Below are 144179 nucleotides of genomic sequence, written 5' to 3'. Positions count from 1 at the left end.
TCTCTATCTTCTACCCCTTTCCCTCTTTCTCTCTCTCTCTCTCTCTCTCTCCCCCTCTCTCTCTCTCTCTCCCTCTTTTCTCTCTCTTTCCTCCTCTCTCTCTCCTCCTCTCTCTTTCTATCTTCATCCCTCTTCCTCTGTCTCCTTCACTCTCTCTCTCTTCTTTCTCTCTCCCTCACTTTCCCTCTGTATCTCCCCTTCCCTCTCTTAATAATCATTAACCGCATAGGGTGGACTTTAATTTTGGAGAGTCCAATTTTGGGGATCACTCCGCTTTGGGGTGGAAATGAACTCCTAGATTGGAGTGGATTCCACCATTCATTTTGAGAAGATTCAACTCCAAGTGATCCCTATAAAAGTTATGAGTTATACACTTGTTAACAGGCCCGATTTCCGGTTGAATTCCACTAAAATAATCGCAAAGTGTTTCTAGAAATAACCCGAAGTGCAATTTTGATACCCACTTGCATTATCTATAGAAATCACGTTCGGACTAGGTAAAAATCATGGTCATGTTCGCACATTTCAATAAGGAACGCATACGGTTGTTGACATTAATTCTTTTGTATAGGATGAAGTTTTCGAAAGTCTTTGCTACCTTGTTAAAGGTAAAGACCAGTATTCGAAATGCCCCAATTTCAAAAAAATGAAATGGAAGCTCTCATTACCAATCATGTGAAAGAATATGTTTTGACTAATACATGATGTTTACAAATTTGCCGGGGAACCGCCTACTAATTGATATATTTGGAAAATTTGTTTCTCTCATGGACTGTGAGTGATATAGGGTAGTCCCATATACATCTTCTGTGTATAGTGCTTGTAACTTTATGAAGAATGGGCCAAATTTCTTATCATTTTGATGATTCCAGAACCTTGCAGATGCTAGATGCTAGATGATCAACCTTTTCAGATCGATTCCACAACGTTTCTTTCACAATGCAATCGCATGACCATAACTGGTCTTTACCTTTAACTGGACATGATGCGCAGTATAAGAGGAAAGGGAAATAAAAGAAAGACGAACAATAATGAATGAAATCGAACATTTTTACAACCTTCATGGTTAACTATACAAACCCCCGTCCATTGATTATGTCTAGCATTGAGGGGAGGGGGGGGGGTGAACTCTTTCAGATCACATGGTTCTGGTATGGGCAGGGAAAAATATATTACGTATATTGTCACTCTGTTTGGCCCGGAAATATATTAGAAAGCGAATGTATTTTTGTTCAAGCCCCACTGCACTACTTGTAGCTACTTGCGCCCTCTATATAACAAACAATGCATAATCGGTGACCATTGGTCCCCCATGATCCTCTTTTTCTTATGTTACTTGAGAGCTGAGTTGATGAGATAACCACCTGTCCAGTGACCTTGCAGGGTGGTCTAATCCCTCCTGAAACTAGTACAGATATGCTTTAAAGCATTGATCAATGAACCGGTATGAGGGGGGGGGGGTACGAACATTTATTTTGAAGCATGATTCACCCTTCCGTTTCTCCCCTTTGTCTTTATTTTTTGTCTCAGGGCAGTCCCTTTAGCCCCTTCCCCTAGCACAATACACAAGGCACTAATTTGACGGAATTACTGCTTTGTAATGGAAGTAATGGCTAATTTGCAAAACTGTCCATCTTCCGGTTTTGATTAGCAACAGAAAAACCCTTGAACGCCTGTTTAGATTAACATTACACTGGAAACATTTAAATAATCCCGAAACCTTTGATGAGAAATACAATGTGGAACGTGGAGATCATTTCCATGGCACGTAAAGAGTTTAATATCTTTAGTTTGCAGAATGTCTTCGGTGGTCGTCCCTACATCTATCAGGAAGTCATAGACCAGGGTGGTGAACCGATAAAGGCAGCACATTACACACACCTCGGCGATGTCACCGAGTTCCGTTACTGCACGGAAATCGCGAGAGTGGGTCGAGGAGAAGTTGACCTCGGATATCTGTACAATTTCGGAGAGAGCTGGGGCATGCTTCCATCATCCCAAGCTGTGGTCTTCGTTGATAACCATGACAACCAGAGAGGTCATGGCGGTGCCGGTAGTGTCGTGACCTACACGGAATCAGCCGCTTACAAGAAGGCAACCGCATTTGCTCTTGCCTGGGACTACGGTACTACGAGGATCATGAGCTCCTACAAGTTCAGTAACACCGACCAAGGGCCTCCCGGTAGTAACGGTGTCACGTCGTCTCCGGAATTCAACTCCGACTCCTCCTGCAAGGGTGACTGGGTCTGCGAACATCGATGGAGACAGATCCGAAATATGGTTTGTTTCCGCAACGCCGCCGGCACCGCTCCCGTCGACAACTGGACCACGAGACTCAGCAATCTCATCTCTTTCTCCCGTGGCAGTAAGGCTTTCTTCGCGATCAGCAACGAAAGGTCGGACAATTGCCCCTGGCTTCAGACTGGCCTTTCCGGTGGTACCTACTGCGATCTGATCAGCGGTGACCCAACCGACAGTGGTTGTACTGGAAAGGAGATCGAGGTCCAAAGCGATGGCGCTGCTCAGGTCTGCCTCGAAGCTGGTGAAGACTCCATGGTAGCTCTCACCTACAAGGCCAAATCTGGGAGCGGTGCTGGTTGTAAGTGGTAGACCGGCCAAGGGGTGTTTCACAAAGATCCTAAGTTGAACTAAACTCTAAGTTGGATTTGAAAATTATGGAGAGCCATTTGTAGACTTGAAATAAAATATATTCAAATGCGAAAATTCAAGTATTTTAGACTTTAAAGGGCCCATGACATTGAAATACAAGTGTATTCCTGTTGGTGTGCAGTTCTGCATACATCTCATATTTTGATATGTTGACTTCTGAATTTGTTTCATAGATTTTTTTGATTTTTTTTAAATATTTGTTTTTCAAACTTGCTAAGCTCCACCCCAAAAACCTCAAAAATTAATTCCCCTTCTGACATCATCTGTCAGTCATCAATGAGCTAACTTGAGAAAGTGGTATGTATCTTTGCCGAAGTCGACCACCTGTTGCAATACGTAATACATTAGCAACATACAAGTTGCTATGTCAGACATGCTGTAGCATCACGAGGAAGACAAAAGGCATTGATGATGTATTGTACATATACGGAAGCATGCAATTCTATTATGAACGTGTACTAAGCTGGTGGAAATAACATACCATTGTCTATTCTAGAATATTAGTTTAGTCTGAGATGTCTGACATAGCAACTTATATATTGATATTGTTTGTGGGATTGTAACAGGTGGTCAACTTTGGCAAAGTTACATGCCACTTTCTCAAGTTAGTTAATTGATGACTGACAGATGATGTCACAAGGGGAATGAGATCTGGAGGTTTTTGGGGTGGAGCTTAGCAAGTTTGAAAAACAAATATTTAAAAAAACATTTAAAAATCTATGAAACAAATTCAGAAGTTAACATATCAAAATATGAGATGTATGCAGGACTGCACACCAACAGGAATACACTTGTATTTCGATGTCATGGGCCCTTTAAATAACTTCCACATCAAGAACATGACATCTCCTTGATAATAGAAAATATGAATGATTTGAATCAACATTCTATGCCTTTTAAAATAACTTTTACAAAATATTTTCATAGATGCTAATGGCTTTCCATAAATGTCTTAGAGATAAGTTCAACTTAGGATCTTTGTGAAACACCGCCCTGTTGGCAGCATGCATCCGGGAACTGGAAAGATGTCCCCCAAATTAAGTCTTACAATTTAAATTGCACCGAAATCCTCTGTAAAGTAAATTAACTAATCAGTTCAAATTATATTAATTTATATCACATTGCCATTTAAATCACCCATATTGTAGAAGCTAGTAAATAATGACCAATCTTTGTTTTATTGAGTAGGTTACCAGTTTTCCGACGCACATGTTTTCGTCTGAAGAAGCCGGCGGATTTTTTACCTATTGTGGTTTCCAGAAACCCTCATTTGATAGAACGAGTACTATAGGAGATATTCCCGATCAAAATACTACCTTGTATGACATTCAATAGGGTGTTTCCACAATAATTAAGGGCCATCTAGGATCGACATTACAAAGATTCGTTGCAATGCTTTTGCATGACATGGAGCATTTGCTATGTCTCCACTGATTCGTATAAAAACATGCAGGATAAGATGACGCCTTTGTTAATATAATAATTTATTGAACGCGTAACAACATACAAGAAATAAACAAAAAATCTTGTTCATAGGTGCCCAGAATATCCATTTCTTTAACGGAATATTTTGGAGCACTTTGCATAATTAAAAAAAAGCACACACCCTAAACAAAAACACAACCCTACTATTTATGCCCTACATAATGTTGCCTACGTTGACTGAACACGACATTACAAATTAAAGATAAACTTGAGTTCTGGTAAAAAAGAAAATGAATTCTCACAGAATCTAACAAAACTTAACCTGAATGTTCAAGATTACAAATAAATGTCATGTGCCAAACAATTTTGGAAGAAAATGTATACTGGCTGAGTAATGAGCATAGTAAGATAAGGAAATCAGGGTAGTACGAGCCCCGACACCATGTGTGTTGTCCCATATACAGCTTTCTGTGTAAGTGATTGTTACTTTACCAAGACTGCCAAATTTATGATGATTGTGATGACTCCAGAACCTTGTATTACACACCATTACTTACATGCTATATGATCAACTTTTCTGATCCATTCCACACCTTTTCTTTCACAATGCAATCGCATTATCAGTACTCAAGTTTATCTTTAAGAATAAGGGTTCGATAACATTTGTTTTGATTGTGCAGATTTGCATCTTGAGGAAATTTAATAAATACCAATATTTTTGACGCATGATTATTATTCGAAAATTCTTGAAAAACAAAGTAAATTGAAAAGCAGATTTCGTGTTTGTATGTGTCTTCATTATTTTTGTACATTGTCAGGGGTACTCTGCGCAGACAGTTTTCAGCCCCACGACCTGTCCCTGGGGCTCGGGTCGGAGGGCTCGGGGCACGTCCTAAGATTATTTTAGAGGGGAAGTGGAAGGGGACTAATGAAATGTGTATGTGTGTGAGAGAGAGAGAGAGAGAGAGAGAGAGAAAGAGAGAGAAAGAGAGATAGAGAGACGGGGAGAGAAAGAGCGAGTGAGAGAGAGAGGGGGAGAGACAGAAGGGATAAAAAGAAGAGAGCGAGAATAAGAGAGAGAGAGAGAGGGGATAAGAGAGAGAGAGAGAGAGAGCGAGAGGGAGAATGGGGAGAGGGCGACATGGGAGAGAGAGACAGACAGACAGACAGAGAGAGGGAGAAGACGAGAGAAAGGGTGGGAGAGAGAGGGACATCGAGGAGAGAAAGACAAAGAGCGCACGAGAGAGAATGGGAGAGAGTGACATGGGAGAGAGAGAGATAGCGAGAGAGAAAAAAGGCGTGATATGGAGTGATATGGAGAGAGAGATAAAGAGAGAGAGAGAGAGAAAGTGAAAGAGAGAGAGAGAGAGAGAGAGAGAAACACAAACACATAACTGGTATATACATCATACCAGAGGCGTAAGCAGGATTTTTTCAAGGGGGGGGGGGGGGGGGGTTAACATTTATAAATCGGGCCGAAAATTTCGCAACGACTCAGCCAACCGCTGAATAAGCGGGGGTGGGGGTAGGGGGGGGGGGGGGGCAAGAGGACACTTTTTTTTCGGGGGGGGGGGTCTCGAAATTTGAAAAATTGACATTTTGCTCCTTTGGGGGGAGGTAAGGTCACCTTTTTTAGGTCAGCCATAGGATTTTTTTTTTTTTTTAATTAAAAAAAAGAAAAAGAAAAAGAAAAAAGAAAAATCCAAAGGGGGGGGGGGGGTTTAGGGCGGTTATGGGGGGGGGGGGGTTTACACACAGAAAATTACCAAAGGGGGGGGGGTAACCCCCAACCCCCCCCCCCCCCTGTGTACGCGCCTGCATCATACAATTTATACTAACTAATTTAGAACTTCCCTTAAAACGAAAGGGCTTGAAACTATTTTTTGTGGGACTAAATAACGACCGTTAGTAATCGAACCGACTTTAGTGATTGCAATCCACAACGCACCGCACAACTCGAAATAGTAATAAGAATCTGTTAAAACCTTTTAAGTGCAATACTGAATTTTATTCTAACACTATCGTGAATTAATACTAAGGCCATTTTAACTTCTTATATTGTATCATTATTTACCTTTAATATGGGCTTACCTTTACTATATAATTGTTGTCGTATTTGATTTTATACTCTATTTTTTCTCTCACTTTGTTTAATATGTAAACATTTTGCATATCTATTTGTATTTTTACAAAGCAAGGCAACATGAAAGATCAGGTTTTTGTTTTTTATCGTAACTTATTTCATGTTGTTAGTTTTACTTGTTTATCAATGTGCTTTGATGTTAAATGCTTTATGTATTCAATTTGTTGTCTTTTTCTTCTTACTGTTATATGTATGATTTTGTTTTGAGAATTTGTATATATGTGTATTTTTATTGAGACAGGGCCTTATGGAAGACCAGTTTTTAATCTGAATGAGATACCCTGTATAAATATGTGAACAAAATAAATAAAAAAATGTTGGCCATTACAAGAAGTGGGTTATTGATGTAACCAAATGCTCATGTACCCTTTACAGCTCGATCATTTTATGTATGTTATACCAAAGAAAAAAAAGAAGTCAGTTAGTCACTCAATAGTGTCTGACAGTGAAGTCTAGAAAGTAAACGGGTTTCCTTGCATAATTTGAATACTAGGACAGATAGGACATACATGACATATTCATAATTCCTGCAAAGTTCTACAGAAATTAATGTTTGCTGCAAACGGGACATAGTAAAGGGTAAGTTCTCCATGAAAGTAAGTTGGTTTTAAAAAAGCAGAACTTTTTGTTCGAGGGTAATTGTCCTGGGGGGGGGGGGTGGGGTGATTCCACAAGGGGGTGATTTTCAGGTGGATGGGTAACTGTCCTCGAAGGTAATTGTCCACAGGGGGAGGGGGATTGTCCTCGGGGGTTGGTTGTCCTGGGGGGGGGGGGGGTAATATTCCGGGGGTGATTGTCCAGGGGGTAATTGTCCTAGAACTACCGCGATGCACCCTCACAAGGGAAAATATGTTCAACTTTGAATGAGAGGCGCCATTAAAACTAAACCAACAACAACAACCTCACTCTGCTTTACAGCTATTCTCTAAATAAGACGCCACTCCCTCACGCACACCCCGCACCCACTTACATAATTATTCACGCTCTCGCTCCGACGCACTCAAACCAGTAATACTTGCTGTTCCGGAGTCGAACACTTCACCTACCATCCATTGATTAGCTGAACGCATTTGAGCGAGGGGTCACAATTAAACAATCCTCGTGATCGAGATGTGCGGAATATGGGCGCTTTTCGGTGGTTCCTGGTCGCCCAAAACCAGCGAGCAAGTCGCACGGCTTATATCATCTGCCTCTAAGGTTAGCCATCGCGGCCCGGACGGATTCCGCTTCGAGCACGTGCCCGACGTCCCTAACTGTCCCTGTTTCATGGGCTTCCATCGCCTGAACATCGTCGGGGGATCCTACTGGATGCAACCTATGAGGTTGAAGAAATATCCTCATTTGTGGCTAATGTATAACGGCGAGATCTATAACTACAAAAAGGTAATTTTCATGTTTTACCTTGATTTACCTTGATGTTGGGCTTCAAGTATAATTAATTATATGCCCCTCTGCAGCAGGATTAATGTCTGTATGTTCTGGGGATTGCGCCTATGTCGGAGCTTCGGACAATGAAATAGCAAGGAAACAGTGTGTATATATCATATTTAGCCCTCCATGCTTTTTCCAGGTTGGATTTGAATGAGTTTACAGATGGGCTATCAATTACATAAGCTGGAAGCGCATTCCATGTTTTATTGACGACTCGCTGTGAAAACGATCACATTCGGATAGAAGTGAAGGCTCTAACTTTCGATAGTTTTGTGTCAGCTTTAAAGAGCGCCATTGTCACTCACAACATAAACCTATCCCAGCTGGATGTTCTATATAGCGTGGAAGTGCCTGGATGTACGAGCTCAAAAGATAACAAGCTTTTTAATTGCACTGCCTTCCTCGTATCTGAGGAAGGCAGTGCAATTAAAAAGCTTGTGAGGAAGGCAGTGCAATTAAAAAGCTTGTTATCTTTTGAGCTCGTACATCCAGGCACTTCCACGCTATATAGAACATCCAGCTGGGATAGGTTTGTTTTCACGAAGTGACGGTAGTGAGGAAAATCGTAACGCAAAGTGAATGCAATTTTTTTTCACTACCGTCACTTCGTGAAAACAGCGACGAATCGTATTCTTTTAACGCAACCTAATTAAAATTGTGATGATTGTTAAATGTTATGTTAAAGTGAAATCGTTTTGTTTGTGTTAATATATTTATGTACATGTACATGTATATGCAACTTAATGTCTGAAGACAAATTTTATGTATTTTTTGCATGACAATAAATTATCTTGAATGTTGAATCTTGAAACGCGAGATTAAAAATACATCTCGCTCTGAGTGGGATACGTTAGCTACTTGTGGTTGTATTTGCTCTATGTGGGAAGCAGGCTTGGACTTGGAGAATGGAATATTTTCGAGTTCGAGAAATTTGTCTTATTATTACCTATAAAGACGTTACAGACAAGGCTACAGGGTTTTATTCTTGTAAAAGGGAGTCTGATTCACGCCCAGTTCCTATGAGATCAACCCCAATATAATATATCTTCTCAGACAAACAAACGAACAATAATATTATTACTCAAAACCCCCTAGAACCACAACTGGATTGGGGAGGAGGGGGGAGTTGCTTTGTTTATAACACAAAAAGACATTCTAAAAACTCTTACTTGTTCGGACCGAGTCAGGTGTACAAATCCTCTTGAATCGCGATTTAACAAAATAGGTTGCTTCTCACAAAACCTTACAACGAATCATACAGGCTTGAAGAGAGAGAGAGAGAGAGAGAGAGAGAGAGGGGGGGGGGGAAGAGAGAGAGAGAGAGAGAGAGAGAGAGAGAATCAATCTCTAGACGATAAAACTGTTGTATTCTTCTGTACCCCCGATCTATTACTTCTTTTTTTTGGCCTTGTCTACTCTTTGTATTGTGACCCTGTTCTCCTATCTGTCCCGTTCTTGTCTCTGTCGGCACCAGGCACGTAGCCACGGTGGGTGGGGGGGGGGGGGCACTTGACCCCCACAAATTTCGAAGATCGGTTGAAATTTTTAAGACCCCTTTTTTTTACCTCGATCGATTACATGTATGTGCCCCCCCCCCCCCCAAACATCAAACTCTGGCTACGTGCCTGGTCGGCACCCCTCCCCCTATCCAATGAGACCGACAAAACAAAGGTTTAAATAAGGGAAGATAGAAAAAGTCGGTCTCCTGGGTTGCATATGGAAACGTTTGCTTGTATTTTGTCTCATAAAAGAATTTGATCACAAACTGACTCCCACACGGTGTTGAGTGCTCAGGGGTCACGGGCCCCTGGCTTCACCGGGCAGGTAGTTCCATTATGCGAATGGGTAAATTAGCTACTACAAAATGAGGGGACACATTACATTGTACAATAGGGACACACATTGTTTTTATTGTGCAGAACATACTCTTTTATTAACTTACTTATTGCATGAAACTATAAAACCAAAATGCATTTTGTATTCTAACAATTGGAGTACAAAGAATAATAACAGGTGAATGAAATGCATATACACCACAAACACCTGGGGAGGAAGCATTCATAAATTTGAATACATATAGTTGATAAACGACTCCGATGAAACTATGCAACCAAAATGAAATTTGCGTTCTGGCAATTGGAGTCCAAAGAATGATAGCAGGTGAATAACATGCTCCAACAGCAACACAAACACCTGGGAAGCTAGGAAGCATCCATAAATTTGAATACTTTAGTTGATAAAAGACTCCGCATGTGGACGTTCGTTGGAGCAGAAAGCAGTGGATTCTTAACAACACGAACCCATTCAACAGAATTTCGAAACGTAAATTAAATTTGGCGCGGTTGGAAAATGCATCTTTCTACCCTGCGACTTTAATGGTACGATCCAGTAATTTAAACAGTAAAATGGCTCTATTTTAAAATTACTTATTAAATACAATCCAAAACTTCAGTGATATCAGAAAAATATGTTAAATCTTACTAATAGTTAAACAAAGATGTATAAACATTGTGAAAGTGTCGCATTTTACAATATAAGACGCCGATTTAGCGAAGATGACGTCATTAGTGCGCTTGCATCAGGGAATTCAAGGTCAAAAGGTCAATTCAGACACTGATAAGTTATTGGTCGAGCCTTTTTGTTTCCTTTATTCCGACAAAATTGTACAATCAATCAAAACAAGTTTAATACCAAAAGAAAGCTAACGATTAGTATTTTCATTAACCGCTTGCCCCAAAGTCGCTTGACCACAGTGAAACGAGTGAGAGCTTGCGAGAGCGGCCAAAGTGCGATTGAAACTCGTTATTTGCTCTTCTCCAACGCAAAAAGACATGACATTGTGCCGGGTAAATGTATTTTTTCCGACGAAAGTACAGAAAATTTGCATATGGTCTTTTTATATTATACTTTATGAAATGTTACCCGAGTGACTTCAGGGCGCCCCAATGCTGGAAAGAAACGCACATTTTAGAAAACTTCACTTTTTCATGGAAAAATGCTTATTTGTTCTATGCACGCAAGTCAGATTGAGCGGATGATACAACGTTTCCATATGCGGACCAGTGTGCGTGGTTTGGTTTGGTTTTATTTTCCGTATAAAGCCCACGAGCGCTCTAAAATATATTCAAAACTATTTAAATGTTGGTTCTAGTCTTCCTTGATGTCCAGATTTCCTTGCGGGTTCTGTATTCGGGCTGTGCCTACCGCGGGCACAACAACAAGACTAATTTGGATTTGATGTCTTACATCTTGTCTTGTATTTCTCTTTGTTTATTCCTTTTGTGTGATTATATTTCTCGTCATTCATGCTTGAACAGCGCATAGAGAAACTTTTACTTTGTATTACCGGTATATCATGCATCAAAAATGTATTGGTTGAGAGCTCGTCATGTGACCAGAAATATTTCAACTATTTTAAGGTTTGCTCTGAAAAGTACTATATGAGAGTACTATTTGTGAGTTGAAAAAAAATGTGATTTAAAAAAAAAAAAATTATTTGATTTTTTTTCTTTCTTTTCAAATGAAAACAAAATATTTTGAATCTATTTAGATCAAAAATTAACATTTTTTTGTTCTAAATTTGTTTTCTTCCCAAAAATGTCTTTTTAAAATTTTGTTTTCAAATAATTTTTGGATGCAGGATATAAAACAAATATACAATGCCTTCTATTCGAGGCACTGGTTAAAACTATGGGCCTCGGTGACTCCAAAAGTACCATTTGCTTCGGTATCAGCAAATAGTACTACCTCTTGCGCATAGTTTTAACCAGAACCTCTCAAGACAGTGTATATTTGTATATCATTATTATCTTATTCGCAGATCCAATCGGCTTATGGTTTCTCGTGCGAGACCGAAGTGGATGGAGAGGCTATCATTCATCTTTTCTTGAAAGGCGGGGCTCATTTCGCTGCTTCCATGCTCGACGGGGTTTTTGCGTTCTGTATATTGGACACCAGCAAAAAACAGGTATGATACTCTTATTATTTCATGGCCACTCAAGTGAGACTAGAACAGCGGTCTTTATCATGTAAAAGGGAATATGTGTAAAAACGTACAGGTTCTTTATTATATGTCAATGAGAATAACTATTCAAGGCAACAAAAAGTTTCGGTCTTTATAGATGCACAAGTGGTCCAATTTGCAAATATTTGGCACTGTGCATTTTCATTGTAGTTCCTTGTAGATCACGTCGACTAGACCCACTCGAGGACAGACAACGGACTTAACACACCACCCCCTCCCCCAAAGAGAAAAACATTTCACATGTCCTAAATCTGTAATATTTGTAGTTGTGCCTAGCTTGTTTGTGTTGGGGGTTATCGGCCCTTTGATCCCAGTCGCAAACCTAACAAACCAAGGACTACAAAAAGGCCTAGGACTTCGACTATTGTCACTCATCATATATATATATCTGCTTTTTGACCTCGACGCAAGCTTACTAACCTATCGAGGCAGGGAAAGCCCAGGACTGTGTCTAGAGATGATTCTTATTTCATTAAGTTATCAAAAGGATAATTATTTAGGATAACAAGGCTTTAAAATTTACATTCTCCCTAAATATAATTATTGCAAATATGTTTTTGAACAACCCCTATTTAGAACAAATCTATTCCGTCATTAATAACTAAGAGAAAGGAAAGTTTTTGAAATTTTCTATACAGAGGAAAATGGAGAGGAGATCCCAAATTACGTCACAGCGTTGCCAATTTGTGTTTTACTGATGACAACTTCAACAATTCATTACTTTCCTTCTTTTATTTGGATATTGCTCAAAATTTCACTAAATTGTTTCCCTCGTTTTTCTGCTTTTATCAAAAACGAACTTAATATAAAGGGAATGTAAGGGGGGACTTCCCCTTTAATGAACATACCCATCCACTGCTTACATGGGTTATACTGATATGAATATTGTACTTTGGTTGCTTAATATGTCCCATAGATTCATCTTGGCCGGGACACTTATGGAATTAAGCCACTCTTCACTTCAACCCCCGATGACTCTCTCCTACTATGTTCAGAAGCCAAAGGTATTTAAATGGAATTCCAAACGAAATCAGTCTTTGCAACCGTTTTGAAACATTATTTAACCAGTATGAATCTACATGTTATAACCAGTGTATGGATACTCTTAAAGGGGATGTAGCATGACAAATACTGGTTAACGCCATCTACGACTTCTGTTGGACAACTGCACGTAAACGCATGGACTTGATTAACGGTCACCGCGCGCTAGCGTTCGCGAAACAGTCCGAAGTTCTCCTCACGCTTCGGTTTTGCGTAACTATGTTGCATGTATATTTGAATACTGCGGTCGCGTCGTCTTCGTCGATACCCGATTGGCCCCAAGTCGGGCCACTGGAAAGACACGTAGTCTCGTCATGCTACACCCCCTTTAATTTAAGTTGAGTGGATTCATGATTTGGTAAAAATGGAGAGGCACCTTGGCCGCGACTAACTGCTCTTTACGACCACGCCCTATGATTCTATCCTGCTCTGTTCAGAAGCCAAACGTATTGAAAGGAAAATCCCATCACATGAAATCGGTCTTTACAAACATTTGAATACTTATTTAACCAATATAAATCTACATGTTAAAACTAGAACAGGCATTGATGCTGCTTGTAAGTGTCGGCTTGCATGGTAATGTAGATATACAGTAGGCTTGCAGGTGCACCATGTGTGTGAGAGAGAGAGAGAGAGAGAGAGAGAGAGAGGGAGAGGATTGAGGAGTCCTGAATCCTCTCTCCGACGACGGATAGTCAACCTGTTCGAAACGTCGAGCCACTCTCGCCACTCATCCTCTCGAAGCGCTATAGTTCTCCTTAGAACTATAAGCTAAGAAAGATAACCAACAGTCTTTTTCAAGACTACACAAACAGTCCTTTTCAGGACTACACACCCTAAAGAAAGATTACCGAGAGTCCTTTTCAGGACTCCTCAATCCTCTCCCCCTCTCTCTCACACATGGTGCACCCGCAAGCCTACTGTATAGATATGAGATTTATTTAGCATATTCCTATTTTTCTTTTTTGTAATCAGCTCATGATATCCATCAGTTGCCATAATGTCTATGTCAATAACGAGCGTCTTTTCTAGGGCTTTTATTTTTAAACGACATATCTTTCCTCGAATGAATCTCTTCGTTGTGTATCTAGGTCTGGTTAGTCTCTGCACCGGAAGTGATATTAAATGGTTCCCACCGGGTCATGTACAAACATTCAACATACTTTCCAATGGCAAAGTTTCCACGGCTTCCGACCCAATCCGATTCCATTCAATTGATACCAAACCGAAATCGAATGAAATCGACGTGAACATGAAAATTGAATGTAAGTTAATTTCTTCCCCTTTTTATTTTTAAATATCCTCAGCATGGAAGAATATAGAAAAACTAAAGTGGAGGGAGTAGCCGAACCGAATCTTCACTGCCAAGAAAAGAAAAAATATTTCCATTCACAAAAATAAAGTAAAAGACTTTACAGCTCGATCATTAATATGTATGTTATTACCAAAGAAAAAAAGAAGTCAGTCACTCACTCAATAGTGTCTGACAGTGAAGTCTAGAAAGTAAACGGGTTTCCTTGCATAATTTGAATACTAGGACACTGATAACGTTTTAATTTCACAGATAGGACATATGTGACTTGCTAAGTTCTACAGAATTTGATGTTGGCTGCGAATGGGACATAGTATCTTTAAGTAAAAAGGTGTCTGGTCCTGTTTCCACAATATTGACTTTATATCCTTCACAAACTTTCTAGGCTGTTTAGATTTACAAGTGCTTATTTTGTTCGCAAGGATATTAAAAAAATTCTAATCATTTAGATTATTATTTTGTAATCGCTTGGCTAATTTTTCAAATATAACGTCATATTCATTAACGTCTTTGTTGCCATGGTAACAGTCGGTCTCTCTGATGACGTCTTGTCTCACATCCGACGTCTTTTCGTGGATGCTGTCCGGAAGAGGTTGATGAGTACCCGACGCATAGGATGTTTATTATCAGGTATTCCGATTCCCTCTTCCTAGCGATGCTCGGTAGTTTGTTATGGTCTTTGTTCAGGCGATTTCGATAGCCCTGGCCGTCACCCTTATGTGACCACCGCTATGACCCATTAGGTAACCCGAACATAAATAAAATGGTCGTGTGAAATTGCCCTCAAAGCCCCACTGCACTATTTATAGCTACTTGCGCCCTCTATATAGCAAACAATATGCCTAATAGGTTATTATTGGTCCCCATGATCCCTTTTTCTTATGTTAAATGAGAGCTGATTTGATGAGATAACCACCTGTCAGTGACCATGCAGGGAGGTCTAATCCCTCCTGGCCAGACTAGTGCACATGGGCTTTAATTGATCTTTTCGATTCAGAGTCCTCATACAATGGGCTCTAGTAAAGCCGGAGGAACTGTGTGCGAATTTAGGGAAGAACAGATGATGAAACATTTTTTGGTCTCGTCCTCCCAGAATCATGTACCACCGAAGACCGTTCTTGACTCTCGCTCCCCCCCCCCCTCAAAAAAAAAAATCCGGGGTTGGTGGGGCCGCATGCGTGTTCCCAAAATCTCCGGTAAAGGGGTACTTTTTCGCGCGACAAAGTTTGGCCCGCCATTGACTTTCACACCGGAGATAGGGGGTGCTTTAAAAAAGAGGGAACATGCATACGCGGGGGGGGGGGGGGGGGGGGGGGGGCTTGACTGGACCTCAACTGGACTGTGTTTGTCTAATGACTCTAGAAGTCGAAGTGCACTTCATTTGAAAGACAATGATAATGAAATAGTTCCCGTAGAGAAAGCTAAGATGTCACTCATCTTAACATGGCTTGAAGTATCACGGATCTTATTTTGCAATCATCAAATTGACAATTGATTTATTAATATAAAGTCTTGATGTCATTAATTCATTCAGGGGGCCTTGATTCCAGTCTTGTAGCGGCCGTAGTATCCGAGGCTCTACGTGAACAACCACGTGGATACCCACTACAAACTTTTTCTGTTGGGATGGAAGGAAGTCCAGACATAGCAGCTGCGAGAAAGGTAAATAAATGCTTGAGAGTCTCTGTTGAGCACAACGAAAAGTGAACAGGAAATCCAGCAGTCATACTTTTGACCATTTAAGCCTTTTTTCAACCCGTACTTCAGTCACGGCACCCTTTTGAGAAATAAAAAGTTTCGTATCGCCCTAATCCAAAATTCGCATAATATTACGTGTACATCACTCTGAAACTCGTCAAGTGCCATTTACACACCTACGATTATATTTGTTTCTATTTTTGGCGAGCGACCGAAGCGAGTGGGCCAAAAATTACATCTTTTATATGTTTTTTAAAAATTGTTTTTAATCAACACACTAGAGAAGATACCTTTTATATTTAGAATATGCTATTTTCTCATAAAATTACATATTCTGACAAACAGTTTCTTATATTTCGTGTTCCATGAAATGGAACTTACTCCAAAATAATTTGTTGATATAAATAAATTTATCCCGCGGCACCGCGATTGAAAAACGCTGATCCGATTTAATGGTGGGTGTAGGACGACAAAAACTAAAAGATTAAAACTTTACAAATTGTTGGCGAAAAACTTATTCTCTCGACAGAGACAAAGAATTTTAGTCCATCTTCTCATCTTCGACGACCGGACTTTTCCGGTCTGTTCTTTTTTTTTTAGGTTGCCGCTCATATCGGCAGTGAGCACCATGAGATCCCATTCACTATCCCAGAAGGCATTGCGGCTGTTCGTGACGTCATATACACACTGGAGACCTTTGACATCATGAGCATCAGGCCCAGTATCGGTATGTTGTTGTTGTTGTTGGGTAATTGTTTATTGGCGTTCATTCAATGTTGAATATATACGCCATAATTATTTTAATTTTATAAGGAAAATCAGTTATAAATAAGAAAACTGAGGATAAAGATTTGTAATGATATAATTAAAAAGTAACGCAATTTTTTAGGAGTCTCTGGATGGTTTGCAACTTCGTGTTTCTGCTTTTTTTTTTTTTTTTTAAAGTTTAATCTGGTCAGCCCGGTTTCGATGGCATGGAAAACTAGCTTTGCCCGATGTGAAACAGACTTCTCGGCTACTCGGCGTGCGTGCGCAGTGATCTTTTAATTTTATAACGCACGGTGCCTAGACCACTCAGAAACACAGAAACACTATAAATTGAGACACATCGTACAGGGGCGCTCCTGAAACCGAATTTCCAATCCATTCAAGTAAATTGATATACAAATCTTATCACATTATCACTATTTGTAAGCAAACATTTAAGTGGGCTCTTTGTTAGTATCAATGCATAAAAATAGAACAATTGAAAAATTAACGTCTTTATTTAATATTATATATGGCCTATATAGGCCTATATATTACATACCTACATACATTATATTTCTTTATTTATTCCTCCTTTTATTCTCTTTATGAGAATCTCCTAAAGAAGCGATAGGGGAAAGAAGTACTTTTGGCTTATTTTACTTTACTTGTAGGTAAACTTATTAGGTCTCTTGTTTTATTTGAAGCGACCTGTTCTATGGATATATAGTAGGATGGCATATTGAGCCTTCTGTGAAAACTTGAAAAGTATTCTTTTTGTTTCTTCTATTGTTTTGGTGTCTAAATCTGAGAAAAGCATTGCTCGTTCAATGATATACTTATTACAATAAAATATAAAATGTTCTTCTGTTTCACTGATGTTACAATAATCACAATATTCTGTTTCACTTAAACCCACTTTAGCCTTTTGTTGGTTCAGTTGAAGAACACCCATTCTCAATCTATGTAATATTACTTCACTGTATCTGTTTACCTTGATTGATATACATGAATGATTCTCAAATCGTTTTAAAGGTGATTCTATCGTTTTCCATCTTTCTTCCCCAATTTCTCGTACTCTTTTACTCAGTATTGATTTCAGTTCTTGTACATTAAGATCATTGTTAATTTCTATGTTTTTCTTTAATGCTCTCTTAGCAAAACTATCTACTACTTCATTCCCTACTAGTCCACAGTGAGATGGGATCCATTCTAGCGTTATGTTTATACCTCTATAATGAAGATGTGTTATTTTTATCAGTATTTCTATTACGAAATTTTCTTTTATCTGCGATTCTATTGCATTTATTGTACTCAGAGAGTCTGAAAGAATAACTATACCAACATAAATATTCAAGTTTTCAATCCAATCTAATGCCATAATAATGGCTACTTGTTCTGCCCTGTATGACGATGTGTCATTGTGTAATCGTTTCTGTTCATGAATTTTCATCGCTGGTACGTAGAAGCCTGCTGCTGCGTTGCCTCTTTTAGGATCTTTAGATCCGTCTGTGTATATATGTAGGTGTGTTTTATATCTAGTGTTTATTACTTCTAAAGATTTGGCTTTTTGATAGTGTGGGTTGTCATTCTTGCTGATTAAAGTATGTAATTCAGTGGAGATGGTGGGTGGAATGTAATGCCATGGTGGAAATGGTATTGGTCTGTTTTCTTCAACTTCATCCGATTCTTGAACTATTTTCTCGTTTAGAATTCTAAAACCAAAGGGCTTTTTTCCTTTCTTTTTTTTAAGATTTTCATACTGCCAACAGTTGATTGTACATTTTCGGACTGGGTGTTCGGGAGTAGATTTCACTTTAAAATAATATCTATTCGTCAGCATTTTTCTCCTTATATCTAGTGGTTCTTCTCCTGTTTCTTTAAGCAGGGATTGTAATGAAGTTCCAATAGGGCCACCAGTTATAATTTTTAAAGCCTGATATTGTACTGAGTTCAACGTATTCTTTACTAAGTTTGAAGCTGAATCGTATGCTTCACATCCATAGTCAAATAGTGAACGTATTAATGCTTTATATACAATAAGCATAGAGTGGGAGTCATTTCCCATGATATACCAGTTATTTTCTTCAAAATATTCAATTTTATTTTACATCTTTTTACTATATCCTGAATATGTGGTCTCCAACTTAATTTTTTATCAAACATTAAGCCTAGGAATTTGTGCTCCTGTACAAAAGGCAAGGGTACTCCTTCAAGATTCAGTTCACATTTTTTATTACTATTTGTAAATAGAAGCGAAACTGTTTTTTCATGAGATATTGAAATTCCCCAGTATTTAAACCATTCATTTAACCGATGTAGGTATGTTTGAACTTTGTCTTGAACAAACGTTTCATTTTTACCTGATTTCCATATAGCACAGTCATCTGCAAATAATGATAAATTCACTTCCTTTTCCAATGGTATATCATGCATCATAATGTTGAATAAAATTGGGCTAAGGGCACTTCCTTGTGGTAATCCATTGGCTAGGGTAGATATTTTAGATAATGTCTGTCCATTCCTCACTTGGAAGGTTCTTTTCTGTAGTAAGTTCTGAATAAATGTATACATGTTTCCTTTCACTCCTAATTTGAGTAATTTATATAATAAACCATTGTACCACAACTTATCGTATGCCTTTGTTACATCTATAAAGCAGACTAGAGTATGTTCATGGTTCCCTAAGCTTTGCTGAATACTATTTTCAAGTAGTATAATATTATCTGTAGAGCTTCTTCCTTTTCTGAATCCGCTCTGTATGCTCGGAAAAATACTTTTATTTTCTAAATACCAATCTAGTCTTCTATAAACCATCTTTTCCAATATCTTTATAAAGATGGGAGTTAATGTTATTGGTCTATACGATGATGGTTTTTGTGGATCTTTACCTGCTTTTAGTATCGGTATCAAGATTCCGTGTTTACACTGTTGGGGGATGTTTCCACTTTCCCAAATCTTATTCATAATTTTTAACATTTTATTTTTAATCTGTACTGGTAACTTCTTGTAGATTTCATATCCAATTTTATCTTTTCCTGGTGCTGTATCTTTTTGATTTTTCAGGACTTGATTGAATTCTTGCATAGTAAATTTTTGATTCAAAGACTGATTTCTACGTTGTTCTTGATCGTCATTTACATTTTCTTGCATAATATATTCTTTAACTATATTTTCGGCTTCATTGTTTATTATTGTACTCTCACTAATATTTTCAAAATGATTAGCCATCACATTTACAACCTCTTGAGGATTTATTATTTCTTTCTCTTCGTATATTATCGATTTAATGTTTTTATTTTTCTTATTAGTCTTACTATTTTCTATTTTACGTATCATATTCCAAATGTCTGTCATTGATGTGAAACGAGTCATTTCCTTACAATAGGTGATCCAATAGTCTCGTTTTGCTTGTCTTTTGATCTTTTGTGCTTCTGCTTTCTTTATCAGGTAGTCTTCTACATACTCTCCAGTTTTTCTTTTCTCTGCTAGATATCTTAGGTGATTTCTTTCTTTTATACTTTGTGAACATTCCTTGTTCCACCAGGGAACAGGATTTTGTCTTCTTTTTGATTTCACTTTTCCTAGACGTATCATTATGTTATTCAAAGTTTCTACAAATATAATGTAAGCTTCTTCTACATTATGTTCGTCTATATTTATCATCTCTTCTTCACATGCTTGTTGGAATGTTTCCCAATTAATATTAGCAAGTGACCAATTTATTTCTTCCGGATCAATCTTTGGAAGATCATTTTGATTTCCTATTTCTATCAATATAGGAAAATGATCACTTCCTAAAGTGGTAGATTCTACGCTCCAAGAAATCTTATGGGAAATATTAGGAGATGAAAAGCATAAATCTAATGCTGAACGCTTTGTCGTTCTATGGTCAATTCTTGTACCTTCCCCAAGGTTACAAATCGTAAAATCATGTTTCAACATGTATTTTTCGATTATTTTTCCATTTCCGTCGGTCTTGTCACTACCCCATAAAGTATTATGTGCGTTAAAGTCTCCTAATATAATTTTTCTTTTAGCTTCTTTTGCATTTTTTGTTATATTATCCAATATCTGTGGTGTTATCTTTTTACATGGGTTATAAAAGTTCACCACTGTGTATATACATTGATTGAAATATATATTCACCGTTTGACATTCTATGTCTTCATGTTCTGTAACTTTGTTATGTCCTAACGAATTATGGAAGTATATAGCACATCCACCTCGTATGCCTGTTTTTCTATTTCTATAAACTCCTTCATAATTATTTATATCAAAATTTTCGTTTTCTAATAGCCAAGTTTCTTGCACGCAAATTAAATGAATTATTTCTTGTCTATTATTAATGTGAAGTCTCAGTTCGTCTCCGTGACCATTTATGCCCTGCGCATTCCATTGCAGTATATTTAGGGTCACGGAGGCGAACAGACTAAAATACCAGGTCAATAACATTTTGTTCATTTAACATTTCTTTAGTGAGATTGAAAAATTTGAGAGCTGCTCCTACAATCAGGCTTATTGGATTATCTTTCTTTTGATTAAAATTTGCAAGAATATATACAATAAATGAAATTATTTCTTCATTACTGGCATTGACAACGAAGTTTTTCTCATTTTTACAAACTTCTCCTCCTTCATGAACATACTGCGTGGTTCCAGAATAATCTTGGTGTGCAGTATTTTCTTTCGTATTTCTGTTTTGTTGTCTGCCTTCGCTTTGTTTTAGTTGTTTGGGATAAGTTTTAATTTCCTTCTCAGATTCTTTTATCTGGGGTGTTTGTTTGTTTATCTGTACCGGAAAGTCTACCGCTTGTCTTTCTTGTGAAAGAGGAGCGTGTTGGATTTGGTTTGTATCCATTGCTTGATCTTGATCATTCTTCCAAACTTTGGCAGCTTGAGCATAGCTTACTTTTTTTTCTATTTTGATTCTTTGCACTTCTTTTGCTTTTTGGGCTTCTTGACATCCCAAATATGCCGCAGAGTGTTCGCCTCCACAATTAACACATTTTGGCGTTTCTTTGTGGGGACATTCGTCGAAGGAGTGCGTCTCCCCACAGCGAACACATCTGGGCTTGGATTCACATTGTGCTATTCCGTGGCCGAAACGTTGGCATTTGAAACATCTGAGTGTGGGTGGAAAGAATTGTTTAACCTTAAATAATTGGTAACAAAACGTTATTTCAGAGGGGAGGTTGGTGCGGTCAAATGATAGAATGATATTCCTAGTGGGAATTGGTTCTTTTATTTTGTCTTCTCTTCCTTGAGAACCATTTTCTTTTTTGTCATTTCTTCTACTCATCATTCTTTTAACCCCCACAACTTTCTGTTTAGTCAGTTCATTTTGGATTTCTCGTTCTGTCATTTCGATGGGGATACCATATATCACTCCTTTCACCCAATTTCTCAACTCTTCCGCCTTCACGGGGATATTTCCGATGTTTTCAATTTCTTTCACACTTCTCATTTGCTTGGAGTTTTTACACTTTACCATGATTCCATTCCTTACATGCTTCACGAATTCCACTGGATTATTGCCCACCACTGCATGTATAGCTTTAGCTATCACTAGGAGATTCAGATTGTTTAGATTTTTCGTTTTGTCTATTGGGACTAAAAAGCATTTTAAGTCAGGTGGTTTGGGGGTTGAGAAAGTATCATTTTCTTTATCCGAATTCGAAGTATCGTGCATTTTAAGTGTTTCCACTTCTCTACTTTCTTTTCTTCGTCTTTTTGCTGATTGTTTTTTCCCTGGACTGACAGTCATAAAATTATCTTCTGTTTCGTTGCCTAATTGCTCCGGAGCGGAGGCCGCCATGGTTGCAGTGACGTGGCGCCACTACAAAAAGGCGGGAGTTTCAAAAAGATTCGATAGTTTTTAACAGTGTTAGTATAAACAATTTGCCCACAAAATGTCTGCTTACCTTTGTGATTCCTTCTTGCGATGTAGGTGTTCACTAGATATTCCAAATAATATGTGATATAAAGGAGATTTTCTATTGTAAATCCTGATATTTCCTAAGTGTAACAAATTTGCGTCCACGCCCTATCCACGCCCTATCGCGAGCGCCCTCTAGTATCGGTATGTAATGCTATAGTCACATTACCCAAAAGTAGCCTGCTCGGCGGCCGAGCGGCGAGTTTTTAACCAATTCTGCCCGGCGGCTGGCCGGCCACCGAGCGGCGGCCGCCCAGGCACCGCTCGTTTTTAGGGCATCGCTCGGTCGCCGCTGAAGTTTTAGCGCGGAGTTAAAATTTGGGCGGCGCCTGCTCACTTTTCACTCGCCGCCCACAATACGCTCGGTGCCTGGGCGGTCGCCGCCCGCCCGGGCACCGACCTAATCGCTGGGCGATGCATAATTCCAGCAGCGACCGAGCAGGCTACTGATCGGTCGGTCGCTGCTCTGATTTGTGACCATAGCTTTACATGTGACTTCTGACTTGCCAAACTTATTATGACGAGACTGACTCTGACGAAAAAGAAAAAAAAAGAAAGAAATCACCTGAACTAGAATAAAAGAACGACAAACGAAAGGTAACAAAACACGACGAAAAACAAATCATCAAAATCGTTGATATACACTGATTTATTAAAAAATTAATCAAATACATAGCTAAACGATAACAGTCAAGTACAGTGGTGATATTTCTTCATTTTAAGGAAAAATCGTTGACTTATGTTTTTGTATCACTTGTTTGTTATCCCCTCGTCGTCGAAGTCGGAGGGGATATAGTAACGCTGCCGTCTGTCCTTCCGTGCGTCCGTTCGTAACAAATTTGGTTTCCAATCGATAACTTCAGTAATGTTTGACGGATTTTAATCAAATTTGATATGAAGGTACATGGTATTAAAAAAAGCCTAAGTTCAATTTCCGAGTATGTAGGTCAAAGGTCATAGCTCATTAAATATGCGAATCTGGTTTCCGATCCATAACTTTAGTATTGTTTGACGGATTTTAATGAAATTTGATATGACATGTACAGCCTAAGTTCGATTTCTGAGTATGTAGGTCAAAGGTGAAAGGTCATAGCTCATTAAGTAATATTTAGGCCTATGCAATATTATGCAAGTTTGAAATATGCAAAAACACCTAGTTATATACGTGAAAATGTTGTTAACTTCCTTGCCTAGTAATATAATAGTATAGTCCAATGGAGGTACTTGTTCGGGCGTATATAGGCCATGTGTACCCTGCGAGGGGATGCTACGCTTTGTATTGACTTGTTTTGATTGTTTTGTTTTTCGCGAAAAGAATATTTTATTAAAGAATAATCCTCCCTCATTCTGTTGATAGCCATGCACTTCTTACTCAAGTACATTCGTGAGCAGACCGATACCGTAGTGGTCTTCTCAGGCGAAGGGTCGGACGAGCTGGCGCAAGGCTACCTTTACTTTCACAAGCAGCCGAACACCGAGGCAGGGGATGCTGAGAGCAGACGGCTTCTCCGAGATCTTTACATGTATGACGTCCTACGAGCAGATCGTATATCTTCGGCACATGGGTAAGAGTCTTCACATTAGGCACTTTTAGATTTGCACGATGACATAGTGGACTGCTACGTGTGACGTCCTTATAAGGCAATGTGATGTCCTTTTAACCCTATTTAGCCCGGGGGGGGGGAGGCTTTAGAAGCCCCCCCCCCCCCTCGACATTTTTCGCGATAATTTTGTAAAGCGAGAAAATCTTGCACTGAAATTTTGTGACTTTTTTCTTTCAAGTCTTGCGCATCTTTTGAAAGAAATTTTTCGAAAATCGGACCTACCATTACAAAGTCACGTGTCCTTTTGTCTTTGCATGTCAGCCCGAAAATCGCTCATTAATTTTTTGTGATTTGTGTACAAAACATATGGAAATCTCATTTTTCAAATAAAGAGATAAAACATTGGTTATTTGGTCTTGTTCATAGTTGAGGTGTTTATTTTGGGGTCAAAATAGTTGAATTATAGTTGGAAATGAAATAAAACAACAAAAACAATAAAATACATAAGTTAAAAAAACGAAGAAATACATAAGAAATTATCAAAACAATAGATATCATAAGGAATAACACTGGTTATTCAATTTTTTGTGTTGTATTGTTATTCCAAATGGTTTAACAAATATATGTAGTGAAAAAGAATGCTTAAATATGAATAATGTCTGATTTATGGGCAAAAATATGGCCGAGATCATAGGGGGGGGGGGGAGCTTTAGCCCCATAGGGTTAAGGCACTGTCAGCACCTTATAAGGACGGCACACGTAGCAGTCCACTATGTCGCCGTGCAAATCTAAAAGTCCCTATTAAGACAGACAAGAACAACCAACATAAACAAACAAACAACAGAACAAAGAAAAAGAAAACCAAGACAATATCCCCTTCTACGATTTTAGAAAAATCTAAAAGCGATTCGGTCAACTTGCAGTAAGTGGGCAACAACGACATTACAGGACTCTTGTGTCAGTTTCAGTTTATTGTTTCATATTTTACACTTTCACATTGTACAATGATCTCACAAATTAAATGGGGCAAACAAACATGAATTCTATTGAAACAGAATAAAACGGAAGGTCAGTACCTCGTATCGATTTGCCTGCACTCAGTATTAATCGAAGTTAAGGAGAGTATATGGAGGAGCCTACGATTAAAGCTACGATTGTGATTTGTAGGCCCCAAAGGGTAGTAAGCTCCACAATCGTCTTGAATGTAAGTCACAATGATAACATTCGCATATGAAAAGACGGAGTAACGGACATTCTTTCTTGGATAGCTTCCTCCAAGACAAGTTACCCAACAGCATTAGTGAAGACCCAGAAAAATACCACCTATTATCTAAATATTCCAACCAGACCAATCGTCAATCCACGTTCTATCCATTTTGTAATGATAAGTGATCGAATAACTGTATGCATGGTAATTACTTATCTAGGATTTTTAAAGCTTGGATAACCAAAGTGCATCCAGACAACACCCTTGAAGGACAGGGCGACTAACGGACTACTACCACCAACTACTAACCAGGACATTTCTTATGCACTCCGCTAAGATCCTCCATCCGAACAACAACTACAGGACAGTGGCCTTTCTGGAACAGTGACTACCCGGGCAATCGCCTCCAATCTGAAAATCAACCTGACGCAAATTTGATAGCCATTGAAAAGTCTTAACTTTAGAATTATTACATAATCCATGATTTCCACAGGTAGATTAGTAGGATATTGAAAGGCAATTTTTCGGAGGTCTTTTTGATTGTGTTTCATTTTTATCGACAGGATTCCGTAAAATTCAGGTATTTCTTTTTCGCATTCTAGCCTTGAGATCCGAGTGCCATTCTTGGACCACCTTTTCACATCCTACTACCTCTCGCTTCCGGCAGCGTTACGCCGACCAATCAACGGTATTGAAAAGTTCTTGATCCGAAAGTCCTTCGATGATGGTGTTGTACTTCCGGATGAGATATTGTGGCGTACCAAGGAAGGATTTACTGATGGCGTGTCTTCCGTTGAGAAGTCTTGGTATGTTATCCTCGCGGAGCACTTCGAAGAACAGGTATGATATCATATTCATTCAGTCATAATCCCTAGCCCTTTTATGGTTTACCAAAATAAAAAAAAAGATAAAAAAAGAGCCTCCCCAGCGATCCGGATTGACATGGCCCGCGGTCCGGTCTTTGTGCAGCGCCCTCTTGTTTTGCCCTTGAAAATTATCTATCTTTTCCTTTCTTGAGTGTTTCGATACAGCTTTGTGTAGGGCGAAGTTTGGATATCACTATTAATTAGACTCAATATTACTTAACGAGTTCATTAAATAGGAAGCCATACTACTTAGAACGAATCACCGTAGGTCACTCGTTTAGGTCGAATATTCGAAACAAAATTGGAACAACATTTCTGTTTTTACTTTCTCGGGTGGACCACAAGAGCATCTATTCCATTTTTGTTCTGCTGCCTAAGGTTAAAGGGTCACGTTCACAGTTCATTCTCAGAATTTTAAATAAAACTGAGCCGAGCATTTATCCTATTCTTTGTCGTGTAAAGTATTGTCTTGTCCCTTTCTGTCTCTGTTGGCATCCCCCTTTTTCTTTTCCCTATTTTGTAGTGCCTTTTGAAGTTTCAGATTAGTTAATTTAATTACTCATTATTCCTAAGTTTCATTTGAGGTGTATTTACACTTGTACAAGCATTGCTTTTTAGTGGACCCCTCTGTTTCCAACATGTATTTCTTAAATTTGTTTTAAATGCTTATAATTGATTTGTAATGTTTTGTTGGAAACATGTGTAAATTTGAAATTTGAAATTTGAAATCATGAAATTTACAGATCACAGACAGCATGCTGAATGAGGCTCCAACGAAGTTCCCTTTCGTTACTCCGACTACCAAGGAGTCCTACTACTATCGAATGGTCTTTGAAGAGTTCTTTCCTGGAAGGGCCGAATGGACACCATACATGTGGATGCCTCGTTGGGTGGATGCAAAAGACCCAGTGGGTCGGGCTCTAAAGCACTATGCACATGGTACACATGATGCTTCCAAAGGGCATGAGTTTTGCCTTGCGGACATCCTTAAAGGCACTAATGGTAAGAGCGTTTAGGAGTTCATCCAGCGAGGCAGCTTTAAAGGGATCCGGTAACTTTGTCTCATATAATTATAAACCTTTAGGTCAGTCAGGAACCTCATGGCTTTTACTAGCCGATCGCCTGTTTGATTATCAAGATATTTATGATTGGAAATCGAAAGCAAATTTTGCGTTTTCCTAACGGTTTTCCTAACACTAAAGTCTGTTAGAGAAAACGAGTATGGAAAAACCGGTCACTCAAAGATGTTTCCTTTTTTGAGGCACTTCTTGATTAATTTTGAAGCGTTAATTTTTTAGGGCTTCAATATTACACCATATCACATACACTGATAACACGTAGGGCCGTGGATATCAGATTTAACATTGTTAAACGATACCTTTAACGAGATATCCACTTAGAATCATACCATTCACGCATAAGCGGGCAAGGTACAGAGGGAATGAAGTCAACAACTTATTATAAGTCATTTCGATATTGTAAGGAAACCTGTCCCAGAATGCATTCCCTATCCCCATTTCAAGTCAAGTAGAAAAGAGGGGCAGGGGAGGGGGAGGGAGTAGGGAGAGGGAGAAGGAGAGGGGAAGGAGAGGGGGAAGGAGAGGGAGAAGGGTGAGAGGAGGAGAGTCCAATGAGTTAGATAAGAGGAAAGGAAGGGAGAGGGTTTTGAGGTAGATTGTGTTTTTATAAAAGGGAGAGGGAGAGGGAGAGAGAGAAGGAGAGGGAGAAGGGGAAAGGAGGGGGGGGGGGGGGGAGTCCAACGAGTAACATAGGTGGAAAGGAAGGGAGATGGTTTTGGGCTATATTGTGTTGTAATAAAAGAAAAACTCATAATTTCAGATTCATTCAATATGTTAAAAAATATGATTTTTTTTTTTGGGGGGGGGGGTAAGTATTCAGTCTCATTCTGCAAAAGAAAGAAATGTTTGTTCTAGTTTTGGGGATGAAAAAAATGTGTAGTGCGGTAATATTTTCCTATTATACGATTGTGATATATTTTAGTCCTATACATTGTGAAATTATGAACAACGAATTATGTTGTATTTATGTTCGTTTATCAAATGATAAAAAAGCCTTGTTATAATTATGTTGCAGTTTCGTATAAACTTATGATATGTACGAAAAAGAAATGAAGTTTTGAGAAATAAAATCAATGAATACAAAAAATAGTGAGCATAACAATAAATGAGTCTCTGAAAGAAATTTGCAAAAGTTGGCATCTGGCCATTTAAATGTTAATGACCATTCCCATCTTGTAGAGTCAAATTAAAACAATTTCAAAAAAAGACCAATCACAGAAACAAGAAAAGAGAATCATCCTGAGCTTATCAATTATCCTCATGGTTTCTATTTTTTTAATTTTCATTGTTAAATACCCTGTCCGATGAAAATACGACTTTATGTCAATGGAAAGCTGAATGAACAACTTAAGTTATTTTCCCTTTCAGTATTGCACAAAAGCGAATTAAAACCTTATTTTATTCACTTCTTCAAATCAAAGGTCAACAGGGGACAAATTCGCCGCAGTTACAGTGCTTAATTAATGCAAAATCAAATTTGCGTACTCCACGCCCCCCCCCCCGGGGGGGGGGGGGGGGTACTCACATATTAAGACATGCGGGGGTGTGCAGCTCTAATTGGTCACTTTTTGGCAAAAAATACCTTTAAAAATGGGTCTGTTTTTTTACAAAATTGCAACGGTTAAATGAATGTGCCTTTCCAAACGTGAAAGTTCAAAACGTGATCTTAAGTTATATGTTGGTACTTGGTAGAGGTAATAATTTTCCTTTCATTTGATATATGTTTCATTATATTCTATTGATGATTTACATATACATTTTTAACAATATAGAGTGTCCACCTGTTTTTTGGCAGACTGTTTTATTATTCGATAAGGTTAAGGTTTTTGGTAAGGTTTATTGATAACAATTCAAAGTAACAGCTAAAAGCTAACATATAACTGTAACATACAAAAAGTACAATGTAAAATAGGCAAATATTAATTAATACATTCAGTAATTCAATCGATATGGTAAAAGGAATAAAAAGAGAAAGAAGAAGAGAAAGAAGACATAAATAAGGAGGAGAAAACAAAGGGAAATGGGGTAAATGAAGAAAAAAAAAGAAGAAAATATGGTTAATAATAAAACGAGATATGAATTCGTCACTTGAAGACGAATGAGTTGGTCTGCCTGTTTTTTTTCTAAAGGATCTTTGGTGTTAACGGAGAGAGAGAGAGAGAGAGAGAGAGAAAGAAAAGTGACCAACCGGGAATCGAACGTGGGTCGTCGGGGTGGAAGGCAAGTGCCATAACCACTATACCAAATATTATACACAGAGACATTGCACGTAAACGGAAAATGGGATTCTCAAATCACATTGTGTTGTTAAAATATCAGCATGATCCAAACTTCTGATTAAAAAATAAAATATCACTTTTATTTAGTGTAGAGGATTTTCACAGCTACAACATATTCGAAGCTGGGAAAAAATCGAGCGAAAGTAATCGAGATGTTGCTCAAGACTGGAATGTAGAACCAAGATTTCAGAAAAACTCACCTCTTTTTTTAAAGGGGAAGTCCACCCTGAAATTAAGTTAGTTTTAATAGGAGTAGAAAAATGAGAGAAACAAGTCAGTGAAAGTTTGAGCAAATTCCGATTAAAAATAAGGAAGTTAGGATTTTTGAAGTTGTGATCAATCAAACACAAATTGGCAACTCTATGACGTATCATGCGAGCTCAACTTCCATTTGCTCAGTACTAAAACAATCTAAAATTTTCATTTTCCCTCAAGAAAAATTTCAACCATACATGCACCCTAAATATAATAATTGCAAATATGTTTCTATACTCCCCCTGCAAGGAACAAATATATATTCCGTCATCAATAACGAAGAAAACATGATTTTATGGAATATTATGCACAAAGCAAATGAAGGAGAGCTCGTATGATAAGTCACAGAGTTGCCAATTTGTATTTGATTGATCACAACTTCAATAATTCATAACTTTCTTATTTTCATTCAGAATTTGCTCAAACTTTCACTCACCTGATTTTCTTATTATTCTGCCTCTATCGAAACAAACTTATTTTGGGGGTGGACTTTCCCTTTAATTTCTGGTGAGTGCCCCTTAAAAGGGCCGTTACTAAGTGGGAGGGGTGCCCCATTTTCACCTCTGGTAATTGTCCTTTTCCTTTCCATCCAAAAAGTGCTTCTAATTTAAAGCTAGAGCAACTTTTCTTCGATTTCACCCAAATTTGGCTCGCTACACTAGCTCGTATTTAAAGTTGATATTATTATGTTTCTTATCAAAAATATTTTCAGTCTTTCACGATTAGATTATGCTTAAGACCCCCATCAGGGTTGTTTTTGCCTCCTTATTTTTTTTTTGCGCTTCGACCTCACAAATTTTTGCTCGCTCGCAAATAAATATTTATACCAGCATGCACACCCAACTGCAAGGTACATGTATGTGTATGATGTTTAAACAGTATTTTGGACCATGTAAACAGAGAAACAATCATTGAAACTATCCCTGATAATGTAATCATAGTGTAGGGGTATATAACCATGTCTACAAAATTGTATATTTTCGCTTTGAGTTTTCCCTTTGTAGGTGCCCCTTTTTCCCGGAAAGTGTCCCCTTGTTGTTGATGCTCCCCCTCACTATGAATGACGCTCCCCATCCCCTGGCCTGCTAAAATCCCTGAGCTTCCGGGGGCTCCGCCACCTCGACCCCACGCCAATTTACGCTCTACCTGATCGGAAGCCTCTCCAACTTTGCCGTTCCGCGGGGCCTGATCCTGATGAAAGTGTTGAAAGCTGTTGAATGAAACTGAAGCCCGACGCCAGTGATTGCTGTCAACCCCTGTCAATTCATCCCAAATATTTGAAAAGAACACCTTTTTTTTTGGTCCCAAAAATTTCGCAACGACTCAAGGGGGGGGGGGGGGGGGTTCCAACAAAAATCACACACACACATACAAAAAATGAGGGGGTAACCCCTCCCCCCCCCCCCTACACGCGCCTGGTAAAATTGCAATTAATTATTTTTGTAATGTTTAGATGTCTTCAGATTATTATTTATTTAACTTCAAAACATATCATCAAATAATTAAATAAAATGAGGGGTAGCGAAAAAAAATGGAAGAGGGGCACCCGAAAAAAAAATTCTACATCGTGCCATCATCGATCTCTCATGCAGCCGGACTCGCTGTCCCGGGCTATTTTTGATTTTTAAATCCTTTTAATTTTTTTCAATTTTCAAACAAATAAATAACATAATACAAAATAAATAAAAACCCATATATTATGTGAAACGAGCTATTATGCTAGCTTGTTTCGATATTAAACGTAATGCAAAGTTTTGGGAAATTTTGAAAAATTGGGTGGATAGTGAATCTTTACAAGTTTGATATATTTGGATGCCACTGTGGATGTATTATAAGCATTAAAAGAATTAACTCCTGAAACACTTCTGTTTTCGAGAAAAATTTAATATAACAATTTACCGGTGCTCCCGGTAAATTTTGATAAATTTCAAATAGCGCCTACGGCCGAACAATGGTAGCTGCGACCATGAAAATCTCAGAATATGTAGTCTAGTTGTGATATATAATTTCCAAACGGTAATAGCAAATCGGTCGATTTTAGTCAAGAAACATTGTTTCATAGCTAAATTGATATCATGACCTTGAGAGGGAGCTATACAACATAAAGAGTTTATTATTTATAATTTCATAACTGTAGACTCCATTTCAACCGGGACAACGATCAATGAATATTGTAGGAACGCATATGCTTCCAATATGTTAATTTGAACCAAATACCTTTAATATTATCTGAAAGTAAAAAAAAAAAAAAAAAAAAAAAATTTGAAGAGCGCCATCACAAGCTGGAACAGTGACAACATAGGAAACTTCCCTATGTTTATCGAATTAATTGTCATTATTTCGGCTTCATCATGCGGCGAGCAGCAGGTCTCGGGAAAATCAACAAACAGAAACTTGCTCAGGTAAGATATTTTATTTCAGTTTTGTAAAGTAAAAGTTAAACATCAGGATAAACGGTGTTAAAAGTTATGGACTCTGCATTCAGTTGTTTAGCTGTGGACCGACATACTCCTATTGATGTGGGGGTAGGCTAGTCAGTTTCCACGTAAAGTATGAATATGAATGGGTGACCAAAGTTCGCAGAGATTTTGTGTACCGGTATTAGAGAATGTGATATTCGATCTATGATTTCTCATATTCTCCACAAATTTATTTATTTCAATTTTTACCAGATGGACGGCAAAGTATATTAAAACTTGGCTTCAAGAGACATCGCAATCTAAAATAAAAATTTGATGTCGGATCGGTGTGCACGCTGCAACTAAAAAAAGTCGTAAAAACATTTAGACCTTACTTCGCGCAATGAGGCTAGTTACAGCTGATTTATCAAAAAATGCTATAGAAATTTCATAATTTGCAAGGCAAGATATCATACAATCAGCTGGCAACACTTTTTATTTATAATTTTGAGGATATCTGCTCTTAAAATGAAAATTTCCAGACCTTTATCGGTAAGTTAAGTATTTTTCGGAACAGACTGCAAAATTTGCTGATCTTTTGTCAATATTTTCATAATTTTACACCCAATCCCAATGAAAATTTCATCTCTTTCCATTTGCGATATCTAATTTTCGAAATGTCATCAATTTTTTGAGATAGCGAACTTAAAAAATAGAAGGTTTGACTCTGGCACAAATGTTGGGTTTCCAAGTTGAAAACAACATTTTAAGTAATGATGTACATCTCTTGTCATGTATATGAACTACCTTTGACCAATCCTGCTAATACACAAAATCTATTAAATCCAAATCTATCAGGAACAGCTACATGTCATTCAAGCTTACAGTTAACAACTAAATTATTCATACCCCTTGTAAATTTGGTGTTTTTTTGTGTTTTTCGTAACTCAAGAAAAAAAGGTGCACTGATTGAAGTAGGACCTTTGATGAATACTTTTAGATGTAAGCTTTAATATGTCCCATTCTCAAGAAACATTAATCGGGACAAATCAATTGTTCACCTACATGTACTTACAAAATTACAAAACTTGGTAAGAGTATGAATGATTTAGTTGTTAACAAATAAAATGTAATTCAAATAAGCTTGTACTGCGCCAGTGTCAATCTATATTTTGTTTGTGTGACCTATGCACCTAGGCCAAGTACAAGGACAAAGGATCTGAGATTGCAGAGGATCAGTTGAATCAGATGAGTCGTCAGCTGGAGGTCTTCAGGACCAACCTTGAAGAGTTTGCCGCCAACCATAAGTCAGAGATCAAGAAGAACCCAGAGTTCAGGATGCAGTTCCAGGACATGTGCGCCACCATTGGAGTCGATCCATTAGCATGTGAGTGGTTAAAGGCAGAGATGCCAACCAGTACGATTAAAACTCATTTAGTACTATAATAAGAGTGAAATACGATAATACAATATCACCTCTTAAAATAAGATTTTTCATTTTTCAAAAAACCAAAGAAGAAAAAAAAAAAAAGATAAAAAACCCCTAAAAACCACGGAATCGCATAGAAACATGTACAAGTAAGCCCTGCAACCCCAACAAAAACTTTGCTTTACAATTTTCTCATTACATTTTGATGATAGAGCAAACATTTTACTTGACCGTTCTTACCAGTGTAACATTTTCCTGAAATTTTACTGGCCCAGGGCCAACGCGCCAGTGTAGACTAGTGTCGAGTTTTCTCTTCAAACTCTGATTTTTTAGGATACTCTGTCTGTTTTTTGTGTGTCAAGAGGTTGGCATCTCTGTAGGGGAGCTCCACCTGGGGTTATTTCACAAAGACTAAGATTGACTTTAAGTTGGACTTAACTATGGCACACCATTCATGCCACTGGTTGCTCTCACTTTTGTTCTCTCAATTATGATCTGTAATGTTTTTCCCTTCAGTAATGAACTATCAAAAAATGTAGATATGTGACCATGATTTGCAAGTCCCTTGATAGACCAATGCAAGTAAATGGTGAGAGAAAACGGTGGCATGAACAGCCTGCCATAGTTAAGTCCAACTTAAAGTCAATCTTAGTCTTGGTGAAACACTCTCCTGGATATTATCTTGGTGTTAATAAAAGCAGAGAAAATGAGAGAAAGAAATAAGTGAATGTTTGAGCAATACCCAATTAAAAATAACAGCTGGGAAAGGGTTTTGGTCAGAGCTGTTAGAAGCGTAAGATTTCTACTGCGAGATAGTGACAATGAAATATTGCTAGACTTTGCAACGGATGTAGAACCCTTTCTTTTTTTTACTTATTTTTCTTGGGCCTGTCCTTGTTGGTGATCTTGGTCTATATTTTCATTTTTTTAAATTTTTATTCTTAACAAACGGCTGGGAAACGGTTTTGGTAAGAGTTGTAGTCCTGACTCGAGTTGTGAGTTTTCTGCCAAGAGATATTGACAATGAAATGTTGCTATACCTTGCAACGGATAGTTTTATCAAAGTTGACCAATTTTTGTTTGTACAGTCAAACCTGTCTACAACAACCGCAAAAAACGCAAGGGAAACACAAAAAGTGTTTTTTGTAGACAGGTTTCTTTAGTACATGTTTCAATGAGAAATCATTTTCAAGGGAAACAAAAAATGTTCGTGTTGTAGACAGGTGGTCACTAAAGCAGGTTTTGACTGTACTTGTTTTTCTTTTGCTTGTTGTTATTAGCGATCTCTGTCATAATTTGTTTTTTTTCCTACTCTTATCAGCCGGGAAAGGGTTCTGGTCAGAGATGTTAGGAGTTGGAGATTTCTACTATGAAATTGGCGTTCAGATCATTGAGGTTTGCCTGGCGACGCAGCATCGCAACGGAGGACTAATGAACCTTGAAGAGCTGCTCTACAAAGTCAGGAAAACGAGAGGACAGACAAAGCAGGCCCAGGATGTCAGTCTGTAAGTACATCTTGAAGTTGAAGTTTCTTTCAGAGGGGTTTTTCACAAAGATCCTAAGTTGGACTTAAAAATTATGGGAAGCCATTAACATCTATGAAAATATTTTGTAAAATTTATTTTTAAATGGCATAAAATGTTGATTCAAGTCATTCATATTTTCTATTATCAAGGAGATTTCATGTTCTTGATGTGGAATTTAAACTTTATGTAAATGAATGGTAAGTGATAATAGCTATGCTCTAGAACGTTCCCATACATACCTGCATGTTATGGTATGTGAAGTGCATTACGCTTAATTCACTCCTGCGGTTTACAGTGGATTTCCGCGGCATACATTGTATGTGGACAAGGTTTTAGAGGTAAAGTCCTTTGCTCATGCATGCATGCATTTATTCCCATTCATCGTTTATTTTTGCCTTTTTCTTTTTCTCATCTTTAGCGATGACATCAAAAGAGCTATCAAGAAGCTGAAAATCTTGGGTAATGGATTCGGTCTTCATTGCCTGGACGATGGGCGGTTCATCGTTCAGTCTGTACCGGCAGAGCTTAGTATGGACCACACAAGTGTTCTCAATGTAGCACAGGTGAGTGTCCAAAATTGGATCGTTGTTAGATCGTATATTGTGCAATGGGCTTTAGACTAGTTGTGTTCTTATTATCCCTGAAAGGGCTTAATTTGGACCACATAATGTAGCACAGGGGGTTTTAATAGCCCAACGCATACTTCACAGATCTCATACAACCTCATTTAAAATAAATGGGAATAATAGTAGATAGATATGAAAATGTAAACAAACATCTTCTCCCTGATTTGGATTCCAAATAATGATAAGAAAACTAATAACTGGAATTGTAGTATTTTTTTAAATCAAATTAAAAACAGAATAGGCTTCAAATCATAGTGTGTTGGCTCAGTCATTAGAGCGTTCGCCTCACAACCGGGAGGTCGTGGGTTCGAACCCCGGCGGCGTCATACCAAAAGACGTCAAAAGACGGGAGTTGCTGCTACCTTGTTTGGTGCTCAAAATTAAAGGATAGAGCAACGTCGATCTGGCGCTGCTCAGTGGCTGCCGGGCTCATGATCAATTGGGCAAAAAGAATTTCCATTTTTGGTTTAACTTAATAAAATTTGGAGTGGACTTTAAAATATTATTATTATTATTACTAGTACTGGTGACTGGTCAGACAACGATTTAGCTTATCCTTCTCAAAGGAAGCATGATATCCCATTAAATTTAGATTTTATTAATAATACATGTATGACTATTCAGATCCTTGGTCATGAAGTTTTGACAGGTTTAACTGTTCATTTCAAATGCTATCATTTCAAATTCTTCCAAAATTGGATCTTAGTCAGAACGTGTAGTGTGCTATGGATGGGCTTTAAACTAGTTGTGTTCTTATTATCCCTGCAAAGGCTTTGTTTGAATCACGATAGCTTGTATGAGTTAACTCAGTAGTGTTCATACTCGTATTCTAAAAAACTTTCTAGGAAAAGACTACATTAATGACATTGGAATACAATTTTAAGATTGTTTTCATTGAGCAATATATATTTTGTTTAACAGTTGTATTGTGCAATCAGTAAATTTGTTTTCTGGTCAATATTTTCAACATATTTTGTGTATCTGCCATTATAATTGAAAGTGTTATTTTTCTCTTTGTTTTAGGGTACCGGATGTGTGTCCGTCTCTGATCTGAAGACCAAACTGAAATGGGAAGAAGACAGAGCAAAACTAGTTATGGTATGATGATGATATCAAGTTTAAAGGGATAGACCAGTTTTGGAAACGCCCCCCTCTCAAAAAATGAATTGGAAGCTCTTATTACCAATCATATGAAAGAATACGTTTTGACTAATACATGATGATACAAATTTTTTCGAGAAATCACCTACTAATTGATATATTTGGTAAATTATCATATCGGCCTGGATAGATATCGCTAATGCACTTCAATATCGAACATTTGGGCATATATTTCTGCTTTTTTTGCAAATTTAGGTTGAATCATTTCCATCTAAACCTCTGAAGGCAATATTTAAACAATATTGAATGGATATATGCACCCAAAACCCTTGAACCGCAATTTTACAACTAACGGTCTAAATCTTTAACACTTCAATTGCTTTATTTGCCTCTCTTTACGACGCTCATTTGCCACACGTGCAACTTTACACAAAACAATAGGGTTACTTTGTGCAACACAGTGGCTTAGCAAAATTACACATGTCCAGTTTTGATTAGCTCCATGACAACCCTAGTAAACACCTGTATATCTTTATTTTGCACTGGAAACAGTTAAATGATCTTGAAGTTGTTGGTTATCTATCCCATGATACATACAATGTTCTCTTTCTTCCTGTAAAGAAACCAGATGTTAAAGCTTATCTGAACTAGTTTGACCAGGAGGGATTAGACCTCCCTGCATGGGCATTGACACCTGGTTATCTCATCAAAGCTCTCAATTAACATAAGAAAAAGGGGACCGTGGGGGACCAATGGTCACCGATTAGGCATTGTTTGCTATATAGAGGGCGCAAGTAGCTATAAGCAGTGCAGAGAGACTTTAACGGGCTTTGACAGGAAAGAGAGCTTGAATAACCTTATTTTAAGCTTTTCATTTCAGATATTGGTTGTATTTACATGTTTATTCTCCTCATTTTTTATATCTTCTTTCACCTACATTTTCTTTTTTCCCTCTCAATTTGTTGTCTCCTTCATCCTATTTTTGACACTGTTCTCTGTTTTCTCTTCTTTTGGTTAACCGGGCTCTGTTGTCCTATTCTTCCTTTCTCTCTCTCTGTCTTTCACTTTATTCTCCATCCCTTCTCATCCGTTGTTCCTTCTTTCTTCTCTCTCTCATAGGATCAGCTGGTCAAGGAAGGTTTAGTATGGGTGGACGACCAGGACAGGTCAGGCAGGCTCTACTGGTTTCCAGGACTCTTCCCAGAAACTTGATGAAAGTGATTATTTTATTCTATTTCATACACTGTGTTGATAAATGTATAGTGATTATAATCTGGAATTATATATCGCTTTGTGCGAAATACCTTGCCTTACCAATCCCTCCTGACGACGGATAGTCAACCTGTTCGAAACGTCAAGCCACTCATCCTCTCCAAGCGCTATAGTTCTCCTTAGAACTATAAGCTAAAAAAGATAACTTACAGTCTTTTTCAAGACTATACCAACAGTCCTTTTCAGGACTACAAACCCCCAAGAAAGATAACTGAGAATCCTTTTCAGGACTCCTCAATCCTCCCTCTGTATATTTACATCATATTTTAAAGATACTATATCCCATTTGCTGGCCCCCAAAACACACAAAAAGGTTAAATTCCAGCAGCATTTGAAAAAAAAATACTTTTTAGAACTTCTCTCAAAAACGAAAGGGCTTGAAAATGGCTTTTAGTGGGAAAATAAGGACCATTAGTTGTCGAATCAACTGAAGTGATTGCAATCACCTAAGTAGTAGTCTGATTTTCAGACCCTTTTACCTAATGGTCGTACGTTTTGTGCTTCTCGAATATTCAATCAGTGTAATTTTGGCCATTACAAGTAGCAAGTTATTGCATGTTGACAAATGCTCATGGCCTCACCTACCTGTTACAGCTCATTTTATGTTTGTTATTACTGAAGAAAAAAAGATGTCAGTCAGTCACTCAATAGTGTCTGACAGTGAAGTCTAGCAAGTAAACAGGTATAATTGCATAATTTGAATACTAGGACACTGCTAATGTTTAAATTCCACAGATAGGACATACATGACATATTCATAATTCCTGCAAAATTCTACAGAATTTGATGTGGGCTGCAAAAAAGGCAAAACATCTTTAAGAGTCATGGTTTAACATTTGCCCTGAGTTGATCTTGACACCACTGTCATCCTACTTCTTCTCATAACCCAATACTGTTGTCATCAGGGGGGCGTCATGAAACAATAAGTCGGTGGTTTTCACCGACTAATATCATTTTCACCGACAATTTAGTCAGCACTGACTACATTTGACCAATCAGAGGCCTGGAAAATAGTCGGTGACAATAGAATTGTCGGTGAACGTGATATTATTCGGTAAAAACCACCGACTAATTGTTTCATGAAACGCCCCCCTTTGGCCCCCGTCTTATAAAGAGTTGACATCAATAGCAATTCAGTTGCAACTATGTAAATAAGAGATATGAGACTGCAAACTTGCAATTGATCGGAGGACTTGCCATTGATCTAAATTGATCAACCGCAACTCTTTACGATACAGGGCCATGGTTCCATGAATGGGAGGGCTAGACAGGTAGGAGGCTCCATTAGAAAACAGGATATGTGACTTGAATAGGACTAATTGAGGAACCCATGTTTGATCTGTTACTTTAATATAGTTTAGCAGTCCCTGAAATTCAATTCAATTCATTATTTTATGGTCTGTAAAATTATAGAGAAAGAGAAAGAAACATATATGACTAAACAAAATTGCACCTGGGCAAATCTTAGCCCAATGTCGAGTTTTTTCCGCAATTGTGACAATTCAAATTTTGGCTGTCTTTACAAAGTTTGACTTAATCAGAGAAATTTTCTTTTTTCAGGCCGAATTCCTTCTACCACCTTTACATTATCCATTTTCTTCTTATTTAATACATAGAATGGTGTTCCTTTGAACACCTACCGCTTCATATCTGAACAAGACTTAACATGGATCCCTGGACTAGAGCCCCCCACCCCCCCCCCCCCTTCACTCAGTGTTATTTATGGTACGCGTATGCATGATCTCTCCCTTTGAAAGCATCCCCCTAAATCCGGTGTGTAAAGTCAATACGGGCCTCTTTTTTGTGTAGTACGAGGCAGACTTTGAACCGTGCTCTACTCTTAATCCTTGTCTGAATGTCATGAATGTAGGCCCTCCGTTCCCGGAGTGGGGGGAGGGGGGGGGGGGGGGGCGGGGACTAGAGCAAATTATTTATTTACTTGTTTATTTATTTCTAATCTTTTGACAGGGTAGCCCATTCGCCAACAAGTAGTGGTCTTCCATGGGGCCCTGAATGAACATATTTACATCGTTTATAACATTTTTACAGAACAGTTACAAAAATAATACTCGTTTGCAAAATAAACATAAATCATTAACCTAGTAAACAGTAATGTCAATAGGAAAATATTTATTAAGTCGCAATTATGTGAATAAGTCATGTTAATATTACAGAACATGCACGTAGTGTATGTTCGGCTGAGCCATTCACAAATTGCAACTTTGTTTAAACAATCTCTTAAATGAATGTGTGTAAAAGACACAAGTAATAATATCTAATTTGCTTCTAAAGATGGCTACACACATTGAGCAGAATTCAATACTCCAGTGTATGCTTGTACTTACAAAATCTCAAGCAAATGCTTGTGATGTGAACATGAAAAGTGCCCCTATTTAATCAGATGAGGAAGAGAGGATCACAAAGACTTTAAATAGATCACCCTAAGGCAATGCCTGTGCGTGACCCATTCCACCGTGCAAACTTGACAATGCCATATTCTGTAATCTGAATATCATTGTTATATGCGGTATAAAAGGTTATTGAAATTGACCCAAAATTTGTTATGTTGGGTTGTTTGTAGTGTTAATACAGAAAGATATTGGAATGTATGTATACCAAGTAGCGGATCCAGGGGGACCTCCCCCCCCCCCCCCTTTCAATGTGTGTAAATGTGTTTTCAAAATGTGTAAAAACATGTTAATTTTACCTTTTTTGGAGATGGGCCCCTTCCCCTGCTGCTGAAGGGGGGGGGGGGGGGGTGCGAGTTTTCACATTTTCGAGGGCCCCCCAAAAAGAATTAGTGCTCATGAATTGGGCCCCCTCCCCTGCCACCGACTGGATCCGCCCCTGTGTATACCGGTACCCGTAGTAATAATGTGTTGACTTATACAACATGTGTTTTGAATGAATGTGAACATCAGCAAGAGTGTTTAAGAGGCATTTACTGTTATACAGTCAAATCTGCTTTAGTGACCACCTGTCTGCAAAGACAAACATTTTTTTTGTTTCCCTTGACCATGGTTTCTCATTGAAACATGTACTAAAGGAACCCGTCCTTGCTGTCTACAAAGACCACTTTTTGTGTTTTCTCTTGGGCGGTCGCTATAGACAGGTTTGACTGTATATCCAGTCTTTGGTCAGCCTTATTTCTTGTTCGTAATTGAAATACTGTACATTTGTTTGAAATATGAATGTGTATTACCTAATAAAAATGTAAAAAGAGATAAAAATAAAATGTAAAAAGAGATAAAAATAAAATGTAAAAAGAGATAAAATAACATTCTTTTGTGTACATTTGGTATTTTCCATCTCTTGGTGGACTGATTGGTCTGTCGGTAGTTCATGCCATCACATTTGATGCATGCTTTTCTATTCACGGAGTGAAGGCGAGAGAGAGAGAGGAGGCAGAGAAGAGAAAGGGAAAGAGGGGAGGGGATGAAATAGAGTGAGTGAGAGAGAGAGAGAAAGAGAGACAGAGAAGGGGGCGGCAGAATGAGGGCAATTAAAAGAAGGGGAGAAAGAACCAGGCGCGGATCCAGGATTTCTTGGGGGGGGGGGGGGCCAAATTTGAAATTATGCAAGCTAAATATTGGTACGTAATGATGACACCGGCAGCGGCAAAAAACTTTTTTTTTTTGGGGGGGGGGGGGGTAGAATAACAAAAATCCCCATCATCCCCATTACATCCAGGCCCGGCTGAACGTTTGTTGGCGGAGGACAAGGGATGGGGCCCCCATAAGCTCAGGGGTATAGGCATTTAATTACTGTCAGATGAGCATGGGTGTCGATCACGGGGGGGGGGGGGGGATGGGTGATATATCCTCCCCCAATATTTCAGGTGGGGGAATGGCCAGTACAATCATCCCCCCCCCCCAATAATTCACCATCAAAATGAAGAGAAAAATTAATGATGAGAGCCCGATGAGAGTAGTTGACCACAAGATGACCACCAATATAAATATTTTGCTATCTCATTTTCATAATACATACATATGTAAATAGGAAACGAAGTAAATGAGACAACCTTATATGAGACAAGAATAAATTGAATTCTCGCTCATACGGCGCCATCAGGAATTGATGGTTGAATTGATTGATGAATTTATTCAATTCATTCAATCAACAGCATCATAGAAATGCAGTGCGCCAAATGCAAAGCCGCAGCGTTAAAAAGCAACGAGCTAAATGTTAAGCGCGAAGCGCAAAAGTGCAAAAAAAAAAAGAAGTAAAAAGTGGGAGAGAGAGATAATGAGAGACTGAGAGGATAATAGCCCAGGTAGCAAGCCCATTTAGTACCTACATATCCCATTTCCCCCATATGGGCTTGCTACCTGGGAAAAGGGGAAAAGGGAAAGAAACGGGCAGAAGAAAAAAAGGAAGGGGGAAGAGAAAAGGAAGAAAGACAAGAAAAAGACGGTTTTGTTCAAATGGCAGCATGTAGGAGGCGAAACTTCCAGTTTGTTCCCTGATTCGTACTCAGTATCTATTTTGTTTTATTGATTCCATCCATTTCTTTGTTTATTTATATCTCTACATGTAAAACATTTCAAGAGCTATTTTCCGAAAGGAGCAAAATCTTTTGATAGCAAATGGAAATAATGATATACATTTTCCTCTATTTACCTTGAACACATGCATCTTTTAATAACAATTTTCCATAGACACCTGAACAAAATCGGGTAAACAAAGAGTTTTTTCTTAAGTTACACACATGGATCTAGTGCCTCTTGAAAATAAGCTCTGTGTATGTACATAAACAACCAATACAACGGAATACTCCAGTTCGATATTTTGGAGAAAGATTATTATGTCACAACTTATTTTTGTTTTATTGAAAAGCTGATATAGGCCTATTATGTATTGTATTCAAACGAAACAGGCATAAGATAGTTAAGGTGTTTTTGAAGGTTAGAATGTTATTTAAGTTTGAAGTTTTGTCTATAACACCCTTCCAATAATAATGCACCTTCTAAGACTGGTTATAGTTTTGAAAGAAAAAAATAGTGCTCCGGTCAGGCCTTACGGGAATATTATGCTTATACTTTAGAGCGTATCTGGTATGATAAGTATATCTGGGTGAAGAAGGAGATAATGGAAGTTTGTTGTTTGGTAGTTGGAATGTTAGTGTTATATTATGTTTTTAAGAAACAGACAGTCTGTATGAAATCAGGAGTAGAAATTTTCTGTCATTTTGAGAACCAAATTTTGCATCAGTGATATTCTGTTTCATTGAATTGAGTTTCCCGCAGAGAGGATTTAGTTGGTTTTGAAAATTAAAGAAGGAAGAGAGTCAAATGTAGAACCAAAAGCAATATGTTTTTCATTTACTAATGAGAACTATGTTCTTTTGAGATCTCCTTACACAGAATATTGGAATGGGTTTTTCACGATGAATGTTGTTTGGAGACATCAATATTCATAAAATTTCTATCACCAGGATATAAAGAATTTTCTGTCTACATGAACCTTTCCTGCTTGCTTATTAATGCATTTGCCCACTGGTAATATAATACTTTCACAAGTTGATATCCCTCACCATTGGATTTTTTTTTTGGTAATGTCTAAATTTCGTTAAAAAATAGATGATATCAGTCTGATAGGCCTACACTGCAGGCAGGAGTCAGGACTAATATTTAGCATGTTATTAATTTTATTACCACTCTTATATTCTCTGAAATGTTATCTTTATTGAGGGTGACTTGAAAAATGTAATAACTTGGAAGGGAGGGGGTGCAGCCTGCCACACGCTTCTACATCTTGGTTGCTTTGATCCATTGCCGAAAACATGTTGGCACCTATCACCCCCCCCCCCCCCCCCCCCCAACCACGGATACAAATCGACAACCCTGCAGATGAGGATATTTTGATAAGTTAATTTGTGACACTGGCAGGACACAAATTGGTGTGAGGTCCAGGGGGCGGAGCCCCCAGAAGCTCGGCGGTCTTATACATTAAATTACGGTCAGATGAGCATATTTTGATACCTTATATGTGACACTGGCAGGTCACTAATTGACGTGGGGTACAGGAGGTGGAGCCCCCGGAGGCTCAGGGGTTTTAGGCAATAGATAACGGTCAGATGACCATCCAGGGGCCCGCCTTGGGGCAATGGTTGGGTTCAGGGGCAAAGCCCTGATGCTCAGGGCTTTAGGCATTTAATTAAGTCAGATGAGCATAATTATACCTTATTTGTGACACTGGCAGGGTCATAATTGGCGTGGGGTCTAGGGCGGAGCCCCCAGAAGCTCAGGGGTTTTAGGCATTTCATAACGGTCAGACAAGCATGCAGGGGTCCGCCTTAGGGCCCCTGTTAGGGTCGAGGGGGCGGAGCCCTGGAAACTTAGGGGTTTTAGGCATTTAATTACGGTCAGATGAACATATTTTGATACCTTATTTGTGACACTGGCAGGACACTAATTGGCGTGAGGTCCAGGGGGCCGAGAACCCAGAAGCTCAGGGTTTTAAGCATTAAATTACCGTCAGATTAGCATCTAGTCGTCCGCCTTAGGGCTCTAGGGCCTTAGGGCGGGCTTCCGGGCCCCCCGCCCCTGGATCCGCCACTGATCCAAGATGTCTACCAAAACTCGATTCGTTGATGAAATATTATCTGGAGAAAAGAAAAAAAAATTGAATACATCTTTTAAATCAATTAAAATATTAGGAAGGAATAAGTAGAGAACATAGTCAAAATCACAGTGCATCCTTGAATTTCGTGTTTTCACGAAGTGACGGTTATGTTTACAGCTCATTCCCCCCCCCCCCAAATATGAGAAATTATTGAATGATTAAACATAGAGCTAAACATTGAGATATGTTGTATCAATTACACTAAAAAAGGTTGAGATTATGGTTTGAAAGTTTGAAAGCGATTTATTAAAAACTAACTTTCTTTTAATTGCGCGCTCAATCCCTCACTTCGTGAAAATAGGGACAGACCCAAATGTGAATGAAAGAGGTTTTAAAAATCAAATAGACCTAGCGATATTCACCGGCCGGTCTTATTTGCGTTGATAACTTAAAAAGCATATACAGTAGGCTTGCGGTGCACCATGTGTGTGTGTGTGTGAGAGAGAGAGAGAGGGAGAGAGAGAGAGAGAGAGAGAGAGAGAGAGAGAGAGAGAGAGAGAGAGAGGATTGAGGAGTCCTGAAAAGGACTCTGACGCGGTGATCTTTCTTGGGGGTGTGTAGTCCTGAGAAGAACTGTTTGTTATCTTTCTTAGCTTATAGTTCTAAGGACGACTCCTGACGACGGATCGTCAACCTGTTCGAAACGTCGAGCCACTCATCCTCTCCAAGCGCTATAGTTCTCCTTAGAACTATACGCTCAGAAAGATAACAAACAGTCCTTTTCAGGACTACACACCCTCAATCCTCTCTCTCTCTCTCTCTCTCTCTCTCTCTCTCTCTCTCTCTCTCTCTCTCTCTCTTTCACATGGTGCATCCGCAAGCCTACTGTATATCTACATCACCATGCAAGCCGACACTTACAAGCAGCAACTTTAAAAAAGCATAGCTTATAAACAAAAAGACAACCTGATAGAGTAATAGAGTAGAGGAGCATCATAACATCCATATAAATTTATAATGTTTTTTCTTGAGTTATTTCAATCAATAATCATTACTACGCAGACTTTTGGGGGCGCGATTTTCGAACATATTTGTAATATAAAGTAATGTTTAGTGATTTAGTTATAATTTCATGTTTCAAAATAAACAAATGTTCTTGTTTTTTTATGAACTTTTACCAAATTTGTAACATCATTGGTTCAGCAGTACAAAATCGGCCTTTAGGTTAGGGTATAAATAGGTTACATAGCTTGAATGTTGTTGTTTAGTTATCTGATTTTTAATTAAGCCAGGGCCTAAATATATTTCATAAAAATTGATTTATAAGTTCATGTATCTGTAATACTTTGTAAGGGAGACGGAGGAATATATAACGTGATCATTTGAAGTATCAACAATAGTATTGAAATACGGACTCGTGTGTTTTTCACCAAATACATGATAAATATGCCTAGATAAACTTTTTCTATATAAACGTAATGCTTCCTGGGAGAAATTTCAATTATTTAAACATATATGTGGCTTATACCCAATAAATAAGATCGACTGATCGATCTGTATTGAAGAAGAAAAAAAACTTTGTCTAGTTCTGATATTCTTTTACTATTGTACAAGTCTGCAGAAAAAAAAAATGTTTCTGTAAAATTCAGGTTTTCTCAATCTATTCAACATCAGCTTAACGGTTAAACGCTCTCTAAGGTTCGAGTATAGCATATCATAGCTAAATACATAAATGTAGTTAAATATTTACACTTAAGAGTTATCACCTGTTTCCTGAATTACATTATGATCAGGGGCGTACGCAGGAGTTTTTTTCGAGGGTGGGGGGGGGGGGGTTAAAATTTGAATATCGCGCCGAAAATTTCGCAACGACTCAGCCAGCCGCTTAATAAGTGTGTGTGTGTGTGTGTGTGTGTGTGGGGGGGGGGGGGGGTTAGAGCACATTTTTATTTGTCCAGAGAAACTTGGCCGACCGATATTTCGTTTAGTTGGGGGGGGGGGGTGAGGTCACCTTTTTTTTGGTCACCCTTTAGCACAATTGTTTTTGTTAATTTTTTGTTATTTTTTTATATAGGCCTGACAAAACAAAAAAAATTGAGGGGGGGGGTTCCTCCAAAACACACACATAACAAAATTTGAGGGGGGGGGGGGGGGGTTGACCCCCCCCCCCCCCCCCCCCCCCCCCCTGCGTACGCGCCTGATTATGATGCATAGTCTGAAATCTTGTTAAGGATGGTGGACCTCAATATCAGGTAAAGTGTCATAAACAGAAGCCAAAATATTGTTTCCATTTTGTCACTTCAAGTCTGTCTGAGTTTTTTCGTATGTTCTTGTAGCGAGGAATGTTTGTATCGAAGCGGAACGGAGTAATGCCCAATTGTAATAGACAAGCTTACATTTGAAATAGTTTTCCATTGTAATTTTACTCTAAACAATCTATTCGACAACCTCTTTTTGAAAGCACCCCCTATCTGAGGATACATAGTAAGACGATGTAAAAAAGGATAGTCCATTTTCTCACAGTTTCCTTCGTTTATCTTGTCTATCCGGTGACTGGTCATACTTAGGCTGAGGTGACGTAGATCATCGGTCATCGGGTGAACTTAACATTTGAAGTTCTTTGCTCGGATGATTAGAAGAATATATACCACACAACCACACAATACCGTATAACGAGTAAACGTATCGGTCTCTTCTTGTCAGCCTTCCTCTTTATATCCTGGTTAGCTGGATACTGGTTCAGTCAGACAGACGTGACGATCTAAATCGTTGTAAAGCGGATGTTACCTCCTGCTAACGTCTCCTCGCCATCGCTGTGATTTAAAGAAGAAAAGGCAAGAAATTGTAAATTTGTGCTTGAGGTTTTTTGTAAGGGTATGTTTTCGTTGTTTTTGAGACAATATAATCAATAAACGTGAAATGTCGTCAGGTTTTTTTTCTTTTACGGGAGGGAACAGAAAACACGTTTACAAGCTGATATCACAAGACATTAACCAGTAAGCCTATCGAGTGGAACAAGGTGTCTGCAGTGAAATGGGAAAATTTCCGAACCCCCCTTTCGCGGGCTTTTCGCGGGCTTTTCCTGCCTTGGAGACCCCCCCCCCCCTAAATCAGGAAAAATGCTCAATGTGCCCCCCCCCCTAAATTCGGAATAACTTCTCAGGAGTCCAAAGAGATGAGAGAAAAAAAGGAAAAACACCCCCTTTTTAAAGAAATCTCCGGGTGAAAAGTCAAATACAACCCTTTTTTTTTTACAATTCTCGGGCCGGACTTTGTCGCACGAAAAGTACCCCTTTATCGGACATTTTGGCAACACGCATGCGGTCAATCCGACCCCTGAGTGGGGGGGGGGTGGGATCATGGTATACGACTTAAGGGGATCGGATATAGATTTGTATGATGATTATAAAGATGATGATTATTATTATTATTTTCATCAGCGACGTCAACATAACACTCAATAGCAGTCATTAGTGTAGTAGTACATGTAGTAGTAGGCCTAGTAGTAGTGGTATCAGGCGCGGATCAAGGATTTCTTAGGGGGGGGGGGGCAAATTTGAAATTATGCGAGCCAAATATTGGTACGGAACGGTGACGTACGCAGGAGTTTTTTTTCGAGGGTGGGGGGGGGGGGTTAAAATTGAATATCGCGCCGAAAATTTCGCAACGACTCAGCCAGCCGCTTAATAAGTGTGTGTGTGTGTGTGTGTGGGGGGGGGGGGGGGTTAGAGCACATTGTTATTTGTCCAGAGAAACTTGGCCGACCGATATTTCGTTTAGTTGGGGGGGGGGGGTGAGGTCACCTTTTTTTGGTCACCCTTTAGCACAATTGTTTTTGTTAATTTTTTGTTATTTTTTTTATATAGGCCTGACAAAACAAAAAAAATTGAGGGGGGGGGGGGTTCCTCCAAAACACACACATAACAAAATTTGAGGGGGGGGGGGTTGACCCCCCCCCCCCCCCCCCCCTGCGTACGCGCCTGATTATGATGCATAGTCTGAAATCTTGTTAAGGATGGTGGACCTCAATATCAGGTAAAGTGTCATAAACAGAAGCCAAAATATTGTTTCCATTTTGTCACTTCAAGTCTGTCTGAGTTTTTTCGTATGTTCTTGTAGCGAGGAATGTTTGTATCGAAGCGGAACGGAGTAATGCCCAATTGTAATAGACAAGCTTACATTTGAAATAGTTTTCCATTGTAATTTTACTCTAAACAATCTATTCGACAACCTCTTTTTGAAAGCACCCCCTATCTGAGGATACATAGTAAGACGATGTAAAAAAGGATAGTCCATTTTCTCGCAGTTTCCTTCGTTTATCTTGTCTATCCGGTGACTGGTCATACTTAGGCTGAGGTGACGTAGATCATCGGTCATCGGGTGAACTTAACATTTGAAGTTCTTTGCTCGGATGATTAGAAGAATATATACCACACAATACCGTATAACGAGTAAACGTATCGGTCTCTTCTTGTCAGCCTTCCTCTTTATATCCTGGTTAGCTGGATACTGGTTCAGTCAGACAGACGTGACGATCTAAATCGTTGTAAAGCGGATGTTACCTCCTGCTAACGTCTCCTCGCCATCGCTGTGATTTAAAGAAGAAAAGGCAAGAAATTGTAAATTTGTGCTTGAGGTTTTTTGTAAGGGTATGTTTTCGTTGTTTTTGAGACAATATAATCAATAAACGTGAAATGTCGTCAGGTTTTTTTTCTTTTACGGGAGGGAACAGAAAACACGTTTACAAGCTGATATCACAAGACATTAACCAGTAAGCCTATCGAGTGGAACAAGGTGTCTGCAGTGAAATGGGAAAATTTCCGAACCCCCCTTTCGCGGGCTTTTCGCGGGCTTTTCCTGCCTTGGAGACCCCCCCCCCCTAAATCAGGAAAAATGCTCAATGTGCCCCCCCCTAAATTCGGAATAACTTCTCAGGAGTCCAAAGAGATGAGAGAAAAAAAGGAAAAAACGCCCCCTTTTTAAAGAAATCTCCGGGTGAAAAGTCAAATACAACCCTTTTTTTTTTACAATTCTCGGGCTGGACTTTGTCGCACGAAAAGTACCCCTTTATCGGACATTTTGGCAACACGCATGCGGTCAATCCGACCCCTGAGTTGGGGGGGGGGGCGGGATCATGGTATACGACTTAAGGGGATCGGATATAGATTTGTATGATGATTATAAAGATGATGATTATTATTATTATTTTCATCAGCGACGTCAACATAACACTCAATAGCAGTCATTAGTGTAGTAGTACATGTAGTAGTAGGCCTAGTAGTAGTGGTATCAGGCGCGGATCAAGGATTTCTTAGGGGGGGGGGGCAAATTTGAAATTATGCGAGCCAAATATTGGTACGGAACGGTGACACCGGCAGTGGCAAAAACGTTTGGAGGGAGGAGGGGGGGGGGGGGGTGGACAAAAAAAAATCCCCATCACCCTACTCTTACATGCTGAACGTTTCTCGGTGGGGGTCAAGGGGTGGAGCCCCCAGAAGATCAGGGGGTAGAGGCATTTAATTACTGTCAGATGAGCATACTCTGATACCTTATTAATTTTTGACACTGGTAGGGCACAAATTGGTGTGAAGTCCAGGGGGCGGAGCCCCAAGAAGCTTAGGGGTCTTATACATTAAGTTACCGTCAGATGAGCATTAGTTGATACCTTATTTGTGACACTAGCAGGTCATGAATTGAGGTGGGGTCCAAAAGGCGAAGCCCCCGGAAGCTCAGGGGTTTTGGGCAATAAATTACGGTTAGATGAGCATATTTTGGAACCTTATTTGTGACACTGGCAGGACACAAATTGGTGTTGGCTCCAAGTGGCGTAAACCCCAGAATCTCAGGGTTCTTATACATTAAATTATCGTCAGATATTCATATTTGTATACCTTATTTGTGACACCGGCAGGTCACGTATTTGTGTGGGGTCTAGGAGGCGGAGCCCCCAGAAGCTCAGGGGTTTTAGGCATTTTAGAACGGTCAGGCAAGCATGCAGGGGCCCGCCTTAGGATAAACATTATGGTTTGACCTACCTAGCAACACTTAATATATGCAGTTTGCATTCTGACTATTGAAATACTATTATTCTTATCAGGTGAATGAAATAATTTCTATTGAGGCACTTCACAAAGACCTATGTATTAAATTTGGTTACATTACGAAAATGGCCTATTGATTTATATCGAGTTGGTTTATTTTGGGAAAATATGATCAGACGGTTTTATTTTCAATCAACTTTCAAGTATCTCCAGATCAGATCATTAAATTGTGATACACGTATTTTCATATAACGGTCTTTGTTAACACGAAAAAAAACCTCATTTCAACTCCCTGCATGATCTACAAAAATCGGTGTAAACGCAATTCTTAAACGTTGCAATAAGCATGATGTTTATACACATAGCAAACAACGTGATTAGCTCACGCGTCTTAGCTCACGCGACTAATAACTCCTGAACAAGAAAAAAAGGTTCTGCAATTCAAGTTTGAGCGTTGATATCTCTCTCGTTGGTATACTTGAAAAGCCTGTTTATTCTCCCTTACAATGATGCCTGCATTTGTAGTGACTGTGTAATAATCAGTAACGGATTCAGGGGGGGGGGGGCAGCGGTCACGTGCCTCCCCCTCCCCCGGTAAAAAAAGGGGGGGCTGAGGGGGAAACGAAAAATGGAGAAAAGGAGAAAAGGGAGGGAAAAGAAAAAGGAGGGGGGGGGGGAAGAAAGAAAAAGGAAGAGAGAAAGAAGAAGAAAAGAGTGAAGAGAGAAAAGGAGAGAGGAGAGAAAAGGCGGAAAAGGAAAATACTGATATGGGGAAACGAAAGAAAGGGGATGATATTATAAGAAGGTGCTTTTTAACGGGAAAGGGGCGGGGGGGGGGGACGCCTTGTCGGGAAACCCACGACCTTTGCATTTCGATGATGGCAATTACGAGATATGCTTTCCTAGGTTTCCTCCTCAATACAGCAAGCTGTTATCTTCTTAGTCTCAATTGTTTACTGTTACTGCATTACACGTATCATATTATGTATATTTCTCGTTTGGTACTATTTTACTTCTTGAAATGGAATGACTTTGGAAAACTAAAGCTTTGTATTTTTTTTAAATGCTGTTATTGGGGAAATAAATAAAAAGAAATGAAATCAAATTAAATGCAAACACTCAATCCATTCGACTACGACACCTCGATCTACGATCAGTAAGAATCAGTCGGAACTGTTTAAAATGTGGGAAAATAACCACGAAACTTTATCTTTAAAAGTCACCTTTTTTGCCATTCATTGGCATTGTGGTAACCAAGATCATGAATTATTTATTAGTTATATAATCAGGAACTTAATTCGTGGGTTTAGGAAAGAACACATCTCATTCGGAAAGTAAAATGTAGTCATGTTGTCATCGGTTGGCAAATGAGCTGCCATTTTGTTGTATATTTGGCTATGAGTATGATAACTTCAGAATAACCATCAATCCGTTTTCTTAATTTTTGTTTATTACAGCGATGATTTTAGGGCTCTATTCTGAGGTTTTCGATGCTTTCACTTCAGACGAAGTTTAAAGAATGTTAGCGTTACACTTTTGCATCCACTATCAAAAATGTTCTAAACCCTACGCATTTCCATATGATCTTATGCAATAAATAACTTGAAAAATGAATGGAATTGAATTGATTGAAGTAAATTCAAACCCTTTTAAAAGATTTATTTTTCTGTCCATGAATTCCAGTTTCCCCCATCTACAGTTCCATGCACTCTCTGGGAAGCATAATAATACGTTTATACTTCATATTTCATGTGTAGTAGCATGAACTACATTAGGTTCGTAGGGACTTTTAGATTTGCGTGGACTGATACTGTGACGTCCATTCAAGGCAGTGCATTAAAAGGACGTCGACCGTAGCAATCCACATTGTCTTCGTGCAAATCTAAAAGTCCCTATTGTCAAACAATGTCAAACGCATCCGCTCTCACTCTCGCGACGTCACGCGACGTCACGAATAAACAAACCACAGCCAATAACTGCATTTATGTCTTGAGCCCTTTGCGCTACGACGATTGGCGCACATCAATGATGGCCGGTGAGGATGGTTTAATTGTAATAGAACAAATGAACAATGTAGTATTAAAGTTCGTTGACTTAAATGCTAAGTTAATTAATCAAAGAATAATCAGGCAAATTAAGTCGGGTATAAACGCCTCTCCAGTATAGGCCAGTGATGACATGAAACAATTTACATGAATGAATTATTGCTTATAACAAGCATGATCACAAATAGTATAATAGTGCTTATCACTTGACAAGTAATTTAACACAGGAACATGGGATAAAATATCACAAAGTGCTAGGGAGAACGAAGGAATTATATAGATATTAATGATAGTGCATCTCAGCGTCTGCTTCCCGTGTTTCCCTCACAACCTTCTTTAACATAATTCCACTTTCAATATAATATTATGCCTAAAGACAAATCACTACACAGAAAAGTTATAGATACAACACTTAAAGTTATTAAATGAATAACAAAAGTTAATATCCCTGGTCAGACTACCGTTGCTTATGCTCTGTTGGCTCAAAACGTAGTGACCACTTCCTGTTCTGGCTAGTGTCACGGTGTTACATGTATTGGGACTCATGCCCCTTTCGGTCAGCTAATGTCCTTGTAGGTCAAAAGGGTCAGGCATTGAGGAATGCTAATTCTGACTGATACATGTACAATGTACATACATTAATGCCTACACTATAACACGCACAGTATATGAATACTGTTTTGGAAATATTGTACATGTGTATGTGGTTAATTAATTTGTAATTTTAATGTTTCTAAGTTCATTTCTGACGCTACACATGTCTTCATTGTATTTTATCTCTCGAATGTCGAATAAATAACATAATGAGAAAGAAAAAAAGAACCATAGAATACTGATAATGTTGGTAAGTCTCTTTGCATAACATCGAAGTCATTTTTCCCCTCAGTTTTTGGCATATTTCTCATAAGTAAAATGATATCGAAATCTTTAATGCCTTATAACTATAATAATACTATAGGCGGGGTCACGGATACACAATGTAAGCACAGATCGAGCGATACGATGATCTAGCCCGGAACCTCTCGTTTGAGAGCCAATATATACCAGTGCACTCTCGGATATGATTATGTAAATCATTGAAATTGATATCTGCATGATATTATTGTTTGTACTGCCTTGGAAAATGATTTGTGTCGGTTTGGAAGAATTTCTATAACACCTCCCCGCGCACATAATTTGCAGCGACGCCAGACTATTTGCGGTAAATGTTGGTACCGCACCAACGCATTCGGAGGAAAGCGACTCGCCGCCAACCATTCGCTTTCGTACGTCAAGGATTTAGCATAGCACTCCCGTCGTCTTAAACGGCGAGCCCAGCCTTTCATGCGCGCGCTCGTGATCGAAATCCACTGGCAGGACGGGTTATTTTCAGAAAGGAGATAAAGCGATCGATGGCTCAGCTGCTCCTTCACGACATGGACGTCCAATAATCCAACGTCCAATTCATCTAAGAAGAAAAAGGATAACGTTGGATGATTCTAAACATTGGTCGCCATTGAGTTTTATTGTGATCGTCTGATGCAAACGGGATCATATAGCAGGTAATGTGTGAAATCGATTATTTTTTCGTTGAATGGTTAAGCGCATTGTGTCTGGTTTACAGATAGCACCACTGAAAAAAACCCACTTGTCTGGGAATGCTTTTCACGAAGATTATAGGTGTATACATGTAACTGTTTAAGTCTATCCGATTCGAAAGAAGCACTAGTGTGTAGAAGGAATTGAGTCATCTCCCGGGAATGCACCACAGCTATAGCGAGAAGAGACATACTCGATCTTAACTTCAAAATGGCACTCAGCCTAATGATGGTTTGATCCAGCTATAAAACCGAACTACATGGCTTTAACAGTGTTTAAATGAAATGAAATGAAAAGTCTACACTATAAACGGTTCAATTTTACTTGAGTATATTATGATGCAAAAAATGAGTCATCGCTTTTATGCACCTACATAGTGCATGCCATATAATATACTTAGGCCTTAAATACCGATCACGAATATGCATTCTTTATCACTACGATAATAATTTCATGGAAGTTTGAAAATATCCTCAGATTGCGGTATAAATGTGATTCGAAGATTTACAATAAGGTATATAATAGTCGAGTAGCCATGCTGACCTACTGTTACTGATACTGCTGTACATCATCACTGTAGATACCCGCAACAAAACATATCAAAATAACAATATTATAAATAGATCGAGTACCGATCGAAGCTATGACATAACAATCTAGTTTTAGAATTTCTCATTTTGTCTTCATTTTCCAAAAGAGCATCAAAAATAATGTCCGAATGTCGAAAACCAATTGAATATGACAAGTATTGGCTGAGATATGACCATCTGAATATTATGGGGACTCGGTGTTTTATAGTGCTCTGTTCCTAGTGTTATGAACCAGATCACTATAGCACTGAGTTTCCATACCATACGACGTCACACTTCATCGTGAAAGCTATACCGCTGTTCGATGTGTGTGAGATAGTATTGTGCTTGCCCAATGACCTATGTCGCAAAAGCAACCGACCGGCGTCTATATTGTATGGACAGTACGTAGGCCGCCATAGTTTATGTCTGCATGTTGATGCTAAATTAATATATATATATATATATATCTACCATCCTGGCATATATGCTGCAATTAATCCTGTGGCGTGAGAATGGTCTACACTATATGCTTTATATACAGCCGCCTCATATTGCATCATACAACGGCATTTTTTTCTTCAATTTGCATAGAATCATAGATTAACGAAAAATGTCGATGATTGTGATAATGTGAGTCTCGCTGATTCCGGTTAATGAATTCATGACGGATGTAAAAGATTGATTTCAAGGGAGTGGAAACTAAGATGAGTTATTGCCTTGATCCATTTCATTGTTACCGTTAGAAGTATGGTAGTAAGACAATGTTAGAGAAGGTTTACAGGCTAACGCAGTAGATGCAACATAAAGGGTAAAAAGTATCTACAAATATTGGTTGATTATTTTCATTCATTTCCATAACAAAGCATGTAACATTTTTTGTAAAACATTCACATTTCTTTAAAAATATGGAAATAAATAATCCTGAACTATAGTTTCAAGTTTAAATAGGAGATGAACAAAGCTTTTGAAATTGCCCTAGGTTTTTTTCTTTTCTCGAAAGTCTTGGCGATCGTGTGTGTTGAAACACCATCAATTTCAATTTCTCGGACTTGGGCCTGATTATTCATAACATTATTATAATTCCTTCCCATGATATACTCTTTATGAAACAAAATGGGTTAGACGGTACCCCAAATGATTTCGTCCTAGTATAACACGTAGGTATGATGCGAAGTGAAGGCCTATACAACAAAAGCATAATGGGCGCTACAGAAAGAGCGCACTACCCTTCATTGTGAGGTTACTCAATTCAAAACTGGAATAATGTAAAGACAGATCTCTTGTTCTTAAATGCTAAGCATATACGTAAATCAAATTGTTATCTTATAGATGTGCTTAAATGAAATATAATATTGTTTACTGAAGGTACATGTTTTGTTTATACGGATTATGATAATTTCAATATTGCATTACCAATCATATTCTCTATTACCTAATAACAGGAAGTGAAACTATAATTTGACTCTCCTTTCGTCTTAGGGGAAATATATGTCCATTTTGTTCTCCATATACATGTACCTTACACCCATATGACAATAGGCCTACTTTGAAGCATGCAAAACAGATTATTTTTCTTAGCACTGATCATAATTTATTCAACTGTTATATTCTTCCTATGAATTTGCTTAAGTCATACCATAAAACATTAATTTTTCCACATCCATTACCCACTTCCGTTATCCTACCATCAATATTCTTTGATCTGAGGTTTACCTATAATTGTTTGTTATGAAAGTACTATTTTTAATGACTTTTTAATACTATTGCATTTTGTGCAGTATCCTTGTGTTATTACTTATGTAAATTGCACTCAATTCAGCCGAAAGGCTGCCATGTATAATGTTCTTTTATACCACAATAAATAAGTAAATAAATAAATAATAATGCCTTTTTGGGAGAACGCCATTATGCAATTATAAAATAGATGTAACTTTGAAATGAAAAATGAAAAATAAAGATGGGTGAAAAAAGGTGAGAAATATATATACTTGTAATTTGTATCTCAAATTGATTATTAAAGTGATATTTTCTCATTCCATTCCATTCACTTTTATTGAAATGTTGCAATCACGGGCCCCGTCTTAATATAAACAGTTTCCACTGAAACAAATCGATGGCAACTTAAAAAACATTGTAACTAAGTTCCCTTGTACATGTATATTATCAAAGAAGTAAAATAAGATAAACGAAAGTGTGAAACATATCGTACCAATGATAAGAAAGTAATGAATGTTTAAAATATGAGATCACTATAAGTTTTATGCGAATCTCAAATCGGCAGTTTCGTCAGAGGATTGTGACGTAGTCGCCGATAACTCTCCCGTTTGTCGTGTACAAAAGTATAATTGTTTTCTGTTTTTTTCCTCCTAAGTGACTTCTCCATCAGGGCTCTACTCAAAGTGTATCATGGATAGCATATGACCATAGGTCCTCGAAAGAGAATAGTCCCTCCTGAGCCATACATTTTTGAAAAATGAGATTTTAGTCATTTTTTGTGTTGGAACAAATGGGATAGTTGTCCGCCATTACATCACAGAGACGTTCCCGATTCAGCCAATTTGAAGAGCCCGTACCTATAGAATGATGTTTTTGATTTTCTCATTTTATTTCCTATTTCATTCAAACTTTCACCAGTCTACTTCCATCTCTGATTGTTTCTGCTTTCCTCTAGACTAGATTGTTATCAAGGTTACCCATTTATAAGTTTGCAATTGATTGGCAGAGTTGGATATTGAGCTAAAGGAGAACAAGTATCGAATCAAAGTCTATGTACGTTTTCACGATCCCATTGTTTGTGTATGTCTAAATGTCCTTCAGAAAGAGTCGTCACCCTCCCCTTTCCCCTCTCCCCATTGTTTGATTCGTTCGCTTTGTGGACTTCCTTATTTCACATGCATGCATACGAATGAAAAATATCGACCGGCTTGTACAGATCAGATATTGAATCGTTCTCTCCTATTCGTACTATCTAATATACCTTAGTGCCATAGGGAAAATAGGGAACACAGGGAAATACTGTATAGGTATTGCAGATGTGAGTTGGGGAGTTTACAGAGACCACCTGCCCAGCACATCCTTCAATTAATCAGAGGCCTTGCAGATGTAAATTAGCGTATCCTTTTCCGGGGGAGACCGGTTCCCCTCCCATTAAGAAAGTGCCCCCTAAATAATTGTTGGAGGGATGGGTGGAATCGCTGCAACAGCGTACACAACATTATACGGGGGGGGGGGGGGGGGGGGGGGGTTGTGTTTCACAATGATCCTAAGTCGAACTTAACTCTAAGTTTGACTTTAAAAATTACGGAGAGCCATTTGTAGAAAAGCAAAAAAATGAAGTATTGTCGACTTTTGATAAATTCCACATCAAGAACCTGAAATCTCTTTTATAATAGAAAATATGAATGATTTGAATCAACATTTTATGCCTTTTAAAATGACTTTTACAAAATATTTTCATAGATGCTAATGGTTTTCCATAATTAAGTCCAACTTAGAGATAAGTTCAACATAGTATCTTTGTGAAACACCCCCCTGATGGTCCACCATGTCAGTTCGAAATCATTATTTCATGTATTCCATTAACCATTATCCCTTGCAGGGGTTTAGTTGCATGAATACTCGTCTTCACTCTCATTTGATCCCTGTTTGTGCCGCTGTCAGCTTTAGTTCCCTCACATATCTTTTGAAGTTATTACATGGCGCTAGTTCAGAATCATATCTAGATTTCGACCAGTATCTCCGGCATGGAGATACCCTACTAAAACATTCCCCCAAAACAACTATATCTTCATCAATTGTTCAAATAATGGTCATGATTTAGAAGTCGTTGTGTTTCTTACCTGTATCGTGTCAACTTTCATGCCAATACACTTTCTCCGTTATTATCTTGATATAAACTTTAACAAAAACAAGAAAATTGTTGGCCCTATTTCTACAACGTGCACATTCATATACAACGATACACTTTCGTGACAACTGGTCTGAAGTGGGTTACATAACTCGTTTTAGAACTGTATTCAAACATTCCATGAACAAAAAAGATGTCATCCATGACTGGGTAGACCCTTCCCTCTCTTTCTTATTCTCCCCTCCCCATATTTTCTGTGACTTTCTTTTGTGTGCTTGTGGATGAAGATATTGTACATATGTGGTTGATATCTGCTGTAGTTAAAGGTATTTGTTAATTTGTTCTCATTATATATAATATATAATAATAATAATATTGGATTCTTATATAGCGCACGTATCGACCTTGCAAAGGTCCTCAAGGCGCTCCAACATTACCCGGCTATGCTTGGCTCTGTCTCTCTTACCTCTGTCTCTCGTATCCTCTCTTTCTCCTTTTCTCACTTTCCTTCCCTCTTCCCCCCTATCTCTCTCTCTCTTTCTCCTTTTATCCTCTTTTCTCTACATATTTCCCTTCTCTCTTCCTCACTTTCATATTTTATTTAGGTACAAGTCATACTCCTCATTTCTTCCTAGTTCTTAACTTCTTATTAAGGAAAATTAAGGATAAACATGTCATAAAATACGTGTACTTATAAATACGTAAATGATACTGTTCTTAAAATTGTTTTTAAAATGCAATGTACATCCATGCGCAATTCAGTATATGTAACTGCATGCGATGCATGATTCAATACATACCATACCATACCACACCATACCTTCTACGATGCCAAATAAATAGAATTGATTTGATTTTTGATTGATTTGATTTGATTTGATTTTATTTATTCATCATCAATAACATCAGTGATTAAACATTTGAATACATCGTGAATGGTACATGTTCATAAATGAATATTATAGATCATATTAAAGAAAAACCTAACAAAGTATTGATATGCTAGACATATGTCTTTTCTCATAGAATATAGAAGGTGATGAAAAGGAGCCAAATAATAGCACATGTGCTAGTCGAGTCTGGCCCCTGTTCTTAGCACACACTTGGCAAAAATAAATATATCATTATCAAAAAATAAAACTTGACAGTAGAAGTATACATGTTGAGTAATACCGTAGCACAATTGAAGAAAAAAAAATAGATATGCATTTGACTCGACTTGTACAAACGAGTGTGTCCCAGCTGGCATGACAGCATGAGTAAATACGACATCGCTGTAAACACGATAACCCCTTCAAGGCCTTCATTCAGACTTCCAATTATCAGCGTATTATTATAGGAAAACCGTATAGCTATACCACAATGATATACATTTTTGTAGTGGTCTGAATGTCGCATATAACAAAACGTCGTAAAGCGAAACGTTTGTGTGAGCACCGTTTCGAACGAAAATCATAGCCTGATCTCACCAAGACTACACTGTCGTTTCACAATGTTTCTTTATATACGATGTTATTTATGCAGTCTGTGTATGCCTTTTCACAACAAAATAATTCGTTATACTAAATTTCTTCCAGTCTGAAACAGGCGTTGCTGTTTTGCTGTTAGCTTACGATGTCGTGTACTATTGCGGTTGAGAAATTCCAACAGAAAGTAAGGATTTATCTGTCTGGCTTGTTCAGATTCTACCTGTCATATTTGACCTTCAGGTCAATCACAATTGCCATCAGAAATCTATTGAGACCTAGAAGGACATTATACTTACAATCATCTTCAACACAGATGTAACTCCATTCTGGCTTTCAACATTACTGCCGAGATAATCATTGCAAATAAATAAACTTTGTGATATACATGGCAGTCAGTTCAATCACCATCGACATCCGAAATCTGTTGAGGACTAGAAGGACTTTAACTCATAATCTTAAACACAGATGTAACTTCTTTCTCATCTGGGTCTCAACAAACGAGATATCATTGGAAATATACTATGTGATATACATGACAGTCAGTTCTATCAAAATACTATTGACATCAGCTCTGTTGAGAACAAGAAGGACATTATCTCATAATCTTTAACACAGATGTATAATACCCTTCTGGCTCTCAGCAGAAGAGATACAATTGAAGACAAAATAAACACATCAAATTTACATGGGTTATGAATGAACCAGTTGTTACCTGAATTACTCTAAACAGGGACATAGGCCTACGTCTGTTGAGGTCTTAAAGTGTAACATGGTCTTAAAGTGTAACACGACTCCCTAGCTCCTGAAAAAATAGTCCCTGCGTTGAACATGCGTACGTGGAGCTCGCAGACGCACTTTGTACTTTGAAACCTAGCTAGCTAGCAGATCACACAGCTGCCTTACTATCCTGGCCAGTGTATTAGAAACTCTTTTTAGGCCTACGTTTGTCAAGAGACGAGGACCCTTTTCTCTTTCTATATAATTCCTTTTTTTTATAATGACTTGTTTTCGTTTTTCACACTCAGGCAAATTTACAGGACCTATTATCTTAAGATCTGTGTTTTTCCTACTTTTTCCTTGCTTGTCAGCACCTCGCATTCCCTGGGCCCTGCTTATTATTCCTACTTTTATCTATAATTTTTTTTTGACGCAAACCAATTCTCTTCCATCCCCTTCGTCTTCTTATCAATTTTATACCTTATATAGCAAAGATTTCGTTATATCACTGCTCTGCACAGCACTTGAAACACCGTCCTTTGCCATTTGCATTTTGTTTCATTCTTTCTACCTAATATTCTTCTCTTAATCTGTTTGCTGTACGTTTGCATTATCAGGTACTCCCAAATGTATGCATTTTGCTTGAACATCTACTTAATTGTCAGCGCTCACAAGGCATTAACATTTGTCTATCTTGGAGCACTGGCCAGTTCTGTTTAAAATATATTCATATTTCTTTATGTATGTTTTAATGTATACTGATGTTTTTTTGTATTCAGAACTGAAAATGAATAAAATAAATAAAATAAAAAGAATAGAAGACATATGGTATTAATGTAACTTCTGTCGTCTTCCTTTCATTCATATTATTTCTTTTCCTTTCAATTCATTTTTTCTTTAATAAAACATTTCATGTTTCTTTTTTTTCGTAGTTCGTTTTTCCCATATTCTTTATTTCTTCCATTAATTTTTTTTATTTTTATAATTATGTGTCTTCGTTTTTATTTAATTCTTTTTAGTTTCTTTCTATTCTTCCTTTTCTTTTCTATCTCATTTTCCCTCCTATATTGGCAACGTTTTGTGAATGGGATAAACAAAAAATACCTACTCATGGAACTATGTGCTCTGATCGGTCTTTATTCCCCTCTTTTTTAAGATGTTGAATTATTGCTGCCAACTAGCTAGTTAGCCCAATTTAAGCCTCGGTCACAAATGCCATTACGAACTGCTACGAACGCCGTACGAACGATTTTCAGACAATGGAAATTCGAGAAGACAATGGAAAACTGGGAGATTCGTACGAAATTATCGTTCGTACGAACCATTTGTGACCGTAGCATAAGCGAGAGCGAGCATATTACACATACAATCATGTACAGCTAGCTAGCTACAGCTGTGCGTACGCGCCGCGCGCACGCAACGACTATTTTTTCAGGAGCTGGGGAGTCGTGTTACACTTTAAGACCATGTTACACTTTAAGACCTCAACATACGTCTCTCCATGCATCGGGTTCGACTTTTTTCAATTAGTAGAATACGAACCCATGCCTTCATCAGGAAACTAGACCATAAAAGACGGTCGTTATTCATTTCCTCAATAATTACGCAACTACTTTAAAGTATACATTAAGTTAGACCGAACTATATAATTCTTAGCATTGAAATAATTATCTTCTTTCCTGAACATATGCCTTAGATTTCGCTTCGGGTTGTATTTAGTACATCGCGCACCTATGAGTAAGCGGGGATCATGCTTGACGGTCGTTATTCAATTCCTCAATAAGCATTTGAAATAATGAGAAAAAGAACGCACACAAAAGAAGCCATTTGGGGGGGGGGGGGGATCTGCAAGGTAATTACGCGCTAAGTTCCCTTACCATGACGTCATGCTAGAATGGAATAACAGAAATCAAGGAAGATCTTTCACGGTTCATTTGGCAATTCTGAAAAGGGTAGAATTCAATTATATTGTGTACTGCAATTTATTCTCTCTCATTGTGCTGGAGAGTCAAACCAATTTGTTGGGGTCATAGCGTTAGTGATTGCTTTTATTTGAGTGGAAAGTCACACTGAAAACATTAAAATAGCGAAATCCAGTCAAAAAAAGAAAGAAATTAGTTATTCAACCAGCACATTAAATTAACTTGATCCCGCCATATTTGGGAATCGATTAAACTACAAGGGAAGCGATGAACTGATATGATTTAACATTAAACAGACTTTGACTCCACTGCATTAAAGATAGTTATAATTTTTTCGGTTAATTTTGTTATTTGTGTAGTTATTATTATTTATTTTTTAAAGTTTATTTCTCGCTATGCGTGCATTCACATTTTGGAATCAAGTGTATGGAAGCAATTGGGGAAAGGTTGATTGTGTAGCACATACAAAAGGACGTTTATACTAGTTGGATTTTGAATGATCAAACTGAATGCAATGCACACGGGAAAGACCACATACACAACACACACGCACAGGTCGATGTAGCATGCATGCATGCTTGGTCAGCCATTTCTAAGGTCATTTTCGGGAGGAGGTCATTTGAAAGGTAATTCTCGACAGGGGATAATATTTCCTAGTATGACCATGCATGGACCTAAGGCTAAACAACAAACATGAACTGTTTTCTCGTCCCCGCCCACCTCCTTTTTGGCCACCGCCTCCTTTTTAAATACTATTTACTATTCAGAAGAAAAATAGCCACCACAAAAAAAAGAAAAAGAAACCTGTAAAATATAGGCCTACATTTTGATTGAATAGCTTCTAAAGATAATCATCTTCTTTTTTTTTTTTTGTGTGTGCAAAATAGTAAATAGTAATGCCCTGCCTCCTCCGGACGAGGAACACTGGGCATTTATTTTTGTTATTTGACCTTTTTAACACATGACATTCTTCCATAACCAGCGAACCTGACTGACAAAGACTGAGAAAAGCTCATCTAAACCACAATTCAATCTCTTCTTTTGTATATTTAGATAACCCTGAAATGGCCAAACCATGACGGGTTATATTATATATTACTGAGTCAATATCTTTAAAAATTACACAATACAGTGGCATAGCCAGACATTGATAACGGAGGGGGAGGGGGGGGGGGGGGGCCTTCCTCCTCCTCCTCGGACAGAAGGAAGGAAGGGGTAAAATGTATCTGGACATTCTCGCTTGCCGTATATAGACCTTTTGCAAGTTGATGTTGTTGTTGTTGGCCTTTAAATTGAGGAGGAGGGGTCGTACGCTACCCCTTCCTCTTCTGGTCACGCAACCGCTTTTTTGTATTCAATTCAATGGAACCTATTATCTGAACGTGGATATTGTATTGCGGGAGTGGGAGGGGGGGGGGGGGGGTCACTATTAGGGTGCACGGAGGGATTATAAGATTCCCATACAATACAATTTTTTCCCAGTCGACCAGAGCCTTTACGCCAAATCTCAAAAATCTACACCCCCCCCCCCCCACTTTAAAATTATGTTGATATGTTTTTCTTTTTTTTTTAAATGCGGTAAATCCGGTGGTAACCCCATCCAAAATATTCTAGCGACACCCCCATCATGGCGTAGGCGTGATTTTGATACAAACCATATCATCTCCAACCCAGATGCCAATGTATTATTTGCAAAAGTCTAGGACGATTGTAATTGTCACGCTTGTTGAATATTCTTCACGCTTCGACAAATATAATTTCGCAATACAAACTTCATTTCTTGGATTAACGTGCCTTTCTTGTATTGTGTAAGTGTAGAGTAGACCAGGGGGCCACTCTAGGTATTGTCACCGAAAAGCTGTAAGCGTCATATGCAGCTGTATACATTTTATTGTAGAAATCACAACTGGTTTTCGTTCAGGTAAAATAGCGAGGCATAGAGTCCGTATATAGGTAAGAATTTTGTTATACCTACATGGTTTCAATTGTACAGCACTAAAAGAGTTAAGTTACAAGAAGTTCGATTTGTTTTGTTATATAGATTGTGTCAATGTGTTAACCCCTAATATTCACAATGCTTCATAACTGTGTTTGTAATGCATTTACATAAGTTGGGTGCCATTGTGTAGAGGCGGATTTTGTATGTGCTTTTTTCGTGGGTTATCCTGTTCAAGCTGACTTAATGTTGTTCTTGTATGTTGGAAGCTTGGCGAATATTAATACAAAATCGATCAATCAATCAATCACAATGACTATCCATGCAATGTGTCCTGCGTGATGTGTTATTCCCCCGATGTTCTCCATCAAAAAATAAAAAAAGGGATATCATAATTATACGGGTTTACAGGGTTTATCCGGGTACTTCGAGTATTGGACAAAATGCATTTGATACTTTCAAGGCCTTTGAAACCATTGTATGAAATTTTAACTAAGTAATGACTGACACCATTTGAAAAGTGAGATCACATTCTTTACTCTCATAATAATCGTGATATGGTATAAATGATATCGTGAGTATTCAATACCAGAAATAAACAGTTATGATTATTAAGAGATTTTCACTTTCGGATGAAATGATTGGATGGCTAACTTTTATACGGGAAACATTACCCGGAATAGCCCATTGAGTATCGAGGTACCAACGCCATATTCGCTCGTCGTCCAGGTTACTGGTTCCAAACGACAGAGTCCTGCGCATGAGGTTTACCGCGAAATCATTCAAGCAACGTGCTGGAGCAGGGTAAATTCAGTGTTTTGGGATGGTGTGATCACCACACCATTGTATAGGATAAAATTGTTTGGAACCAGCAACCATGACAACTCGGCCAGTATGACGTCACATTTCGGTACTATATCGTCATCAAAATCATCATCATCATCATCATCATCATCATCATCATCACCATTTATTACTACTGCCATTTATTGTGTAACGTGTCAACACAGAACTCAATATTTATTTTCTTGTTATTCACCCACTTATCATTAAAATCCGCCCAATATAGCACACCATTTAACACATTAATTAGTATATTATAAAACACTTGCAATATGTGAAACCATCTACAGAACAACGAACTTGAATCTAAACTTTAAACTGTAAATAGCATTTGGTTTTACAAATAATTATGTCAAACAAAATGACTGCTGTCAACAATTATAGATATTAATGATTATGCAAACACTTGCTAGACAATAGAAAACATTTTTATCAGATTATTTATATTACACGATCTTTATCTAGTGATGAAAGAGATCACCAATGTGCCGTGTTTGTAAATCGCATATCGTCATCTAGTGCCGTCCCTTCGGAAGGGGTTGGCGGCTATATGCATATATGCACCTGCGGTTATATACCCTTGTTCTAACCTCTTCGTATCACATCAACCTCTCGCATATTACATTATGATATAACGCATTAATGCTCTTCCAATTGGGACTTTGGATATTATTACACTGGCTTTGCTATGACGACCGTATAACGCCGCACAGTGCATTCAAGAAACGAAGCCGACCAGGTACCCACTTAAGCCCCACTGTCCTACGTGTAGCTACTTGCTCCCTCTATATAGAAAACTTCCCCAATCGGTGCCTGTTGGTCCCCCATGATCCTCTATTTCTTATGTTATTTGAGAGCTGAGTTGATGAGATAGCCACCTGTCAGTGACCTTCCTGGGTGGTCTAATCCCTGCTAGCCAAACTAGTACAGACGGCCTTTAATACACCTGGGTCGAGCGTGGCAATTGCTGTTGATGGGCCATTCAAATTATCTTCCTGTCACATGGCATATAACATCAAGGGAATATTATTCCTAGAGGTTCGAGATTATTCAAATGTTTCCCGTGAAACGAAAAATAATAGGCCTATATACATGTGTTTGAATGGTGGGCATGTAGCTATTCATGGCTGGAAATGATTGATTTGCAAGCTTTTGTGTTACACAGAGTAATTGTTCTTCCGTTAACAGATGTCTTTTGTTTTGTGCCAATCTGACAAACGAGCGACTGTTTCAAATCAGCGCTCGTAGCAGAGGAGAGGTTAATATCCTGTCAAAGGAGTTTGACATGGATTCGAACCCGTGCCTGATGGTTCACAATCAGGAGACGTGTCCACTAGACCACACCACCTCTACTTCGTGTGCTGCATTCACTTGCATATCTCGGAGTTTAAAGCCACACTGTACTACTTGCAGCTATACTTGCGCCCTCTACATAGCAATCAATGCCTGATCGGTGCCTGTTGGTGCCCCATGACCCACTTTTTCTTATGTTAATTGAGAGCTGATTTGATGAGATAACCACCTGTCAGTGGCCTTGCTGGGAGGTATAATCCCCCTGGTCAAACTAGTACAGACGGGCTTTAAGTTCGAATTTTCATTTTAAATAAAAAGCAAGCAAACAATGGAATTACAAACAATGTAAGTAGACAATGGCGGTATATAAACACAAACTGGAAGACATTAGAAGAACGTGGTTTTATGCCTTTAATTATACTTTAGTGTCTTTATAAATATGACTATAGATATGGTATATTAGTTTGCTAGCACAGCCCTTGTCAGTCGTAATGCGTTTTAAAATTGTCTGATCTGCAAAACCAGTCTATGTGGACTATTATTACGGTCTTCTGCACTCCGGAGGACAGAACTGGAAAATACATATTTACTATTTTCCAGTGCTGTGCTCCGAAGGCCCTGTATTATAGCAAGAAGTTACCAGCAACTTCTTGATTATAGCTGTCCCATCATGCGTCAAGGCTTTATGAAATTGTGACGAAAGTCAAATAGAGTCTGCGGTTGGAGGAGATATAGCGGTTGATTAGCCCCAAGGCCATTGCCTTTTGAACGTTCTCATCTGCAAATAGCAGCCCTAATTATCATATTTATGTATTCATGATCGTAAAAAAGGGACATTGACATTAGTGTACGTCAATCCCAACAAGCCAAAATGATATGAGTAAAGTAGATTGATAAACAATCCATCCAATACATTAGGTTCACTCAAAAGTCCGTTTAACTTTAAGTTCGAACTTATCTTGTAGGTATACTAGGGATAGAGCCCCACCCCAATAATTTTGGTTGTGGGGGGGGGGGGGGGTAGTCTGCAAGCACAAACCCTGGTTAATTCGTAAAAGTGAGCCTGCACTATAAGACTACCATAGGCCATTTACAGCTGCTCCTGACACACCCAACCAGTAGGTAGCTGGGCTAGGCTTCTCTCAAGGCACAATGATTTTTTTTTGTTGGATAAAGTGTCAAATTAGGGTCTGTGCTTGCAGACTAGGGGGGGGGGGGGGCTAAAGTATCCATGAGCCCCCTCAATAATTAATAAAGAGGAGAGAAGAGAATAAATCTTCATATCCATAACGTGTATGGACAGTGAGAGTGGGGGGGGGGGGGGGAGGAGGACTTAATCACCTCCCAAGTGGTTCAAAACGGTTTTTCTTAGAATGTTATTGCATAACTGGAATTGAAGTGGGTGAGCCAGTCTATTCAACGGCATCTCCACGACTGTTTATCTATAAAGATCGAGTACTGCATCGGACACATTTACATCATCGCAACAATAGAAGGTTTTAAAGTCGATTCTTATTTCTTCTCGACAATGGTCCGGGAAAATCGCACCATACAATGAATGTCAATGGCGTTGCAGGGATTCGCCGCACGGTGAAAATCTCAAAACTTGCAAATGGGCCAAAATGTTGTACAAATCGTAATTGAAACTTTCCTAAAAGTATAGGGGCAAAATAAATGTCATTTAGCAAAATAATAGTCACTTCGCTGTTCGAATTTGGATTTTGTAATTGACCAGAGAGAAAATCACGGAATCTTTTGATCTGTGATTTGGAACATACTTTCAGAAACCCATCTAACTGTAGTACAGATGGATTTTTAGATAAATTTTTGAGGGCTTGCCAATCCCTGATCGGGTCTTTAAAGATATTTTATCCCTTTTGCACCCAACATCAAATTCTGTAAAACTTTGCAGGAATTATGAATATGTCATGTATGTCCTATCTGTGAAATTTAAACGTTAGCAGTGTCATAATATTCAAATTATGCAAGGAAACCCGTTTACTTGCTAGACTTTACTGTCAGACACTATTGAGTGACTGACTGGCTTTCGTTCTTCTTTGGTAATAACATACATAAAATGAGCTGAAAAGGGTACATGAGCATTTGTCTACATGAATAACACACTTCTTGTAATGGCCAAAATTAAACCATTGTACCGAATGGTTGTACGTTTTATGCTGCGCAAAGATTCTCTTTGCGCAGCATAAAACGTACAACCATTCGGTACAATGGTCTGAAAATCAGGCTATTACTTACTGGCTCTATAGCTCTTAAGTCGATTCGACAACTAATAGTCGTCACTTCCCCCACATAAAGACATTTTCAAGCCCCCCCCCCCCTTTTATTTTAAGGGAAGTTTTAAAATAGTATTATTTTTCAAATGCCGTTGGAATTTAACCTTTTTATTTTTTGGCCTGCAAATGGGACATAGTACCTTAAACCCATTGCCTACTGGAACCGTGTGGTCCCTGTATTATACCAACGGGAAAGAGAGAATTAAGCAGTCAATAGGTTAAGATGTTCTTACACATTTCGAGTGGCAAGACCAAGACACTGATAGAAACAATTGATTTCCCGTTATATAAGACAGACTCACGAGAAGGCATCGATTTTATAATCTGCTATTGTTGTGACGGGCATATAACCGTGTCCGATGTAGTCCAGAATCTGCACGGTCCTTTATAATTTCCCTACACTGTCTTGATTCAAGCCGTCGAAGATGGCGTTATCAACAAACTCATAATTATACTCACCAGCCCAGCCTGAGGAGAAATTAATTTAATGATCACGCCATCATCGGCTGGTAGCAAGTAAGTAGGGAGAGGTTAGCGTTGGTGTGGTGGAGATCAAAATTAAATAGGCCAGATTCTGGACTATGTCCGATGCGGTACACAATCTTAGACAATAAAAACAAACTGTAGAAATGTTGTGGTATAAAGTGGTTAATTCACTTGACTCTCAAATCAATGGTTGAGGGTTCGAATCCCAGCCCGGCACTTACATCCATTGGTAAGAAAGTAATGCATAATTATATTCGCCTCTCCCCAACCAGGTGTAAATGTTTACATGGCCGTGGTAATAGGGACTTTTAGATTTGCACAACGACAACGTGGATTGCTTCGATCGACGTCCTTTTAATGCACTGCCTTGAATGGACGTCACACGTATCAGTCCACGCAAATCTAAAAGTCCCTACTGATAATTGCAGGGGCCACGAAGAGAGCGTTATTAGTAATGATGTCGCTATAAAAAAGGATACCCTATGGGTAAATAAGACCCAATTATTGATATTTTCATTCTTAAATTTGGGATCATATAGGGATCACATTTCACCGTCAATAATTTACGTAACTGGGTCAAAACCCACTCTTGCTAACATCTTAATGGGATCCGGTAACTTTGTCTCAGATTCTGAAACAAAATTCTGGATTTAGCTCCTGATGCAATGATAATTATAAACCTTTAGGTCAGTCAGGAACCCCATGACTTTTACAAGCCGATCGACTGTCTGATTATCAAGATATTTATGATTGGAATTAAAAATTTTGAAAACCGTTCGCTTGACGGTTTTCATAACACTACAGTCTATTGGGAAAAACGAGTATGGTAAAACTGGTCACTCAAAGATTTTTACTTTTTTGAGGCACTTCTTGATCATTTTGAAGCGCAATTTTGTTAGGGCTTCAATATTACACCATATCACAGGGCTTCAATATTACACCATATCACAGACACTGTTAACAGGTAGGGCCGTGTATCTCAGGTTTAACATTGTTAAACGATCCCTTTAAGGTGAATCATTATTTGTTTGATCGATCTTTAAAAAGACGGATACAAAAAACAACGGCAATAGACAAATAAATAATAAAAATATGAAAGAATAAAAGGGGTGTGAGCAGCAAGTTAATGGGTCAGGGTGCACAAAACTGAACTGAAACGTACACTGTTGTGTTGCCACAAGTACTCCCAGTACATTTCAACTGTTCATATCGCCTTTACCCTCGTTTAGGGTGACTGAGTTTCAAGAGTATTTTGTGATAATGCATTCAATCGGTATATGCTATTCAACAACCTAACCTTTGGTATATTTCATTTTCAGTCCAGTTAATTATTTGGACACAGGAAAATTTGACGAGAATGGGGAATATTAATGTGGTTTAACTGTCCCGGACGGTACAATTAACCAGTATGTATATCGTTAATGACAAACCAAAGCGGACATAATAGGCTTCAATTGAAGATGAGTATCTTTGACGGAATCTGTAATGATTGCAACGATCGATATAGGTTGAATTCTGTTTCCTCATTCGTTGTGGGTCACTCTGTGCAAGTATATGATGGGCCTTTTATGATAACAATACACAGTCATTGTTTTGTTAACAAATATCTGTATGAAGCGCTTAGATGCGTTTGTGGATAAATTTACCTTTACTTTTGTTTAATTTTCTTCTATCTTCATTTCCAGCTCTGACAATCTGACTGAGAGCCTCATCTGCGTCGAGATGTCTGAAGCCCGTCGCATCTAATTCCGGTTTAAATCATCCTGTGCTTTCGGGCTATACTCCATCAAAATGAACAAGTTGAACACACTGTGTCATCGGGGAAACAAGAACATCGAAAATGGAACTGACTCAGGCCAGTTCGGACCGGTTTCAGGCAGCCCCGACCAGCTTGAACTGGCACAGGTATCCGACATACCATTACCGCTGTACAAACGGTTATGGGTTGATCCGTTGAACTTCCGATGGATCACGACATTTATCTGGGCCGTGGGCGTCGGCGTTACCTTCGGCATCATGGGCGACTTCTCGATGTTTTACATGTTTCTCGAGCGAGAGTTTGACTCGTCTGTGACCGAATTAAGTGAGTTATCAACTTCTTTGATTTTCTGCCAATTTTTAGAATGGGTCTGTCCATGTCTGGAAACATGCAGTGAAAGTTAATACGATATGACCTACAAGCATTGGTTTTTCTTTAGGCTCCATCATATTTCTTCCTTTATTCAACTTAATCTTATGTATTATTCCTTTTGTTTGTATAAATGCATCCAAAATGATTACAAAAATGTGACATGCCAAATGTAATAATGTATTCAATACAACATGTGAAATATGAAAATAAACTGAAACTGAAACTGAAATGTGACGTTCCCCAGGTTTAGTTCTGGGCCAGATATTCATGCCGTAAAACTCTTCTACCACAATTATCAAATGCAAATAGAAAACGACGGAGAGCAAGCTCAAACTACTGTATAAAGGCGCGAACAGAGAAAGATGTTACTTCCCACATATAAACCCACGTCCATAATACGGTATTACACATTTAAATGAGATGAATTTTCATGATTAATATTACTGGTGATGTACAAAAAGTACGGCCCTAAAGTAAATATTCCAAATATTCTGTAATTGGTGCAGCTCTGCAATGGATGCATGTATCTTTTTCTTTACCCAAAGTCACTTTCCGGCAATCAATACAAGGGAATAAATCATTTCTCATAGAAATCATCTATTGGTTACGTAACACGTGCATGTAATGTTCACACATTTAAACATAATTATGAGGGAAAAGACGGTTCTGAAATTATCTCAGGTTCATTTCTTGAAATTCTTTGCGATCGCGTTCCTCTCTGTTCAAAGGTTGGCTCGGTGCTCTACCGTGGTGCCTCTGCTGTTTCTTCTCGCCCCTCTCCACCCTGATCGTCCACCGTTTCGGTTACCGCGCCACCATGGTCGGGGCGTGTTTCGTCTGCGCGATCGGGCTCTTCTCGACGAGTTTCATCCAGGAGCTCTGGCCAGCTTTCCTCTCCTACAGCCTGTTCTTCGGCGGCAGTTCGGTGGTCCTTTACACGGTTGGCTGCGTCTACGTGACGGGTTATTTTGACAAGAAGCACTGTACGGGCCCAGTCTCAACGAATGGGCTGGCGTTTGAAATTGGTAAGTGAACAGGGGGCGAAGGGGCGAGGGGGGGGGGGGGGCGGGTGGTTGGACCGTAGACCAAGGATTTTGTTTAATCCAAAAAACAAAAAAAGAACTAGATGGAGGAGCAGATAATTGTCCTTGGGGGTAATTTTAAGGGGCATAATTTTCCGGGGGTAAATTATTGTCCTTGGGGGTAGTTTTCCGGGGGGGGGGGGTAATTTTCCGGGGTGATTGTCCAAGGGATAATTGTCCTAGAACCGAATTTTGTTTAACCTTATGGTCTCTCCTCCCGGTAGAGCTGATTGATATGGAGGTGCAGGTGGACCACATACTGCAACAGGGTTCCCCTACTCTTATTCGAATGGTGCAGTGGGTTCATGTGCCAATGTGGAGAATCTCCACTACACAGAGTCTCAATTTAATACCCTAACCGAGGGAAGGAATATTTTCCTCTGTAATAAATCGCAAAGCTTTAGAGGCGCACAAAGACGTAATATCATAATGTGGTGTTGGAATGTTTTAATTATATTACACTGTATTACCAAAGCGCTCCAACAAAATAATATATGTTATTCGATTTATCATAATTGCAGCTATCCTCGTCTTCAGTCCCGTTATCCAAGTCACATCGGACGAATGGGGTTGGAGATGGTCAGTCCGTCTCCTATCTTGCTGCACCCTCGGCGCCGCCTTCCTATTCATTGTCTTCATCCGCGAGCCTCCCAGCGACATGTTCAACGACGACGACGACGATGTCGTCGACGATAAGAAGAAACATTATCAGCAGCTTCGTGAGAAGGAGAAGAAAGAAAGCGGTGTGGAAAATGGGGGAGTCGTGGAGGAGCGACAAGACGGAGAGGAGGAGGAGGAGCAGGGGAAGGAGGAAGTGGAGCAGGAAGAGGAAAAACATTGGAAAGCATCTTTAAAGAGATATATCACGTTGTTCAAGATGCCAGCCTTCTCGATTTTACTGATTGGGATCGTAATTTCTTTCACTGCGTTGTCTTTCAACCATATAAACTTTGTAAGTATTCCTTAGGATATTTATAGGGATAATGATGGTATTCTCTCAACGAAAAATCACAAGCAAGATGCTGGCCGTATAGGCTGCGCCATACGCAATGTAAGTCGCAGGATGAAATCAGTGGGAAATTTTCACCTGATTGAAAACAAACTATTTACTAAAGATATTCAATTTTCATTTTTTGTTCAAAGGTAAATCATACTACATCATCTAGTATAATATTATGATCGCTAAGACTTGCAAAAAGTCAACCTTTGGCAAATTCAATAGCCTTGTATATCATACAACAACAAAAAATAAAAATTCGACCACTCTAAATTCTTTCAAATCGAAATTCAATTTGCGTCTTCTTGCCACATATGAATTACTACCCTGATGCATACAATTAACTTATTAACTAATTGTGCAATGTCTTGTTTACGTCTTGTATTTTGTTATATTGTGAATGTTAATGTTTTGTATTTTCCACATTTGCCATTTTGTTATGGGTTCACCCACTTTCCTCCAGCCATCGGCTTTATTGGGTGCTAAAATGATCCAGTTCACTTCTCCGATTGTACGTGTTTGTTTTTTAATGAAATAATAAATTGAATTGAAGTTGAATTGAATTTTTTCGGAATGCGCGTACATGGCAATGATCGAATATTATTATTCCATAACCTAAACATGTTTTCTCTGGGTTATACAATACAATAATGTAATCGCAAGAGAATTAATTTCTCGAAAGCCTTTGCGACCGTGCTTTGTTTTCTAACGAGAAAATAATAATCTGAAGGTAAAATCAGTCCATACCGAACTAAGACTGGGGTGTAAATTCTTCTTTCTTCTTTCTCTTTCAGGGTAGCTACCTCACGTCCGTGGGCATATCGGATCAGAAAACAGCTTTGCTCCACTCGTTACTAGCCGGTAGTGCGTTGGTCGGACGGGTCTCGGTTCTCTTTGTCCATCTTCTCCCTTTCTCCATCCTCCTCACCTACCCCATCATCGCTGTCATCAGCTGTGGGGTGTCCGTAGTTGTCCTCCTGGTTACCCCTCATTGGATATTCTATATTTATTCAATATGTAAGTTGATAATGATGGTGATGATTATAAGATGATGACGTAGATCCTAATAAAATGATTGGTTGAGAGCGTATACGTGACCAGGTAATTATTTTGCCTAACACGTCATTTTTATAATGACCGGTCATTATCAAATGCTAATGACCGTTCATTATTAAAATCATGTTATAAAACATATAAAACATAATCTTATAAAACAAATAATACACATCATTTTGTTCGGGTATTAGTAAAATTACCCACACTCGGTACCTTCAAAACAGTTCAAACTCCCTCGGCTATCGCCTCGGGCTGTTCCAAAGGTACCTTGTGTGGGTAATTCTTACTAATGCCCTCACTGCTGTGTATTATTTGGATATTATGATGATGATAGTGAATGTGATGCTGGTGGTGGTGGTGATGATTATGATGATGACGGTGGTGGTGGCGATGGCGATAACGGCGGTGGTGATGATGATGATGATGATGATGATGATGGTAATGTTGATGATGCTGGTGGTGGTGATGATGAAGATGATGATGCTGAGTAATATTTGGTCAATAGTCAGCTGTTGTTTTTTATGAGGAAATTGGTAAAGCTGTTGTTAGTGGTAGTGGTGGTGATGATGATGATGATGATGATGCCGAGGGGTATTCAATATTATAAGTCAATGCCTCACCGAAGTTTCTCCGATGAGGGAATTAATAGTGGTGGTGAAGATGATGATTGTGATGAAAACAGTGGTGGTGGTGGGTTGACTACAGTTGCATTATAAATATATTTCATTTAGATTATCATGATAAATATCACCACAATTTTCTCATTTTCAGTGATTGGATTGATGCGTGGGCTTTATTTCTCGTTGGCGACCGGCATAGCAGTGGAGCTCAGCGGTAAAGAGAAGGCCGCTGAGGCTTATGCCTTGGCCTTTGTTGCCTGGGGTGTGGGCAGTGCCCTGGCGGCCGTCGTACCTGGTAAGCAAGTCCCCGCGTTCTCGTGTGTTTTCTTTGATTTGATTCTTATTCTGTTGCTTCTATTAAAATTATTCGAAGGACACATAAAGAGAAGAAAAAAAGTTAACCCCCTAGACTTCGTATCAGTAGCGTCCCTCTCCCAGCACGTATCCCCCCCCCCCAAAAAAAAAAATTGATTAAAAATGTTAGGCAAGCCACTTGTAGAAAATGAATACAAGAACCCTCAAGACCTCAAAGCCACACCCAAATAATTATTCTGCTAGAACCACGCCTAAATCATATTCACCCATAAATAACTGTATTTCTTTCTATAATATTTTCGATCATTTTCTGCGACCGCAAATCGATAAATTGCTTCATGCCCGTTGTACACGAAGCGTCATTTCGATTGCGTTTTTAGCTCCGCTAATAAAGCCTACGAAAGGAATTGGCGCTTGCGCCAAAACTCACAGAAAGGCTTCCTCTTTTTTATTTTGTACTATATGTCGGGTTCTCGCATATGATACGTCAAAGACCGCGCAAGTCGCTGACGTAGTCCTACGTCAGCAAGGCTAGGTCAGCGAAATGACGCCTCGGATGCGACGGGCGCAATGTAATTATCAGCATCTTGATTTACAAGGACAGGCATGTGGTTACTAGGTAAAAGGGTGGTAGAGGGTCTGTACTATGTTAGGCTTTATCGCCCCTCCTCAATTTATTGTTGTGGCCGAAATTCAATTTTGAGTTATACGTGGTTTTTTATTGATTTTTTTCAAAAACTTAATAAATAATTTCATCCTCCGCACAAAATGATAATACAAAAATGTCACAAAAATGACAGAAGGTGGTAAGGTAAATGAAATTGTCTGATACTTATATCGGGAGCGCCAGGAAGGTCAAATCTGACTGACATATTGTGTGCTATACAAGAACCCATTATTATTATTATTATTATTATTATTATTATTTCCGTCATTCAAAAGTTAACATTTTTTAATATCTCTTTCTTCTTTTGCAGGTATCACCCATGAGCTTACGGGCTCCTACACGCTTTCCATGACCCTGTGCGCCGCATTCTGGGGTGTGTCCGCCATTTTGTTCTTCTTTGTCTACCTCTTAAACAGAAGAGCCCGAGCCAAGCGTAAGCGGTTGTCCTCCAACTCAAAAGTTAACGAGCTCAAAAAGGAACCGTTGCCTTTGAAAGATATCCGCAAGGACCAGATCGTTTCCGCCTCCTACTCTCCTCTTCCCACCGAGGACGTGACGACGGTTTGAAACAGAGATCACTTTCAATTAAATCTTAAAGGGAGTGTATCATGATGTTATTACCAAAGAAGAAAAAAAGCCAGTCAGTCACTCAATAGTGTCTGACAGTGAAGTCTAGCAAGTAAACGGGTTTCCTTGCATAATTTGAACATTAGGACACTGCTAACGTTTAAATTTCACAGATAGGACATACATGACATATTCATAATTCCTGCAAAGTTCTACAGAATTTGAGGTTGGCTGCAAAAGGGACATGGTACCTTTAAGTTGGTGTGAATAAGAGGAAAGGTCTACGTTTCTGGGAAAGTGTTGGTCCTTTACGCCCGAATGGTACCTCGGTTAGTTTAGTCAAAACAACCGATGAAAGTACTTGCCGCACGGAGCTGGTCGGACATAGATAAGGGCTTGACGGAATAAGACTCTTTTAAAATAAATATTGCCTGGAAATCGATTTCTTGAAAGTCTGTACGATTATATTACAAGATTACAAGTCTTTCCATTTGCGTGCCCATTGCTTGCATTACTTCGTCTTAGTGACGATACAATTTAAATATAGACTCAGATTCCATATTTTACTAGTGACTCTTTTAAATTGTCTTTAATACTGAAATGCAATTGATTTTCAATTGATTATAGTCACAACTGTAGGGCCATAAAAATGTACATGGGCTGAACAATGCGAGTGTTACTTTTCCATCACTATTTATATTTTTCTATTTTGGATTGAAGTTGTAAAACATGCGTGTACATATTTTGTTCGGAGCTCGTATAGTCAACGCCTCAAACCTCTCGAAATGATTCATAATTACGTATTTTGAACCAAAAAAAAAAATTGTATCTCTATATTCCACGAGAATTTGTCTTATATTATATTAGTTATATACGATGAGATTCGTATATTTCAAAATCTAGTTTATTCAAAAAGTGTGTGCAGTTATAACATTTTGAGATACGGGTAGCTAATTGGGAGTATGTAGGCATGTGTGTGTTGTGCGTGTGTGGGCATTCGTTCGGGCGTTCAATATTTCAATAAGTGACCACGATAACTAAAATGAGGCTGACCCAATATTTGGCTATGGCATTGCGGTAACAGGGTAGCACTGTTTTAAAAGAAAAATATATATTGAAGAGATTTATTAGGGATTACTAAGGAAAATATTCAAAATAACTTGCCATGTTGTCTTGCTAAATGCATCTAATGCGTATACCTACACGTCACAACGGTCTGGTATATAGCTAATTGACTTTTGATAAGTATTTCACTATGTAATAGTTGCAGAATGTCTTGTGTATCACATTTTTCATAATTATATTTTTTAGTTACATGAGTACTATTTTGTTTCAAAGGAAATTATAAAAGGTCATTTAGAATATATGACACTGATCTACAAGCTAAAGCAACGTGGTGAATATCAATAAAAATTCATATATTTATTCTTTTGATTACTTTGTTAACTATTAATGATAACTATTTAGAATAGTTTATCATTTCATGAATAAATTATAATTATATTTGTATTTTGGTTGATGATTACGCAATTTTACATTATGTTCGTTGTAAGCGAAGTAAATTCTTTCAGGAATTAAACTCGTCTAATATCTGTGAGTTTCGTTGTATTAAATTTGTCGTGAAGGGAGATTCAAGTTTGCAAAGAAAAAAAACGAGAGATAGGGAGGTGGGCGGGGATGAAAGAGGTATAGAGAGGGAAAGAAAGAAAGAGATAGAGAAAGAGAGCGAGAGAGAGAGAGAGAGAGAGAGAGAGAGAGACGGGGAGGGGGTAGATATGGGAGAATCAGTGAAAAGGGAATAGATTAAGCGTGGTAATAATGGGGAATGTGAAGGAGACACTAGATAGAGAGAGAGACAGGGACAGAGAGAGACAAACAGACATAGAGGCCCGAATTCACAAAGGAGGTTTGTCGACAAACCTTCGTTTTCGTGCGTCAAACTAGGTTTGTAAAAAACACGGAAAAACGCGTCATATAATGACGTACGAAAACCAAGGTTTGTCGACAAACCTCATTTTGTGAATTCGGGCCAGAGAGACAGAGACAGACGGGGAGGTCGCTGATTTCACACGATAAATCCATCATCCAATCTAAACATGAAATTCCACCTGGAGCGCAGGTTCCTCCAAATTCATTGCTTGTTGTTGTTGTTGTTGTTGTGATTAATGGCGTTTCCAACGTCATTGGATGATTTTCGCCAGGCAATGTGAGAGGGCGTAGTTACTGGTCCTCTCTTAGTACTTTTGCTGTTGGATCGACGATAGCCTAGCTAGTGGCGTTGTGTTTGTGCAATTAACAATGTCAGTAAATTGTTAGTAGTTATTTTCTGTATTGTTATGCAGCCTGTTATTTTAAAGAATTCATTAGGAAGGAAAGGGTGAAGTGGTTGAATATGAGTTGCGATCAGTTTATAACGTTAGTTTAAAGCCTCTCTCCGTACAATGAAGCAATATAATGAGGCAATACCGATGATAGTACCACTGTCACTAAAAGATAATATAACGAAACGTAATTAATACTCTATGTTTATAGTTGAGCATCACAGTTCGTTGTACCTTCCACTGCCTTTTAAAAAAGCTACCACCTTTCCTATATATTCCTCGTTTCCTAGCAAATGACCTAGATTTGGATTTTTGGTCTTTAGTGCTCTTATTCTCCTTCTATGTCTTCATATTTTGGGCATGATAATAAAAAGTGCTCAATTGTTTCTATCGTCTGGCATTCTTCACATAGTCCAGTGTCATGTTTTCTAATTAAATATTTATACTAGTAATTCAGGTTACATTTACCAAGTCTGAATTGGTGGGTTAATCTTTCAGTTTTTTTTGGAGAACTTTTGAAGGGTATGCGGGTTGCATGTGTTCCTTTCCATTCAGCTATACACGTACCATCACAGATCTTCCTCCCTTTCCTATCTCTTTTAATTCCCAAACCACCTCTCTCATTCTCTCCCACCCTCACCATGCACTTCATTATCTCCACTGCACTCCTTCTTTAACCCCACCCCCTCTCTCTCCTCTATTCTGCTACCCTGCTCTCTCTCTCTCTCTCTCTCTCTCTTCTGCTACCGTGCTTTTCTTTTTCCCTCTCTCTCCTCTCTTCTGCTACCCTGCTCTCTCTCCCCTCTCTTTTCTGCTACCCTGCTTTCCCTTTTCACTCTCTCTCCTCTCTTCTGCTACCCTGCTCTCTCTCCCCTCTCTTTTCTGCTACCCTGCTTTCCCTTTTCACTCTCTCTCCTCTCTTCTGCTACCCTGCTCTCTCTACCTCTCTCTCCCCTCTCTTTTCTGCTACCCTGCTTTCCCTTTTCACTCTCTCTCCTCTCTTCTGCTACCCCTTTCTTTATATATACATGCTTATATAATATATATCTTTCTCTCTCCTCTCTTCTGCTACCCTACTCTTCCTTTCTTTATATCTCTCCTCACTTCAGCTACGCTGCTCTGCTCCTCTCTCTCTCTCTCTCTCTCATATCCAATACTTTCTCTTCTCTATTTGATCTTCTTATCTTCACTTTTCATAACCAAACATTTTTTTTCAGTGGCTCCAAAATATTGAAGGCATTTTTGTTTGAAATGAACAACTGGACTAGCGAATTCCTTCATGCAATGACACTAAAATATTGAATTGAAACACGACTTACGATTTCCAGATTTTCATCAAATTTTATTACAAATGCATCAACTAAATAGAGGCTCATGTATACATATTTACAATAAACAACACTGAATAATAATGGATCTGTCTAAATCGGATGTCTATTAAAACAAATCATTGAAATTGATTTATTCAAAGATGCTGTTGATTAAAAATATTGTTGCACTTTCATTATCATTATTTTTAGACACCCTATATTGAACTTGTGACACACTTTAACATAACATATTCAAAGACCAACAAGTTCAAAGTCTGCATATAAAGCAAAACCTGTATATAATGACCACCCAAGGGAGACAAAATATATACAGTCGTTAGAGACAGGTGGACTTTTGCTACAGGTTATTGTAAAGCAGATTTCAGTCAGAAAAACGTTTTGAGGGGGGAAAAAATAATATCTTTATGGACTGGTAATCTTTCAACACAAGTGGTTGCTACAGCACGTCTGAATGTGCTTTGAATATTTTGTTATTATTTTTTATTTATTTATCTGTTTTGTATTGTTTTGTTTAACAAAATTTAGAAAAATAAATCATAATAAAATATGAATAAGCATTGGCTACAAATTCTCACAATTTTAATCTTCATTCCAGTCTTCATATCAAAAGATATTCCCAGTCTTTAATCAAAACTTAAGTTGGGTTCTGGTCATACGATTGCATTATCAGTGGACTGTCTGAAAGTGATTGAAAAAAGTTGCTTACGTAGCTCACAACCGTTGGTGTCAACTGTGAGGTTTTGGAATCACCAAAAAAGCAAAAAGAAATTGACCGAATATTACTGTAACTAAACTCCCACGTACATTGAAATGTGTATATGGGACTACACATAAGTGTGGCATGAAAGTTTGGTCCTGACATTTCAGCTACATGTATCTCCTGTCTTATTTTTGAAACATTGGCGTTTAAAAAGCAATCTTTTTTCAGCGGGCATTTATTATATGATACTCTTCGATTGCCAACATAAAATGAAAGAAAAAAATTATTTTCGCCTCTACCATAACTCAACCTTCTCTTTACATACACTACTCTCCACTTTGAAGTTTCTATCATTTTGACATTTTAAGATTGATCGACATGGATATATTACTCATTTGTCAATTCTAAGTTTATAAACATCCTAAAATACATGTATATGTTTAAAAAATTGAAGGTATCAAGTAACCCTTTAAAAGATGAATGAATCCCAACAAGCAATATACATGTATGTACAAAATATGTGATTTTTTTGCAAAGGTAGGCAATTTACATAGAATTAGAAGAAAAAGAAAACAAATTGTTCGATCCTCACAAGTGCATACAAAAAATGAGAAAGTAAAGGAAGTCTATTTCATGACCCCTGACCTTAAGCCAAACAGTGCATCAACCTATAGTTCAAGGTAACTCATTTCCCGATCATGTTGCTGTCATGTCAGCATGATCAACTGAAATTATGATGATTTCTGTGAGACATTTGCGGAAGTGAAATTTCAGTTTTGCAATTTGCCTTTTGATAGATCTGTCATAAAAGGAATTCAGATGCTCTAGTGACCTTGATGTCTTGCCCTATTTTTGTTTACTTAGGGAGCTAAAATCCTGTAACCATTTGAGATGAGAGAGCAATGTAAAGACAATTGAAAACATGTGCAGATCAAGTGAGTACCTTTGACGACAATTTTTCATTTGCAAAGGTGTCCCAAAGGCTAATAACTTAGTAAACTGCTGGGTTCTTTTAAGCGCATACCTGCCAACTTTAGGAATTAGATTAGGAACCTCTGAACCGTCTGAAGCAAACGACAGGAACACAGTGTATTTTCCATGCGTTTATACAGATTCTTTTTCAAAAAATAAGAGGAATATAGCATTCATAACAGTAGTTTGAAGGCAGAAAAATAGGAATCATTTCTCCAAAACAGGAATGGTTGGCTGCTATGTTAAAGCATACCATGTTTATTTTTCGGCACCTTATGACACACCGATAACCAAGTACGGTTATGACCTCTGTTGCACGTAGCAAAGAGAAGCAGTGGTTTACCGCAGCATATGTGAATGGGCTTTCATTCCTCTCTCTAGTGCCTTCTCCCATCCTCACGGTCACCATGGCGATGACGCTCTCTGTCCTTTTCCTCTCTGTACTCTTTCTTCTTCTCCTTATCCTTCTCACCCCCATCTCTATCTCTATCCCGTCTGCTTTCTTTGTGGGTCTTCACACCATCTCGATAGTTCCTTGAACTTGTTCCTCCGTGTCTGTCATCACTTCGTCTGCTGGGAGAGCGAGATCTTTCATCCTTTCTCCTTCTATCCATCCTGTCATCCTCATCTTCTCTCCGCTCCTTCATCTGCCTATCTTTTCCATTCCTATCGTGTCTACCATGGCTTGGAGAATCAGGACTTTGACTTCTCCTTTCAATTTTAATTTTAATTTTTCTTTCTCTGTGGCTGTCATTGTCTTCTCTCCTGTAGCCTTTTGTGTGCCTTCTTTCCTCGCTATCGCTTCGAGGTTCTCTCTTTATCTTTCTAACCTCATTCCTTCGATCGTCTTTCCTTGCCCTCTTCCTACTCTCACCATCACTATCTGGTTCCTTCTTGCTCGTCCTTCTCTCCTCATGATGCTTTGAACTTGATTTCTTTTTTCGGTCTTGTTCTGAATCGCTCTCTTGGTCAGAAGAGTCGGAATAGCGTCCTTTTCTTGACTTTCCATTGTGTCCTCCTTCTTTCTCACTTCTTCTGTCTCTCTGGTCGAGTTCATCTGAGCTGTTATCACTGTCATCTGATGAATGTGATGGTTTCCTCCTCTTCATATTCTTTTTGTCCTTTCTTTTCTTAGAGCTTTTGGAGTCTAGACGTTTCTGCTTCTTCTCCATCTTGTCCAACTTCCTGCAATTGTGAAAAAAGGAAAAATTACCATCTAAGTCGTATTTAAACCCAAACTACAGATATGAAAAATGTTTTGTAAGGATCTGAATACTGTTTTATTAAACGGAGGACCAAGACCATCACAATAGCTATCACTCAGTGTTAATCAAGAAATGTGGGTTTGCAGATATGGAACACACATGATAAGACTTTCAGTATTTTGTGATTAATGAAGAGACAATGTATTTTTTTCTTCCCAGTAATGTTTCGAAAAAGAAGGATCCTATTCATCAATATCAAATCGAAGTTATTCCTTTCTTAAGGCTAGATTACTCAGAAAGAAACTGCAGAGGTTTACTGTGGCAGTTTTTTATCATTTTTGTTTGATACATTTAAAGGTGAATGGCAGTTGGGGATGAAAAAGGTAGCCAGACGCATACGACAAAGGTCCTTGCCACATTAATTTTTTCAGATACAGAAATGTGAAGGACGATACGCTTATGTCATCCTTTTTTTAAAGACCTGTGGCGCTTTTGTCCACCCTACTTGAAAAGTGCTAAATATAGCCCGTAAAGATTTGCGAAAATGTGAATTCTAAAACAAGGCGAAGATGCAAAATGTGAAAAAAGGGCCATGATGATGTACTTACTTCAGTAATTTTATCTTTTCTTTCATAGAGAGGGATTTGAGGAATGCCTCTTCTGGTTCGACATCCTCATCCTCATCATCATCACTGCTACCAACGAATCTCTGTGATAACAAGAAAATTTGAGTTAATAAATAAGAATTATGAATAAATTGTTTTCACCAATCACTATATTCTAGAAAGGAGAAAATCAGTTTCAAAATGTTACATAAGTAATTTCTACATATTTCATATTTGATTTCAATTTCTTTACATGAGATTCAGGGGAGAACAGAATGATACGATGACAATGAAAAGAAAGAAAAAGAGAGTACGTTCTGTTTGAGAGCCAAGCCATCTCTACGGAACCTCCTACCCCTTACCTCCCATCCTCTCCCCCCAAAATGGTCTCCCTAACAGACATCTCCCCTGATTCTTAGCTACATAGAGGGGAGGAGAAAGAATAGAGGGGAAGAGGAGTAGGGGTAGAAGGAGGATACTGTGGACGAGTAGCGGAGTGGGATTTCTAAAAGTGGAATCGATCTTGGGGAGAACGGACATCTCACCTGATTCTTAGCTTGGCCATTGACCTTCCTTCCCAGTACGTTCTGTTTGAGAGCCAAGCCGTCTCTTCTCATGTCCTCCATCAGATCATCCTTATCCGTGCTCGGTCCAGCGATCTCTTCATCCTTCGTCTGGTCATACAAGGGACACTGAGTATGCAAGCGAGAAGAACATTAGTCACTATAATATGTACTGCGCCTAGAAACAAAGTATTAGGCGCATTATAAATGTGAGCTATTAATATATTACAAGGGTTCATTTAAAATCTCTTTTCACGAAGATCACTTCGTCAATGTATTTTGTTTGAAGATCCTATTTAACATTTGCAAAATATATGTCCTCCAACAAATCGTCCTTGTCTTTGCTCGGTCCAGCGATCTCTTCATCTTTCGTCTGGTCATACATTGGACACTGAGGTATGCAAGGGAGAAAAACATACAGTCAAACCTGCTTTAGTGACCACCTGTCTACAAAGACCACCTGTCTACAACAAGCACATTTTCTGTTTCCCTTAAAAAAAAATTTCTCATTGAAACATGTATTAAAGGAACCTGTCTACAAAGACCACTTTTTGTGTTTCCCTTTGGCGGTCGCTGTAGACAGGTTTGACTGTATTACAAGGGTTCATTTTTATGGGGACTGCACTACTTATAGCTACTTGCGCCCTTTATACAGCAAACAATGCCTAAGCGGTACCTGTTGGTCCCCATGATCCTCTTTTTCTTATGTTAATTGAGAGCGGAGTTGATGAGATAACCACCTGCCAGTGACCACGCAGGGAGGTCTAATCCATCCTGGCCGAACTAGTGCAGGTAGGCTTTAAAATATCTTTTACTGAAGATCATTTTATCAAAATCTTTTGTTTGAAGATTCTATTTAACATTTGCTAAAGATGATTGAAGCTGTCATTTGTTCATGACTCTATCCTTTTCGCTTGAAGGAAAATGTCAGAAACTCTTAAGCCAACAGGTGACTGTTTAGTTATCAAAAGAGATACGGTACACACGTTTATGTACCTTTTAATTTTTCTTTATTTCAAATGCACAAAAATCAAATTAAAATTCACTTTCTTGATGCTGTTTATGCTATTTTGTGTCGATTTATTGCCATATCCCACACAACGTTTCAATTTTATTCAAGGTATTTAAATTGAGTTCTGAGTGCATTCCTTAAGATACATGTACACATAGGACTTTTAAAGCGGCACTTTCAATTGTAGCCACTTTTATTAGTACGGTAGATAAACAAAAACTGTCAGAGCAATCTGAGAGAAATGACATCACTACCTACCTCTCTATCAGTGTTGACATGGCCCCACTTGTGGCATCTGATGCACTTGACGTTGCGCACGGCGATACCAAAGGGTTGATCCGTAACATCCATGTCCTTGGCATAGCCCTCTCGGGGAGCCCCACGCTGCCATTCAAACTTGTACTCCTGGTCCCCGTCCTCCTTCTCCTCCGTCTTCATGCCCTTGGGCGGCTCGTACATGAAGTTCAGGCCATGCTTCACACGTATGTCTCCCATAAGCTGCCTGTAGGATGATATTCATGTAGAGAGAGATGAAACATGGAAATCTGCATGTGGGACTACAACGACACTTTCCTGACAGACTCACACACTCATATTTCTACATTGGTGACCCCTCGTTTACTTGGAAGCTTGGTTGTACGATTTTATTATTCCCTGACTTTTTGGACTTAGCAATGTTTTATAAAATGTCTTCATTCTGGATTATGTATCAAATGTTTTTTATGCTCTTGCATTTATACACGTTTATTCGATGCATACCATGTCATTCATTACTGTCTATTTAATGGCAACTAAACAGCCGTTCGCATACCATGCTTGTTGCATTACATTTTTTTAACATGCAATGCTTGTACATTTCTTAGGCTGCTGTAAATTACTGCATACACTATATTATACAATACATGCACTTTTAGATTTTTATCAGCCATTGATTCTTGTGACATTTTGTAATTTGCTCATTTATATCTTTTTTGCCCTACTTTCATCGTACATTCATGTCTCCAGTATTTTTCCATCACAGTACTTATTTATATGCATTTATTCGGGCCACGTGTGTATTTCTTTCCAATCGCGCATCGTGGTTCCGCACTGTTCACCCCGCGTATTTTCAACGCCACGAGGTTTTTCTCCACTCCCGCTTACACCTCGGTCGAGTCAACAACTCCTGCTTCCATCTTCAGTTGAGTCACACGCTCCATGATTTTCTCTCCAGGCTTATTATTCTACCGTGCCTATCACCTCTTGCATGGCACGTCAACTTTCTCTGCCGTCTCCAGCGGGCTGGCAGTTTCCCAGTGGAACAGTTAAAATCAAGATCCGACATATATGGTGCTTGGTTATCCGCTGGGAGCTGCCAGTTTCTTCACCGGTAGCCTTTCACTCACATGAGCTCGACTCACCGCAGCTCATCTAAACATTCACCATCAAAGTTCGGCTCATCAATCGAGCGACTCACTGCTCAGCACCAATGCCGGCTTTGATGTCTGCATTTTCTACCTTGGCCTCCGACATCAAGCGACTCACTGCTTTTGTCATCGAGCGCCACACATCTCTTCTCTTCTCTTCTATTCTCGCCCGAGAGCTCCATCTACATTCATCATCATCACGAGCATCTGCGACGACATCGTGTTCTTCACGGTTCTTCAACCATGTCAACGAAGTCGCGTTTCCGCCATCAAGCCTCCGCACATCATCGCGTGAGCCCCTTCCTTCGTTTTCATCTCTCTTCTTCTTCATTGGACTTTCGACCTCATTTGCTAGTTGCTACCTTGTTTGGCGTTCAACAATAAGGGATAGAGCAACGTCGATCTGGTGCTGCTCAGTGGCTGCCGGGCTCACGATCAATAGGGCAAAAAGAATTTCCGTTTCGGTTTAATAAAATTTGGAGTGGACTATTAGGCTATTATTATTATTATTATTATTATTATTATTATTATTATTATTATTATTATTTTCACTCTGTCGTAAGCTCTATTCATTTCATTGCATTTATTCATCATTATATGACCATTTAAACTCTGTGCAATATCTACAATTCTCATTCATGTGATTTGTATTCCGAATCATTTATTCACCAGACTTCACTTGCAAGTGTTAGTCCATCATATTTATTCTTCAATAAACATAACGAAAAGGGAATACTTTCTTTTATGTATTTTATTGTCAGTGCAACCTTGTTTCCTCGTAGCTAAATAAAAATAAGTGTTATGTTGTGTGACGAGTGAACACGCTTTCAAATATCCATTCACATTACCTCACACACTCATATCTCTACAAAGCAATAGGCTATTTTCGTAATGTAATCAAATTTAAGTCTTTGTTAAAGCCCATCTGTACTAGTGTACAGGAGGGATAAGACTACCCTGCAAGGTCACTGGACAGGGGGTTATCTCATCAAATCAGCTCTCAATTAACAAAAGATGATCATGGGGGACCAATGGTCACCGATTAGGCATTATTTGTTATATAGAGGGCGCAAGTAGCTATAAGTAGTGCAGTGGGACTTTCAGTTTCCTCGTTATATTCAGTGGATTTGACACCTTACGTTGTATTTCAATATTAAGAATGCTAATTGCATCATACATTATGTGCTGTAAGGTGGGGCAAAACATAATGTTTGTATACCCACATAAAGTGGTTTATACATTTGAATGATTTAACTCAGTTTGATTTAGTTTCTAAAACATCTAAATTTGGATTTGATTTATTTAATCACAGTCAAAAAGCCTGCTTTCAGCTAGAAGCTGCTTTTCAGCAAGGCTGTGAACAACGTAAAAGTAAATACGTGTAGATTAGGATAAGAAGTATGTTCCTAAATAATGTTTGCACATTATGTATGTAAATTAAGATAAAGTACTTTATAAATAACATTATTATCATGTTACAGGGCACCTGGTATGATTATTTCTTGAATGCACTGTGGGCCTATTACGGCTCCCGGAGCTAAAGCTAGGGTAATAATTTCCAAAGCTCTTTGGAAGCACATAGAGATGTTATATAATGTGATATGCGCTATACAAGAACCAAATATTATTATTTATCATAACAACTCTGGTACCTGTTCGTGTATGTATCTTGTTCTCTCTCATACTCCGCTCTCAGGTTGTCTTGCTTCGTCTTCTCTGCGTCTGTTCTCTGCTCTGCCATCCATACCTGTCAAAGATAAGGGAACATTTGAACAAGTTAGCAATGACATTCCTTATTATATTTTCAATGTCAAAGGGCATGAACCCTCAAATTTAAACATTTGTCTCATAGTTTTAAATTTGGTGTCAAATTGAACATAAACATCCAAAGTTTCCATATCTAAAAAATTCAGCCATTTTCACACTGCTGAATATTGAAATTTGCACTATCAATAACATAACCTTGAAATTATTAATTGACACCAACTATGGCAAATTTTCAAAGAGAATAGATCATATTATCAAGACCTGTTTGCCAAAATACATATGCTACACAAAGTTTAAAGAATATATAGCCTTATGGGAACTAATACATGATAGTACAGGGCAGCGTTTCATGAAACCGTCATAAGTACAAGTTCACCGACATCACATAGAAACGCGTATTAAACTTAATACATGCATTTCAATGGGATGTCGGTGAACTTGTACTTATGACGGTTTCGTGAGATGCTGCCCAGGTGCATAAATTGCCGTTCTGCAAAATTTGTTATGCTTCAGTAACTGTAGAAATTTAGTCTCTGAAATGTTGGGAGTTCAATTTGATCTCTATCTCTATTTCTGATAGAAATTACTGCTATGCTGTGAGTATGCACTGTACATTCTACACTACATCCTGTGGTAACAATTTAAATTCAATGGTGTCGGACATATCCAAAAAAATGATCCACATACTTTCAAGAACGGGAACAAAATAGGCTTTGAATATACAGTGTGTAACCCTATTTTGGGATCAATGAGAAAACATTCACAAAAGTACAATTATTTCTGAACACATCGACATTGTACATGTGCACATTGACATGTTTGAAAACATTTCTTCTCCTTACTACTTTGGTCTGCTTCCTTCAACCTGTCAACCTTAAAAAAATTTGCAGAATTTATGAGATTTCTTGCTCTTTATAAAAACAAACTGTTAGTGTTACCGTCCTTACGATGATGATCGCTTCTGTATAATGTTATACAAAGTCGATATGAAGTGATGATACCATGGGACGGTAGTGGACACAGGAGTTTGCAGTTGCACTCGACTTGCACGGTGGCAAGACGGACAGGGGCGGAACTTTGCGTTTGCCTCAACAAACTTGTTCTTTTTTTAATGACTTTTAGTCTAGTTTTAGTTTGAGTTTCAGGTTTTCATCATTTGTTGATAGTTTTGTATATTGATGCCATTTATATTTGAAGAATTTTGTAATTTTTTTTTTATTAATAAAGAAAAATTAAAGAACAAAATCTCGCCGTTTGACGCGATTCCAACGTTGCAAAATCATTCATACATCAGCACACAAATATGGCAATGGACGAGAAAGCATACCGCACATATCATTATGAGTGGGACCGATATGAACAACTTACAAGGGCAAAGCAACAAACAAACGACAGCACCAACAAACATGGCAAATTGCACTTCTCTGTACGTCCTAAATCATCTTACCCGTTTTATATTAGCATACGATGCAGGATGAAAGAATTTCTTGCACATAAAATTCGCAAAAGACTTCCCCATGATGGCGAATTTTATTGACAAATTGACGTTTCGTCACCGATCCGCTTTCACCAACAATCACCACGAAATTGACGTAGATGGCGCGAGGCTTAAATTGCTGGATTTTGTTTTTGTATTGTTGTCATATTTCAGCATATGCCAGTCGAAGAAAATATTCAAATTTCATATCATTATTTTCAGGGATGGTGCGGTTTGTATATTTTGTTTGAATGAAATGGGTATATGGGGCCATTAGAGGCACATTATTCACGGATAAATTATTATGTGGTCTCAAAAGCTCCATTTAGAAAATTTGTTTTAATTCGAAATCCACCCCAAATGAAGCTGATTTTTAATAATATCAACAACAACAAAAACCCAGAAAGATAGTAAAAGTTGAAGAAAAAAAACCACATAGAACAAATGATAAATATTTGGAAGGGTCATCACATAGTTGCCAATACGTCATTGATCGATATCAACTTAAAGATAAGCTTGAATTCTCATAGAAAATAAATTCTCACAGAATCCAACAAAACTTACATTTAATGTTTCAGATATACAAATAATAAAAAATAAATGAAATGTGCCAAACGAATTCGATAGGAAATGTATAGGGGCCCCCAAGTATAAATGAGCACAGAAAGATAAGGAAATCAACGTTAGTAGGCCCAACACCATGTGCTTAACATACAGGTCACTTATGTGCGAATGAGAGTTGTGGTTTTTAATGAAGATGATTTTCAGCAAGTTTTTGTGAGGTTGTTTTTATTATACTGGTTCAAACAATCAATCTACTGCAGGATAAACAATCCAGAATTGATTATAGCCACGTTCTCTCGAGATACGATTCCCATACCAGAGCCCAAGATTAATAAAGCTTCATATAGTTGTTTTTATCCTTCACAAAACTGTTCAAAGTTTTCTCTGACCCTAGCTTTTTCTCTCATTGTTCTACTTTCATACAAGTCATCTTGATGTTTTGGTTAACTTCCGCTCTCACGCTATGAAATAAATTGAGCTGTAGCCGACCGTTCATTTTTCATCAGTGTTCATGGAAAAGGATTCTTGTGTAGCACATCTATAAGCTGAACATATAGTGATAAGAAATAAGACATTGAAAACTGATGTATTTTAAAGTGCATAGTGTACATATGTCAGCTAGTACGTAGCTCATTTAATATCATTGCTTAAATTTAAACTACTTTGTAACTAATGAACTCACCAAGATGTTCAGAAAAATTGACAGCATGAATGAATGATAATCATACAATAATATACGTCTTATACGTACATGTGTACTTTTATTGAATCTTTGAAATTGATATGATAAGCGTCGGATTGCAACAGCTATCGCACAAAGAGTTAAAGGTCGTTCAGAAATTAGGGAATAACCCTTCACCAAAAACTTGCCATTCTTTTATGTGTAAATGAATAGCAACTGTGTGAAAAAAGGTCCTAAGTTCATTCACTTAGCCACAGTTTTGCAGCGTCATATCTGCCCAAGGCTTTACTGATATCAATCTGTACCTTATAAATGAAAATGATTCATAAACTCTAGATTGAAATTTCATTCCAAATGATTCAAGTTCATTTTACTCTTTAATTAGTACCGGTACATGGAACTTTCTTGCATTGATAGTACATGTAGAAGAACCCTTAACAGATGTTAAGGCGCAATGGCTCAGTGGTCTCATAACTGGAGGTCCCGGGTTCAAAACCAATTTGATGCACAATTAAGTGACTGCCCTTTGTAAGACATTTATCCTCATTACCGAATCCCTCGGACAGGACTTAAGCCGTCAGTCCCCTGGTTGCTTACTTACAAGCATACACATGCTTTCTTAGCAGTCACGTAAAACAAACCAACCAACATATTTGAACTACATAATGTGTATTCACATTACACACACATAGATTCATCCATTCCAAAATTCATGAAGTACAAATAACTTCTAAAGGAATTTGTAAAAAGAAAAATAATGCTCCTTTTATATTTTTCACCAACTGTAATATGAGAAATAGAAAACAAATGTAAAGATTCCTTTGAAAAAGGGAAATAAAAAAAGTTTTCCCAATCCTAATTTGTAGCATACAACATGAAGAGCATGTGGGTCTGTTCATAGCTGTTTACAGCCATATTTAGAGACAAGGAAAGCAAACAGTCACAGGAACTGGTGTGCAATTCTACAATACTTTTGAATAGGAATTTAATTGTGACTATCCTCAAATCTGCTTCTCTTCTCAACAACATAAGCATGTGTCTGTAGACACATGTGTCTGTAGACATATTTTTTAAACACAACTGGCAAGAGTGACCTTTGGCTCTTCAGAGTGTTTCTACATTCATGCCTTCCGTTATATTTTCAAGGCATGCAGTGAATAGAAAAGAGAAATGCTCTACCCTCAGTGAGTTGTACATCAAACAATGTTTGGGAATCTAAGTGAGTGCATATTTTGTACACAAGCTACTTTCATTACTCTGTAATAATTTTGAGCCATATACTTGTTTGTTAAGAACTTTGTTTAATTACAAAAGGTTGCAAATTACACTGGGAGGATTGTGGTCTATATTGATTAGGGATGGCAAAAGGGAAAGAAAAAAAAGGGGAAAAAAAGAGGTAATTTATAAATCAGGAAACAATGCATTCGTTTTTACTAGGCCATTATTATCTGCCATTGAAATGATTTAAAGTATGGTCATTATTATAAATAAGTGTATTATGTTGATTTTTTTTTTTTTTTTAAATCCAATTTGATTTATATGACCTTATCATCAATTATAAAACAAAACCAACAACAAATTACCAACCTTAATTTTGGTATGTTGAGATTTGTCTTTCAAATCAAATGTGATATCCAAGTAATACCATGACGCTGGGTAAACAGTAAAGTGAACCAATTCATGTGATCATAATATCAGATAAAAGACTTGGCACAGCATCATAAGAAGATTTGATAAACTGTGGCTTAGAGAACTTGTCAAAACAAGTAATCAACAAATGGCAGGTAAATACGGCCTAGAAACTCAAATACAGAGTTACAGAGAAGCAGGCACAGGTCAAAAAAATCTCAGACAAGGATTTACAAAATATATCTGGCAATGCCTCCTTTCTGTGAAGAACACATGTACCATTTTGACAACAAACTGGAAATCTATCAAAATGATGTAATTTTGATAAGCACTTATTTGTATCACCGGTTGTACAGACAGCAGAGAGTATCCCAATTTCTGACAGGCAATCAAACAAAATCTTTGCCATTCATGATAATGGAATTTGTCTGATCTACTATCTACATGGTTTCTGCCTCATTAATGTGACTGGTGCACAAATTACACATGATTCTCCTTCCATGACTTGTTCATATCTTGATATAGATCTACATAGGGTGATACTGATACAGCTGCATAAATCATTGACCATGGATGATATTAGTCTTGAGTTTGGCCCTCTTCCGTAGGCTAGCTTGAACGTCATCCTTTCGCTCTCAGAAGTCATCAAAAAGTTCATCTTCAAGTCCATCAAGTAGATCACCAATACTTTCTGTGGAAGGTTAAAGATAAGAAAAAGATGAAGCAAGTTTGAGCAGTCCATACGTGAACGCATCTTCTCGAACCTTCATATGGGGATTCCTTTGAAGGTAGACTTCTGCTGAAAGGGGAATTCATCCTAAATGTGGGGGGGGGGGAATGGGAACAGCATAAATATCTAGACAGCAGATTTAGAATCATAAACCTGGGCCCTGTTTCATAAAACTTGTTATCAATAACACGTTGCAATAACTGTTATAAGCTACTGAAAATGAAGCATTTGATTGGCTCATTTGGCTGAGAGGAATTTTGTTACAGAAATGTGACGCTTATTATTGACAAAAAAATTTATGAAACAGGGTCCGGATGTACTGATAAAAGGTATCTGGTTGGCTGGGAGTGCGGATTGTATTTAAAAAACGAAATTTGCCTCCAAGGTACAACTACAGATCAATTTCGAAGTACAGTATTTCTTAACATCTAAAAAAAAAAAAATCTTCAAATTATGCAAACATATGCAGACTCAATTGCCAGATTTGGCAGAGTGGTGCTTGAAACAGTCCTACCAAAACATTTTGCAACTTTCCCACCCACCTTCTCTGAAGTTGTTGGGGGCAGGCTTTTGGCCCTTGTTTGGTCCATCCGTCAGGTTTCCTCCACCGGTATTGGACCCCAGGCCAGAGATGTCCCTCAGGCACGGTCTCTTCATCTCCTCAGGGAGCTTCGGCATGCTTGGAGTGGGTTTGGATGGAATGGGATGGCATCTTTTGGTTGCTATGGGGACCATTCCTGTAGGTGATGATGATGTCAAGGAGGAGGTGGAGGTAAGAGGGATGGTAACAGTTGTAGATGAGGTTGGGGAAGGCCGATGAGCTGGAGAGATTTGAGTAGTTACTGCTTTGGAGGAGGATGGTGAAGCAGATGAACCTGATGTAGATTTGGAATAATCAACCCCATCAAAATGTTTATCTCTATTTTCCGTCGGTTCCTCTTTCCTAGTGTCTAGTCTGGATCTCATATCGTTTTTCTCCGACTTGCGAATCCATCAGCAGCACATCCTCGTCATCCTCATCATCAAGCATCTCCTCCCAAATCCCAGCATCCTCACCATCCTCCATGTAAGTGTCAGTATCCATGGTGACAACATCCACTGCATCACTTGATCCCAATCTCTCGTCATTCGCATCTCTCCTACCCGGAGCTAAGCTCCCTTCTGTGGACGGAAGACGGCTGTGTTCTGGGATCCCTTTCTCGGATGAACGTTTTCGGGATGGTGTCTTTCCAGAGCGTTTCCTAGTTCTCTTCGGCGTCTGTTGACTGCCTGGCCTGCTGCTGCTCTCCCCTGGGAAGACCTGGATGAGGTTGCTTGGAGTGATGTTGAGGTAATGGTTGCGCTGCGATGGGCTCAGGACTCCAACCTTGAAGTGAGAATACAAATAAACGACTGTGTGAATATATTTGCATTGTATAATATGGAAAAACATTCAATGAGTGTGTGTGTGTGTGTGTATTGGGTTTTTACAGACGTGACTCAGTTTCGAACCTGCTTCCTCGGCTGAATCAGTTTGTAACTTCCACTGTCAGCTGGATTGCAGGCACACACCACAACGCCTAGATGTGTCTTAAGCATGAAGGTACCTGGAAGTTGACTGGCTGATAGCAAATTTATCATTGAATTTTAGTATTTATTATCAAAAAAAAAAGTTATATAATTGTGCCCAGGACAGGACCAGATTCTTTTCCCTTATAGCTAGATTTTTGTCAAAACTCCATACACCCCTCCCCCTCAACAGGCCCAATCACCAACCTCTCATCTCCCATGAAGTTCATTTATACAGATCTGGTGATAATCATTCTGCATTGAGTTTCATACTGTCATTAAAATACAACCCTACACCTAACACTCTACTTAACTCTAACCCCAACCTATTTAACCCAAAACCTAGTTTATAAAACCCTAACCCTATATTTTGAGAAACAAATGAAAATAAAGCCAAGAGAAAGAATTGTCGGATCAAATGTTGGATCACAGTTCTGACGACAGCCGCTCCATGGTCAACTAATTTCCTAAGTTCAACTCAGAACCAAACATAAAATCTAACCCTAGCCCCAACTCTACTCCTAACCCTGACCTAAAGCTGAATAATGCAGCCCTACATGTAACCCTAACCCGTAAACAATTAAAGAATGGAGCAAATGTTACAAGTCAATGTAAGAGAATAATGCAGTTCACCGCAGATCTACAACACTGTAGTCATATAATCTGGATGTCCACCAAAACTTTTTGAGTCTTACAGAGAGTTACGATCGATCCAAATCAATCGTAAGTCCTCCAATTGATCGCAAGTTTGCAGTCTCCTATCTCTTATGTACATAGTTACGATTGATATCATCTCTTTGTAAGACGGGGCCCTGGACTAACCTGTCTAAGGACCAGAACAGAGCCAGGTCTAAGGTCGCCCTGGTACTCCTCAATCAGCCTTCGGTGAATAGTCCCCTGCATCTCACCGCTGGGATCACACAGGCTCACGCTGGCATCACTGCTGTTGAGAGAGATAGTCTTGATCATCACACACAGATGGTTCACTTTGTTCTTGGTGAGCTGCTTTAGACTTGCCTAGAGGAGACAAAAAAAAAGGTTAAGGAAAGTTCTTCAAAGCCCGACTGCACTACTTGTAGGTACTTGCGCCCTCTATATAGCAAACAATGACTAAGCAGTACCCGTTGGTCCCCCATGGTCCCCCATGGTCCCGTTTTTCTCATGTAAATTGAGAGCTGTCAGTGACCACGCAGAGAGGTCTAATCCGTCCTGGCTAAACTAGTGCAGATAGGTTTAACTTATTTTCAACCCACTAAATGCCATGAATCTAATTTTTCTTCCAGGTGGTCATCATACATTGCACCATGCCAATACAGTGGCAAATAGTAAATTCAGGTACCGGTATAACATCCATTTATCAAATTAAATTTTGTGAATGTTATCAAAGATTATTAATTATGTATGTTTTAAAGGGAAACTTGAGTTTTGTTGCAGAGGGCACTACACAAAATAAATTTGTGTGAGATAATGAAAAACTGAGTGTTGAATTTGAAAGAACATACAATTTAAATGACGATATCATCTTCGTTTGGTCAAAATTGGTTACACATTCCTACCTTCCTAATGACAAGGGCTAAATTGTTCTGTTGAAGGATTGAGTTGGGATCGCCATCTCTGATGCCAAGTTCAGTCTTCATCAGAAACCAGGCTCCATGTTCAAAGTCTCCAACATTTGTGACTTCCTCACTAGACTCCTGGGGGGAAAAAAGGCAAAACTTTGGTGATTCTGTGACACTGATCCACTTATTTCATCAAACAAGGGAAACGCTCTCGGCGGTCTCGCCTGCATAACGCAATTCAATATGATAAACCAGAACGTCAATGACGTAGCGCTCATCCGCATCTCACAACAACAAATATCGTAAATTTTATGTGGTACACTTTTGAACTGGTCAAAAAATAGAAATTTGATGCCCTGGAAGGGACATAATTTCATTTCATTTGCATAAAGTACCATAAATAATCAATGGAGCAAAATCTCACAATTCTGTGTAGAAGTTTATTGTTCCAAATTTAGCTCTACCAGATAAGGCAAAATCGGTCATATGAAACAATCAGAATCAAAATCGGTTGAAAAATAACGAAGAAGAAGCATTTTGAAAATCTTAATGTTGATGCCACAACAAAGTCTAAGTTTGTTGACCTTAAATGGCCTTTGACCTTAACTTAGTGACCTGAAATTCTACTCACATGATTGGGGAGACTTGATAACCCTATAGTCCAAGTTTCATTGACTAAGAACTTATACTTTCAAAATTATATCAAAAATTAAAAAACTTAACCTTAGGTTAAGTTTTCGATGATGCTACAACATAGTTCAAGCCTGTTGACCTGAAATGACCTTTGACCTTGACTTTGTGATCTGAAATTCTACTCACATGATTGGGGATACTTGACTACCCTATAGTAAAAGTTTCATTGACTAAGAACTTATACTTTAAAAATTATACCAAAAATTCAAAAACTTAACCGTAGGTTAAGTTTTTGATGTTGACGCCGTCGCCGTCACCGGAAAAGTGGCGCCTATGTCTCGCTTTTTGCTACGCAGGCGAGACAAAAATGAGAATCTCTTCATATGACCAATAATGAAAAAAGAAATTTAAATCCTGGCATCAATAATATTATCCAAAGGGCATATCAAGATATTTTTAATATATTTTGGGATAAAAATATCCCTCCCCCCCCCCCCCAATATATTTCTTGGATTAAAATATGATCAGAAACAACAAATTTAAGTCAAGTCCGCGAAGTTGAGGAAGCATTGCAAGGAATCGTCCAGGCAGATGAGAGCATTGCATGTAGGTGCTTTCTGGTCAGGTTTTGGGCACACAAGTCCAGAAATGTCTGACTCACACATATTCAGAAGTGTTTCTAAAAGTGATGGCACCAACACAAATTTGTTAACATTGTTTTATATTTTGTATAATTCATGTATAAAGCCAGAGTGGAGAATATGGTTTGTAGGGGGTGTTGTAAGAATACATTGATAAGAAACACTCATCATTTTACTCTCATGTTATTTTGTCATTCATTACTGCATCTTGGATCGATTCCAATATACGGTTCTGTGCTTGGGTGAAGAGTACCAGCTTAAATTTTGACCGCCCCCCCCCCCCCCCCCCCCCGCAACACACACATATTTTATTTTTGTAATCAGAGAATAAAGAAACAATATAGAAATAATACATTATCTTTATCATATCATTAGGCCTAAAAAAAAATTGATGACTTGGCGTAACGGGTCACTGAAAATAAGGGTAGGTAGGGCGATTTTTTGTTGTTGTTGTTGTTGTTGTTGTTGTTGTTGTTGTTGCTTATATTTGCATACATGAAATTAGCCATTCATACACATACATACATACAGTGGCGTAGATAGGTCCTCAGACCTTGGGGATAATCTGATGAGAGGGTAGACCACAATATCGTCGCTGTTTTCACGAAGTGACGGTAGTGAAAAAAAATTGCATTCACTTTGCGTTACGATTTTCCTCACTACCGTCACTTCGTGAAAATAGGGACGATATGTTCAAATAACTCCACGCACACACACACACATATATGGACACACACACTGTGTGAGCAAAGTGAGCAAGAAATTGTTGAAATCTTGATCACCTTGGGACCTGGGGGATGCATACATACACCTGGCCCCCCCCCCCCCCTGCATACATACATGTACATGTACATGTACATACACCCTCATGCACATAAAATGCAAACATACGAACGCATTAATAGGTTTCCAACAGACCCCAGCCTGAGATATCTCAGACACTGTCTTCAATCTTGTAATAGTGACACTGTTTCAGACAACAGCAAATCAGAAAACGGACCACAGTTTTCCTTAGATGCCTTGATGTTCTTAACCACAAAATTATTAGCAGCCAGATCTTGAACGATTTCTCCGATCGTTGCTTCAATGTCCACCTTCCGAAGAACGCTGAATAAAACGTGAGCACCAAATTTACCCGTGAACTGAACGCCATAGGACGCCATGTTGGGGATACAATCGCCTAGCGGTACTATGGCGTACCTGCCCGCTGCACTCGGCGCGCGAGCTGGCCCAAACACGGCGCGGCAAAGCCCAGAATGAAAGCAACAAACATCCGGGTTTTCCCCACTGCGATATCGATATTTACGCAATCGCAATCGGATAAAAAAAATAAAAAAGCGTAGGGTCGGCGATAAAAATAGAGTCGGGCGGGTTACGCCAAGTCATCAATTTTTTTTTTTAGGCCTTAGTATAAACGATTCTGATGTTGCACTGACTAAAATATGTTGTGTGGTGATCAGACACTTGCTCATTCCAACAATTTCTACAGGCTTTATTTCATCAAAGGCCTAGGGTAAGGGTTAGGGATGTGTTGGGCTTTGCTTTTGGTTCATTTTTAGGGTAAAGGTTTAATGTACATCCTATTGTATATAGCGTTGGGTACAGGGTGGAGTTAAAGGATTTGGTAACTGTATGTATGGGTGAAAACATGAAACTGCTGGCCGTCATCTGCTTGCGCCCTTCGAATGGGCACAAGGTGATTTGTGCATCATAGCAACTCACCTCTGTTTCCTGGGATAGTTGTTCTTCTTTTTCTTCTTCAACTTTTTTCTTGAGAGCAACTGCTGCATCTTTCAGCTTCAGACCAGGGGTCTGTAAAAAGGATAGATGGAGAAGGAAAAAAGAAAAGTAAAAGTATTCTATGCATGAAGTAAAGGTGGACATTATGAGAAGAAAAATCAGCGATGACATAAAATGCTAGTTGGGCTCGAGTTCTGTGCATGGGCATGAGCATATAGGTGTATCAAGGGATCTACTCGCAACTTATGACAACTTTTCGTTTAATTAGAAAGTTATTAACCTTGAAATTTCTCTTCACAAGACAAATGGAAGAAGATTTTGAAGATCATATGATAATAGTAAATATAATAATAATAGGCATTTCTATAGTGGCGTCTATCTAGAAATTCTATTCCGAGGCGCATTTATTATTACCCCGGCTTTAGCCTAGCTGCCATTACAGCGCTCCAGCATTTCAAGGAATTAATTCCTGCCAGGTACCCATTTACATCACCCGGGTTGAGTGTGGCAAAAGTAGATCAATGTCTTGCCAAAGGACATTAGTGCCAAGGATGAATATAAACTACATACCAGTTTAGGTAGCAATCCCGCGGGTCCAGGAAACTTCCTGGTTCCACCATGGACCGCACCTGCTCCAGGACTGGGTCCTGATCCTTTGCAGAGGTGGGCCACACGAGGAGTCAAGACGGGCCTTGAAGGCTGCCCAGGGACGGGCTGTCTCTGATTGGAGAGAGGTCTACTCGAGGAAGGGTGTGGTCTCTGGGCATGGCCACTTACGGGGGTTTGTTGTCCCTGGGCGTGTCCTGCTATCGGGGTTTGTTGTCGGTGGGCGTGCCCGGCTGCAGGAGTGTGCTCTCGTTGGGCATGACCCATTCCAGGAGTGTTCATGCCTCTCCTATGCACAGTTCGGACTGAACTCCCGGGAGTTGTATGGGGATTACCACTAGGTGTGCCGTATCCACGGGGTGGTGGGGTTTGACCGTACGACGACACACTTGTCCTTGATTGTGGCGAACGCATGGCAGCACCCATACCTCTGCTTTGGTTATCATAACCTGGACTGACGTTACATCCCGGCCCTGTATGAGGAGACTGAGCTGCATTCTGATTTCTCGCCGGCACATTAGAACCTGTTTGTCTTCCACGGAAGGTTCTACCAGGCATAAGTGTGTTCGCGGTTGAACTATTGCTAGACTGTTCATGGGACATCGAGGTAACCCTGGAAGACAAAGGAGTATGTGGTGCTTTGTGAGTTGTTCTTGGTGTGTCCTGTTGGGGACCTTGAGACGGGGATGTCATTATCGGCTTCCTGGCACTCCCAGGACTTTGTCCAGATGAACCAGGTGTACTAAGGTTACCACAAGTTCCATGACCGCCCTGGATCATCTCTGGCCTTGGCACCAGGGGTCTGCTGTTCTGCACCATTGATCCTGCAGGTCTTAATGTCCCCCCACTTCGATGGCCACCACTGACAGTTTTGGAAGTAGGTTCTTTAAAGTCTCCAAGGGAAGTATCAAGAACACCAGAAGAGTCATTTTCAAGATTCTTCTCATCACCAGCTTGGTTCAAAATCCCTTTCACTGGTTTGAATCGATTTGAATTCAGCTGTCTCAAATTTGCCAATGGAGATGGAATCTTAGTCACACTTTGAGGCAGCTTGTTACTCTTTACGCTTGACTCTGGAGTCACAAGACCCTTTCTATTTTTAAATCCAGATTGATCTGTATTTGATTGGACCAATCCCTTACTCTGATTCAGACCTACCCCAATCCTTTCTTCAATATTATCAGTCGACTCTCTTTGCTTATGGCTACCAATGTCAGGAGGTAGTGGAATTTCAGGTGATGTTTTACTTTTGAATGAAAACTTTCTTCCCCCACCACTAACTGGAGTTTTTACTTGAGGTAAGACTGGTGTTGCATTCCTTGTAGGCATGGAAGGAGCTGCCTTGCTAGTATTGTTGAAGCTGTTTTGCTGGGGTACATGATGGGATACTGCTTGCTTGGACTTGAAGACAGCATGTTCCACTTTCTCTACCTGTTCCAGCTCCTCTAGAAAGCTCTGTGCAGAATAAATGAAATACAACAAGTTACATCAGGGGTCTTGCAAGTTGAAACAGGAAATGATATTTGACAAATTATAAAACAATTGCAACAAATTACATAGCAGCTGAAATCTTGGATAAACTTAAAAAGTAATTCTAGAACAGTAGTTTGAACAAAGTACAATTCCTAAACAGATAACTGATGGTGACATTGGAAAGTAGACAAAAAGCATACTGTACTTACATCACTGCTAAACATGTCATCTTCATCCAGCTGGAAGAACTGGCCAGAGCCCTGCATTAAGAGAGAGAAAGAGAGGGGGGAAAGAGAGGGGGAGAAAAGGGGAGAGAGGGGGTCGAAGGGAGAAGGAGGGAGAGAGAGGGAGAGAAAGGAGGGAAAAGAGGAAGAGAGAGAGAGAGAGAGAGAGAGATAAAGAAGGAAAAACACTTTTTAGAATATGTATTGACATAACAGGCAAAAAAAAAATGTTATTAAACACATTTTCTCCTGAAATTCACCATTAAAGATAAGCCTTGAGATGGTTGTCTTCTAATTCTGTTTACTAAACACTGTTTAAAGAAAAGAAGACCTAGATCCATACCTGCCAACCTGAGACAAGAGAAATTAGGAGTAAATTTTTCTGGATGGACTACGAGGTCGTGAACCACCGAAGGATATTGGGGTAGTAGCCCGTAGATTGGGGGGGGGGGGGGGGGGTACACAGGACTTTAGGGTCTATTTTTTTTTTCCATGTCGCTGTGTATATCTTCTATGAGCGCGAGCGCGGATGTCGGCGTGATCTGGTTATCAGTGCTGTGTTATGCTTTAGTCTTATATACATACATACATATTGGTATTTATTGAGCGCCTTTACATGAACATGCTCAAGGCGCTTTACATTTCAAAATACAAACATAATAGTTATATACTCTCCAAGTGCATTACACTCTAAAAAAAAAAAAAAAAATTAAATTAAAAAAAATCTGAGTTTTGAGGCATGCACTCGGAGTTTGGAGTTGGTATGAAAAATGCGGAGGAACTCCGCCTAAATCGGGGTGGTTGGCAGGTATGCTAGATCTATGGTGTATTATCGTACTGCTGCTGGAGGATCAAGTGCCAGTGGGGGGTTGTGTTTCCTGACACTTACCAAAATTGAAGATTTTAAAATAGCACTCAAAATAGCACTCAAAATCATATGACGGTGTTTTTTTACAATAGAATTTTTCAACAGAATTGGCATACCCAGTAAGTGAAATATAGCATGTAAACTTCTTCAAATGACTGTTTTTAATCAACTGTCCGGACACGTAACATGTCAGGATGCACAATGTCTGGGTATCAAAAAGTAGCTCCGTGTACTGGCAAAACAATGCCAGATCTCACAAACCTGACATCTAAAAATAACAATAACGCCTCCCTCTTGAAACTGTACTATTTGAAGAGGTGCTGACTACCAGGCCAAGGGGGTGTTTCACAAAGACTAAGATCAACTTTAAGTTGGACTTAGCTATGGCAGGCTATTTATGCCACTGGTTGCTCTCACCATTGCCATTGGTCTGTCAATTATGATCTGTAGATAATATTTTTTCCTTCAATAATGAGTTATCAATAAAAGTAAATTCTTATAATTTGTGACCACAATTTGTAAGTCCCTTGAGAAACCAATGCCAGGAAATGGTGAGAGAAAACAGTGGCATGAAGAACCTGCCATAGTTAAGTCCAACTTAAAGGCGACCCTAGTCTTTGCGAAACACCCCCTGCAGTGAAAAAAATACACTGGGGCTCTGGGCGAATTTGCCCCCGAAATTTTGGGAACACGCCTCTGAATACGAAGTGGGGGGCCGGGGGGGGGGGGGGCGGGGACAGGCCCAGCACTCATTAGAATGAATTCAAATAGTCTGATTTATCCTCAGCCTGTGTAGAGTAGAGCCTAGTCAATGTCAGCGAATGTAATTTGATAAATGTTGTCATTATCTTTTATGATTATCTCATTCTCATTCATTGCCCCGCCCCTCCCCCCAAAGCAAAATAGTAATAAAAAGTTAAAACAGCAGATAATGACCTGGGGGTCCTGGCCAGCTTGCTTTACTTAATCCTAGCTCCATGACCATGGCAGCACTGCAAAGCACAGTCTGCAATGCAGTGCAACGGACACGCACATCATCATAACATCGCTCATATTCATATATCCTTCACTCGCACTGCCACAGCTCAGCTCAGGCAACTTCCGCAATCACTTCAGTCTTCGCGTCACAACGCTCGACAGGCCAATGCAACATGCAGCGCTAGCGGCAAAGCAGCGGAAGCATTCCCTTAGTGCACGGTAAACTGTCCGTCACATAGCCAAAACATGCAACGTCGCTCGAGCTCGCAATCACAACCATTTATTTTTAAAAAGACCTCTATATGAGCTTAAATCATATATATATATATATATATATGTTATATGTTACCTCCATCGTCCTGCCCTGTCTTTCAGCAATCAGTCATTTCAATCAGCAAAACTTGTCTGGAAAGATAAAGTTTGAATTTTACTTTGAAACTCGTGTTTACTCCCAAGGTTCGCCTAATTTTCATTCGTATTTAATTTCGCGGTAGCGATGAAGTGACATTACTACTTTGAATTCATGTACGGTACGAGTGTACGAAACAAAATATTATTGTGATAACTATTCGGATAAAGAAGTAGGGGAGAGCGGGGGGGGGGGGGGGGTGGCGGTTTGCCCCATTTTTTTTTGTATCTAACTCTTCTAGGACCATCATTTAATACAGTAGGAAATGTCTAGCTCAATGTCTCATTCTCATTGGGGTCAGGTACATAGTTTCCACCAAAAAAAAAAAAATGAATCGTATTAACTGCCCCACCCTGGCTGCAAGCTGCATAGGGCTGGTTCTGGGGGTAAGAGGACACTTTTCTTTTCTTTTTCGGTAACGAAATTTGAAAATTTTGCTCCTTTGGGGGGGGGGGGGGGGGTAAGGTCACCCTTTTTAGGTCAGCCAAATGTTGGCATAATTCAACCCCCCCCCCCCCCACCCCCTGCGTACGCGCCTGACTGTACTGGTTTTAAACTGTACAGAAAACAAATGGTCTCAAATGGTCCACTCTGGTTTTATGGGTTTTAAACTGGAATCAACTGGGAATCAACTGGTTGTTTTCAGCATGCAGTCAATGGGTTTTAACTGGGATATACTGGTGCATGTGAAGTTTACCAGTTGTATATCAACTGGTTTCAACTGGTACCAGTTGAATCCAGTTGAAACCAGTAAAATGAACTGGCACATATCCCAGTTCCGTCAACTGGAATCTGTTGATACCAGTTGAAAATCCAACTGGTTTCAACTGTTTTTTTTTTACCTGGATAAGCTTAACCAAGGTGTACTGGGCACCAACAAAATGTTAAGCGCAGAAGTAGAACCGGTGATAACATTAGGCGTATTCACTTGTCCAGAACGTATAGTTTCAACTTCGCTTGCGGCAAACAAAGACTCAATAATTGTCTCTTAATTCAAACCAATATCTATCCAAAAGTAATTAAGGTCAACAAAATAATTTCCAACATAGTGCAGAACATTAATAAACTGTACCAGGCGTACTGGGCCCAGAACAATCGATGTTAATAACATTATAAATAGATTCACCTGACCAACGACTACAACTAATCATATCCACAGCTATATTTCTTGATCTACTCTTCGCAGAGTAGGGCATAGCAGATGAAATAAGATAATCCCATCAGATTTGCTTGTCTCTCAAAAATTGTTTTTATACAAAAAAAAAGTAACTTAATTACCATGACTTTATACAAACAATTTGAATGAAATGCTCTTAAAACTTGCTACTATATGTACTGAAGTTGAATAACCTAACGAGTTACTATAACGAAGCCATAGGCCTATCAGTGAAAAGGGTCATATCGTGTGACCACGCCTATACAAAATGATAAATTACATATCATAACTTTCTTGTCAGTTATTTCAATGTTTCCTCACAAAACAAATTAGTAAAACCACATTGCGTGCTTGGTAATATGGGGAAGGAAACTGCCTTTTTTGTGATTCCTAGAAGAGAGAAAGACAACAACACAGGGGTGATAGTGAGCACTAAAAAAAAATAGGTTTTTTGTTTTCCCCTCAACCACGCCCCCCCCCCCCCCCCCTTGAGTAAAAAAAAAAAGAGGATTCGCGGGGAAAAAAATGGCATCTAACAACATTTCCCCCCTTTCGAATAAGAAAATTGGGGGAAAAATAGGGCAAAATAGGGAAGAATAGAGAAAATAAGAGGGAAATCGGGAAAATCAGGATAAAATAGGGAAGAAGAAAAAAATTGGTAAAAAAAAAAAAAAAAAAAAAAAAATCTGGATTTTTTTTTTTTTTTTTTTTTTTTAAATCGGGAAGAAAAAATCGGGAAAAATAAAAAAAAAATCGGGAAACCGATTTAAATCGGGTTTTTATCAGGCCTGAATGTCAACACCAGAATTCATGTCATACGATTAATAGTTCCAATTGCAATTTGTTAACATTAGATGCAAATTGCTTCCTTAGTGGGACATAAGTTTCTGGTTCAGTTTATTGTTTCCATATTTCACACAATACAAATATTAAAATATAAAACAATATACTTTGTAATTTATAATCACACAAAAGGAAATTAGATACATGTTACAAATTTAGTTATTGATCGAGTTATTTAACAGCTTTTACAAGAAGACTTAATGAGCACTAAAACATTTATTTTTTATTTTTTGCTTGGCGTATACCTTTCAATCATACATTCAACCAAAAATATAATTATTGCAAATATATGTTTTTTTGCTCAACGTTACCATATTTGTTGTAACCTGTTTTTTGGCCAGTGGAGGCCCCCTCCCTTGGATCCGCCCCTGCGCATCACAACCCCCCCCCCCCCACCCCCGAGTATACGACCCTTGCTTGGCGTCTATCTTTCAATAATATACATTCACCCAAAAATATAATTACTGCAAATATGTTTGTATACAGCCCCGTCTGAAACGATAACATTTCATGAAATTGTCTGTACAGAGATACAGTATTTGAAAGAAGCTTGCAAGTTACGTCACAGTGTTGCCAATTAAAGTGGTGTCTCAGTGGAGACAACTTCAAACAGACATAACTAATTTTATTTTCATTAGGATATTTCTCAAACTTTCACTAATTTGTTCCTCTCATTTCTTAAAACCTACTTAATATTATGTTGGTACTCTCCATTTAAGTATGTAATTACAACGTCCAATACCAAAACAATTACTTTCAAGTCATAAAGTAATCAATGAAATGGAGGGCGATTTAATATCGCAATAAAGGAAAATATTATGTACGGCAATGCACATAGATGAAGTGATCAAGTTTCAGTTTCAAAGGCCATTAGCAAATAGTATCTAGCGTCAAGGATCCCTCACATAAGCGACCAGAACATCACAGAATAGGAAGATCTGGCTTGAGGTCATGAAGCAGAAGCCACCACACATCTCCCAGATGGTGTGGAATGCTTCGGTCAAGGTAGGCCAAGGTCAAGTATCTAGCTCCGAATCCTATAAATTGAATTTTCCTCTGATATTGTAAGGAATACAAATATCAGATGAAAATTTTAAACGTGGCAGGCGGCCAACGTCATGGCCTTCCTGTTTGTATTATTAACCATATATTCCGCCTAAAAATTATATACAAATAAGGAAAAGACAGCACTCAAAAGATTCAGAGTAGAGAATTTTGCCTACATTTTCATGAAAGCAATACACGTTTCCACTTCAGTGTAAAGGAAATCCTCCATCCTGTATGCTTCATCTTATACATACTTCAGTTTAAGATCATGCGGTATGAGGTATGGGTACATTATGCACATTTGCCCTAGGGGGGGGGGGGGGTGACGGATCCAGGGGAGCCCGGGGGCCTGGTCCCCCTACCCTGGCCAAAAAATATGGTAACGTTAATGTTACCTTTACAAAAAAAAGAAAAAAAAAGACGGGCACCCTCCCCTGCCCCCCCCCCCCAAACAAAATAAAAAATAGTGCTCACTACCCCCCTCCCCCTGCTTATTCGGCCGATCGGCTGAGTCGCCGCCAAATATTTTCTCGGGCCCACTCCCTCGGCACCGGCTGGATCCGCCTCTGGGGGGGGGGGGGGATGACACCTATTTCCCAAATATCGGGGCACCTCCAGGCGGAATATGATGACGATGAGGATATTCGGGCGACTCGCTGCCCGAAATGTAAGTGGTGGTTGATCGATTGAATATCATAACTCAACCCCCACTTAATTCGTACGCCTATGGTTCTCTGAAAATCGTTTTCATACCTTGCTTTCGTCTTTACTTCTTGCAGTTCCCTTAATATTCCCCGAGCATCATGATGACGTGATATTTGTAAATTATGTATGAAGTTGCCGCTCGCATGTAAACATGCTTTGCGGTGCATAATAATTATTCGATTCTAGATTGTTGGAAAACAATTATTGACTCAGTAAATTAAATCTAATTAATTTGGCTCCGTCTGCTTGCTAAAGTAAACTTCGAAAATTCTAAGTGAGTTATTATTTTTGACGCAATAAAATACAAATTTGACACTAGATTTATTTGTTCGGGGTGCCGGAGATGGGGGGACAGCCATCATGTAGTCGACCCTCAGGCCTTCATGTCATCGATCGATTAGCTCTTTAAATTTGTAATAATTTGTTCATGTTTAAAAAAAAATCCCCCTTCCCTAGCGCACACTTTTGATATCCTGAAACTGCCATCACTCAAAAAACACTTCAGATTTTTTAATTTAAATACCATGAAGATCAAATAATATTTGACAATGATTTGGCAAACACGAAAGGCCAACTAACCCAATAAAATAAGGAACTTCCTTCATATAATTTCACGGTCACACAAATAAGAAAGGAAACCTCACCCCCGTATTTGCAGTGAGGATTAAAACTAGAAAACCAGGGAAAAACAGATGGCAGCACAAGAGGCGGTGTCAAGGGGGGGGGGGGTGGTTGTGGATGGCTCTAGTCTGTAAGCTGAAGAGAGGATGAGAGAGAGAGAGAGAGAGAGACAGACAGACAAAGAGACAGAGAGACAGAGCGAGAGAGAGAGAGAGAGAGAAAGACAGAGAGAGAGGGAGGGAGGGAGAGAGAGAGAGAGAGAGAGAGAGAGAGAGAGAGAGAGAGAGAGAGAGAGGAAGAGAATATTTTCATTGCCCTCAGATTTCAATCCCCCCTTCAAAAATCCTGTCGCCGCCACTGGGTATAAAAAAAAAACGCACTTCCTTATTTCATTGTGCGTCATACTTTCACAAATGTCTATTAAAATTATTTAGCTAATACAATTTTTAATACTCAGACCTCTCACCATCGAAAACTACTAGGAACTTGTTCTAATCATTTTAAAATCATCGTGTGACTGAACAGACTATAGACAAGATGGAGCTTCTATCAAATGATACTGCTAATGACACTTTTGTACCAGCTGGTTCCATGGAGGATTTTAGCAGGCCTACCGTTTTATTGGTCTTGGAACTTACCAGGTTTGTATGTATGCTTGTGTGCGTGACTGTGATTCGGAATTGACTCTGACATTTGAATGAGATTACGGTAATTTGTCTTATATCTTGTGCAAGTTTGGATGTTACAAAGCTAAATGGAGACAGGCCTTTACTTAGAATTATGGCATAACCGTGAATTTTTCGTTTAAAATTTATTTCAGAGACTGGGTGTTATTATTCAAACTTTTGCCTGCAGAAGTTGCAGGATAATGACTGTGGTATATTATATTGTCGATATAAAGTGGGTAAGTCATTGCACTAAGGATACCAATGTACGGGGTTCGAATCTCTGCACAGCACTACAGCACCTTTACACTGATCTGCATTTTCCATTCTACACCCAGGGGAGGAAAATCGTTACTCGGTAGAAAGAAATTTGTGCACACAGTGGCGGGGCTACGCCGAGGTGGGGGAAATAAAGGGTACTTCTGCACCCAAATCAAAAAGAGAAAGAGAAACAACAAGAGAGAAAAAAACAGGGAGAGAGAGAGAGAGAAAGAGAGAGAGAGAGAGAGAGAGAGAGAGAGAGACAGACAGAGAGAGAGAGAAAGAAAGAAAGAGACAGAGAGAGAGAGAGAGAGACAGGTAGGCCGAAACACCATTTAAAAAAAGACGATACGACACCCTCGGTTGCATCCCCCCTCTTAAATAGACCGAAACCCTTCCCCCAATGACACTCTATACTGTAGCCCTCCCCCAACCACCATGGCTTAATACCCGCTATGCCAGTGTATATATACAAACCCATAGATCAGCGGAAAGCAAACTAGTTTCAATGTATAGTTATCAACAAATCTGCCAAGCTTTTTTTTTTGTTTCGGTTCGCTAACTCCTCATTCACTGACTCTTGTTTTAATATCAAAAAGAAAAGAAAAAAAAAGAGGAAAAAAAAACACCAAACGGTTTACTTTTTTTTTTCCCTTGGGGGGGGGGGGAACACTATGATAGGCCCTTATCTCGTAAAGTGTTTTGACACTTTCATTTCATTTCATTTACCCCCCCCCCCTTCCCCTCCCCCGAAACAATTAAACACAACTTCCCTTTTCTTACATAATATTTCTTGCTATTTCCGAAGAATATTGTCTCGAATTTCTCACAAAAGAAGACTTTGCATTCCTCTTTCGGTAGCATTAGGAATTTGGCCTTGTTTTAGCATATTTTAAGTGAAGACGCAAAATGAAGTATATTCATACTCAGCGTTATTATTTCATAAGACATAACATACCTATACTGTCATAGAGTTTCTATAATATTATAGTTTTAACGGTAAGTTGTTTTCAACAGTAGGGTATTTCGACCCCTTTTTTCAACGACACGACCTGTTATGACTGGAAGAACAACGTGTGTCTCAATTTCTTTTTCTAAATACAATAAAACCTGTCTACAGCGACCACCCAAGGGAAACAAAAAATGTGCTTGTTATAGACAGGTGGTCTTTGTAGACAGGTTCCTTTGGCATATGTTTCACTGAGAAACCATTTTCAAGGGAAACAAACAAATGTGCTTGTTAAAGACAAGTGGTCTTTGTAGACAGGTTCCTTTAGCACATGTTTCACTGAGAAACCATTTTCAAGGGAAACAAAAAATGTGCTTGTTATAGACAGGTGGTCACTAAAGCAGGTTTGATTGTAGTTGCTCTCTTAGGAGCATTCGTCTTTCTTTCGTTTTGTATGTCCCCCCCCCCCTTTGGAGGGTCCGCGTGTTAGGGGGACTTCAGCACCCCACCCCCTCCCCCCCCCCCCGCAGACACACTGGTGATATATTGTTTCCATGTGATCATAAATCGTGAGCTTGATCTGCCCCTGAACCACTTAATTTCTGAAGAATCATAAATCGAGCATAATCATAAAAAAAACACATTCGTTCCCTCGCTCATTACATTTGCAATCGTGCACAATAAACATTCACTTTGGACAGAGGTAATATATTGGACGAATATAATGTGTTCAATAAAATTGAAGTGAGGGAATCGTTTACCTAGCCTTGGTGGAATGTCAAGAATTATAGTTACCAACTGAATTATTTATACTCGTTGTACATTTGATGGTTATTGTTATTGTTGCTTTTTTTAGACTCAATAATGGAAGCTGGACTGGTTGAATTAGGGACTTTACTTTCTGATGTAAGCCTTAACACGTTACATTCTCAAGAAACATAAAACGGGACAAATTAAAGGGTATTAATAATTTAGTTGTCAACTGTATATTTATACTATTCTTAAAGTGACAAAGTTCAAAGTTAACATGTGAAATACAGAATGAATTACAGATGTCTCATTTTGATCCATTAAACTAATAACACGTTTATCACTCATCATATTTATTTAGTCGTTTACATTATACAGAATTTAAAATCTTCGTATTTGATGTCATTGAGCCCAACACCAAACAAGTCATCAGGTGTTTAAATGACCTTGAAGGTGTCATCCTGCATTTTGCAGATGATATTCCCAATTTTTTTCTTCATCATCATAATCATCATCATGACCTTATCATCATCATCATCAGCAGAAGCAGCATAACCAGTATTATCATCATCATCATCATAATCATCATCATCATCATCATCGTCGTCGTAATCATCATCATCATCATCGTCTTCCTTTTCATTATATATATGTCTTTTCTCTTCTAGCCTTTTCATCATCATGAACAGCGCCTTTGCGGCCAACGTCACGGCAATCTTCATCATCCTGCGCGTGCGCATTCTGAGGCGAACCCCCCACAACCTGCTCATCTTGACGTTGTCTCTGGGTGACTTGGGCGTGGTCTTCACAAGTATGCCATTCTCCGTAGTGTCTTCTCTAGACGGCGGAGAATTCCTGCGGACTCATCATGGTGTCTGCACGGTATGTCATAATCATAATAAGGTCTGACAAATTTGGCGTAGGAGGATGAGGAGGGGGAGGGGGGAGGGCTGCCACCCCGGGAGAATTTCAAAAATACTTTGGGCACTAGCTTTTTGGTTTCGAACCCGGGACCCCCCGGTTACGAGAACACTGCTCTACCACTGAGCCATCCCATCGCACCTCCGCTATAAAGTTTAAATAGATCCGGGATTACAATAATCTGCATAAACCTATGGTTCATTCTTCCGCCTACTTTCATCACTATAAAATACAGTCTTCAAACGTTAGGGCGCTCCCTGATAATTGAATTTAACAATGACAAACCTCCAAACTATCTAAGTTTCGACGACCTATGATCAATCGGACTGGTTTCGAATTACGATAAAACATCATTAACCACTATACTAATTTAATGGAACTAGAACTATAATATATCAAACCTAATGGTGATTTTGTTTAAATGTGGTAACAGTGACAGCGGAATAACACGTTGTTCTTTGATCAAAGCACGATACTTTACGTTTTTTCTTTCTGATTTTTTTTATGGGGTACATTTCCTTGAAAATGTTTCATGATTCGTTTTCTCTTAATTATCATTTATTTATTCATTTATTGTGATTTTTTTAGTGTTTTATTTATATTTTTATTTACCATTACCTTTTCTTTTTTTCTTTTTTTATTACAAATGTTATTAATTAATTAATATATTTATTATTATTATTATTTAAAAAAAATAAAAATAATAATAATAATAATTATTATTATTATTATTCAATAAGATTTAGAGGTGAATTAGATTTGTCGTCAATACATTAGCATAGCTCGAATAATAATGCATACACTTTGAACACCTAGCAAAAATAGCACGTAGACCAATGTAATCTAAATAAAATTTGCATTTAATTGGCTGCCCACAAGTAAAACGTAGCTGCAAGCAAGTGGAAATACATACATGCAGCTAACACGGCCTTTTTGTGGGATGTCGACGACTTACACTTTATTGATAAAAGTCTTCCACTTCTCTTTTCTCTGATTGATGTTTGACAGTTTAATGGTTTCTGCGTGCTCCTCTTTTCACTCGTCAACTTCCTTACCATAGTCGCCATCGCAATGGACCGTGTCTTCATCGTCACGTCAGCGAAAGTACTCCAGACTCACGGTCGCCTCAGGGTCGGCATCATGATCGTATTTCTATGGTCGTTGTCCGTCGCTGTCGCGCTTTTGCCTGTCACGGAAATCGTCTCGACGATGATCTATGTCCACTACACCCGCCACTGCACGTACAAGGACGATGAGGAGGAGGACGAGCGGTTCCGCATTGCTATGCGGGTCATAATCATCGGTTTCGTACTGCCAGCGCTGACGGTTTGTTACTCGATCATCGCATATTTCCTCTGGAAGCAGAAGCAGAAGTTGAGGGCGCTTCAGCAGGCTGGGCGCACGCAGCGCGGGGAAATGAAGAAGACGAAGAGAACAGACGGAGTGAAGATGGCCTCTTCTACGACAACCACCACAGATGCATCGGGCCAATCGGTGAGTGATCCCTCGATGGCGGATTCGGCAAGTGTTGTGACAATCCGGACAAACACAACCTACATCAATCAAGACAAGGTCGTCCCAGAGGCATCGTGGAGCAGTACCTCACCCTCTGATCAGAAGGGAGAATCTGGTACTGATGTAGCTTCTGACGGGAACCGATGTAGGAGTGGGATCCAAGAGGAAAGGGTACAAGCTCCATCTACAACCGATAGCGCTCCAATGGCTGATGAAAGTGGCAGAAACAAAGCGGTCGATACCGCCTCCACTGTCAAAAGAGAGAAGAAAAACTTCGAGGTGCAGAAACGAGTGGCTCTCATAGGTAAGATGACGATATATCCCCATTAGCCCCTAACACCGTGGGTACTATTGCGACTGGTGTCTTCTTAAATTACAAATGCATCAAAGTATAAAATCCAAGTGGCAAACTCCAGGGGGGGGGGGGGGGTGAGATCATTTGTTGAATTGGGGTCATTTCACCAATAAATTATTTTTTAGAGCAGCTACAAAGGCTAAAACCCAGCGTCGGGTTTAAATTTGAGTATAAAGTGAAGGCCTATAATTATGTTTAAAGGGACTTGGTAACATTGTTTAGATGAGAGAAAAAGGTGCTAAGGTAGTGACCCCAATGCAAGCTGTACAATTACAGATAATCTATAAATTTGAGTGTAAATCATCACCAAGCAATGAATTGGCTCTATATACCATTCCACTATTTTCAGTGTTGAAAGACTTTTAAGCCAGTGTAATGTCTTATTTCATGGAAAAAACGGTTGGAAAAATTCAAAAATGGTTGAGAGAATTTACTGTTAGAGGGTTTTGCACAGTGACGCCTTCAAAGAAAACCATTAATGACTTAATTCGTGGTTTGAGAAATTTTTCAGGATTTAGTGCATGTTAGAAGGTAAGTACAGTAGAAGGAATATAATAAGTAACATTCCATACACAAATTACGCAGTTTTTTCATTAACCTTCAACAATATTACCGAGTCACTTTAATGGTTCATCGATGTCCATGGGCGTCGATTTTTACTGAATACCTATGGTTCGAGGATGGGGGGGGGGGGGGGGGGGGGCGGTGAATGAATAGAACCCCCCCCCCCCAATGGATAATAAGTATCAATTAAACATCTAAGTCCATGATCAATTGACAGAAGTTCAAGTAGGTTTCAATTTATGGTCCATATTGCTTTTAGCACACGTTACTATTATAGTCTGTTCATTTTTTGTTTTAAAACATCTGTTCATGGATGTTTCTGAACTAGAAGAGCGCCATCTGACGCTTCAACCCTCGTTATTACAAAAGCGAGATAAAAAAGGCAGAATGAACAGAGACGAAGGAGCAAAGCGGCAGATATAGAAGTTACTTCAGAGACGAGAGAGAGAGAGAAAGAGAGAGTAATAGAGAGAGAGAGAGAGAGAGAGAGTGATAGAGACAGAGAGAGTAATAGTAAGAGAGTGAGAGAGAGACAGAGAAAGAGAGAGAGAGAGAGAGAGAGAGAGAGAGAGAGAGAGGAGTCTGGAAGAGACGGAAAGATATTGTGTGTGTCTGTTTGTGTGTGTGTGTGTGTGTGTGAGAGAGAGAGAGAGATAGATAGAGAGAGAGAGAGAGAGAGAGAGAGATGAGGTGAGACCCGTAGAGACGACGAGAGATACGGTATATAGACGGGTGAGGAAGAGAAAAAGAGGAGTGGGGGGGGGGGGGGGGGGGAGAAATACAATACAGGGAATAGAATTGAGAGGGAAAGAGGAAAGAATGCAAAAGAGAGATGGACGGAGAAAGATAGCCGACGCGATCTGGGGTGGAGAAAGGGAAATAAACTAAAAGAGACAACAAATGGGACGAGCTTTACATGTTCAAGACCAACCCAATCCAGTCTTGAAAATAAATGAATCTTGAATATATATTATTGTCTTACGAACTGCTCTGCCGTTACAGGATTCCTTCTGGTGCTGTCACAGGTCATTTGCTGGGGACCGTTCTTCCTCGTTCGCGCCATGTCTGCTAATGTTCCCGAAAGTGTGGGTGTGTTCACTATGTGGTCAGCCTACTGCGTCAATGTCATCAACCCACTCATCTACGCATTCATGAACCGACGGGCAAGGAAAGAACTCGTCACCTTCAAAGACACCATCCGGAAGAAAATGCAATGCACGGGAATCCCCGATGAAATTTAGTTTATCAGCCATGACGCATACAGGAAAGTGGCACTTCCTTTCAAATGTTCCTGTAGAATTAGACAGCGCTGTATGGGATTGTTATTGCTTTATGATAGACATTACACATTTTCGGCTGTTTTATCTTTTCGAAGATTAATAACATTGATATTTTAGCTATTGCTATCACGGTTATATCTTTTAACTAATTTCATTGACACTGTCAATACAGACATTGTATAAATAATATTGGTTTATATCAATGATGTTGGTAAATTCGAATTTGTGAGCACGACAAAGGTTATATTAACTTGAAGGGACAGAAAAGGTTGGAAAACGGAATCATAGATGAGGAATATAATAAGTTATATGAATATATGTATCTAAGGAATAGGCCTATAAGGAATATCTAGCCAAAATATTTTCCACTGGAAAATCGACGAGACTAACATCTAGGTATCGTTTAACAAAACCGACATAATAACAAGTTAGCCGACAACCCACTGAAGTGCGTGTCTTAAGTTGACGTGTGTTATAATGGGACATCGGTAAAACTGTGAACCCAGACCGACAATTCCGTTATTAGACCGAATGGACGAGAAGGGTTCATTTTGGGATCGGTGTGTAGTCGGTTTGGTAACTGAGATGTGACTGAGTAATGTTCGAAGGTGCTCTAGATCTATTAATTCTTTGGGGAAAACCGTTTCATTGTACATGTTAATTCAATCAATAAAAACTGGATAAATCTACAATCGCAGTAGCCAATCAGTCAATCAATTATCAAAGAATGAATCAATTCAATTAATCAGCCAATTAATCACTCAGTCAATCAATTATCAAACAATGAACAATCACATTAACTATCAATAAATAAATAAATCGATCAATCAATCCATCAATCAATCAATTCGCCAATCAATGAATATTGCAGTCAATGAGTTATTAAACAATCCATCCATCAATCCATTCATCATTCTTTCAATCAACCAACCAACCTTTCAATCAATTATTCAATCAACCTTTCAATCAATTATTCAATCAACCTTTCAATCAATCAATCAACCTTTCAATCAATCAATCAATCTTTCAATCAATCAATCAATCTTTCAATCATCTTCATTCAAGCAATCAATCCACCTTTCAATCAATTAATCAATCAAACTTTTAATCAAGCAATCAACCTTTCAATCAACCAATCAACCTTTCAATCAATCAATCAACTTTTCAATCAACCAATCAACCTTTCAATCAATTATTCAATCAACCTTTCAATCAATCAATCAACCTTTCAATCAATCAATCAATCTTTCAATCAATCAATCAATCTTTCAATCATCTTCATTCAAGCAATCAATCCACCTTTCAATCAATTAATCAATCAAACTTTTAATCAAGCAATCAACCTTTCAATCAACCAATCAACCTTTCAATCAATCAATCAACTTTTCAATCAACCAATCAACCTTTCAATCAATTATTCAATCAACCTTTCAATCAATCAATCAACCTTTCAATCAATCAATCAATCTTTCAATCAATCAATCAATCTTTCAATCATCTTCATTCAAGCAATCAATCCACCTTTCAATCAATTAATCAATCAAACTTTTAATCAAGCAATCAACCTTTCAATCAACCAATCAACCTTTCAATCAATCAATCAATCAATCTTTCAATCAATCAATCAACTTTTCAATCAATTAATCAATCAACCTTTCAATCAATCAATCAACCTTTCAATTAACCAATCAACTTTTCGATCAATCAATCAATCAATCAATCAATCTTTCAATCAATCTTTCAATCATTCAAGCAATCAATCAACCTTTCAATCAATTAATCAAATCAATCTTTCAATCAATAAATCACAAATACTCTTTGACAGATAATAGTTAAAAAATATTTAGTAGAAATTGAAGATACTTGACTTATTATTACGGGAAACTAGAATGGACAAACGAAATTAATTATTTGATAAAAGGTATCAGTCACTACAATTAAAGTTGACCTCGGTCAACTAGATTCCAAGACTGGTCCCGAATGTCCAGTCTACTTCTTATGCCCGCTGGCGCCTCCTCTAAAGTAGTTGCCCTTGCTCCCCGCGGACTGCATCTTAGAGACCGTGCTGCCCGCTGGAACTTTGCCACCGTGATCCTACGTAGTGCAGGCCATTTGGTCAGCTGCGGCCGTACCGGACTTGATTCCACCGGGCCTGTAGCCCAAACGGTTGGCTCCAGCGCTCACCTGTGATGGTGGCTGTTTCGAAGACATATTGTATCTGTACAAGTTTCAAAATTGTTGAAAAAAAGAAGTACACATGTTGGCAAAATGATGAAAATTGAATTGGGGGGGGGGGGGGGGGCAAACAGAGACTTATTTTTAGAAGGCTGAGTTCTAGGTATTAAATGTGAAAACATATTTATCAAACCTTTTCGTTCTTATTAATATCTTAGTGTTAATTTTTTTTTATTGCAGTAAGATAAAATATCCTTGATCTTAAAAAAAAAAAAAAAAAAATCGGTATTCTGAGAATCAGTTTTGCGAGATTTTATCTGGATGCAAAATCACACCCCACCACTTATTGCAAAATAATTGAAAATAAGCTCCACAAACTAGCCTTTGTTGACAAGAGTAAGAAATAGCTTTTTTCTCAATGGTTTCTATGTTTGCTCCAAATAATTTTACATATTTGATAATTAATAAACTCACATTTCTTGAAAAAATTGAATAATGAGAAATTATATAATCACCGTACTGAAAAAAAAGATACATCAAGTGGCTATGCTTTATCGCCGGATGAAAACGAATTATGGATTTAAAAAATATAGAGACTTTCTTTATGAGAAGGTTAAAGGAGATTTAACTTCAAACTACATTTCAGTGTGTAGGCCATTTGAAACATTATCTTAAAAATATAAAAACATCGTATATTTGACGAAAGGGAGGACGTAACTTTTTTCAGAATCGGCTTCGTCTTTCGCGGCTCTGAGAATCTTTAGAAAGTCGCCATTGTGTTTGCGCACGCCCGGCGCTCTGTGACGTATCGCACGGAGTCGCTATTGCGTACGTACGTTTCCCTGCTGTAAAATGTAAAATGATCACTGCAGATCACACTGTTTTTCTTGTCGTAATCTTTTTTGTCCAGATATTTCTCCACCGTAGAGCTACTACTCATAGCTCGAATATTTCATCGCGATTGTGTGATTATGGAAACCGATAAAACGATTTCCTCTTGATTTTCGAGGAACATTTATTACAACCAAACATTTGGCAGTACACCATGTTTGAAGTGTACTGCATAATAACGTGCGCGCTGCGCTACATCGGTTCTCCGTGCGATATACGTCACAACCCGGAAGTTTTTGAAGGGAAGACAAAATGACAGTTTCCTTGGGAAGCAGACGATGTCGTAAATATGGCGAACTAGGATTTTTATATTGTACTTGAAAGACGATATTATTTGGCCTAAAGCAATGCTCTTTACATCATATGAAACGTTGGTTTACTCTCTACTTAATGCTTTATAGTCTGGAGGTTAATTCTCCTTTATATACAGTCATAAACCACTGGAACCCAAAGATAGGGCTATTCCATCACTTTCTATTTCATAAATCATTTTTACCATTAATTAAAAGACCACCCCAATTTCAGGGCAATATGAAATATGAAATAAATGGAAAGTCTCTTCATTAAAGGTTGTCTTATCTTCATGGGAAAAAAGAAATGATTTTACTTTGCTGATATAAAGATAAAACAATGAAAATAAATACATAGATATTCTCTTACCTGTGCAGACGATTTGCTCCAGATGATGTCAAAAGAAGTCTACCAAGACTGCTTTGTTTCATGTTGAAATAGAAATTGATGTAAAAATATATGTAAGAATTTCAAAGTGTCTACATCCGCCGTACGTTCCCCGACCTCCTCCACCCAAATGTTGTCTTGACTGCACTATGGATGTCTTTATATAGGGCATCAAGGCGAGGTGCATCCAATTCACCACGCCCACTTACTGAGAAATATTAACTCGCCTGTCCACTCAGAGCCCGCGTCTTTATTTCATCGACCAATCAGAAGTGTTCGTATATGATGTACCCCAGGGGCTTCAAATATTATTTCGCAATACACTGTGATCTCGCCCTGGCAAGGTGTCTTTATTGCAACATTTTGTTACGTCAGTGACTGCAGTTGCAATAGATTGCGACACCGTGACTTTAAAGAGAAGGTTGGGAATTATTTGTGTACCTCAGTTTGGAAGAATAAATGTCTCATTAAATTTGGCTATTCGGATGCCCTTATTGTTCGAAACATCATGATAATCAGCTGACAGGTTTGGACCACACTTTAAATTCCCTATAGCTTATCCGATGCAAAGGGAGATACAATTATAAACAACGTTTTTTATCCGTATTTACGAGGGAAAAAAAGACCTCTTTTTGGTAAAGTGCCTTTAATAGACATGATAGATAAAACATCAATATCATGTGGATTCATGCCGAGCTTTTCACCGGTATGTTTGTTATGACAGCTATTGAAACTTCCTGATCACAGTCATGAAGTGCATTGTTTAACGTCCCCACTTCCTTTCATCCCTTCCAAACTGTGAATCGTATAACGTTGTAAGAAAGATGCATGGTTTGGCAAGTATGAAACAGATTGGAATATATAAGTTCAATGCATGCGAAAGTGTTTTAGAGTGCTCGAGCCCCTCGCTACCTTCACCAAACCACCCAATCAACCAATCTATCAACCAATTAATCAATCAATTACAGAAAGAAAACTCAAGACCCAGCGTCGGTTTTAAATTTTATTAGAATTGGGACCACTACCTCTAAGACAACATGGTCAAGAAGGCCTATAATTTTCGTTAATGGTCTATCAATACCATGGGCGTCGATCCTTATTTAATATTTATTGTTCAAGATATAGAGGGGGGTGAGTGAATATATACCACCTCCTCCGTGAAAAATAGGTATCAAGATCTACGCCCATGATCAATTGGCAGACATTCAACTGGGTTTCAATATAATATTCCATATTGCTTTTTTAAGCACACGATACTATATACATTAGAGTCTGTTCATGGATGTTTCTGAACTAGAAGAGCGCCATCTGACACTTCAACCCTTGTTATTATAAAAGCGAGATAAAAATGCAGAAGGAGAGGGACAGAGACGAAAGAGCAAAATGGCATTTACTCCAGAGACGAGAGAGAGAGAGAGAGAGAGAGACAGACAGACAGACATAGAGAGAGAAAGAAAGGAGTCTGGAAGAGACGGAAAGATATTGTGTACGTGTGGGTGTGTATGTGTGTATGTGTGTGTGTGAGAGAGAGAGAGAGCGAGAGAGAGAGAGAGAGAGAGAGAGAGAGGAGACCGGAGGAGACGACGAAAGATACGGTATATAGAGGGGTTGGGAGAGAAAAGGAGGAAAGGAAGAGAAATACAACAGAGGGAGAGAAATTGAGAGGGAAAGAGAAATAATGTGAAAGAGAGATGGGAGAGGGAGGGGTGAGGGAGAAGGATAGCGGGTGCGATCTGGGGTCATGGAGATAAGGCAATAAACTAAAAGAGACAACAAATGGGACGCGCTTTATATCTTCAAGACCAACCAAAATCCAGTGATGAAAATAAATGAATCTTGAATATATATTATTGTCTTACGTACGAACTGTTTTGCCGTTACAGAATTCCTTCTGGTGCTGTCACAGGTCATTTGCTGGGGACTTTTCTTCCTCGTTCGCGCCATGTCTGCAGACATTCCCGAAAGTGTGGGTGTGTTCACTATGTGGTCAGCCTACTGCGTCAATGTCATCAACCCACTCATCTACGCATTCATGAACCGACGGGCAAGGCAAGAACTCGTCACCTTCAAAGACACCATCCGGAAGAAAATGCAATGCACGGGGAATCCCCGATGAAATCTGATTCATCAGCTATGACGCATACAGGGAAATGGCATTTCCTCTCAGCTGTTCCTGCAAAATTGGATGGCACTGTATGGGATTGTCATGGCTGTATGAAAGAAATTACAACGTTTTCGACCATTTTATCTTTTCGATGATTAAGTTCATCGATATTTTAGCTATTACTATACGGTTACATCTTTCAACTAATTTCATTGACACTGTCAATACAGTCATTGTATAAATAATTTTGATAAATATCAAAATTGTTGATAAATTTGAATTTGTGAGCAACGACAAAGATTGTTTCAACTTGAAGGGACAGAAAACGGTCGAATACGAAATCATACACAAGGAATATAATAAGATATGTGAATATAATATAAAGAAATACTGTATAAGGAATTTCTAGCCAAAATATTTTCGACTGGAAAATCGACGAGACTAACATCTGGGTATCGTTTCACAAAACCGTTTAACTTGTACCAACAAGTACAAGTTAGGCGACAACACACTGAAATGTGTGTATAAAGGTTAACGTGTGTTATAATGGGATGTCGGTGAGCTTGTGCATAATTATGAAGGATTCGTGAAACGGTGCCTAGACCGACAATACGACGAACAAAACAATCCATTATTAGCCATGCTTTTTTTTCTTTTTTTTTCTCGATTCCACAACTATGTTTTACCACTGTGCCAATCTTAAATGATTTTTTAAATAATTGTATAATCAATTGTCGTATCTTTGGTTAAAATTATGTTATTGAATTTGTATATGTTATTGCATATTCATTTGATTATGTTATATTATGTGGAAATAAAGAAGGGTTCAGTTCGGAGTCGGTGTGTTGTCGGTTTGGTGACTGAGATGTGACTGCATAATGTTCGAAGGTGGTCTAGATCTATTAATTCGTTGAGGAAAACCGTTTTATTGTACATTGTACATGCATGTTAATTAAATCAATAAAAACTGAATAAATCTACAATCGCAGTAGCCAATCATTCAATCAATTATCAAAGAATGAGTCAATTCAATTAATCAGCCAATTAATCACTCAGTCAATCAATTATCACACAATGAACAATCACATTAACTATCAATAAATAAATAAATAAATCAATCAATCCATGAATCCATTCGCCAATCAATGAATATTGCAGTCAATGAGTTATTAAACAATCCATCCATCAATCCATTCATCATTCTTTCAATTAATCAACATTTCAATCAATCAATCAACCTTTCAATCAATCAATCAACCTTTCAATCAATCAATCGATCAACCTTTCAATCAATCAATCGATCAACCTTTCAATCAATAAAGAATCAGTAATAACGAATGCCTAGAAATCTTAAAAGAATTAAAACAGAACAAATCACCTGGAAATGACGGTTTTTCTTCAGAATTTTATCGTACCTTTTGGCCGGATATTGGAGATTTATTTAAAGATGCCTTGAATGAAGCATATAGATTAGGAGAATTAGCATCGTCTCAAAAACAAGCTGTAATTACGTTAATCGCTAAAGATGGGAAAGATCCCTTTTCACTGAAAAATTATAGACCCATTTCCCTTCTTAATGTCGATTATAAAATCTTAACAAAAATTTTGGCTAAGCGAATCAAGAAAGTATTAAATGAGATCATTATGAGAGATCAGGTGGGCTACATGAAAGGGAGGAATATTGGTGAGGCCATTCGCATTATAGATGATATTATTTTTTATACATCCCGTTACAATTTATCTGGTTTTTTGTTAGCTGTAGACTTCGAAAAAGCTTTTGACTCAATTTCACATCAATTTCTTCAAAAAGTTCTGTCGTCATTTGGTTTCGGTCCATCCTTTCAAAAGTGGGTTAAAGTTTTACACACGAACACTCTAAGTTGTGTATTAAATGAAGGAGGGTCCACTGGTTATTTCAAAGTAGAAAGGGGAGTAAGACAGGGAGACCCTCTTTCTCCGTACCTCTTTATCTTGTGTATTGAAGTATGGCACACAAATTACGAATAGATAAATTGGTGGACGGAATTAATTTTGGAGATAAGGAAACTAAACTAGTACTTTATGCGGATGATATGACAATTTTTGTTCGCAATAAAAAATCAATTAATAGGTTAAAAGTATTATTTGCAGATTTCGAAAAAATTTCTGGACTGAAAATAAACAACGACAAGACTAAAATATTAAAGTTAGGTTTATGTCAACGTTTAGATTGTGATTTTGCTTTTGGCGAAATAGTTGACTTTCTTAAGGTTTTAGGGATTTTCTTTTCCCTCGATGAACACAAGAAAGAAGATCTAAATTATAAAGAAATCTTAAGTAAAATAAAAACACTTTAATATTTTTGGAAGCAAAAGGGATTTAACACTTATGGGTAAGATTCAACTATTGAAGGTGCACATTTATTCTAAAGTTCTTTATGGGGCGTCACTTACTCCTGTTCAAAAATGGGTTTATTAATTACTGAATGAATTAACTTTTGATTTCATATGGAAAGGAAAAACAGATAAAATCAATAGAAACACCATGTTCTTAGACTATAAGCAAGGGGGGTTAAAGATGTTAAATTTTTCGGCACAAGTTAAATCGCAGCGAATTATGTGGATTCAAAAACTTCTAAACAAAGATGAAGACATGAAATGGAAACAATATTTTAACTTTGTCACTGAACACGTGGGTGGAGATTTGATATTTTCATGTGACTATATATCAAGTTTATTAAAAGTGACAGCTCCACAATTTTATATGGATTTATTAGACGATTGGGTGAAAACAAGACATATAAGGAGTATAGACATTGGTGATGTGGTAATTTTTAATAATAAACTTATTCGATATAAAGGAAGTTGTATACACGATAAGAGGTTGTATGACAAAGGAATTTACAAATTAAAACATATTCTGGAAAACGATGGTAAACTAAAATGTGACAGGCATTTTATCGATTTAGGTGTTGAAGTAAATGAAATTGAAAAGATCAAGCACTTTTATGCCTGTTTACCAGTTTGTTGGAAAAATAATTTTAGAAAGGGAGAAGAAAAAAATAATTCTGGAACTGATTTCACTTTGGGGAAGAAAACAACTAATATAGCTGATCTAAAATCAAAACAAATTTATGTACAATTAATAAAGAAAGATGATTTTAAAACTTTGGTTTTTGAGAGAATTGGAAGGAACTATGGTTTTTCCTGTAAGGAAATAGAAAACATATTTTTAAGACTAAGACAGTGTACACTTAACAGTCGATTAAGAGAGTTTCAGTTCAAACTTATACATAATATATCATATACAAACCATCACCTCTTCCGTTTTGGTCTTGTCTCGACTAACTTATGCTCATTTTGCGAACAAGATGAAGAAACATATAAACATTTATTCTATACTTGTGAATTTGCACAATTAGTGTGGGGAATGTGCACGAGATTTTTAGACTTTGAAATACATAACTGTAGTTTGGAGGAAATTCTGTATGGGAAAGAGGAGAGAAATAAAGGAAAATATCAATTAATGAATCATGTTTTAATTCTTGTTAAATATCTGATTTATAGAAATAGAGAACTTAAAAAACCACCCTCTTTTAATGAAATAAAGAATAGTATAATAGGGGATAAAGTAGAAGAAAGGAAATTGGCAGCAATGAGGGGAACTCTCACTATTCATTTTTCTAAATGGGAAAACCTGAGTATTAGACAAACAATTGGAACCCAGAGCCAGCCGTCCACCGGTTAAGAGGGGGGGGGGGGGGGGGGGAGGGGGATAAGGGAGAGGTCGGGTAGGGTAGGGTTAACAAAAAGAGAAAACTTTTCTCTCAGGACAACAGTATAAAAGAAGTATAAGTTGCTACATTGTTAAAACAAAAAATTTGGATTATACAACTGCATATGTTTTCTTTGAAAATATGAATTTTTGTTTCAAATATGATGTATAGGAAATATGTAAGTTTCTTTTGAAGCCGTTGGTAAGACAACAATTTATACTGATTTATAATGTCATCACATTTGCAGTGAGCGTTACATATGATGATTGTAATTTGTACTATGATTATAATTTGTTTCAAGAGAGAAAAGAATAATAACTGACCATAAAAAAAAATCAATCAATCAATCAACCGTTCAATCAATCAATCGATCAACCTTTCAATCAATCAATCAACCTTTCAATCAATCATTCAATCAACCTTTCAATCAATCAATCGATCAACCTTTCAATCAATCAATCGATCAACTTTTCAATCAATCAATCAATCAACCTTTCAATCAATCAATCAACCTTTCAATCAATCAATCAACCAACCTTTCAATCAATTAATTAATCAATCTTTCAATCAATATTTCAGTCAAACAATCACGTCGCTTACCAATCAACCAATAAATGATGAAAATTGAGGCACTTAATAAGCCATGATATGTTGTTTTTTATTATCCGAGGCTTTTTAATGTAGAATGTTAGAGAAGTACAGATACTCGTCGACAAATAATTTTCAAAACAAATTTACAGAGTAGAAGTTGAAGATATTTGATTTATTATAATTACGGAAAACTAGAATGGACAAAACGAAATTAATTATTTGATAAAAAATTATCGCTACAATTAAGTTGGCCTCGGTCAACTAGATCCCCAGACTGGTCCCGAATGTCTAGTCTACTTCTTATGCCCGCGGCCGCCGCCTCTAGAGTACCTGCCCTTGCTCCCCGCGGACTGCAGCTTAGAGACCGTGCTGCCCGCTGGAACTTTGCCACCGTGATTCTTCGCAGTGCAGGCCATGTGGTGAGCTGCGGCCGTACCGGACTTGATTCCACCGGACCTGTAGCCCAAACGGTTGGCTCCAGCGCTCACCTGTGATGGTGGCTGTTTCGAAGACATATTGCATCTGTACAAGTTTCAAAATTGTTGAAAGAAAGGGAAGTACAAATGTTGGCAAAGTGATGGAAATTGAATTGGGGGGGGGGGGGGGGGGGGGGGGGGGGGGGGGGACAGAGATATCTTTTTTTTAGAAGGCTGAGTTCTAGGTGATGTGAACAAATATGTGTTAAACCTTTTCGTTCTTATTAATATCTTAGTGTTTTGAGCGTCATAGGAAAAATGTCCCCTTATAAGAATTACTCTGAAAAAATATTATTTACAATGTCATCACTTTAGACTTCAACTGCAGCAACGATCTTTAAATATTGTAAAATCGCTTATGCTTCCAATATGTTCATTTGAACCAATTCATGACCCCATACCAAAATTAAAAACTTTTTATTGCAGTAAGATAAAATATCCTTGATCTGTTTTAAAAAATCGGTGTCTGAGAATCATTTTTGCGAGATTTTATCTGGATGCAAAATCACACGCCACTACTTAATGCAAATAATTGAAAATAAGCTCCACAAACTGGCCTTTGTAAATATGACGAACTAGGATCTTTTTATTGTACTTGAAAGACGATATTATTCGGCCTACAGCAATGCTTTTTATATCAAATGAAACGTTGGTTTACTCTCGGTCATCATGATAATGCTTCATAGTCGAGAGGTTAATTCTCCTTTATATACAGTCATAAACCACTGGAACCCTATACTAGGGTGTTAAATTTCTATGTTCTATGATGGTATCTATATTGTGCAACACCCACAGATTAAAATTACACCAAGTTCTGGATTAAATAATAAAATACTCTATCTGGTGTTGAATATATAACACCAACGATCAACACCATTGGTGTTAATTTAACACCATCCCCTGGTGTTGAAAAACAATTAACACAAATAAGTTACACTATTGCTGGTGTCACTTTAACACCTGATTCCATATCATTGTTGGTGTTACATTTTTATTCTCCCAATAAACAAAATCACGTGAAAATCACGTCAATATCAAGGAATCGACTTGAGGAGAGTTACGTTCTTCAAACACCGGACATTTACGTAAATGTGTTAATACGTTTATTGCACTAGGTCACTTAAAACTCACGTACACTAAATCACGCAATTGTCACTGCACTATCACCATTATAATAACGTGATTATCCCTACCTTGGAGACAATGGTTTGTAAACCTAATACTCCCGTGTTTGTTTGGTTATAAAATTACATCTTCATAAACGAAATTATCGCGTCACAGAAACACGTGAAGCGTTAGTGATAGATTTAGTCAAAATATCTGCGTGAAATTTACGTGAATATTACGAGGCTGAATTGAGACGAATCATGTTCTTCATTCACGTGAAATTTACGTAAATGTGTTAATACGTTTATTGCACTAGGTCACTTAAAACTCACGTACACTAAATCACGCAATTGTCACTGCACTATCACCATTATAATAACGTGATTATCCCTACCTTGGAGACAATGGTTTGTAAACCTAATACTCCCGTGTTTGTTTGGTTATAAAATTACATCTTCATAAACGAAATTATCGCGTCACAGAAACACGTGAAGCGTTAGTGATAGATTTAGTCAAAATATCTGCGTGAAATTTACGTGAATATTACGAGGCTGAATTGAGACGAATCATGTTCTTCATTCACGTGAAATTTACGTCGAAGAGGAAATATGTTACTGTAACCCGCGTTTAACGCAATAATTACGCAAATGTTACACAATAAATGAACCAAAATAATGACGTTCTCATCTCGTTTCTGAACATCGTGTTTTGGATCTTCCATAATTACGTCCATGGAAGCAGTTTGGGATTAGAGGGGGTGGGGGGGGGGGGTGGGTTCAAATATCCCAGAAGAGAAAGCTAGTTGCAAACTGGTCCAGTTGATGAACCAGTTAATGCCAACTGGTAACCCTGGAAATTGAAATGGGCTAAATGATCCAGTTTATCAAGGCCAGTTAGAATTCAATGGGTTTAGTTGAACCCTTAGAACCATTTGGTAAAACTTCCAAACAGTTGAACGGCAACAACACTTCAATACTGGTACGTCTGTTTTTCCAATGTAAAGGCATTGGTAATAAGTAGACTTACATAATTTAATTAATCGAATTTTTGTCATATACTTGTATTTTGTTGAAAGGATTTTACTTCATAGTTAATGTTTCCCTAATTCATGTTTAATGAAATGTAATTTATACGAAGTAGCGAAACGTCCTAATAACTGGTAATTTATATTTGTAGTATTTTCGAAATGAATTGCATATAACTAAATCATTAGTAATTAAGAAATATGCTGTAACTTCAGATAAATTGTTAAAAAACATAGATCTGTACGCACCCCATATTCGATATGCAAATGAATTGGTGTCAGCTGGTTCAACTGGAAATATGCCAACAGTCAGTCATCAACTGGTGCTACTGGAAATATGCACACAGACCAGTTATCACCTGGTGCAATGAAAATATGCCAACAGTCAGTTATCAACTGGTGAAAATAGAAATATGCCAACAGTCACGGGATTATCACCACGGAACTTAATGGTAACTGTGAAACCATCTAGACACCCAAGAATAACTCATTTCTCACACCTGGAAATCACGGAATGCCCAGCTTATATTAATAATCCGTTTGAGTCACGTGATCATCACCGCAGGAACTGCTGGCAACTTTGACTACCATTTAAATAGGTGTTTTAATACACCTAATAATGACTAATTTTTCAAACCTAAAAACATGGATGCTCAGCTTAGATTAATAATCCGTTTGAGTCACGAGATCATCACCGCGGAATTGCTGGCAACTTTGACTACCATTTAAATAGGTGTTTTAAGACACCTAATAATTACTAATTTTTCACACCTAAATATCACGGATTCACAGCTTAGATAGGTAATCAGTTTTAGCCACGTGATCATCACCAAGAAAGTTATGGTTACTTTGAAACCGTTTAAAAAGGTGTTTTAAGACACCTAATAATTACTAATTTTTCACACCTAAAAATCACGGATGCCCAGCTTAGATTAATAATCCGTTTGAGTCACAAGATCATCACCGCAGAACTTATGGCAACTTTGACTACCATTTGAAAAATTGTTTTAAGACACCTAATAATTACTAATTTTTCACACCTAAATATCACGGATTCACAGCTTAGATAAGTAATCAGTTTTAGCCACGTGATCATCACCAAGAAAGTTATGGTATCTTTGAAACCATTTAAAAAGGTGTTTTAAGACACCTAATAATTACTAATTTTTCACACCTAAATTTCACGGATTCACAGCCTAGATTAGTAATAAGCTTGAGCCACGTGATCATAACCAAGAAAGTTATGGTAACTTTGAAACCATTTAAAAAGGTGTGTAAGACACCTCAGAATTACTAATTTAATATAACCAGAGATTCACGGACAGAACAATAAGACGATTAGCCGGTGTAAGTAACGTGATTATTACCATCAACCTTCGATAACCTGTGAAACCGATCGATAAAGGTGCCCAAAAGTCCAAATAATTACTTAATTATCACCACCATCGGTTAACGGACAAAAAACTCGTTGCTTGGTCAAGTAGTTATTTGGTCATAAACACTTGATTTACAGAGGTAAGTGGGATCACGTTACTCCAGTCGCGTGATAAATTGGTGGTTTTTAGGTTAGATGAAAACGTGAACAGGAGTTCCTTTTTGTTTAAGTGAAGGCACGTGTCGATAGCGTTTAAATCTAGTTCAAAAGGCACCATACTTTAAAATCGCTTAAAATACACTCCCAAAAGAGGTTACTTTTTAGTGTTCTGTTTATTGGGCTGTTATGAAATATTTATATGATATTGGGAAACACCTAAGAATTTAAACGACTTCAAGTTTTGGAATAAAACACCCTCAGTGGTGTTATTGCTGAACATTTGACATTCTACACCTAGTGAACATTGTGTGCTGGGGGGGGGGGGGCTTAATGAAGCAAACAAACAGCATGTTTTTAGAATGAAAAGAAGTTTATTATATTAAAGACACTTGACAGAACTGGAGAACATTTGCAACTTTTAAAAGCACTATCCAGTAGTATCCCTGCCTACAGATAAGGCTACTCTATCACTTTCTATTTCATAGATCATTTTTACCATGAACTAAAAGACCACCCCAATTTCAGGGAAATATGAACTGAATTTTTAATAACTGAACTTATAACTGAAATAAAATGGAAAGTTTCTTCATTAAAGGTTGTCTTATCTACATGGGAAAGAAGATATGATTTTACTTTGCCTGTATAAATAAAACAATGAAAACGAATACATAGATACTCTCTTACCTGCGCAGACAATTTGTTCCAGATGATGTCAAAAGAAGTCTACCAAGACTGCTTTGTTTCATATTGAAATAGAAATTGATATATTGAAATTGATATATATATATATATATATATCACTACGGATGTCTTTATATCGGGCATCAAGGCGAGGTGCACCCAATTCACATCGCCCACTTCCGGAGAAATATTACCTCGCCTGTCCAATCAGAGCCCGCGTCTTTATTCCACCTACCAATCAGAAGTGTTCGTATATGATGTACCTCCAGGGGCTTCAAATTACTTCGCAATGCACTGTGATCTCGCCCTGACAAGGTGTCTTTATTGCAACATTTTGTTACGTCAGTGACTGCAGTTGCAATAGATTGCGACATCGTGACTTTAAAGAGAAGGTTGGGAATTATTTGTGTACCTCAGTTTGGAAGAATAAATGTCTCATTAAATTTGGCTATTCGGATGCCCTTATTGTTCGAAACATCATGATAAACAGCTGACAGGTTTGGACCACACTTTAAATTCCCTATAGCTTATCTGATGCAAAGGGAGATAAAATTATGAACAACGTTTTTTATCCGTATTTACGAGGGAAAAAAAAGATCTCTTTTTTTGTAAAGTGCCTTTTATAGACATGATAGATAAAACATCAATATCATGTGGATTCATGCCGAGCTTTTCACCGGTATGTTTGTTATTACAGCTATTGAAACTTCCTGACCACAGTCATGTAGTGCATTGTTTAACGTCACCACTTCCTTTCATCCCTTCCAAACTGTGAATCGTATAACGTTGTAAGAATTATTCATGGATGGGCAAAGTATGGAACAGATTGGAATATATAAGTTCAATGCATGCGAAAGTGTTTTAGAGTGCTCGAGCCCCTCGCCAGTGGCGGATCCAGGGGGGGGGGCCGAAACGGCCGCGCCCCCTATGGACGGCGCAAAAAAAAAAGAGAAAAAAAAAGAAAGGAGAAGAGAAGAAAAAAAGGAGAAGAGAAAAGAAAGGAGAAGAGAAAAGAAAAGAGAAGAGAAAAGAAAGAAGAGAGAGAGAGAGAAAGAAAAAGAAGAAGAAGATCCCCCACCTCACTCCCACTCCGGGGTCGGAGGGATCGATTTTGTGTTCCCAAAATTTCCGATAAAGGGTTACTTTTCACGCAACAAAGTCCGGCCCGTAATACACACAAATCCGGCCCGCACTGACTCTACACACCGAAGATAAAGGGGTGCTTTCAAACTAAGAGAGGGAACATACATGCGCATACCCTAGATAACACTGAGTGGGTGGGGGGGGGGGGGGGTGGGAAGGCGAAGAGAAAAGTCGGGTGAGAAAGGGGAAAAGACAAGGAAATGGCGCTAAGTGACAGTAACGACGAATAAGGGAAAAACTGTAATCCGGAGATTTGGGGTCATTCCAGAAGGCTTGGGAAACGTTATTGAATAGAGGGGGCCGGGCCGGCCGCATAAAATCTCGAGCCACGGATTCAAAGTTAAACGTTCAAACAGCCCCTGCTTTTTGACAAAAATTGAAAAGGGCACAATGTATTGGATGTCTTTCAAATAGAAGCTATATACTAAACAGTCAAATTTTAAATTAACGGTAGGGCCGCTTCACAACTCTTATTTTGCCCTTCATTTGGATTCAGCTCATACCAACTCGCTTGTGCTTCTATTTGAACTCATGTAGGTAGTGATAATGGACAGCGGCGGCGATCCTGGGCCCGATAGAGAGACACGTCCCCCGGAAATTTAGATATATAGCTAGAAAGAAATATACATGTAGCGGAAAGAACGTACATATTGGACTAAAGGATTTTCTAGAATGCAAAATTTTAGCATTATACATTGCAAAATCTCGCTTGGTCGCTCCGCTCCGGCCCTCGCCCGATAACACAAAAATAAGATATGACGCTCCCGGTCGCGATTATTTCATGGTTGGTGTATACATAGATCTTTTTTCCCTTTCATTTCTACTGACCTAATTGTATGCTATCACAATTATGATTGTTTCATTTTCCTTTTAAAGCATGCGTAGCTAGGGGCGGTAGGGGCAGTAAGAGGACATAGGACGAAAAAAGGAGCAGACAAAAAAAACATTTTTGACAAGTCTAAAACGGTACAACAAATCATTTTCTTTCTCTAATAATTTAATGAAACGTTAAAGATAAACTTGAGTACTGGTAATGCGATTGCATTTTGAAAGAAAAAGTGTGGAATGGATCAGAAAAGTTGATCATATAGCATGCAAGTAATGGTGTGTAATGCAAGGTTCTATAGTCATCAAAATCATCATAAATTTGGCAGAGTCTTGGTAAAGTAACAATCACTTACACAGGAAGATGTACATGGGACAACGCACATGGTGTCGGGGCCAGTACTACCCCGATTTCCTTATCTTTCTATGCTCATTACTCAGCCAGTATACATTTTCTTCCAAAATTGTTTGGCACATGACATTTATTTGTAATCTTGAACATTCAGTGTTAGTTTCGCTAGATTCTGTGAGAATTCATTTTCTTTTTTTTACCAGAACTCAAGTTTATCTTTAAGCTTCTGCGCTTTGCGCTGGAGGGGAAAACTGAATTCAGAGAAGGATTAAGAGTCGGGAATGGAACAACGAATTATCTTCTTTCTCTAATAATTTCATTAAAACTATGAAAGGTCAGAGCTTCCGCGCCTCGCGCGGAAGGTGGAAAATGAATTCAAACAAGGATTAAGAATCGAGAATGAGACAACGAATCATCTTTTTTCTCTCATAATTTAATGAAGCATCAGAAGCTTACGCGCTACGCGCGGGAGGAGGAAAACTGAATTCAGACAAGGATTTAGAGTCGAGAATGAAACAACGAATCATCTTCTTTCTCTAATAATTCAATGAAACGTCAAAGCTTCCGCGCTTCGCGCGGATGGTGGAAACTGATTTCAGACAATGATTAACAACCGAGAACGGTACAACGAATCGTCTTCTTTCTCTAATAATTTAATGAAACGTCAAAGCTTCCGCGCTTTGCGCGGGAGAGGGGGGGGGGGGGGGAACTCAATTCAGACAAGGATTAAGAGTCGAGAACGGTACTCTTTCTCTAATCATTTAATGAAACGTCAAAGCTTCCGCGCTTCGCGCGGGAGGGGGTATGGAAACGGAATTCAGACAATGATTAAGAATCGAGAACGGTACAACGAATCGTCTTCTTTCTCTAATAATTTAATGAAACGTTAAGCTTCTGCGCTTTGCGCTTGAGGGGGTAATCTGAATTCAGAGGAGGATTGAGGGTCGAGATGGAACAACGAATTATCTTCTTTCTCTAATAATTTCATTAAACTATTAAAGGTCAAAGCTTCCGCGCTTCGCGCGGGAGGGGGAAAACTGAATTCAGACAAGGAATAAGAGTCGAGAATGGTACAACAAATCATCTTCTTTCTCTAATAATTCAATGAAACGTCAAAGCTTCCGCGCTTTGCGCGGAGGGGGGAAACTGAATTCAGACAATGATTAAGAACCGAGAACGGAACAACGAATCGTCTTCTTTCTCCAATAATTGAATGAAACGTCAAGGCTTCTGCGCTTCGCGAGAGAGAGAGGGGGGGGGGGGAAAACTCAATTCAGACAAGGATTAGGAATCGAGATCGGTACAACTAATCGTCTTCTTTCTCTAATAATTTAATGAAACGTTAAGCTTTTGCGCTTCACGCGGGAGAGGGGGGAACTCAATTCAGACAAGGATTAAGAGTGAAGAACGGTACTCTTCTTTAATGATTTAATGAAACGTCAAAGCTTCCGCGTTTCGCGTGGGAGGGGGTATAGAAACTGAATTCAGACGGTGATTAAGAATCGAGAATGGTACAACGAATCGTCTTCTTTCTCTAATAATTTATTGAAACGTCAAAGCTTCCGCGCTTCGCGCGGGATAGGGAAGGGGGGGGGGGGACTCAATTCAGACAAGGCTTAAGAGTCGAGAACGGTACTCTTTCTCTAATGATTAAATGAAACGTCAAAGCTTCCGCTCTTCGCGCGGGAGGGGGTATGGAAACTGAATTCAGACAATGATTAACAATTAACCGAGAACGGTACAACGAATCCTCTTCTTTCTCTAATAATTTCGTGAACATTAAAGCTTCTGCGCTTTGCGCGTAATGGGGGGGGGGGGGGGAGGGGGGAGGGGACAGCGAGGACAGCGAGCTGCCTGAATATGAATTTGTTATATCTTTTCTCGTATATTTTGGTGATAAATAACACTTTCACAAAATACATATTATCCTCAAATTTTTGCTCGCTCGCTTCGCTCACTAGCCGAATTGTGAAACCAGAAAATTACTTTTCGGGCAAGAGGCTTCAGCCCTCCCCCCCCCCCCGATGAAAATGTCAAAAAAAAATTATCGGTATAGTGCTTCTAATATGACCTTGTCACTATTGGTATGTTGAGTTGAAAAACTGTTTGCGCAATTTTCAAATTTCCGGCCCCCCTTATTGGAAAATCCTGGATCCGCGCCTGCCTCGCTACCTTCACCAAACCACCCAATCAACCAATCTATCGACCAATTAATCAATCAATTACAGAAAGAAAACTCAGGTTTAAGGAAAATAACACTGAAATTCACCCAAACGTTTGTATTCGAGGCACTTCACATGTCTACAAATTCGTTGTCTCATTTTATTGTGGTTCCAGCTCTTACAGTATCTTTGACATAATTGACAAACAAAAAGGTGAAAGAGCACACTTTTTTGGGGGGGGGGGGGGGGTGGAGGGGGGTCTCGAAATTTGACATTTGTCTCCGTTGGGGGGGGGGGGGTAAGGTCAACTTTTTTTAGATCAGCCATTAATATAATTTTTTTTTTTTTAAATAAAAAAAAAAAAAAAAATATATATTACCAAAAGGGGGGGGGGGGGGGTTTCCTCAAAAATACACACATAAAAAATACCCCCCCCCCATGCTCACGCGCCTGGGTGGAATAATTATTTTTACCCCAATTTATGGAACGATTTTGACAATGATTATTCCTTATAGTAATAAATACATTCTCAGATTTTATTGAATAATAATTCGCGAGTGTTTGTTTTGCTTGACTAATAAAGCATGTGTGTGCTACTATGCTAATCAACTAGGGGACCTACGCCCTTAAGTCATAACTGACAGTAATGAGGATTAATGCCTCACAAAAAGGCACTAATATAGCTGATCGACACGGTTTTTATTATGGGGCTTCACAGTAACGAGGCCATTGCTAAGCAACCGAATCATAACTGTACACAGCGGGGGCTAGGGTACACTGTACGTCGCCGCCCCCACAAATACCAACAAAAAAAAGGAAAGAAAATGGAATAAATGACAAATAATTCATTGCATTTTCCCCCGGCCCCCAATAGGTAAAATTCCTCTGTAGGGACATGCATTATGGTTCAAGGCATGCCCACATAGAGGATTCGTTTATGTTATGGGTCGGGGCAAATTGCAATTAATCATTGATAATTTAATTGGGGGGGGGGGGGGGGGGGGGGGTAAGAGGACACTTTTTTTTTTTTTTTTGGTCCGAAAATTTGAAAATCGTGCCGGCCGAAAAGTCGCTCAGTGGGGGTGGGGGTGGAGGGGGGGGGGGGGGGGGGGTAGTTAGCACATTTTTTTGGGGGGTCGTCGAAAATTAAAAAATTTGCACCCTCCCCCCCCCCCCCCCCCTTAGCGCCGGGGGTGGGTCCCAACCCCCCAAAAAGGTAAAAATCACGTGTTTTTACATGATTTTTTTTCTCAAGGCGGACCCCTGGATCCGCCATTGTCCAAGGGGCGGCGTTATAGAATATGTTACAGTCCTGTATTTGTCCAGCTTGTATTGAAGGAAATAGTTGTTCTCAATCACTCACTCAATCAACCTTTCAGTCATTCAATCAATAGATATTTCAGTCAAAAAATCACAATGCAAACCAATCAACCATTGGATGATCCGCATTGAGGCAATTCACAATTCACAAAAAAGAATTACATATTGAAATGATAATCAACAGGCTATAATGTGTTTTCTTTCATTCGAGGCTTTTTAATGTAGAATATTAGACAATTACAGATACTCATTGACAGATGAAATTTAAAAAAAAATGAGAGAGAGGGAGGAAATTAAAGGTATTTGATTCGTTACGGGCAACTAGAACGGACAAACGAAATAACTGATTAACCAAACAATTTTCTTTTTTGTTCATTCTAATCTTTTACAGTTTACAAATGGGTAGGCCCAATCGCATGGTTTTGTACATGATAACAAGTGTTTTTCAAATTTGCGGACATTTTATTAGAATTAAATCAAACAGACAGGGTAAGGATGAAACAATTTGTACTGTACATTAAAGGTCATATTTTAATATTAAATAAAGGACCAATTAAACGTCATTACTACAATTACACAATAGCTGTAGGCCTTATCGTTTACATTTTACAGGAATACGAATACATATACTTGTTTTTGCACATTGAAAGACATACTTTGATATTGGAAATTAAAGGGTATTTGGCCTCCGTGCCGTCATTTATAATGCCGCAATTGGTGCACTTTTCGAAATGACAACGTTCTAGAAAGAAAAACATCATGAAACGAAGGATAATAATAAAGAAATTAAAATTTTCGGCGAGCAACATTGAAAGTAGAGCACTGCACAATAAATCATCATTATCATCATCATCATCATCATCACCTTTGCTATCATTTGGCCAATGAAAACCTGGGGAAACTTTGCAAATTTTTAAAGGTTACTTTTATTCCTTTAAAATTCAGGGAAAATAATGAGTAGACTGGAGTTCCTTGAATAAAAATTACCTCCTTTAAATGCAATTTTTATTAGCGTTAGACTTAGCCTACTCCGAGGCGTCAATCATATGAGGGTTTTTTTTATAAGGCGGCGAAGACCGAACGTGGTTGACATGCACGTCAGATACAGCCAGCAAATGTAGATATATGTTGAGTCGTCAACAATCAATGGAGGAGCTAGCTGGTCCTCCTTGAACCCCTCTACCCCACACCTACTAGGCTTATGCTACTTAACATGGGTACAGGCATGATGGGATAAAATTGGAATCAAAATAATAATTGTACGTCAACAATGTTTTTTTAATGACTATTTAGTTCGCCTCGATCAACCATTGATATCTTGACCGGTCCCGAATGTCCAGTCTACTTCCTACGTCCGCCACCGCCGCCGCCTTTAGAGCTTTGGCCCTTGCTTCCGCCTTTAGAGCTTTGGCCCTTGCTTCCGGAGGACTGCATATGAGAGACCGGGCTTCCTGCTGGTACTTTGCCACCGTGATCCTTCGCAGTGCAGGCCATTTGGTCAGCTGCGGCCGTACCGGACTTGATTCCACCGGGTGGATCCCAACCCCCCCCCAAAAAAAGGTAAAAATCACGTGTTTTTACATGATTTTTTTTTCTCAAGGCGGACCGCCACTGTCCAAGGGGTGGCGTTATAGAATATGTTACAGTCCTGTATTTGTCCAGCTTGTATTGAAGGAAATAGTTGTTCTCAATCACTCACTCAATCAACCTTTCAATCATTCAATCAATAAATGTTTCAGTCAAAAAATCACAATGCAAACCAATCAACCATTGGATGATCCGCATTGAGGCAATTCACAATTCACAAAAAAAAATTACATATTGAAATGATAATCAATAGGCTATAATGTATTTTCTTTCATTCGAGGCTTTTTAATGTAGAATATTAGACAATTACAGATACTCATTGACAGATGAAATTTTAAAAAAATTGAGAGAGAGGGAGGAAATTAAAGGTATTTGATTCGTTACGGGCAACTAGAACGGACAAACGAAATAACTGATTAACCAAACAATTTTCTTTTTTTTTCATTCTAATCTTTTACACTTTACAAATGGGTAGGCCCAATCGCATGGTTTTGTACATGATAACAAGTGTTTTTCAAATTTGCGGACATTTTATTAGAATTAAATCAAACAGACAGGGTAAGGATGAAACAATTTGTACTGTACATTAAAGGTCATATTTTAATATTAAATAAAGGACCAATTACATGTCATTACCTCAATTACACAATAGCTGTAGGCCTTATCGTTTACATTTTACACGAATACGAATACATAAACTTGTTTTTGCACATTGAAAGACATACTTTGATATTGGAAATTCAAGGGTATTTGGCCTCCGTGCCGTCATTTATAATGCCGCAATTGGTGCACTTTTCGAAATGACAACGTTCTAGAAAGAAAAACATCATGAAACGAAGGATAATAAGAAAGAAATTAAATTTTTCGGCGAGCAACATTGAAAGTAGAGCACTGCACAATAAATCATCATTATCATCATCATCATCATCATCATCATCATCACCTTTGCTATCATTTGGCCAATGAAAACCTGGGGAAACTTTGCAAATTTTTAAAGGCTACTTTTATTCTTTTAAAATTCAGGGAAAATAATGAGTAGACTGGAGTTCCTTGAATAAAAATTACCTCCTTTAAATGCAATTTTTATTAGCGTTAGACTTAGCCTACTCCGAGGCGTCAATCATATGAGGTTTTTTTTTATAAGGCGGCGAAGACCGAACGTGGGTGACATGCACGTCAGATACAGCCAGCAAATGTAGATATATGTTGAGTCGTCAACAATCAATGGAGGAGCTAGCTGGTCCTCCTTGAACCCCTCTACCCCACACCAACTAGGCTTATGCTACTTAACATGGGTACAGGCATGATGGGATGAAATTGGAATCAAAATAATAATTATACGTCAATATTTTTTTTTAATGACTATCTAGTTCGCCTCGATCAACCATTGTTATCTTGACCGGTCCCGAATGATGTCCAGTCTACTTCCTACGTCCGCCACCGCCGCCGCCTTTAGAGCTTTGGCCCTTGCTTCCGCCTTTAGAGCTTTGGCCCTTGCTTCCGGAGGACTGCATATGAGAGACCGGGCTTCCTGCTGGTACTTTGCCACCGTGATCCTTCGCAGTGCAGGCCATTTGGTCAGCTGCGGCCGTACCGGACTTGATTCCACCGGGTGGATCCCAACCCCCCCCCCAAAAAAAGGTAAAAATCACGTGTTTTTACATGATTTTTTTTTCTCAAGGCGGACCGCCACTGTCCAAGGGGTGGCGTTATAGAATATGTTACAGTCCTGTATTTGTCCAGCTTGTATTGAAGGAAATAGTTGTTCTCAATCACTCACTCAATCAACCTTTCAATCATTCAATCAATAAATGTTTCAGTCAAAAAATCACAATGCAAACCAATCAACCATTGGATGATCCGCATTGAGGCAATTCACAATTCACAAAAAAAAATTACATATTGAAATGATAATCAATAGGCTATAATGTATTTTCTTTCATTCGAGGCTTTTTAATGTAGAATATTAGACAATTACAGATACTCATTGACAGATGAAATTTTAAAAAAATTGAGAGAGAGGGAGGAAATTAAAGGTATTTGATTCGTTACGGGCAACTAGAACGGACAAACGAAATAACTGATTAACCAAACAATTTTCTTTTTTTTTCATTCTAATCTTTTACACTTTACAAATGGGTAGGCCCAATCGCATGGTTTTGTACATGATAACAAGTGTTTTTCAAATTTGCGGACATTTTATTAGAATTAAATCAAACAGACAGGGTAAGGATGAAACAATTTGTACTGTACATTAAAGGTCATATTTTAATATTAAATAAAGGACCAATTACATGTCATTACCTCAATTACACAATAGCTGTAGGCCTTATCGTTTACATTTTACACGAATACGAATACATAAACTTGTTTTTGCACATTGAAAGACATACTTTGATATTGGAAATTCAAGGGTATTTGGCCTCCGTGCCGTCATTTATAATGCCGCAATTGGTGCACTTTTCGAAATGACAACGTTCTAGAAAGAAAAACATCATGAAACGAAGGATAATAAGAAAGAAATTAAATTTTTCGGCGAGCAACATTGAAAGTAGAGCACTGCACAATAAATCATCATTATCATCATCATCATCATCATCATCATCATCACCTTTGCTATCATTTGGCCAATGAAAACCTGGGGAAACTTTGCAAATTTTTAAAGGCTACTTTTATTCTTTTAAAATTCAGGGAAAATAATGAGTAGACTGGAGTTCCTTGAATAAAAATTACCTCCTTTAAATGCAATTTTTATTAGCGTTAGACTTAGCCTACTCCGAGGCGTCAATCATATGAGGTTTTTTTTTATAAGGCGGCGAAGACCGAACGTGGGTGACATGCACGTCAGATACAGCCAGCAAATGTAGATATATGTTGAGTCGTCAACAATCAATGGAGGAGCTAGCTGGTCCTCCTTGAACCCCTCTACCCCACACCAACTAGGCTTATGCTACTTAACATGGGTACAGGCATGATGGGATGAAATTGGAATCAAAATAATAATTATACGTCAATATTTTTTTTAATGACTATCTAGTTCGCCTCGATCAACCATTGTTATCTTGACCGGTCCCGAATGATGTCCAGTCTACTTCCTACGTCCGCCACCGCCGCCGCCTTTAGAGCTTTGGCCCTTGCTTCCGCCTTTAGAGCTTTGGCCCTTGCTTCCGGAGGACTGCATATGAGAGACCGGGCTTCCTGCTGGGACTTTGCCACCGTGATCCTTCGCAGTGCTGGCCATTTGGTCAGCTGCGGCCGTACCGGACTTGATTCCACCGGAACTGTAGCCCAAACGGTCGGCTCCAGCGCTCACCTGTGATGGTGGCTGTTTCGAAGACATATTGTATCTGTACAAGTTTCAAAATTGTTGAAAAAAAGAAGTGCACATGTTGGCAAAATGATGAAAATTGAATTGGGGGGGGGGGGGGGGCAAACAGAGACTTATTTTTAGAAGGCTGAGTTCTAGGTATTAAATGTGAAAACATATTTATCAAACCTTTTCGTTCTTATTAATATCTTAGTGTTAATTTTTTTTATTGCAGTAAGATAAAATATCCTTGATCTTTAAAAAAAAAAAATCGGTATTCTGAGAATCAGTTTTGCGAGATTTTATCTGGATGCAAAATCACACCCCACCACTTATTGCAAAATAATTGAAAATAAGCTCCACAAACTAGCCTTTGTTGACAAGAGTAAGAAATAGCTTTTTTCTCAATGGTTTCTATGTTTGCTCCGTCAATTTAAAACAAATAATTTTACATATTTGATAACTAATAAACTCACATTTCTTGAAAAAATTGAATAATGAGAAATTATATAATCACCGTACTGAAAAAAAAGATACATCAAGTGGCTATGCTTTATCGCCGGATGAAAACGAATTATGGATTTAAAAAATATAGACACTTTCTTTATGAGAAGGTTAAAGGAGATTTAACTTCAAACTACATTTCAGTGTGTAGGCCATTTGAAACATTATCTTAAAAATATAAAAACATCGTATATTTGACGAAAGGGAGGACGTAACTTTTTTCAGAATCGGCTTCGTCTTTCGCGGCTCTGAGAATCTTTAGAAAGTCGCCATTGTGTTTGCGCACGCCCGGCGCTCTGTGACGTATCGCACGGAGTCGCCATTGCGTACGTACGTTTCCCTGCTGTAAAATGTAAAATGATCACTGCAGATCACACTGTTTTTCTTGTCGTAATCTTTTTTGTCCAGATATTTCTCCACCGTAGAGCTACTACTCATATCTCGAATATTTCATCGCGATTGTGTGATTATGGAAACCAATAAAACGATTTCCTCTTGATTTTCGAGGAACATTTATTACAACCAAACATTTGGCAGTACACCATGTTTGAAGTGTATTGCATAATAACGTGCGCGCTGCGCTACATCGGTTCTCCGTGCGATATACGTCACAACCCGGAAGTTTTTGAAGGGAAGACAAAATGACAGTTTCCTTGGGAAGCAGACGATGTCGTAAATATGGCGAACTAGGATTTTTATATTGTACTTGAAAGACGATATTATTTGGCCTAAAGCAATGCTCTTTACATCATATGAAACGTTGGTTTACTCTCTACTTAATGCTTCATAGTCTAGAGGTTAATTCTCCTTTATATACAGTCATAAACCACTGGAACCCAAAGATAGGGCTATTCCATCACTTTCTATTTCATAAATCATTTTTACCATTAATTAAAAGACCACCCCAATTTCAGGGCAATATGAAATATGAAATAAATGGAAAGTCTCTTCATTAAAGGTTGTCTTATCTTCATGGGAAAAAAGAAATGATTTTACTTTGCTGATATAAAGATAAAACAATGAAAATAAATACATAGATATTCTCTTACCTGTGCAGACGATTTGCTCCAGATGATGTCAAAAGAAGTCTACCAAGACTGCTTTGTTTCATGTTGAAATAGAAATTGATGTAAAAATATATGTAAGAATTTCAAAGTGTCTACACCCGCCGTACATTCCCTGACCTCTTTCAGCTATACAAAATGTTGTCTTGACTGCACTATGGATGTCTTTATATAGGGCATCAAGGCGAGGTGCATCCAATTCACCACGCCCACTTACTGAGAAATATTAACTCGCCTGTCCATTCAGAGCCCGCGTCTTTATTTCATCGACCAATCAGAAGTGTTCGTATATGATGTACCCCAGGGGCTTCAAATATTATTTCGCAATACACTGTGATCTCGCCCTGGCAAGGTGTCTTTATTGCAACATTTTGTTACGTCAGTGACTGCAGTTGCAATAGATTGCGACACCGTGACTTTAAAGAGAAGGTTGGGAATTATTTGTGTACGTCAGTTTGGAAGAATAAATGTCTCATTAAATTTGGCTATTCGGATGCCCTTATTGTTCAAAACATCATGATAATCAGCTGACAGGTTTGGACCACACTTTAAATTCCCTATAGCTTAT

At 38.5% G+C, this 144179-nt stretch overlaps 8 protein-coding genes and 1 long non-coding RNA gene across 11 annotated transcripts in view; 5 read left to right on the top strand and 4 right to left on the bottom strand.

Moving 5' to 3' along the window:
* Positions 1-2610, top strand: part of LOC115927393 (alpha-amylase 2-like) — a 5527-nt gene extending 2917 nt beyond the window's left edge. Inside the window, exon 4 of the mRNA XM_030993192.1 lies at positions 1791-2610. Within this exon, the coding sequence (XP_030849052.1) occupies positions 1791-2610 (820 nt within the window). The remainder of the gene's footprint in view (positions 1-1790) is intronic.
* Positions 2611-7228: 4618 nt separating this feature from the next.
* Positions 7229-27192, top strand: LOC756936 (asparagine synthetase [glutamine-hydrolyzing]). 2 transcript variants are annotated; one of them, XM_030993303.1, is made up of 10 exons: positions 7230-7621; positions 11490-11636; positions 12610-12697; positions 13826-13999; positions 14575-14676; positions 15581-15708; positions 16345-16471; positions 23787-23994; positions 25783-26020; positions 26790-27189. In XM_030993303.1, the coding sequence occupies exons 1-10, from the start codon at positions 7349-7351 to the stop codon at positions 27060-27062; spliced, it is 1758 nt and encodes a 585-aa protein (XP_030849163.1). In that variant the 5' UTR covers positions 7230-7348; the 3' UTR covers positions 27063-27189. The 2 variants fall into 2 exon arrangements, with proteins under 2 accessions (XP_030849169.1, XP_030849163.1); XM_030993309.1 differs by lacking the exons at positions 13826-13999; positions 14575-14676 and having other exon boundaries at positions 7229-7621; positions 26790-27192.
* Positions 27193-31946: 4754 nt separating this feature from the next.
* On the top strand, positions 31947-38152 carry LOC590018 (vacuolar-sorting protein SNF8). Its single transcript, XM_030993295.1, has 6 exons — positions 31947-32061; positions 33256-33445; positions 34809-34992; positions 35432-35576; positions 36663-36737; positions 37860-38152. The coding sequence occupies exons 1-6, from the start codon at positions 32011-32013 to the stop codon at positions 37950-37952; spliced, it is 738 nt and encodes a 245-aa protein (XP_030849155.1). The 5' UTR covers positions 31947-32010; the 3' UTR covers positions 37953-38152.
* Positions 38153-53930: 15778 nt separating this feature from the next.
* On the top strand, positions 53931-77115 carry LOC753268 (monocarboxylate transporter 7). Of its 2 annotated transcripts, none has more exons than XM_001181697.4 (7): positions 53931-54206; positions 71308-71705; positions 72482-72778; positions 73357-73787; positions 74627-74849; positions 75660-75803; positions 76801-77115. In XM_001181697.4, exons 2-7 carry the CDS (start codon positions 71414-71416, stop codon positions 77055-77057), a joined length of 1644 nt encoding a protein of 547 aa, XP_001181697.3. In that variant the 5' UTR covers positions 53931-54206; positions 71308-71413; the 3' UTR covers positions 77058-77115. The 2 variants fall into 2 exon arrangements, with proteins under 2 accessions (XP_001181697.3, XP_011683862.2); XM_011685560.2 differs by lacking the exon at positions 53931-54206 and adding an exon at positions 64674-64723.
* A 3578-nt stretch (positions 77116-80693) lies between these two features.
* Positions 80694-90525, bottom strand: LOC115918013 (corepressor interacting with RBPJ 1-like). Its single transcript, XM_030993286.1, has 6 exons — positions 90387-90525; positions 88825-88919; positions 86025-86268; positions 84737-84883; positions 84195-84295; positions 80694-83566 (listed from the first exon to the last, which is right to left on the bottom strand). The coding sequence occupies exons 1-6, from the start codon at positions 90456-90458 to the stop codon at positions 82759-82761; spliced, it is 1467 nt and encodes a 488-aa protein (XP_030849146.1). The 5' UTR covers positions 90459-90525; the 3' UTR covers positions 80694-82758.
* A 2704-nt stretch (positions 90526-93229) lies between these two features.
* LOC115927410 lies at positions 93230-94988 on the bottom strand. Its single transcript, XM_030993261.1, has 2 exons — positions 94564-94988; positions 93230-93982 (listed from the first exon to the last, which is right to left on the bottom strand). Exons 1-2 carry the CDS (start codon positions 94985-94987, stop codon positions 93927-93929), a joined length of 480 nt encoding a protein of 159 aa, XP_030849121.1. The 5' UTR covers position 94988; the 3' UTR covers positions 93230-93926.
* A 6-nt stretch (positions 94989-94994) lies between these two features.
* LOC589951 (filaggrin-2) lies at positions 94995-104764 on the bottom strand (the record flags this gene model as incomplete). The annotated part of the gene is made up of 7 exons (XM_030993558.1): positions 104641-104764; positions 102431-102481; positions 100713-102203; positions 100125-100214; positions 97126-97263; positions 96392-96586; positions 94995-95387 (listed from the first exon to the last, which is right to left on the bottom strand). Coding segments are annotated over exons 1-7 (2364 nt in total), but the record flags the coding sequence as incomplete, so codon positions are not given.
* A 7607-nt stretch (positions 104765-112371) lies between these two features.
* On the top strand, positions 112372-117290 carry LOC115918883 (alpha-2B adrenergic receptor-like). Its single transcript, XM_030993252.1, has 3 exons — positions 112372-112579; positions 113627-114437; positions 116055-117290. Exons 1-3 carry the CDS (start codon positions 112379-112381, stop codon positions 116291-116293), a joined length of 1251 nt encoding a protein of 416 aa, XP_030849112.1. The 5' UTR covers positions 112372-112378; the 3' UTR covers positions 116294-117290.
* An 868-nt stretch (positions 117291-118158) lies between these two features.
* Positions 118159-120221, bottom strand: LOC105447474. The gene is made up of 2 exons (XR_974095.2): positions 120059-120221; positions 118159-118550 (listed from the first exon to the last, which is right to left on the bottom strand). It is a non-coding gene; the product is annotated as an uncharacterized LOC105447474 (long non-coding RNA).
* Between the last annotated feature and the right edge of the window lie 23958 nt (positions 120222-144179).

Source organism: Strongylocentrotus purpuratus, unplaced genomic scaffold (assembly GCF_000002235.5).
Source record: "Strongylocentrotus purpuratus isolate Spur 01 unplaced genomic scaffold, Spur_5.0 spur5_contig_848, whole genome shotgun sequence".
Lineage (NCBI taxonomy): Eukaryota > Metazoa > Echinodermata > Echinoidea > Camarodonta > Strongylocentrotidae > Strongylocentrotus > Strongylocentrotus purpuratus.
This window is presented reverse-complemented; position numbering and strand designations above follow the sequence as displayed.

Coding starts and splice junctions, on each gene's coding strand:
- LOC590018 (XM_030993295.1), top strand. CDS start 32,011: ATGCGGCGAGCAGCAGGTCTCGGGAAAATCAACAAACAGAAACTTGCT. Junction 32,062..33,255: donor ACAAACAGAAACTTGCTCAG/GTAAGATATTTT, acceptor CTATGCACCTAG/GCCAAGTACAAGGACAAAGG. Junction 34,993..35,431: donor CAGGCCCAGGATGTCAGTCT/GTAAGTACATCT, acceptor TCTCATCTTTAG/CGATGACATCAAAAGAGCTA.
- LOC115927410 (XM_030993261.1), bottom strand. CDS start 94,987: ATGAGATCCAGACTAGACACTAGGAAAGAGGAACCGACGGAAAATAGA. Junction 93,983..94,563: donor CCCCAACAACTTCAGAGAAG/GTGGGTGGGAAA, acceptor AACCTTCCACAG/AAAGTATTGGTGATCTACTT.
- LOC115918013 (XM_030993286.1), bottom strand. CDS start 90,458: ATGGGGAAGTCTTTTGCGAATTTTATGTGCAAGAAATTCTTTCATCCT. Junction 84,296..84,736: donor ATGGCCAAGCTAAGAATCAG/GTGAGATGTCCG, acceptor TTGTTATCACAG/AGATTCGTTGGTAGCAGTGA. Junction 83,567..84,194: donor GAAAAGATAAAATTACTGAA/GTAAGTACATCA, acceptor TCACAATTGCAG/GAAGTTGGACAAGATGGAGA.
- LOC115918883 (XM_030993252.1), top strand. CDS start 112,379: ATGAACAGCGCCTTTGCGGCCAACGTCACGGCAATCTTCATCATCCTG. Junction 112,580..113,626: donor CTCATCATGGTGTCTGCACG/GTATGTCATAAT, acceptor GATGTTTGACAG/TTTAATGGTTTCTGCGTGCT. Junction 114,438..116,054: donor GAAACGAGTGGCTCTCATAG/GTAAGATGACGA, acceptor CTGCCGTTACAG/GATTCCTTCTGGTGCTGTCA.
- LOC756936 (XM_030993303.1), top strand. CDS start 7,349: ATGTGCGGAATATGGGCGCTTTTCGGTGGTTCCTGGTCGCCCAAAACC. Junction 7,622..11,489: donor AGATCTATAACTACAAAAAG/GTAATTTTCATG, acceptor TCTTATTCGCAG/ATCCAATCGGCTTATGGTTT. Junction 12,698..13,825: donor ACTATGTTCAGAAGCCAAAG/GTATTTAAATGG, acceptor TTGTGTATCTAG/GTCTGGTTAGTCTCTGCACC.
- LOC753268 (XM_001181697.4), top strand. CDS start 71,414: ATGAACAAGTTGAACACACTGTGTCATCGGGGAAACAAGAACATCGAA. Junction 72,779..73,356: donor TGGGCTGGCGTTTGAAATTG/GTAAGTGAACAG, acceptor TCATAATTGCAG/CTATCCTCGTCTTCAGTCCC. Junction 75,804..76,800: donor CCTGGCGGCCGTCGTACCTG/GTAAGCAAGTCC, acceptor CTTCTTTTGCAG/GTATCACCCATGAGCTTACG.